The sequence below is a fragment of the Lycium barbarum genome, chromosome 9 (assembly GCF_019175385.1).
Source record: "Lycium barbarum isolate Lr01 chromosome 9, ASM1917538v2, whole genome shotgun sequence".
Taxonomy (NCBI): Eukaryota; Viridiplantae; Streptophyta; class Magnoliopsida; order Solanales; family Solanaceae; genus Lycium; species Lycium barbarum.
In genome coordinates, this window is record NC_083345.1 from 91,143,444 (window position 1) to 91,287,622 (window position 144,179).

The following is a 144,179-nucleotide window of genomic DNA, read 5'->3' on the forward strand; positions in this document are numbered from 1 at the left end:
AGATAATATTAGGCCACACCCTAAACAATACAGTTTTCCCTTAAATCACTCAACTCTAAACCAAAAACTCTCTAAATCTAGCATATCGCATAATCCCAAGTGCATCGTATCACATCTCCAGTATTACTAATATCCCCATGCATCCGGCTGAATCGTCCTTGCTCGAATTGCCTTACATAATTTTCGAAATGTATGTTGACCATAACTCAGTTAACCCACCATTTATCTACTATTTCAAGTACCCAAGTTTACAAATCCCTTACTTTAATAATTAACGTTACTAGTCCTCTAAGAATCACTTCTTACCTTAATTATCGAATCCGAGCACCTCTAACCACTCGCACGCTAATCCCTTTTTATTCAATCACATAAGCCGAGCAATAACACCACTAGTAGCAAGATCTAGTCAATCTAACACAATGAACACAAGATTCCTAACCTCAGTCCCCCGCAGACCTCTATTAGTGTATGACATAACCGAACATACCAACTCATCCAACTCTCAAGCATACCCTACACTTGTACAATTACAACCAAGCTCTCACATCACTAACTCTTGCTTCAACAATTTCCTTTTAGCCCTTAACCTCAAAGACACTAATCAACCTCATCGATCGCACCCCTTATTGTACGTCATGATATAATGTCCCTACTACTCAAGTAACCGTATTACCTCTCGTCAAGTATTACGAACCTTAACCCTCTGAACCCAATAGAAAGATGCCTCGTAATAATCCTTCTGTTCCCGTATTTCATTTATAAACACTTTATCACTATCAACTAACAACACTCAAACCCACTCGATCCTCTAAACCAATCATCCTTTTGAGCCGAATGAACCACAAACAGTATCAATACTTCTCCCCAAATCGGAATGTGGCAACTAGTAACTTCCCAAGTCATTAACTCATCGCATATGCTCATAATTGAAGTCATTTCTATTAGTTGATTACTTGCTCCTCAGAAACCTGCAACTCAATCAAATTTACAGATAAATCGATAAGCCCATAGCATTCTCTTCATAATAGAGTAGTCCTTTATCACCAACGATCCCATAACAAGAATGACCCAAAGCACCAGTCGTAACCTTATCCTGACAATCGTGTCAGATACCAATTTTTCCATTCCCAATCTCACAAAAAATGCTCAGGTCCAAGATCTTCTATGAGGTCTCACTTCGCTACACGCTCTCCATAAAAGTCTTCCTTCATGTCCTTATTGTCAACTTCCTTTCTTATTACGCGATATCGCAATACGTTTGCCAAAATTTGATGGTTATTAATGAACTTACACTTGTCCTCATACCAACTTCTAATACTCTACCGCTGCTAAATCGTTTACCCGCCACTGGTACACTAGTGTCACGCACACCATTATAAGGCCTTGACAAAACTAAAGTTTTTCCCGAACATATCATATAATCTAGCAACCCACTGCTGGAACATGGAGACCACGTAACCCTCTAAACTATCTCTATGCAACCCTCTAAACTATCTCTCCTATTTCTCACTTACTCCTAAAATTTAACGAGTCTAATCGCGACTCCACACAATCTAATCGTTAGGCCATTACTAGAGACAGAACCTGATCAGGCATTCGAATCAGAATAATACATCTTGTACCATACCACAACACGTAATAGATCAACCATTCGCATAAGAATTTAAGGACGAGTTTCCACCCTCCATGGGTGATAAAGATAAGAAAGTCCACCAATTAGAATCGATTACATACCAATTTGAATGAAGTCAGACAAGAGAATGAAAGAATTGGAAATTTCCGGAATGTCTTATAGCCTCTCACAGATAAGTACGGAGCTCATCTGTCATGAACCGACTAGGGGGCCATGACGGGTATGCGTAGCTAACTACCGAGCACTACTCATTATTCTAATCATCACACCCAACCTGGACATATACAATCTTGAAGGCAACATATACATACATATATACATAAGCTCTCATGGATAAAAAATGATATATCCATAAGACAATAACTACCCACGCATCCATATCTACGAGCCTCTTCTAGAGTACTGAGACATAAAGGCAGGACAGGACCCCGTCATACCCATATATGTACACAAAAGAATACATCAATAACTGGCACCTCCAGAATAGTAAGGTGCTCCTATGAATCCGCTGATAAGATAAGCTCCTACGGGTCTGCACCGTCTCCCTGTCTACCTGTGGGCATGAACACAGCGTCCAAAAGAAAAGGACGTCAGTAAGAAAAGTGTACTGAGTATGTAAGGAATGAATAATACTAACATAAAAAGGAAACAATGAAACATGAGGAGAAAACATAACCTGCTTAGATTTTAAAAGAAATCACATGTTATGCATATCAAATATACCATCATCGTTAACCCGCGTCCGGGTAACTATCACACGCTGCCCACTACAGTTGTCATGCCCATCCCTCTAGGCTCGGTGTAATCATACACTGCCCGCCCTCACGGTGTCATGCCCGGACATCTAGGCATGGTGTAATCATAAGCCGCCCGCCTTCGCGGTGTCATGCCCGGCCATCTAGGCACGGTGTAATCATAAGTCGCCCGCCTTAGCGGTGTCATGCCCGGCCATCTAGGCACGGTTTTATCATAAGCCGCCCGCCTTCGCGGTGTCATGCCCGGGTATCTAGGCGTGGTGTAACCTCATTATCATATACTTATCATAATGCATGTATAAGAATTCAAGGACAAGCTATAACTCAATCGGGTTGATGTAAGGTCGAGAACCCCCGATTTCATTATGGATTAATTGTGATCATCATGTCTCACCTTGAAGGAAATAGCATTATAAGATGAGTCTAGCAACCATTAATAACATCAAGGAATCATATAAGGATCATTACCTTCATAGAAATATCATATCATGAGCCTTTGAATCTTTATACTTAGACTCATCATCATAATCATCATATTTATAACATATCGCTTATCTTTATCTCATGAGTAGTCTTTAATAGTCACAGGCTTATAATTTCCGGAATATGAGAAAGTCATGGAAAGATAAAGGAGGTCATATTATAAGAATCATGCCTTAGAAAAAGAAGGGACTAGCCTTACATACCTTTTTGCCTTTCTAACTTGCCGACTAAACGCTTCCTTCCAAGTTCGTAATTCTACATTCAAGGGAATCCGTACTAAGATTAGATAATCGAAAACATATTTGAAGCTAAGCTAAAGCTAAGGAAAATTGGGTAGCATCTCCTTTGTTTCTACAACTACCAAACATCAATAACAATACTACAATACCATAATAAATAACTTCGACAAGTTTGACATTATTCGATTCTTGAAATTTCTCTCAAGGTCATTCATAACCATAGCCATAATACAAGACCACATTCATCCTCATATAATGCTTCTCAAATATTCTTAATTCCATTTATAACAAGATTATACTTATAATATGTTACACCTTAGAAATTTCATGTCGTCGTGTAGTGAATGAACCAATGCGAGCTTATGGGTAACAGGAAGTTCTTAAGACTAAAAGACGGATATTTAGTGGTCTTAGAATGCATACGCTAAGATTTTGAAGCCATATGAATTGATGAAATAAGGAATGATAGGACAAGTGGTGTAGAAGTAGGTTTTAGGAAAGGTTTCGTAAATTATGGCATTAAGAATTGTTCGGTAAGGCCTTGAGGTCGAATTATAGGGATGTTTAGATCATTGATGAAGTACTAAACAAGTGTTAAGAAGGTTGTGTAAGGATTGGAGATCAAACGAAACGACGAGGACAACTTCGGAAAAACTGTGAGTTACACGACCACCTTATACGAACCGTGAAACTTTATATGCACCGTATAAGGGTCCGTATAAGACCCAACAGAAGTGGTATTTTTCCTGATGGTGAACCACGATCACTGATACGGACCGTCAAATTTTATACGGACCGTATAAGGGTCCGTATGACCCAACAGCAAAAATGTTTTCCATGGTGGTGAACCACGGACACTTATACAGACTGTATAATGTTATACGGACCGTATAAGTCCTGACAGACTGATTAAGTTGCAACTATAAATACATGTTTCCACTTTATTTTCTCATTCTTCCCACTTCTCCACTTCTCTCCAAGCTTCTAGAGGGTTCCACACACTTCATATACAAGAATACAAAGGAAAGCAAATATAATTATAAGGAATTCAAGTGAATCAAGTGCAAGAAGCTCACTAGGATTCCTCCAAGTCAAGAATTCTCTTGGGAGTGAAGCTAGGGTTTTGGCTCAAGTGAAGTATTTCCACTCAAGGCTCATTCCCACACTATCTATGGTAAGTTTCATGATCATTCCATGTTTCTTAAGGTATTGAGAGGTTGGAAGACTTAAATTATGAAAGGAAATAGAAAATGGGTTACAAAGATGAAAATAATCAGATTTTGAGTAATAGCTTGAGATGAGTCATGATCTTTGATATGTTGAGCTTATAAAAATGTTATGAATGATGTTGAGAGCATGAGAGAAATGTTAGATGAGAATGAATGTAATGTTGTGCTATGATCATGATTATGTATGACTTTGAGAGGAAATTGTGGGGATTGCATAATGAGGAATTAGATAAAAGTTATTGATGATGATATTATGAATATTGTTATTAACATTTGGGAGTTGATGTATGATATGGAGGAAGTAGTATAAATAAAGGAGACGCTGCCCAAATATTTCTAGCTTAGTTCAAACACGCTTATGTTATCGATTATCTAACATGAGTATGAACTCCCTTGAAGGTAAAGACGTGAGCAACGAAGAAGAACGATCACAAAAGAGGTATGTAAGGTTAGTCCCTTCTTTCTAAGGCATGACTCCTATAGCATGAATCCTTCTATCTTTCCATGATTTTCTTACATATCGGAAATTATGAGTCCATGATTATAAAGAACTTCATACAAGATAATGAAAAGTGACACATTACGAGCATGGCAATATTGATGATGAATCTAAGTCTAGAAGTCCTAAAGCTAATGAATGACATTCCTACGAAGATGATAATCCTTATATGATTCCTATGATATTATTTCCCTACCTCTCCATGACTTTCTTACATTCCGTGAACTATAAGTCAACATTGATAAAGATCTTCTTATGAGATAAAGATGAGGAATATGTTATGAGAATGATAATAATGATGATAAGTATTACGCCTAGAGATTCTAAAACAAGAAATGATGTCTATGAAGTTAATGATCCTATTTACGATCCCTTGATGTTGTTCGTGGTGTACACTCACCTTAAAATGTTAGTTCCTTTAAGGTGAGATATGATGTATATGATCACTCCATAATGTTATCGGGGGTTCTCGACCTTATGTCACCCCGATATTGTCATAGATTGTCTATAACCTCTAATGCATGTCCTATGACCAATGTTCTGAAAAATTACGAGTCTATGTTCATAAAGGATTTCATATGAGATAAATGTAAGAGATATGCCATAGATGCGATGATGGTAATGATGAGCCTAAGTCTAGAGATTATAAAGTCTATCATACGATATTTATACGAAGTTCATGCTACGAATATGATATGATGTTAATAGATTGTCTTTAAATTCAAATGTATACTCTATGAAAAGTTATGATGAGCTTATGAGATGTATGCGATGGCAATGATGATGATGAGATATACCAAGCCTTGTTATGGCCTGGTACGGAAGACATGTATGTGATATTGTCGAGTCACTACGTGGCCAAATACGGATAATGCTTTATGTGTATGAGCAGATACGATACTACGATATATATATATATATATATATATATATATATATATATATATATATATATATATATATATATATATGATACGATGATGTATGCGATATGACGATACATGTACTATGATTATACATGATATAGGCATGAAAGGTATCCACCCTAAAAACTTACGCAGGTTATATCTTCATCTTGTGTCTTATGATTTCTGTATTATGTTCATCTCATTCATGCCTTACCTACTCAGTACAATGTTCGTACTGACGTCCATTTTCTTTGGACGTTGTGTTCATGCCCACAGGTAGACAGGGATGTGATCCAGACTCGTAGAAGTTATCAACAGATTTACAGGAGAACTCCATTACTCCGGAGGTGCTATTTAGTTGATTCTTTTGTGTATATATGTATATGTATTTTGGGCACAACGGGATCTTGTCCCGTCCATATGTCTAGTACTCTAGTAAAGGCTCGTAGATACGCCTGTGTGGGTAGTATGGTCTTACGATGTTACTATTGTATATGTATTATTATTATTATTATTATTATTATTATTTCGATAGCCGAAGGGCTTATGTATATAAAAGTAATTATGTTTCCAAATGAAAAAAATGGTTTTCCTATGATTGAGTATAAATTAATGAATGTACGCTTAATAAGTATGATAAGTAATAGAATGAGTGGTGCTCGGTGGTTAGCCCCGGGTACCCGTCATGGCCCCTAATCGGGTCGTGACAAAAGTGGTATCAGAGCAGTTCAGTCCTAGGATGTGTCTTCCAGTCGTGTCTAGTAGAGTCTTGTTTATGGTGTATTGCATGCCACACTAATAAACAAGAGGCTACAGGGCATTTAGAAAAAATGACCATCCTTCATCTTAAGAGATCGTGCGATAGAGTTGTGTTATATGATTATCTCCTCCCTAATAGTGTGCTATAATTTCAGAAATGCCACCAAAGGGAAAAGCTACAGCCGCCCAGAAGGGCAAGACTACGATGAAACAACGGGTAGAAAGAGAGCCACTAATGAATGTAGAAGAGGGTGAATCACATAATGAGGCTACATCTAATACTTCTCCTACCCCACCTGTTATAGAAGAACAAAAAGGGGATTCAGCTCTAGCTCCTATGCCTCCAGTTCCTCCACCGCTTGCTTGGGGTCAACAAGTGACCGAGGCTATCCACTTATTGACACAGTTAGTTGGCGCTCAGGCACAGCGGCAGGGTTCGGGTTCAAGTGACAGGGCCGTTAATACTAGAGCCCGTGATTTTATGAGTTTGAATCCTCCGGAGTTTTTCGGGTCAAAGCCGGATGAAGACCCTCAAGGTTTTATTGATGAACTGTTGAGAACATTAAAGATTATTCATGCCTCCAAAACCGAATCTGTCGAGTTCGCATCTTATAGACTCCGTCATGTGGCAGTTTTATTGTATAATAATTTGATATCATCAAGAAAAGAGAATGCGCCTCCCCCGGTTTGGCAAGAATTTGTAGATGCCTTCATCTGCCACTATTTCCCACCCGAGGTCCACCGAGCTAGAGCGGATAGGTTCTTAAATTTGAAACAAGGAGATATGAGTGCCCGGGAGTATAGTCTTCAGTTTAATTCATTAGCTAGCTATGCTCCAACCATGGTGGTCGACATGGGAGAAAGTGTGCACATGTTTGTCAGTGGCTTAGGGCCACATTTATTTATGGATTGTTTAACGGCTTCATTGCAAGACGGGATAGATATTTCCTGCATTCAAGCCTATGCCCAGAATTTACAAAGCAACAACATCCGAAAAAGTGCGAGCGTCATATTTATAAGGGGCAAAGTAAGAGGGCTAGATCCATAGGTGCCGATAGCGACCATAGAGGGGGATCGAGCCAGTTATACTCTAGACACTCAGGCCAGTCGGTGACTAGTGTACTGTTATATACCGTATTTTTTACATTCGGATATTTCAAGATAATCGCGATAAGTTAAGGGCAAGGCTATTTTCCGGTTTTGTCTTAATGCACAAGTTTTTTATTAGTGGTATGGAAATATTGAGAAAGGTTAGGGGTAAAAAGGGGAAATTCAGACAAGGGCCACAAGTGGCCGTGTGGCTTATGTGTGGGTCCCACCCATGGCTCGGCCAATTAACTCAAGCCATGAGTGGGGGCATGTGTCCACCTTGCATTAGTAGGAGCTATATATATATATATAGATAAGTGATGACAAACAAGACATATTCATCTTCTTTCACAAATTCAAGAAACTTCAAGAAAAAAAGAGAACCATATTCGGCCATGGCTTGCCGAATTTGATGCCTTGGAGTTGATAAAAAAAACTCTTCTAGTATTCCAACCAATTTGAAGGCCCTTATTAACGTGGAGTAGTTGTTGGAGCAAGCAAAGCATTCATTTGTGCAACTCATAAACCCTAGTCAAGTTGAGAAGTTAAAGGGTAAAGGTAAGGTTTAATCTCTTTTTCTATGTGTTAGGGATGATTTGTGAGTGTTGTAGTATGTAGAAATGGATGAAATTCAAGAAAACATGTGTGTATGGGTGTAGCCGTATGGGGGCTGTTTTGGTAGGATATGGCGAATTAATGTTATTTAATATTTTGGTTGTTGTTGTTGCGGATTCCATGATGAAAATGAAGGTTTGATGGCTTAAAATGAAGTTGTAATCGTTGTGGGCTATTTTAGGAGTTAATGTGACGTTAGTATGGTTTCTTATATTTGCTTGAATAATGTTGTTAACGTGTGGTTGTTGGTATAATTCATGAACTTGGAAGCGAGGAATGTGTTGTTGGTGTTCTTATTGAGTTTGGAAGATTGTGAGTTGGGTTGTTGTGATTAATTCGAATGTAAGTGAAGTGCTCTCGAATTATGTAGAAAGGGTTGCTAACGCTAGAATTCATTTTGAATTAATTGCTGAAGTTGTTAATGTGGTCGTTGGTATTGTTGTTGATGATTTGGCCGAGTTGAATTCTCGGGGTTTGATGAATTTAGAGGGGAAATGCTGCCCGAATTTCTGTAGGTGAATTGCTAGCTTAGATCGGATTCCTAAATACTTATAGCTAATGTTTACTATCTTCTGACGTTGTTGTAGATCTTGGGAAAGCCGAGACTTAAGTTCGGATTAGCTTAGGAAGCGGAGAGGTATGTAAGGCTTACCATTTCGTTCTTTTGGCATGTCCTAGAGGTAAGTAAAATATGAAACGCACCTTGGGGTAACTCTATTCTTTAGTTCCGAGCTTGTTTACGATTCTTATTCACTTCTTGACACTAGCATACTTAGTATAGTCGAGCCTATTGTATGATTGAATAGCGAACAAAGAATAAAGAGTCCCTATTCCTAAAAGGGTTCTATAAGGATTGATGTCCCTAACTTTCATAGACGGTCTCGGATTGCTTTGGTACGTTCGTAGAGGTTTCTGTAATGAATAACGTCCATAACTTTCTTATGCTAACTCAGTAAACTCAAAACGTGTCTATGATCTTTCAAGTGTCGATTAGTGTACTTATCTGTTGAGTCCAAAAAAAAATTGATTTATATGCATATGGTTTCTCACTACTCTGCTCGTGCATGTTGTCACTACTTCCTTCACTGAGTCCCGGGCCAGGACACGTTCTCGTGCGTAATTCCACTGCATTGTTCACCGAGTCCCTCACTAGAGGGCTGGGACACGTTATATGTATATGTATATGATGATATGATGACATGATGACATGATGATACGGGGATGGCGGCCAGGACGGCATATGATGACTCTATACACCGAGTCCCTCACTAGAGGGCCGGGACACGTTATCTATATATATGTATATGATATATGATGTTGATATGCATGATTTTAATTTTACAAGGCAAGTGTATTGATGTTTTTAAAAGTCATACTTGTTTCTGGTATATCTCTATTCTAGTTATGATCCTCTTTATTGTATTTTATGCCTTACATACTCAGTACATTGCTCGTACTGACGCCCTTTCTTGTGGACGCTGCGTTTCATGCCAAGCAGGTGTATACAGATGAGTGGAGGATATCTTAGTAGATGTTCCAGCTGGATTGGGGAGCTCCATTTCCATCCGGAGTGTTGCCGAGTCAGAGTATCTACGTTATGTTATATTGATTTATGTGAAAGACTTTGCAGACAGAGTCACGTATATAGCATGTCTGTCTTGTAAGCGGCTCTGCAAGCCAACGTACCATTATGCATTATGTTACAAATCCCATATGATTACAGATTCTACTTGATTTGAGAACGACGAAAAGAATGGTTTTGACAGGTTTTCATTATGCATTACATTTCGTGATTTAAGAGTCCAGTGAGGTTATGAACGTAACGAGAACCAGCGGGTTCTCTCGGCTCTGTGTAAGAGGTCGGGTGCCCATCATACCCTATCAGGATTGGGGTGTGACAAATTGGTATCAGAGCAGTTCGTCCTAGGGGTTGTTTGCAAAGTCGTGTCCAGTAGAGTCTTGTTTATGGGTGTGAAGCCGGCCACACTTATAAACAGGAGACTGTAGGGCATCTAGGAATTATTGACCTTCTTTATGTCTTAGATCGTGCGATAGATCCAAGTCATAGGAAATGAGATTACTTATACTAACCTTTGATCTCAGCGGAATCACAGTATCGACGGGAGGAGGTGAGTGATGATATGGGAAGTCACGGAGGTAGGTTCTGATATTTTTGTTCTTTTACCTGAAATTAGGGGCCCTGGGTGGTTGGGATATGTCGTATACATATGTATATCCTGTAAGGCATTGTTGGTAATTGTTGTGTGCAGATTTTTGAATAGTAAGAATTGTAAAGGAGACTGTCAGAATTTTTCAAAATCAGGTCGTTCAGTTAGGTACACTTAACAGGAAGAAGCATGGAAAGGAAATATCGTAAATAGACAATAAGTGGGATGCGTTGTTTTAGAGGAGTTATGGATTTGGCATGGCATGAAGAACGATTGCGAGAAAGACGATTAGCAGCTCGAAGGATTAAAATGGGTTACATTCGAGGTTTAGTAGGAGCAAGGTCTATTGGGCGATTCAAGGAAAGTCGACCAATGAGTTCTGCTGTAGATTATTATATAAGAGTGGCATGCGGAAGTGCAAAGAGGTGGATAATCGAGTATTTATAAGTAACAGCGACGAAGGTGTGTTTGCTACCATCGGGAATCTAGAAATCTAGGACGAAAGGTAGTCATACACATAGGTGAAAGGTGAATATTGAGGATTGAAAAGGTTAAAATAGTAATCGTTAAAGGAGGGAGATGTGTTACGAGAATGTTTTGGAATCTGTTAAGACTTCAGCTTGTTCCAGATTATGCGGTGAAGGTCATGCGGTGAGGTGGATGCGATTATATCAGCATCAATGCACTAGATTTCATCGGAATTTCAAGGTTAAGCGTGCTAAGGTGAGAGAAATCTTAGGATGGGTGACCCTTGGGAAGTGTGCAAAAAATCCTATAAATCCAGACATGAGACACAAATGAGAAGCTAGAATATCCTGAAGGTAGTTAGAGTATGCGGAGTGGTTAGAACCCTTAAAGAGGTCGCGTAGGACGAGGCGGACTAGATCGGTGAAGAGAAGGAAGGTGCATCACGGCTCTAGAACTAGGATAAGGTTGAATAGCATTTGAAAATATTTTGTAAGCGAGACGGTAGTAAATATTTATGACTGTATCGATGGGCATGTGTATCCCAGCAATCGATGTTACGGTATGGAAGGCATCAATCGAGCAGGGGTACCGAAGTTCAAGTGATAACAAAAAAAATAAACGGTACAAGTGTTACAAGGTAAGCTGATGTTATTTTCTCTACGGGTTAAGATTGAAAAGTTCTAATACAACGATATTTGGAAAAAAAAAAAAGAGTGAGTAAATGGAAGGCAAGGAGATCAAAATGTCGGAAAAAGTGAAAAATAAGAAACATGATTGAGAAAAGCCTCCAAAAGAAACGACGGGCAAAGCACGAGACTATTTGGGTAAAACTTGAAAGGTAGGCATGTGAAAGGGATAGAGTATGGTAATATGGAACAAAAAAGGAATGTGTGGGGTTCAAAAACCGATTTCAATAAGTGGGGCTAAAAGAACAGTGACCACGACAAGGAATGTGAAGTAAGAGAAAGAATGATTAAGCCTCGCAACGATACTAAAACAAAATCCAACTCTTGAAAAATATTTTTTTTTTAAAAAAGGGATAAATATGTAACCATATTGATGAGGTAGCTTCAGACATGGAGAAGCTTTCCTAAAAAGGTGACTTAGAAATGAAACAGATTTGCGCGTTTAAAGTAATATTTCACGAACTTCAGAACCGATACTACAAATAACAAGAGGAGAAAGGTGCTCGAGGAGGAAGAAACCCAAGGAAGGCTAAGGATGAAAGTAGGAAAGGTGTACCAATGGGCTGATTGAAGGAAAATGAGAGTATATAGGAGGAAAGTAATTAAAAATCTCTAATCATGAGAGTAAGAAGGATACTTTAATAAGTTGGCGGCAGAAAACTAATTACTCATCAAGGAAAGAACAAGGATGATGAGTCGGTACGATTGATTAGAAAATTAATTATACGAGGCAAGATCTTCCGTAAAGACTGAGAGGCTTGATTATGAAGGAAATAGAATGAAGTGTAAGGAACGTGCATAGAAGACCACTCGGCCGAAGCATCATAAAGATAGATAAAGGTTCGATGAACGAAGGTAGAGAGAGTGTAAACTGTAAGAATTCTATGCTAAGATCAAAAGTAGCAGGACGCTCGAAAAACATGGATGCACAGCTGCAACACCAACGCGTAGTTAAGAAGAATTACGAGTAAATGAGCTAAATGGGTGAAAGGATTAATAGTGGATGGAAAGATATGGGAATATTGACAAGAATGACGCTATAGGCGCAAATGAAAGAAAAACTTATGGTAAGAAGTTTTCAATCTGTTATGCGCAGAGTCGGAAAGAAAGACGAGGAGTAAGGTATATCGAAGCCTTCATAAAAGGACATAGTGAATCTCAACGTCCCCATGAACTTGTGAGTTCAGGACACCATTAGTCATAAAGATGAAAAAGAAGGCATCGGAATTGGATACCCTTATGAGTATTCTAGTTAAATACGAGAGTGTAAGTAGCAAGAAGATAGACAAGTCAGACCATACGATGACGGAACCCCGACCTTAAGAAGATAGTGAAGGGCGGTAGATAATTATCGAAGACGAGGGTACTCGAAGACTATTGGCATGTCAGGATCTCCTTAATGAGGGGGGAAGAACATATTATATTAGGCTTAAAAGGAATCACGACATTTTCAAGGTCCAGAGGAGGAAAATTTATTAGTTCGGGGCCAGAGTTCAAAACATATCGGCATATCAGGAGGATACCTGAAAGAAGTGGAAACGAATTGACAATAAGTGTACCATGAGGAAGATATTCCAAAGATCGCATTTCGGACCCGATAGGGGCACTACGAGTTTAGGGTGATGTCTTTTGGGTTGACCAATGCCCTAACAGTGTTTATGGACCTGATGAACTGAGTATTCAAGCCGTTCCTAGATATGTTCGTGATTGTATTTGTTGATGATATCCTGGTCTATACACGATTAGAAGACGAGCATGCAGATCATCTGAGGGCGGTACTTGGGGTACTCCGGCACCAGAAATTGTATGCTAAATTCTCTAAATGTTAATTCTGGTTGACTTCAGTGGCATTTTTGGGGCATATCATTGGAGCTGATGGCCTTCGGGTGGGTACACAGGAAATTGAGGCCGTAAAGGCTTGGCCGAGACCGACGACACCTACTGAGGTACGTAGTTTTCTAGGATTGGCAGGATATTATAGGGGATTTGTGGAGAAGTTTTCTTCGATTGCAGCGCCATTAACGAAGCTGACTCAGAAGGCAACTAAGTTCCAGTGGACTGATGCTTGTGAACGAAGCTTCCAGTTGCTGAAAGAAAGGTTGACTACAGCTCCAGTTCTGACTCTCCCTGAGGGACCAAACGGTTAGGCCGTTTATTGTGATGCTTCCGGTGTTGGGATAGGTTGTGTATTAATGCAGCATGGCAGGGTTATAGCCTACGCCTCCCGGAAGCTCAAAAAGCACGAAAGAAATTATCCTACTCATGATCTGGAGCTAGCAGCAGTAATTCATGCTTTAAAAATACGGAGACATTTTCTATATGGCGTCCATGTGGATATTTATACGGACCACAAGAGCCTTCAGTACATCTTTAAGCAGAAGGAGGTGAATTTGCAGCAAAGGAGGTGGTTAGAGTTGCTGAAAGACTACGATGTCGATATTCTATATCACCCTGAAAAAGCCAATGTAGTAGCAGATGCGCTCAGCCGTAAGTCCATGGGCACCCTGACGGACGTGCAGCCCGGAAGGAAAGAAAGGGTTCGTGAGATTTACCAGCTAGCTAGTCTTGGAGTCCATTTGGCTGATTCCGGAGATCATTTCAAGAAGGATTGGGGACCCAGGTAAGTCTTAGTACCGCGTTCCACCCGCAGTCTGATGGACAGGCCGAGCGTACTATTTAGACGCTAGAAGATATGCAGCGGGCCTGTGTTATTGACTTCAAGGGTAGCTGGGATGATCATTTGCCACTTATTGAGTTTGCTTACAATAATAGTTACCATTCTAGCATCCAGATAGCGTCGTATGAGGCCCTGTATGGCAGAAAGTGTAGGTCATCGATCGGTTGGTTCGATGTTGGCGAAACTAAGTTAATTGGCCCAGATATAATTCAGCAGGCAGTTGATAAAGTGAAACTCGTTCAGGAACGGTTACTAGCAGCTCAGAGTCAACAGAAATCATATGCCGATAATCGACGTCGACACTTAGAGTTCCAAGTTGGCGATTGGGTATTTCTGAAAGTGTCACCCATGAAGGGTATAATGAGATTCGGCAGGAAGGGTAAGCTTAGTCCGAGGTATATTGGACCTTATCAAATTGTCCGTAGGGTATGAGGTCGCCTATGAATTAGAGTTACCATCTGATTTAGAAGAAGTGCATCCAATCTTCCACATGTCCATGCTTCGTAAATACATTGGGGACCCTTGAAGAGTGTTTCCCCTAGATGATATCCAGGTGACAGAGGAGCTATCCTACGAGGAACAGCCTATAGCCATACTGGATCGTCAGGTGAGAAGATTACGCACCGAGATGTGGCTTCTATTAAGGTATTGTGGCGAAACAATAACGGAGAGGAGATGACCTGGGAAGCCGAGGAAGAGATGAAGAAGAAGTACCCCTATTTATTTCCTACGCCTACAGGTAATATAAATTTCTAAAGCGAATATGTTGATTGATGAATGAACCATATGTGACAGCTATAAAAGAGATCTCCCCGAAGTACTATAAGACCCCATAAGACCAGTTCAACATTCGAGGACGAATGTTCGAAAGGGGGGGGGGGAGAATGTTATATCTCGTATTTTGTACATTCGGATATTTCAAGATAATCGCGATAAGTTAAGGGCAAGGCTATTTTCCGGTTTTGTCTTAATGTACAAGTTGTTTATTAGTAGTATGGAAATATTGAGAAAGGTTAGGGGTAAAAAGGGGAAATTCAAAGATGGTTCATGACAAGGGCCACAAGTGGCCGTGTGGCTTATGTGTGGGTCCCACCCATGGCTTGGCCAATTAACTCAAGCCATGAGTGGGGGCATGTGTCCACCTTGCATTAGTAGGAGCTATATATATATATATATAGATAAGTGATGACAAACAAGACATATTCATCTTCTTTCACAAATTCAAGAAACTTCAAGAAAAAAAAGAACCATATTCGGCCATGGCTAGCCGAATTTGATGCCTTGGAGTAGATAAAAAAAAATTCTTCTAGTATTCCAACCAATTTGAAGGCCCTTATTAACGTGGAGTAGTTGTTGGAGCAAGCAAAGCATTCATTTGTGCAACTCATAAACCCTAGTCAAGTTGAAAAGTTAAAGGGTAAAGGTAAGGTTGAATCTCCTTTTCTATGTGTTAGGGATGATTTGTGAGTGTTGTAGTATGTAGAAACGGATGAAATTCATGAAAACATGTGTGTATGGGTGTAGCCGTATGGGGGTTGTTTTGGTAGGATATGGCGAATTAATGTTATTTAATATTTTGGTTGTTGTTGTTGCGGATTCCATGATGAAAATGAAGGTTTGATGGCTTAAAATGAAGTTGTAATCGTTGTGGGCTGTTTTAGGAGTTAATGTGACGTTAGTATGGTTTCTTATATTTGCTTGAATAATGTTGTTAACGTGTGGTTGTTGGTATAATTCATGAACTTGGAAGCGAGGAATGTGTTGTTGGTGTTCTTATTGAGTTTGGAAGATTGTGAGTTGGGTTGTTGTGACTAATTCGAATGTAAGTGAAATGCTCTCGAATTATGTAGAAAGGGTTTCTAACGCTAGAATTCATTTTGAATTAATTGTTGAAGTTGTTAATGTGGTCGTTGGTATTGTTGTTGATGATTTGGCCGAGTTGAATTCTCAGGGTTTGTTGAATTTACAGGGGAAATGCTGCCCGAATTTCTGTAGGTGAATTGCTAGCTTAGAATCGGATTCCTAAATACTTATAGCTAATGTTTACTATCTTCTGACGTTGTTGTAGATCTTGGGAAAGCCGAGACTTAAGTTCGGATTAGCTTAGGAAGCGGCGAGGTATGTAAGGCTTACCCTTTCTTTCTTTTAGCATATCCTAGAGGTAAGTAAGATATGAAACGCACCTTGGGGTAACTCTATTCTTTAGTTCCGAGCTTGTTTACGATTCTTATTCACTTCTTGACACTAGGCATACTTAGTATTGTCGAGCCTATTGTATGATTGAATAGCGAGCAAAGCATAAAGAGTCCCTATTCCTAAAAGGGTTCTATAAGGATTGATGTCCATAACTTTCATAGACGGTCTCGGATTGCTTTGGTACGTTCGTAGAGGTTTCTGTAATGAATAACATCCATAACTTTCTTATGCTAACTCATATTGACTCGAAACGTGTCTATGATCCTTCAAGTGTCGATTAGTGTACTTATCTGTTGAGTCCAAAAAAAAAATTGATTTATATGCATATGGTTTCTCACTACTCTGCTTGTGCATGTTGTCATTACTTCCTTCACTGAGTCCCGGGCCAGGACACGTTCTCGTGCGTAATTCCACTGCATTGTTCACCAAGTCCCTCACTAGAGGGCCGGGACACGTTATATGTATATGTATATGATGATATGATGACATGATGACATGATGATACGGGGATGGCGGCCAGGACGGCATATGATGACTCTATTCACCGAGTCCCTCACTATAGGGCCGGGACACGTTATATATATATGATATATGATGATGATATGCATGATTTTCATTTGACAAGGCAAGTGTATTGATGTTTTTAAAAGTCATACTTGTTTCTGGTAAATCTCTATTCTAGTTATGATCCTCTTTATTCTATTTTATGCCTTACATACTCAGTACATTGCTCGTACTGACGTCCGTTCTTGTGGACGCTGCGTTTCATGCCACGCAGGTGTATACAGATGAGTGGAGGATATCTTAGTAGATGTTCCAGCTGGATTGGCGAGCTCCATTTCCTTCCGGAGTGTTGCCGAGTCAGAGTATCTACGTTATGGTATATTGATTTATGTTAGAGACTTTGCTGACAGAGTCATGTATATAGCATGTCAGTCTTGTAAGCGGCTCTGCAAGCCGACGTACCATTATGCATTATGTTACAAATCCCATATGATTACAGATTCTACTTTATTTGAGAACGACGAAAAGAATGGTTTTGACAGGTTTTCATTATGCATTACATTTCGTGATTTAAGAGTCCAGTGAGGTTATGAACGTAACGAGAACCAGCGGGTTTGCTCGGCTCTGTGTAAGGGGTCGGGTGCCCATCATACCCTATCAGTATTGGGGTGTGACATGTACCTCCACGAGTTGCAGGCCAGGGGTCCGATTACTCTATTCATTCCGGATCGGATCAAAGTTTCAGAGAATCGGTCTCTCGGTATAAGAGTGATTCAGGCCAGATGAGGTCATCTATACCACAATGTACCCAGTGTGGGAAGTTACATTAGGGACCATGCCGATTGGTTTTGGATGTTTGTTATGTTTGCGGCCAGTCAGGTCATATTATGAGAGAGTGCCCATTTCGAGGCGGTAGGCGTGCGGCTCAGCCCACAGGATCATCGGCTGGTTCTTCTTCGGTGCTCCCGGGAGAGCAGACCCCCCAGATTCCAGCAGGTCTAGGTAGAGGCAGAGGGCGAGCATCTACTTCAGGTGCCACTCTGCCCGGTATGTATGCTTTAGCTGAGCGAAAGGATCTAAAGCCATTCCTTGATGCTGTCACAGGTATATCTGCACCTTTGATAATGTGTTAAAGGAGGAATAAATATTTGTAATATTAAGCAAGTACGAATTGTGAAGTTGTATGATATGTAGCGACGGTAATCGATAAAGTATGATATGTGGTATTAACAATGTTTATACATCCATAAGGACAGTATTGATCCACCACCTGTAATCTTCATGAAATACCTTTAAAAGTACTACCGATGAGAAAGGACGATGGTACTCAAGTTTTAAGGAAGAAAGGTATGAAGAGTAGGACTTCCAAGATAGTAGTTGCTGAATGATAGAGAAAAGATAGGGTCAGTTAGAAAAAGTAAGAGAGTGGCGTACGCTACCGAGTAAGTTAGGTATTAATGAAAGCTTCCTTATCATGCAAACTATATTGTCAATATGTTTTATGAAGATGTGAGTGTAAAGAAAATATACGAGACATGAGTTATAGCACTTTAGAAATTTACCGTTACAGGATTATTGAGCTAGTAGTACGAGGCTATATAATCGATGAAGGACATGAGAGGTGACCTTGAAGAATTAACTGTATGATAGAAAAGGAATGGGAGAGGTATAGGCAGATATAAAAATTCCCTCCTAAATAGCCCCAGGTTGCCAGTTAAGAACTAGAAATGTAAGCTTGATAAAGGTATGTACGTTTTCTTTTTATGAATATGGGTCGTGTGTGGCCGACTTATATTGCTATTGTGTTGTGGCCCTGTGAAGCAATGTTATTATGGGTTGTTGTGACAGGATGATAGTGCCATATTATAGGGAAAACTTTGGCGAAATTTTTGTAGAATTCCCGAATGCTTAACATTCGAGGACGAATGTTCCAAAGGGGGGAAGAGTGTTACACCTTGGAAATTTCATGTCATCGTGTAGTGAATGAACCAATGCGAGCTTAAGGGTAACAGGAAGTTCTTAATACTATAAGATGGATATTTAGTGGTCTTACAATGCATACGCTAACATTTTGAAGCCACATGAATTGATGAAATAAGGAATGATAGGACAAGTGGAGTATAAGTGGGGTGTAGGAAAGGTTTCGTAAATTATTGCGTTAAGAATTATTTGGTAAGGCCTTGAGGGTGAATTATAGGGTTGTTCAGATCATTGATGAAGTACTAAACAGGTGTTAAGAAGGTTGTGTAAGGATTGGAGATCAAATGAAACGACGAGGACAACTTCGGAAAAACTGTGGGTTACACGACCACCTTATACGGACCGTGGAACTTTATACGGACCGTATAAGGGTCCATATAACACCCAACAGAAGTGGTATTTTGGCTGATGGTGAACCACGATCACTTATACGGACCGTGGAATTTTATACGGACCGTATAAAGGTCTGTATAACCCAACATCAACAATGTTTTCCATGGTGGTGAACCACAGACAGTTCTATGGACCGTATAATGTTATACGGACCGTATAAGTGGTCCGTATAAGTCCCGACGGAGTGATTAAGTTACAACTATAAATACATGTTCCCACTTTATTTTCTCTTTTTTCCCACTTCTCCACTTCTCTCCAAGCTTCTAGAGGGTTCCACACACTTCATATACAAGAATACAAAGGAAAGCAAAGATCAATATCAAGAATTCAAGTGAATCAAGTGTAAGAAACTCACTAGGGTTCCTCCAAGTCAAGAATTCTCTTGAGAGTGAAGCTAGGGTTTTGGCTCAAGTGAAGTATTTCCACTCAAGGCTCATTCCCACACTATCTAAGGTAAGTTTCATGATCATTCCATGTTGTTTAAGGTATTGAGAGGTTAGAAGACTTATATTATGAAAGGAAATAGAAAATGGGTTACAAAGATGAAAATAATCAGATTTTGAGTAGTAGCTTGAGATGAGTCATGATCTTTGATATGTTGTGATTATAAAACTGTTATGAATGATGTTTAGAGCATGAGAGAAATGTTAGATTAGAATGAATGTACTGTTGTGCTATGATCCTGATTACGGATGACTTGAGAGGAAATTGTGGGGATTGGATAATGAGGAATTTGATAAAAGTTATTGATGATGATATTATCAATGTTGTTATTAACGTTTGGGAGTTGAGGTATGATATGGAGGAAGTAGTATAAATTAAGGAGACGCTGCCCAAATGTTTCTAACTTAGTTCAAACACGCTTATGTTATCGATTATCTAATATGAGTATGAACTCCCTTGAAGGTAAAGACGTGAGCAACTAAGAAGAACGATCAAACGATAGAGTAGCTACATGAAAGAGGTATGTAAGGCTAGTCCCTTGTTTCTAAGGCATGACTCCTATAGCATGAATCCTTCTATCTTTCCATAATTTTCCTACATATCGGAAATTATGAGTCCACATTATAAAGAGATTCATAAAAGATAAAGAAAAGAGACACATTACGAGCATGAGAATATTGATGATGAATCTAAGTTTAGAAGTCCTAAAGCTCATGAATGACATTCCTACAGAGATGATGATCCTTATATGATTCCTATCATACTATTTCCCCACCTCTCCATGACTTTCTTATATTCCGGGAACTATGAGTCAACATTGATAAATATTTTCTTATGAGATAAAGATGAGGAATATGTCATGAGTATGATAATAATTATGATAAGTATTACGCCTAGAGATTCTAAAACAAGAAATGATGTCTATGAAGTCAATGATCCTATTTACGATCCCTTGATGTTGTTCATGGTGTACACTCACCTTAAAATGTTAGTTCCTTCAAGGCCAGATATGATGTATATGATCACTCCATAATGTTATCGGGGGTTCTCGACCTTATGTGACCCCGATATTGTCATAGATTGTCTATAAGCTCTAATGCATGTCCTATGACAAATGTTCCGAAAAATTACGAGTCTATGTTCATAGAGGATTTCATATGAGATAAAGGTAAGAGATATGCTATAGATGTGATGATTGTAACGATGAGCCTAAGTCAATAGTTTATAAAGTCTATCATACGATATTTATACGAAGTTCATGCTACGAATATGATATGATTTTCAAAGATTGTCTTTAAATTCAAATGTATACTCTATGAATAGTTATGATGAGCTTATGAGATGTATGTGATGGAAATGATGATGATGAGATATACCAAGCCTTGTTATGGCCATGTACGGAAGACATGTATGTGATATTATCTAGCCACTACGTGGCCGAATACGGATAATGCTTTATGTGTATGAGCAGATACGGTACTACGGTATATATATATATATATGATACGATGATGTATGCGCTATGACGATACATGTACTATGATTATACATGATATAGACGTGAAAGGTATCCACCCTAAAAAGTTACGCAGGTTATATCTTTATCTTATGTCTTATGATTTCTCTATTATGTTCATCTCATTCATGCCTTACATACTCAGTACAATGTTCGTAATGACATTTTTTTCTTTGGACGTTGTGTTCATGCCCACAGGTAGACAGGGAGGTGATTCAGACTCGTAAAAGTTATCATCAGATTTACAGGAGCACTCCATTACTCCGGAGGTGCTATTTGGTTGATTCTTTTGTGTATATATGTATATGTATTTTGGGCACGACGGGTCTTGTCCCGTCCATATGTCTAGTACTCTAGTAGAGGCTCGTAAATCTGCATGTGTAGGTAGTATGGTCTCACGATCTTACTATTGTATATGTATTATTATTATTATTTCGATAGCCGAAGGGCTTATGTATATAAAAGTAATTATGTTTCCAAATGAAAAAAAAATTGTTTTCCTATGATTGAGTATAAATTAATGAATGTACGCTTAATGAGTATGATAAGTAATAGAATGAGTGGTGCTCGGTGGTTAGCCCCAGTTACCCGTCATGGCCCCTAGTCGGGTCATGACATAATATATCAAGAGTCATGATTCATGTCAAACTACTATTCAAGAATACCATTATTTTCACATTTGAGCTCCATATTCTACTTTCTTCCATAATCCAAGTTTTTCAACCTCTCAATATTCTTAATAACATGAAAGGATCGTAAAACTCACCTTTCATTATGAAGGAACGGGTTTTGGATAGAAATACTTCACTTGACGAAAACCCTAGCTCCACTTCCAAAGAAATTCTTGACTTCGAGCAACCCCAAAGAGCTTCCTTACACTTGATTTCCTTGGATTAATGATGTTGATCTTTTATTTCCCTTGAATTCTAGTAAATGAAGTGTGTGGAATGTTATATAGGTGTAGAGAGATGTGGAGGAGTTGAAAGAATGAAAATTTAGAAGTGGAAACACATTTTTATACTTGAAAACTACTTAACCCGTCGGGTGTTATACGGACCCTTATACGGTCCGTATAATATTATACGGTCTGTATATGTGATCGTATTTCACCATCAGGGAAATCCTTTCTTCTGTTGGGTAATACGGACCCTTATATGGACCGTATAAAGTTATACGAACCATATTAGTGATCGTATAACTCTACTTTTCTGAAATTATTTTCGTCGTTTTGTTTGATCTCAAATCCTTATGGAACCTTCTTAGCACTTGTTTAACACTTCATTAACAATATAAGGAGCATTATAACTTTTCCTCATGACATTATTAAATCCACATTAGCTCGGTACTTTGCAAACCCTTCTTCAAAACACGACTTATGCTTGACATTCTTCAACGAACTTTCTTTTCTTACCTCAAATGTCTTTGGAATCTTAATTAAAATTGTTAAGTACTACTCCTTACTTAAAGAAACGTCATATAATTCTCACCCTATGTTAGTCTATCTACCACGTGACGACATGAAATTTTTCGAGGTGTAACACTCTTCCTCCCTTTAAAAACATTTGTCCTCGCATGTTAAGTTCTCGGGAATTCTACAAAAATTTTGCCAGAGTTTCCCCTATAATATTGCACTACCATCCTTTCACAACAGCCCACAATAACATCGCTTCATAGGGCTACAACACTATAACAAGAAATTATGGCCACGCACGACTGAAAGCATTAAAAAAGAAGCATTACATACCTCTTAATACTTATGTCTCATCTTGAATCTCTTCCAGAGGTGGAAACAAGTGTGGGTACTTGGACTTCATATTTTCTTCCGCTTCCTAAGTCATTTCTTCTCGATTATTGTTTCGCCACAAGACCTTAACTGAGGCTACCTCTTTATTTCTATATTTCCGTACTTGCCTATCTAGTATAGCAATGGGTACCTCTTCATAAGCCAACCTTTCCATAACTTGAACATCATCTACCGCACGATCCTAGTAGGATCTCTGACACATTTGCGGAGCATTGACACATGAAAAACTGGATAGATTGATTCAAGTTCTGGGGATAAGTCCAATTCATAAGCTACTTGGCTTATCATATGGATGGTCTTATAAGGTCCAATGTATCGTGGACTTAATTTTACCTTCTTGCCAAATCTCATCAAGCCTTTCATCGATGATACCTTCAGGAATAAACAATCATCAAAAGGTTTAATTGGCTCAGGTTTCACTCCAATACGGTCAGAAATGTAAGGAGTGATATAAGATAGTGTAGAACCCGGATCAATCAATGCATAAACGCCATGAGAAAATATAGATAATAAACTTGTAACTACATCTGGGAAGGACTCAAGATCCTAACGTCCGGCTAAAGCATAAATACGGGGCTGGGTACCACCTGAACTGGATGCTCCGTCTCGGGCCCTTCCAGGGCCTGCTGAAATCTGGAGAGTCTGCCCTACCGGGCGCACAGATGAGGAAGAACCGACTGCGGATCCTATGGGCTGAACCCCACCTCTACCGTACCTCGAGGGACAATCACGCATCACGTGCTCCGTCTGCCCACAAACATAACAAACATCTGAACCTTGGCGACACAGGCCTGAATGTAACTTTCTTCACTGACTACATCGTGGAACCGATGGTCTCCTCTGGCTAAGGTCACCTCCAAACTGGGAACCTGAGACCCTCAAACTCTGACCCAAACTAGAATAAATAGGACGATCAAATCTCCGGCCTGCAAACTGAGGAGGTGCACTAGTCACGGACTAGCCCGAATACCTGGAATATTATTGCTGACCCCCTCTATACTCACCACTAGAAGATCTGGCCCTCTTACTCATCCTTTTATCAATATCGCGCTTACCCCTTTGCGAGTGTCGCTACTCTTCTAAATTCTGGGCATGGGCCTGAATGTGGGAAATATCCATCCCTTCTTGCAATGAAGTTGTCAAGCAATCCTTGAACAAATGTGGCCCTAAGCCACTCACAAATCTGTGTACTCTATCTCCCATATCGGCTACCATCGTGGGAGCATACCAGGCCAATTAAATGAAATGGAGACTATAATCCTGAGCACTCATATTCCCTTGCTTTAGATTCATAAACCTGTCAGCTCAGGCCCTCCGAACCTCGGGTGGCAAATAGTGACGAAGGAAAGCATTTACAAATTCCTGCCAAATTGGGGGAGGTGCATTTTCCTTTCTTGAAGATATCCAGTTATTAAACCAAAGAACCGCCACATCCCGGAGTCTATAAGATGCCAACTCCACAGATTTAGTATCCGAGGCATGGATGATTCTCAACGTTCTCAGCATCTCAACAATAATACCTTATGGGTCTTCGTCCGGCTTTGACCCGAAAAATTTCAGGGGATTTAAACTCATGAAATCACGGGCTCTAGCACTAGTCGCCCTATCAACTGGACCTATACCATGCCACTGAGCCTAAGAGGCAACTAACTGTGTCAATAGCTGAATAGCTTCGGTCATTTGTTGACTCGAAGCACCCGGTGGAGGAACTAGAGGCATAGGTGCCGGAGCTGAAGCCCTCTCTTGTTCTTGTAAAATAGATGGAGCTTGAGAGGTATTGGATGGAGCCTCATTTTGGGATTCACCTTCTTCTACATTCGTTGGCGGCTCCCTTTCTATCCGCCTTTTTGTCGTAGCCTTGCCCTTCCGGGAGGCTGTGGCTTTTCTCTTTACCGACAACGCTGAAATCATAACGCATAATTAGGGAAAGGAAACCTTATAACACATCTCTATCGCACGATCTAATAAGAAGAAGAATAGTCATTTTTCCTAAATGCCCTGCAGCCTCTTGTTTATAAGTGTGGCGCGCTTCACACCTATAAGCGAGACTCTGCTGGACACGACTCGTAGACACACCCTAGGACGAAACTGCTCTGATACCACTTTTGTCACGACCCGACTAGAGGGCCATGACGGGTACCCGGAGCTGACTATCGAGCACCACTTATTATGCTAATCATCATACCCAACCTGGACATACACAATCTCGAAGGCAACATATACAAACATATATACAGAAGCTCTCATGGTTACAAAATGATATACAAAACACACACACTGATATATCTATAGGACAACAAATACCCACGTATCTATATCTACGAGCCTTTACTGGAGTACTGTGACATAAAGATGGGACAAGACCCGTCATACCCATATATGTACACAAAAGAATATATCAATAACTAGCACCTCCGGAACAGTGGGGTACTCCTGTGAATCCGCTGATAAGATAAGCTCCTACGGGTCTGCACCGTCTCCCTGTCTACCTGTGGGCATGAACACAGCGTCCAAAAGAAAAGGATGTCAGTACCAAAAGTGTACTGAGTATGTAAGGCATGAGTAATACTAACATAAAAAGGAAACAATGAAACATGTGGCGAGGACATAACCTGCTTAGCTTTTAAAAGAAATCACATGTTATGCATATCAAATATACCATCATCGTTAATGTCACACCCTAATCTTACTAGGGTGTGATGGGCACCCGACCCCATATTCGGAGCCGAGCGAACCCGCTGACTCTTATTACACACATAGTCTCTTTGAACTCTTAAATCAAATAAAATGAAATACATAATGAGAGCCTTCAGAAATATTCTTTTTCGTGTTCTCAATTCAAACAAAATCGGTAATCATATGGAACTTATCACATAACGCAGAATGACACATCGGCTGATGGAGCCGCTTACAATACCGACATTCTATACCCACGAATCTGTCTGCAAAGTATCTAACATCAATCAGAAATCATAGCACATATACTCTGACTCGGCAACACTCCAGGAGCAGATGGAGCTTGCCATTTCCGCTGGAACACCTTCTAGCAAGTCTTCTATTCATCTAGGTGTACCTACGTGTCATGAAACGCAGCCCCCGAAGAAAGGGGGTCAGTACGGAATATGTACTGAGCATGTAAGGCATGGAATACAGAAAAGAGGATCATAACTGAAACAGAGATTTACCAGAATCAAGTATGATCTTTTAAAACATCAAAGAACTTGCCCTTTTTAAATGAAAATCATGCATATCCACATCATATATCATATATACAGATAACGTGTCCTGGCCCTCCAGTGAGGGACTCGGTGGATAAAATCATACATGTCCACATCATATATCATATATGCGTAGCGTGTCCCGGCCCTCAAGTGAGGGACTCCGTGGATAAGGTCATGCATGTCAACATCATATATCATGTGTAAATATAACGTGTCCCAGCCCTCTATTGAGGGACTCGGTGGATAGAATCATGCATGTTATCATTATATACCATATATACATAACGTGTCCCGACCTTCCATTGCTTGTCTCGGTGAATGAAGTCATCATATGCCATCCTGGCCGCCATCCCCATATCATCATATCATCATATACATATACATATAACGTGTCCCGGCCCGAAAGTGAGAGGGACTCGGTGAATAATGCAGTGGAGTACGCACGAGAACGTATCCTGGCCCGCGCTCAGTGAAGGACATATTGAGGCATCCACGAGCAGAGTAGTGAGAAACTATATGCAGATAAATCAATACTCGATAGGTAGGAACGCAAATCGACACTTGAGAGTCCTAAACATGTTTCAAGTCGATCCGAGTTAGCATGAAAAAGTTATGGACGTTTAAGTACAAAACCTTCTATGAACGTTTCAGAAGCCATTTTTGGAAAATCAAAGCAACAATCCTATCAAGTACCTTTCGGATATCGTTATGGATCAAATCAAACAAAGCTTTTGGAACCATATGTATGTATCAAAATATATCAAAGACTCAATGGAATAATCGAACGTGCTAGCATTTGAAAATCAAGACTTTAGTCATATCAATTATCTTTTGAATGCCATTCGGAAACATATCACATAGATCTTCGGACATCATAGATACGCATCAAAAGCATATGAAATAGCTTATGGAAGTCAAGAATATTAGCCATCCTAGTGGCTCTAAGAATAGGAATTTCTTTGAAATCATACATATACGTCATCTGCTCGTTTCATAAGGATCATGCCAAAAGAAAGAAAGGGTAAGCCTTACATACCTGCTCCACGTCCTATTAGCTACGCTTGTCTATCCAAGCTTGCTAGTGTACATTCAAAAGAATTCACACAGTCATTAGATTCGTCGTCATACACTTGCTTTAGTTCTTCAAATGAATTCACTCATAATCTGTCGAAATTTCGGTAGCATCTCCCCTGTAAATATACCATCCCCGAGAATCTAACTCAGCCAATTTATCAACAACAATCCGAGAATTCAACTCGGCCAAATTATCAACAACAGTACCAACAATCATACTAACAACTTAAACAATCAATCCAAAATATATTCTAACATTAACAACCTTCGTCACACAATTCAACGGCATTTCATTTATATCCAATTCAATCACATATAGTTAAGTTAACACCAATGATCCCACATTCAAGTATTAATCCGAAATCATTCTAACAGGGTTCAAGAATACTTTAAACAATTCACATAATATTCCAAACAACCCAATCAACATACCACTTCACCCGAAACCTTCCAAATTCAATAAGAACAATAACAACATATTTTCTTTCCTTCCAACTTCATAAACTACACCAACAATCTATACATTAACAACTTCATTCTCATAATTATAAGAAACCACACTAATGTCAAATTAACTTCTTCAACACTCCCACAACAATTACAACTTCATTTCAAATCATCAAACCTTCATTTTTTTTATTATGGAATCCACAACAACAACAATCAATACACTAAATAAAATTAATTCATCACTTCTACACAATACCACCTCCATTCGGCCACACCATACACATACATATTTCATGAATTTCATCCATTTCTACATACTACAACATACACAAATCATCTATAACACATGTAAAAGAAGATTGGATACATACCTTTCTCCACACATCTTCTTTCTCGGGTAGAGTCCATAACTCGTACAACGAATACTTTGCTTACTCCAACAATTACTCCATGTTAAAGAGGACCTTCCAATTAGTAGAAATGCAAGAAGAAAATAATTTTTTGATCAATTTTCCAAGGAGTCATTTTTTTTGGAGCTATGGCCGAATGGCCTCCTTCTTGCTCTCTCCAAGTTTCTTGAAATTTCCAAGTAATGAATATGAAACATATGACTAATTAGTCATCTTCTAGACACATATAATATGCCTCCATGTGGGCCAAGGCCCACACCTACCTTGGCCGGCCACTTGGGCCTATTTATTTCAAGAATTTTAATTTTTCCAAAATCAACTTTTAACCCCAAATTTTTCCTTAATATTTCCATGAGCCACCTTGTGAATTTCCCTTTTTACCCTTAGTTTTTCTTAATATTTCCACATCAAAATTTTTCATAAACAACTTGTGTGTTCAACAAGATCAAAACATAACCTTGCCCTTAGCTTCTTGCAATTATATTGAATTATTCGATCGTACAAAATACGGGCTATAACATCCTCCCCCCCTTTAGAACATTCTTCCTCGAATTTTCAACTGATCTTATGGGGTCTTGTAACACTTCTGGGGGTCCCTCTTATTATTTCCCCTTTTTCCATGCTCATTCCTTATCTTTCGCCCTATTTCCTTTATGATCGAACTCCTCGGTCTTTACACGAATCCTCATTCCGTGTCATGGGTTTTTCTGACCCACTGCACCAACTTATTATCCTTGTCCTTCCCAGGTCACCTCTTCTCTGTTATTGTTTCGTCACAACACCTTAACAGAAGCCACGTCTTTGGTACGTAATCTTCACTTGTCGATCCAATATGGCCACAGGCTGTTCCTTGCCCTCATATTACTCGACACAAGTATACTTGTTTTTGATTTCTTTGTATTGGCACTCATTTCGTCCATCGTTATTCCTTGTTGGCTCTCCAGTGTGTGTTCCTTAAAAATATGATCGAGCATCGCTTCACCTCGATGATTCATATAATTTCATAGCGTACATCCTCATGCTCCGTATAATCAAAGGTCCATGAAATATTTTCTAGTATCCGATGAGCTCTTTTATTTCATTCATAGAAACTGTGTTCTTTCTTTCTTCCAATAATTCCTGGACTACCAATTGTTGATTCTCTTATTATAATAGTCGTTCCTGTCCGAAATATCCTTTGAATCTTATCATTTTCTCCATTATCCCTTGTGAACTTAGTTTGTAACCATTCTCTTGCTCTTTTTATTGCTCTCTACAACATGTCGCTGCGTGCTTAGATACGGCTCAAATTTTCCCGATATAAGGGACTCAAATCATGTCCTAAACATATCATAACTCATGTTGGCGTGAAGCATTCTCTTAAGGTGCCTTCCATCCTTTCCCTTCAGGTCGGCCTCAGGATACACTCATTGTCAATTCGTTTCTACCTCTTTCAGGTATCCTTCTGATGTACCGATATGTTTCGAACTCTGGCCCCGAGCTAATAAGTTTTCCTCTTTTGGAGCCTGAAAGTGTTGCGATTCCTTTAGAGTCTGATATAATATAGTCTCCCCCCCTTTTTTAAGGGGATCCTTATACGCCAACAGTCCTTTTGTGAAGTCTTCATTTATACCTTACTTCTCATCTTTCTTTCCAACTCCGAGCACAACATATCGAAACTTCTTACCATAAGTTTTTTTTTTTCATTTTGCGCCTATATTATCATTCTTGTCAATATTCCCATATCTTCCTATCCACTATTAGTCCCTTTCACCCATTTAACTCACCTACTCGTGATTCTTTTTAACTATACATTCGCGTTGCAGCTGTGCGTCCATATTTTTCGAGCGTCCCGCTACTTTTGTTCTTAGCACAGAATCCTTACAGTTTACACTCTTTTTAGCCTCGCTCATCGAACCTCTAACTATATTTATGATGTTATGACCGAACAGTATTCCATGCACATTCCTTGCATTTCGTTCTATTTCCTCTAAGATCAAATCTTTCAGACTCACATGAATTCTTGCCCCATACCATTAATTTCCCAATCCACAGTGTCAACCCATCATCCTTATTCTTTTCTCAATGCGTAATCGGGTTCCTATCGCTTACTAGTTAAGGTATCCTCCTTACTCCTACGGTTAAAGATTTCCAATCTTAACCTATGGTAAAAATAGTACCAGCTTACCTTGTAACACTTGTACCATTTATTTTTGTTGTCACTCGAACTTCGGTACCCTTACTTGATTAATGCCTTCTTTACCGTAGCGCCGGTTGCTGGGACTCACATGTCCACCGATACAATCACATACGAGATATCGTACGCATTCATATATATATATATATATATATATTTACTATCAACTAGCCCACAAAATACTTCGAAACGCTATTCAAACATATCCAAATTCCAGAACTGTAACGCACTTTCTATCTCCCCACCAGTCTAGTCTGCCTCGCCCTACGCGTCCTCTTATGGTTTCCAGCCATTTTGTATACTCTAGTTTCCCTTAGGCCACTCTAGCTTTCCATTTGCCTCTTATGTATTGATTTATAGAATTTCTTGCACACTTCCCAGGGTGTCACCCATCCTAAGATTTCTCTCACCTTAGCACGCTTAACCTCGAAACTTTGATGGAATCCGGTGCCTTAATGCTGATATAATCGCGTCCACTTCACCGCATGACCGTCATCACATGATCCGGAGCAAGTCAAAGTCTTACAGATTCCGAGACATTCCCATAACACGTCTTTCTCCTTTATAATTACTATTTTGCCCTTTCCCGTCTTTAATATTCACCTTTCACTTATGTGTATAACTACCCTTCGTCCCAGATTCCTAGATTCCCGATGGTAACGAATATGCCTTTGTCGCCGTTACTTATGCATACTTCGGATATCAGTCTGTTCGGATTTCCACTCACTATCCTTACATAATAATCTATAGCAAACTAATTGCCGACTCTCTCTGAATCCTCTAACAGACCTTATTTCTACTAAGCCTCAAATGTTATCCATTGCAATCCTTCGGACTGCTAATCGTCCTTCTCACAATTATGCTTCATGTCATGCCAAATCCATAGCTCCTCTAAAATATCACATCACATTTATTGTCTTTTTACGATATTTCCTCTCCACGCTTTTTCCTGTTAGGTGTCCCTAGTTAAATGACCTGATTTTGAAAAATTCTGACCGAGTCTCTTTTACCATTCTTACTATTCAGAATCTGTATGCAGCAAATATCGACAATACCTCACAGAACACACGGCTATATGACAAATTCTAGTCATCCAGTGCCCCCAGTTTCAGGTAACAGAACAAATATATCAAGACTTACTCTTATGACTTTCCATATCATCATTCACCTCCTTCCGTCGTATGTAAGGCTTATATAAGGAATTTCATTTTCCTATGACTTGGCTCTATCGCATGATCTAAACAGAAAGAAGGTCAACGATCCCTAAATGCCCTGTAGCCTCCTGTTTATAAATGTGGCCGGCTTCACGCCATAAACAGGACTCTACTGGACATGACTTTGCAGACAACCCCTAGGACGACCTGCTCTGATACCACTTTGTCACACCCTAATCTTACCAGGGTGTGATGAGAACCCAACCCCATATTCGGAGCCGAGCGAACCCTCTGACTCTTATTACACACATAGTCTCTTTGAACTCTTAAATCAAATAAAATGAAATACATAATGAGAGCCTTCAGAAATATTCTTTTTCGTGTTCTCCATTCAAACAAAATCTGTAATCATATGGAACTTATCACATAACACAGAATGACACATTGGCTGATGGAGCCGCTTACAATACCGACATTCTATACCCACGACTCTGTCTGCAAAATCTCTAACATCAATCAGAAATCATAGCACATATACACTGACTCGGCAACACTCCAGGAGTAGATGGAGCTTGCCATTTCCGCTGGAACACCTTCTAGCAAGTCTTCTATTCATCTGGGTGTACCTGCATGGCATAAAACGCAACCCCCGAAGAAAGGGGGTCAGTACGGAATATGTACTGACCATGTAAGGCATGGAATACAGAAAAAAGGATCATAACTGAAACAGTGATTTACCAGAATCAAGTATGACCTTTTAAAACATCAAAGCACTTGCCCTTTTTAAATGAAAATCATGCATATCCACATCATATATCATATATACAAATAACGTGTCCCGGCCCTCCAGTGAGGGACTCGGTGGATAAAATCATACATGTCCACATCATATATCATATATGCGTAACGTGTCCCGGCCCTCAAGTGAGGGACTCGGTGGATAAGGTCATGCATGTCAACATCATATATCATGTGTACATATAACGTGTCCCGGCCCTCTATTGATGGACTCGGTGGGTATAATCATGCATGTTAACATCATATACCATATATACATAACGTGTCCCGGCCCTCTATTGCGGGTCTCGGTGAATGAAGTCATCATATGCCATCCTGGCCGCCATCCCCGTATCATCATATACATATACAAATCAACTTTTAACCCCAAAGTTTTCCTTAATATTTCCATGAGCCACCTTGTGAATTTCCCTTTTTACCCTTAGCTTTTCTTAATATTTCAACATCAAATAATTTCATAAATAACTTGTGTATTCAACAAGATCAAAGCATAACCTTGCCCTTAGCTTCTCGCAATTATCTTGAATTATCCGATCGTACAAAATACGGGCTATAACAGTTAACCTGCGTCCGGGTAACTATCACATGCCGCCCACTAGTGGTGTCATGCCCGACCCTCTAGGTTCGGTGTCATCATAAGCCGCCCGCCTTCGTGGTGTCATGCCCGGCCATCTAGGCACGGTGTAATCATAAGCCGCCCGCTTTCGCGGTGTCATGCCCGGCCATCTAGGCGTGGCGTAACCACATTATCATATAATTATCATAATGCATGCATAAGAATTCAAGGACAAGCTATAACTCTATCGGGGTGACGTAAGGTCGATAACCCCCGATTTTATTATGGAGTAGTTGTGATCATCATGTCTCACCTTGAGGGAACTAGCATCATAACCTCGAAGACACCAATCAACCTCATCGGTCGCACCCCTTATTATACTTCATAATATAATGTCCCCATTACTCAAGTATCGTATTACCTCTCTTCAAGTCTTACGAACCTTAATCCTCTGAACTAGATAGCAAGATGCCTCATTATAATCCTTCAGTTCCCGTATTTCATTTCAAAACACTTTATCAATATCAACTAACAACACTCAAATCCACTCGATCCTCTAAACCATTCATCGCCTTGAGCCGAACGAACCACAAACAATATCAATACTTCTCCTCAAATCGAAATGTGGCAACGAGTAACTTCCCAAGTCATTAACTCATTGCATATGCTTATAATTAAAGTCATTTCTATCAGTTGATTACTCGCTCCTCAGAAACCCGCAACACAGTCAAATTTACCGATCAATCGATGAGCCCATAGCATTCTCTCCATAACAGAGTAGTCCTTTATCACCAATGATCCCATAACAAGAATGACCCATAGCACCAGTCGCAACTATATCCTCCCAATCGTGTTCGATAACAATTTTTCCCTTCCAAATCTCACAAAAAATGCTCACGTCCAAGATCTTCTATGAGGTCTCACTTCGCTACACGGTCTCCATAAAAGTCGTCCTTCATGTCCTTATTGCCAACTTCCTTTCTTATTACGCGATATCACAATAAGTTTGCCCAAATTCGATGGTTATTACCGAACTTACACTTGTCCTCACATACAAACTTCTAATACTCTGCCGCTGTTAAATCGTCGACCTGCCATTGGTACACTAGCATCACGCACACCATTATAAGGCCTTGACAAAGCTAAAGTTTTTACCGAATATATCATATCATCGAGCAACCCAACGCTGGAACATGGAGATCATGTAACCCTCTAAACTATCTCCATGGAACCCTCTAAACTATCTCTCCTATTTCTCACGCACTCCTAAAATTGATGAGTCTAACCGCGACCCCACATAATCAAATCCTTGGGCCATTACTAGAGACAAAACCTGATCAGGCGTCCGAATCAGAATAATGCATCTTGTACCATACCACAACACGTCATAGACCAACCATTCGCATAAGAATTTAAGGACGAGTTTCCACCCTCTGTGGGTGATCAAGATAAGAAAGTCCACCAATTGGAATCGACTAGATACCAATTTAAATGAAGTCACATAAGAGAATGAAAGAATTGGAAGTTTCTTGAATGTCTTATAGCCTCTCGCAGATAAGTATGGAGCTCATCTGTCACGACCCGACTAGGGGGCCATGACGGGTACCCGGAGCTGACTACCAAGCACCACTCATTATGTTAATCATCATATCCAACCTGGACATACACAATCTCGAAGGCAACATATACATACATATATACATAAGCTCTCATGGCTACAAAATGATATACAAAACACACACATTGATATATCCATAAGACAACAACTACCCACGCTTCCGTATCTACGAACCTCTACTAGAGTACTGAGACATAAAAATGGGACAGGACCCCGTCATACCCATATATGTACAAAAAAGAATAAATCAATAACTGGCACCTCCGGAACAGTGTGGTGCTCCTGTGAATCCGATGATAAGATAAGCTCCTACGGGCTGCACCGTCTCCCTGTGGGCATGAACACAATGTCCAAAAAAAAAAGGATGTCAGTACGAAAAGCGTACTGAGTATGTAAGGCATGAATAATATTAACATAAAAAGGAAACAATAAAACATGAGGCGAAGACGTAACCTGCTAAGCTTTTAAAAGAAATCACATGTTATGCATATCAAATATACCAACATCGGTAACCCGCAGCCGGGTAACTATCACAAGTCGCCCAGTAGTGGTGTCATGCACGGCCCTTTAGGCTCGGTGTAATCATAAATCGCCCGCCTTCGAGGTGTCATGCCCGGCCATCTAGGCATGGTGTAATCATAAGCCGCTCGCTTTCTTGGTGTCATACCCGGCCAACTAGGCACGATGTAATCATAAGCCGCTCGCCTTCGCGGTGTCATGCCCGGCCATTTAGGCACGGGGTAATCATAAGCCGCCCGCCTTCGCGGTGTCATGCCCGGCCATCTAGGCGCAGTGTAACCTCATTATCATATACTTATCCTAATGGATGCATAACTCTATCGGGGTGACGTAAGGTCGAGAACCCCCGATTTGATTATGGAGTAGTCGTGATCATCATGTCTCACCTTCAAGGAACTAGCATTATAAGGCGAGTCTAGCAACTATGAATAACATCAAGGAATCATATAAGGATCATTAGCTTCGTAGAAATATCATATCATTAGCCTTTGAATCTCAAGACTTAGACTCATTATCATTATCATCATATTCATAACATATCGCTTATCTTTATCTCATGAGTAGTCCTTAATAGTCACAGGCTTATAATTTCCGGAATATGAGAAGATCATGGAAAGATAAAGGAGGTCATATTATAAGAATCATGCCTTTGAAAAAGAAGGGACTAGCCTTGCATACCTTTTTTCCTTTCTAACTTGCCGACTAAAGGCTTCCTTCCAAGTTCGTAATTCTACATTCAAGGGAATCCGTACTAAGATTAGGTAATCGGAAACATATTTGAAGCTAACGCTAAGGAATATTGGGAAGCATCTCCTTTGTTTCTGCAACTTTCTCCATTTAATATAACAACTCCCAAACATCAATAACAATAGTACAACACCATAATCAATTACTTCGACAAGTTCGACATTATTCGATTCTGGAAATTCTTCTCAAGGTCTTTCATAACCACAACAATAATACAAAACCACATTCATCCTTATATAATGCTTCTCCAATATTCTTAATACCATTTATAACAATATTATACTCATAATATATCAAGAGTCATGATTCATGTCAAACTACTACTCAAGGATACCATTATTTTCACATTTGAGCACCATATTCTACTTTCTTCCATAATTCAAGTCTGCCAACCCCTCAATATTCTTAATAACATGAAATGATCATAAAACTCACCTTTGATTATGAAGGAACTGGTTTTGGATAGAAATGCTTCACTTGAAGAAAACCCTAGCTTGACTTCCAAAGAAATTCTTGACTTCTCGGACCCCGAAGAGCTTACTTGCACTTGATTTCCTTGGATTAATAATTTTTATCTTTGATTTCCCTTTAATTCTTGTAAATAAAATGTGTGGAATGTTCTAGAGGTGTAGAGAGAAGTGGAGGAGTTGAACGAATGAAAATTTAGATGCGGGAACACATTTTTATACTTGAAAACTACTCAGCCCGTCGGGTGTTATACGGACCCTTATACGGTATGTATAATATCATACGATCCGTATAAGTGACCGTATTTCACTATCAGGAAAATCCTTTCTTCTGTTGGGTTATACGGTCCCTTATATGGATGGTATAAAGTTATATGGACCGCATAAGTGGTCGTATAACTCCACTTTTCTGAAATTATTTTCGTCATTTCGTTTGATCTCCAATCCTTATGGGACCTTCTTAGCACTTGTTTAACACTTCATTAACAATCTAAAGAGCATTAAAACATTTCCTCAAGACATTATTAAATCTACATTAGCTCTGTACTTTGCAAACCCTTCTTCAAAACACGACTTATGCTTGACATTCTTCAATGAACTTTCTGCTCTTACCTCAAATGTCTTTTGAATCTTAATTAAAACCGTTAAGTACTACTCCTTACTTATAGAAACGTCATATACTTTTCACCCTGTGTTATTCTATCTACCATGCGATGACATGAAATTTTTCGAGGTGTAACATCATCGTACAGATCCACAAGACTCTACAAGGCACGCACTTGTATTATAGACCGGGTAACCTAGGACTCTGATACAAATTCGACACGACCCAATTTCACTAAGTTGCTCGGGCACCTACCTTTCCAACCTCAGTAAGCTAACCCTTATCCCAACAATCATAAAAATATGAACAATTAAATAAATAAGAAGAAAAAGATAAAATAACGTAAGTCTTAAAATAATAATATAAGAAAATGTGGAAGTAATGATTTACACCCCAGTATCTGGTCTGGTCATAAAAGATCAGCTAACTAAATACTACAAGTCTGTATAATTGTAATACATCAATTGTCTTAAAATCATGTCTCAGGAAAGAAGTAAAGACATAATAAAAGGAGTCTTCAAGGCAGCGAACGTCATCATGCGCACTCTAAATAGACTCAACAACAACTCGTAAATCATCCTTATCGAGGAGGTGAGGCGAAATTTGGCAAGTACTCTACATCCATAAAAGAATGCAGCAACTGTAGGTTAGTACAACAACACGTACTAGTAGATATAATAGGCCATCTAAGATTAGCTAACATATACCAAGACAATAAGGTAAGATAAGCAGATAAATCAACAAGGTATAAGTCACCACGATCCAATAACTAAGTAAAAGTGAATCACCTATACTATGGCATCTAAACCCAACTGTGCCAAGTTTCAGTATATCTAATCTGAATCCACCAGTCGCAATACATATCACGCATATAACGCCCAATTAGGCCAAGTCTCAGTATATCTGTCAAGACCCGACTAGGGGCCGCGACGGGTACCCGGGGCTAACCACCGCATGTTCTATTACTCATCATACTCATTTAATGTTCTTTTATCAAATTTATACTCAATCATAAGAAAATCATCTTTCATTTTGAAAACATAATTACTTTCATATACATATGCCTCTCGGCCATCAAAATAATATACATATACATAATAGCATCCTCGTGACACTATATAACCCACACTGCGTGTCACGACCCCGCTAGGGGCCGCGACGGGTACCCGGAGCTAGTTACCGAGCACCGCTCCCTCTACTACTTATCTTGCTCATTTAATACTCTTTTATTAATTTTACATACCAATTGTAGGAAACTCATATTTAATCGAAATATAAATACTTTATTGACATTTGCCTCTTGGCCAACAAAATAATATACATACATATGAAAACATCTTGTGAGACCATCTAACTCACACTGCATATCTACGAGCCTCTACTAACATAATGAATACATAGACGAAACAAGACTCCGTCATGCCCAAAATATGCATATATGAATGTACATCAAAAGAATAGTCATAAGTACCTCCGAACGATGGAGTTCTATCTATCAGCTGACAGCTACAGAGGACCTGGGCCAAGGTCTCCTCCCTGTCTACCTGTGGGCATGAACACAACGTCCGAAGAAAGGAAACATCAACATGAGACATCTGGATCTGACTGATAATCATAAATGAAGTAATGCATGCTATCTTACTCATACTCATCATCATGACATGTATGCATCATATGCAAGCTGCCCGTCTATGTCGGAACGGTGTGATAATAAATAATATTAGCCCGCGTCCAGGCCTCCCGCGTCCGGGGTACCATCTCATGCCGCCCGCTAGTGGTGTCTGCCCACGCCCATAGGTCGTGGTGTATCCGTATCGCCGCCCGCCGAAGCGGTGTCTGCCCGGCCAACTAGGCCCGGTGTAAATGCAATCATGACATGCTTAACGTAAATACTCATAGTAATATGCTTATCATAAAATACTTACCTTATCATAATGCGTATATAAGACTCATGATCAACTTTACTCTATCGGGGTGACGTAAGGCCGTGATCCCCCGATTACATTATGGAACCATCGTGGACATTCTATCTCACCTTGAAAGGACTAGTACATAAGGTGAGTGTAGGCAAGGAAAAACATCATCATCATTCTAGTGTCATCATATCGTATAGCTTATCTCATATAGACATTCATAAGTATGAGCTTTTAACTTCTTAGAATGTAAGAACTCATAAAGGGAATAGGGATTCAAGTTAAATGATTCATGCCATTAGAAAGAAGGACTAGCCTCACATACCTTGGTCGTTTAACTATGATATCGCTCACTTGTTCTCCGTCGATATCACGTCGTTACCTTCATAAGAGAATTCGTATCAACATTAGTAACTGACTATAAGTACGCGTCGCTAATTCTAGTAGAAGTCGGACAACCCTTCCTTCGCTCATACCACTTTTCTCATGTTTTACATTAACTCCCAACATTCATAATATTACTCGCAATATCATAATCGACAATCGTCATTTACGTACATTTGGCAAAATCCACCATTTCCTCCAATTTTTCCCTTATTTCTACTTCTAGCTCATCCTTGCATTTTCTTGCATTTAATGCTTGTTTCATGAAATAAACATCATTTATAACGTATTAGTACTCACAACACTTCAATATTCATAGTTCAATTCCACTATCATTCATTTATGTCACTATTCACTCAATAATGACCCATTTTTATGTTCTTCTAAATTTCAAGTGTCTAAGCTTTCCAATACTTCAAACAACATGGAATAGTCATGAAACTTACCTTGGATGATGGTTGAACAATCCTTAAGTGGAAATACTTCAATTACCCAAAACCCTAGTTCCACCTTCTTGGGAATTTCTTGACTTAGAAGATCCTTTGATGTGTTGTTATACTTGATTCCATGAAATTAGTGTTGTTGGTCTTGATATTCCCTTTAATTCTCTTGAATTCTTATGGAGGAGTTATTTGGAATGTTCTAGAGGTCTCTTGAGTTGTTGGATGAATAATGAAATAATATGAAGTCTAAGTCCCTTTTTAAAATCACAAAACCTGGTCTTTAATGAAAATTTGTCGGGATGAATAGTGGTCGTAAACCACCATATACAGATCGTATTTTGATTTACGGTCCGTCCACTGTGGTCGTATTTAACCATTTCAAAGACAGAAAGTTTTGGCTGATGGACATGGTAGTTTACGACCTGGTTTACGGACCGTAAACCAGTTTACGGGCCGTAAACTGGGTCGTATTTAACCATATTCAACATTTACAGAAAGTTGGGATTTTTGACAAGCTGGAGGACGATTGCACTATACGGTCCGTAAACCATTTTACGGGCCGTATAGTGCCATATACGACCACTGGGCTGAAAAACATTTCGCGACTTTCTTATTTTCAAAAATTCTTAATTAACCATTCCCGACTTAATAAAACATCATTCACTCAACTTTTCATCATTCCACTCATCATACAAGTACGGAGAAATTTCCGAGGTGTAACATTCGTCCCCCCTTTTGGAACATTCGTCCTCGAATGTTCGACACTCGGGGATTTAGGAAAATTTTTGCCAGAGTTTTCTTTGTAATTTGGATACTACCTTTCCATTACAACAACCCACAATATCTTCGCCTCACAGGGATATATCACAATATCAACACATTTATGGCCACACACGACCAAAAAACATAAAACTAAAACATACATACCTTACACCATCGGCGTCTCATCTTGAATCTCTTCTAGGGATTGGAACAAATGGGGGTACATAGATTTCATCTTCTCCTCTGCTTCCCAAGTCATTTCTTCCCGATTATTGTTCCGCCATAAAACTTTGACTGAAGCAACCTCTTTATTCCGAAGCCTTCGTACTTGTCTATCCAAAATGGCAATGGGCAGTTCCTCGTATGTTAGCTCCTCTGTTACTTGCACATCATCAACCGGGACTATTCTTGTTGGGTCTCCAATACACTTGCAGAGCATCGAAACATGGAATACTGGATGCACGGATTCGAGCTCTGAAGGCAAGTCCAATTTGTAGGCTACTCGACCCACATTGCGAATGATTTGGTAGGGTCCGATATATCTTGGACTTAGCTTTCCCTTTTTGCAAAATCTCATCACTCCCTTCATCGGCGATACATTCAGGAATACCGAATCGCCCACCTGAAATTCCAAATCTCGTCGGCGATTATCTGCATAAGACTTTTGGCGACTTTGAGCTGTTAACAGTCGGTCTCGAATCACTTTAACCTGTTCAACTGCTTGTTGGATCAAGTCGGGGCCTATCAATTGTACTTCTCCGGTTTCAAACCAACCAATTGGAGATCTGCATTTTCTTCCATATAAGGCTTCATACGGGGCCATTTGAATACTGGAATGATAGCTGTTATTATAGGAAAATTCAATAAGAGGCAAATGCTCATCCCAACTACCGCCAAAGTCCAATACACATGCCCGTAGCATATCCTCTAAGGTCTGAATAGTGCGCTCGGCTTGTCCGTCAGTCTGCGGATGGAACGCCGTGCTGAGCTTAACTTGGGTACCTAGACCTTTTGAAAGGACTTCCAGAACTTGGCTGTGAACTGTGCCCCTCTGTCGGTGATAATGGCCAAAGGAATACCGTGAAGTCGTACAATCTCCTTGAGATACAATTTAGCATAATCTTCCGTTGAATATGTGGTTCTAACGGGGAGAAAATGAGCTGCGTTCGTGAGTCTATCCACGATCACCCATATAGAATCATAGATCCCTCGCGTACGGGGTAATCCTACCACAAAATCCATGTTAATTTCTTCCCATTTCCACGTAGGAATTTCCATTGCTTGCAATAAGCCCCCTGGCTTTTGATGCTCGGCCTTCACTTGCTGGCAATTTGGGCACTGTGCTACAAATTCTGTTACGTCTCGCTTCATGCCATCCCACCAATATATCAATTTGAGATCGTGGTACATCTTGGTCGTACCTGGATGAATAGAATACCGGGAATAATGTGCTTCCTCTAAAATCCGTTGGCGCAAGTTTGCTATATTCGGTACACATAACCTGTCTCGATATCTAAGAACCCCTTCTATGGAAACTTCGAGTGGAGACCTTTCCTTTCCATGGGCTAGATCTCGATAGTGGCTTAACTGAAGATCTTCATATTGTCGTTCCTTCACTTCTAGATTCAGTGATGAAACTGTGGGGTCATTGACGCTAATACTTGCATCTCCTGAATCAATGGGCCGTACGCCGAGACTTGCTAACCGATAGACTTCACGAACCATTTCTCGCTTTTCCGAAGGAACTCCACATAAACTACCCATCGATCGGCGGCTAAGTGTCAGGACCCAACTCCGTGGGCCGCGACCAGTGCCCTAGCTGGGCACCTATACGTACCCGATACCCAATTTAGCATATTATCAAAATAATGTAATACAATAGCAACATTAGTGGATGCTACAGAATTTAGCAGAAAAGCAAACTTGGCACACAGAAGCCGATAAAGCTGTCATAAAACCAAAACATCCCAAACATATGTACAGAACCCACACAGATGTATCCACAGACCTCTACAGAACATATCATAATCATAAGACGGGACAGGGCCCCGTCATACCCTAAACAAAGTACACATCCAGATAGAAGTGACAGACTGTACCAAAAGATGGTCTCTGTAGAAGAGAGCGCCCCAAAATAGCAGAAATGGGATCCTAAACGTGCGGATCAGCAAACCTGTCGTCTGTACCTGCGCGGCATGAAAACGCAGCCCCCGAAGAAAGGGGGTCAGTACGAAATATGTACTGAATATGTAAAGCGGAATCACAGAAGTCAAATCATAATGATTACAGAAAATGGGTACAAAATCCAGAGTGTCAAATGCATATTTCCAAATCAGACAGAATGTGTACAGAAACATATGTCATATCATATCCGATCCCTGCCACGGGACTCGGCAGACAGAACGTGGTCACCCTCCCGACACTGGTGCCACAATACAGAGGAATCAGAAAAGGGGGCGAGGCCCCGTATCATAAAATGTCATATCAGAATGGCCATAACAGATCAGATCAGAATAGGCGGACATGGCACATCATACTCCACAGACCCATGTACGCGTATACCTGCCCCCTCACATCGGGGCGCGGCGAACAATGCAGAGAATTACGCTTGACAACATATCCTGGCCCGGGCTCAGTGTGGGAAACATTGGGACATCCACGAATGGAGTAGTGAGAGACTAATGCAATTTAAAAATATAATAAATGTTTTCAAAGACTCGATGAAGCGTATCAAAGACAAACAAATCCAATGGGGTCGGACGGAATCATAATAAATGTATTTCGGATATCATAATAAATTACAGAAGTATAACTTTCCCGAAGTCATTCCGAGTGTCAAAATAATTTATAATATTTAACAGAATATTTAAAATAATATTCGTTAAGCGATTAGTAGGGTAATTAAAACATTTCTTTCAAAAATCGCTTAAAAAGGAAGCTTTAACACATTAGGGGCAAAAACGTAAATAGTGGGCCCGCCTCAGAACAAATAAGGTGGCGGGCTCAAATTGTGCCCTCTAAACATATAATATCATCTACGAAGGTTATACAGACATTCTATGACTTTCTGAGTAACTTAGAGCACAATTGCATAATTTCAGAAAAAGCGTATCAAAATGGTTCAATTCTACTGAAGGAAAAACTGAAATTTTGTCTTGCGGATTCCGAGGGCCAAGAGGTCCTTCGAGGCCCGGATCCGACCCTAATAGACTAAGGGCATGCCAAGGGAAGAATTGGGTTTGCGTTACATACCTTTCACGCTCCTTAAGCCTTTCCAAACTCACTTCCCGTTTCGTCGAAAAACTGCAATTGGTCAAGTTTACCAATTGTAAGCTATGAATACCAAAGTTTCAACTTAATGCATATTTGGCTACCGAAATTTCGGTAGCACTTCCCCTATACATATAGCACCCCGAGAATTCAACTCGGCTAGAAATCATCAACAACAACCCAAACGACAACATTAATATCAACAATGAACATTAAAAACATAAATATCCTTCAACTAGTCATTTTTTTCTCACAAGTTGACATAATCTTCAATTCAACCCAACTTTCAACTAAGATCAATAATTTCACATTCAACAACAATCATGATCATCACCATATAGTTCTAGAAACATTTCATATCGTTTTCCTCAAGATATACACTCTATATACATAATATACAACTTTCCGCCAAAGTCATAACTTATGCAAAACATCAAATCTTTGGCATACAACTTCATAACAAGTTTCCAACTTCCAAATTCATCAATGATCATCACTATTAGCAACCAAACAACTTCAATTCCTTAATGTCGGAAAATCATACTAAAACGACATAAGTTTCTACATTTCAATTCAATACAAACTTATATCATTCTAACTTCATTTACATTACAAACATCACAACAACACTTTAACACACTAAACAACTCAATTCCTTTCTATCCCAAACCATATACACCCTACGGCCATATGCCTATTTTTTCCAATATCAACTAAATTCATCCAACTTTCAATTCCCATATGCATTTCATCACAATCACAACTAGAATATAACATAAATTCAACACATTGTGGCTATACAATTGTGCATACCCACGGCTACACACCTACAACACACACCCACTTTGCAAACTTCCATTTTTCCATACAATCAACACATTTCTATATACTACAACACAATCAAAACTTCATAACACAATAAAAAGGTAGAAATTCTTACCTTTTCTTCAAGTCTTCTTCACTTGGAGATGTGATCACTTTGGTGATTCTAATGCTCCCCACTCCAATCCAACTATACCAAGTTACAAAGGAACCTTAACTTAGTAGGAAAACCACAAAAGAAAAATTTTAGGAGCAAGATTTTTGGTGGTGAATTTTTGCACCTCAAACCCGAAATGGTCTTCTTTTTTTGCTCTTGTTTTGCTCTTCTTTCTCTTCTATGTCTCTTGAACCTTCTAAGGGATATTGATCCCTTTATAATTAATTAGCACATGAAAATACTCATTACAGCCATGGGTTGGGCCTCACTTGGCCGGCCACCCCTTAAACATTGGGCCTAAATTTTTATTTTATTTTTTTGGGCCAACTCGGTTGGTCCCGAGTTGGGCCTAGCCCACTGACCTTTCGACCTTAAAACGTTCATAACTCCTTGTACCGACGTCACCTGGGAACCCACGACCTATGGATTGAAAGCTAATTCAATTATATACAACTTCTATTTCAAGGTATTTTCGAAATTCCAAACTTACAATACAGTTTTTTGCCCCCCAAAGTCAGGTCACCCGAACACGTTTTCTTAAAAATATTCGTTTGGAGGGTTTCCACTTTGATTTGGTCCAAAGGTACTTCATGAGTTGTGTTTAACTTTACATATGTGATTCATATGACTTTTCAGATGTTCCAAAAAAAATCTCGGTGTGTGGGCCCCACCCCAGCAGATGCTCCGAGGTTCAAAAATACGGGATATAACATCCTCCCCCCCTTTAGAACATTCGTCCTCGAATGTTAAATTAATCTCATAGGGTTTGAAAATACTTTGGGGGAGTTCATGTTTACAGACATCACATATGACACACGATTGATATTGAAATGAAATTAAGCAGGATTTAAGGTTACCTGTGGGCATAGGGAACAATTGAGGATATTTCTTCTTCATTTCCTCTTCGGCTTCCCATGTCATTTCCTCCCTATTATCGTTCCGCCACAGTACCTTAACAGAGGCTACGTCTTTATTTCGGAGCCTTCTTACCTGACGATCAAAAATAGATACGGGTTGTTCCTCGTACGATAGTTGCTCCGTCACCTGAATATCATCCGCAGGGAAAATTCTGGAAGGGTCACCAATGCATCTGCGAAGCATAGAGACATGGAATACCGGATGTACCGCTTCCAAATCAGATGGCAAATCTAACTCATAGGCGACATTTCCAACCTTCCGAACAATCTGATAAGGCCCAATATAACGCGGACTGAGCTTACCCTTTCTGCCGAACCGCATCACGCCTTTCATAGGCGATACCTTCAGAAATACCCAATCGCCTACCTGAAACTCCAACGGTCGACGCCGTTTATCATCGTATGATTTCTGTCGACTCTGGGCTGCCAACAGTCGCTCTCGAATAAGTTTCACCTTGTCCACGGCCTGCTGGACCATATCTGGGCCAATCAACTCTGTCTCGCCAATATCAAACCAGCCGATCGGCGATCTGCACTTCCTGCCACATAAAGCCTCGTACGGAGCCATCTGGATGCTGGAATGGTAACTGTTATTATATGCAAACTCAATCAACGGCAGGTGATCATCCCAGCTGCCTCTGAAATCAATAACGCAGGCCCGCAACATATCCCCCAGCGTCTGTATAGTGCGCTCGGCCTGCCCGTCGCTCTGAGGATGAAATGCGGTGCTCAGACTCACCTGAGTCCCTAGTCCCTCCTGAAAAGATCTCCAGAAATGCGCCGTAAACTGGGCGCATCTGTCAGAAATAATAGATATAGGAACTCCGTGAAGCTTCACAATCTCCTTAATATAGAGCCTGGCATAATCCTCGGCGGAATAGGTAGTCCTGACGGGAAGAAAATGGGCTGATTTCGTCAGCCTATCAACAACGACCCAGATGGAATCATACTTCCGTGGAGTGCGAGGCAAACCTGTAATGAAGTCCATATTAATAACCTCCCACTTCCAAGTCGGGATTTCTATCTCCTGCAGCAGTCCACCCGGTTTCTGGTGCTCAATCTTGACCTGCTGACAATTAGGGCACTGGGCGACGAACTCTGCAACATCCCGCTTCATACCGTCCCACCAGTATAAGCATCGAAGATCATGGTACATCTTCGTAGACCCAGGATGGACCGAATAGCGAGCATAATGTGCCTCGCTCATAACCTGCTGCCGAAGGCCTGCAATATCAGGTACACACAACCTGCCTCTGTGTAACAAAGTACCGTCCAGTGAAAACTCGAACGGAGTCCTCTCCTTATCATAGGTTGTGTCCCTGTACCGAGCTAAGATAGGATCCTCATACTGACGCCGCTTAATATCGTCCCTGATGGACGACTCAGAAACCCTTCGAACAGAAATCTGGGTATCTCCAGAATCGGCCAGACGAACCCCGAGACTAGCCAACTGCTGAATATCACGGGCTATCTCTCTCCTGTCTGGCTGTAAGTCGGCCAAACTGCCCATCGACTTCCGACTGAGCGCATCTGCAACAACATTAGCCTTACCCGGATGATACAGAATATCCACGTCATAATCTTTCAGAAGCTCCAGCCACCTCCGCTGCCGAAAATTAAGCTCTCTCTGTCTGAAAATATACTGGAGACTCTTATGATCAGTATAGATATCCACATGAACGCCATATAAATAGTGTCTCCATATCTTCAGAGCATGAATTACCGCTGCGAGCTCCAGATCGTGGGTAGGATAATTCTTCTCATGCTTTTTGAGCTGCCGGGAAGCATACGCTATAACTCTGCCGTGCTGCATCAATACACAGCCTAACCCCATACCAGAAGCGTCACAATAAATAACATACCCGTCCGGTCCCTCTGGAAGAGTCAGAACTGGGGCTGTAGTCAGCTTCTCCTTCAGCAACTGGAAGCTCCGTTCACAAGCGTCAGACCACTGGAACTTAGCTCCCATCTAAGTCAGCCTTGTCAAAGGCGTTGAAATCAAAGCAAACTTCTCCACAAACCTCCTGTAATAACCTGCTAACCCCAGGAAACTGCGTACCTCTGTGGGCGTCGTAGGTCTGGGCCAATTCTTCACGGCCTCAATCTTCTGTGTGTCCACCCGGACACCATCAGCTGCAATAACATGCCCCAAGAAAGCCACTGAAGACAGCCAGAACTCACACTTAGAAAATTTCGCATATAACTTCTGATGCCGGAGTACCCCTAATACCGATCTCAGGTGATCTGCGTGCTCTGCCTCCGACCGAGAATAAACCAGGATATCATCAATGAATACAATCACGAACATATCCAAGAATGGCCTGAATACCCGATTCATTAAATCCATGAATACTGCGGGGGCATTAGTAAGCCCAAAAGACATAACCCTAAACTCATAATGCCCATATCGGGTCCGGAAAGCTGTCTTAGGGATATCGGCCTCTCGTACTCGCACCTGGTGGTAACCGGATCGAAGATCTACCTTCGAAAAACACTTAGCGCCCTGCAGCTGATCAAACAAATCATCAATCCTGGGGAGGGGGTATTTATTCTTTATAGTTACCTTATTCAGCTGCCGATAATCAATACACATACGCAGCGACCCGTCTTTCTTACGCACAAATAATACCGGGGCTCCCCAAGGCGAAGTACTGGGTCTGATGAAACCCTTATCCAAAAAATCTTTCAGCTGCTCCTTCAACTCCTTTAATTCTGCAGGCGCCATTCTGTACGGAGGAATAGAGATAGGCTGAGTGTCTGGGAGTAAGTCAATAGAGAAGTCTATCTCTCGCTCTGGAGGAAGACCTGGAAGCTCGTCGGGGAAAACATCTGGAAACTCATGAACCACGGGGACTGACTGAAGTGTCGGCATCTCGGCGTCCAAGTCTTGCACCCGAACCAGATGATAGATATAACCCTTTCTGATCATTTTCTTTGCCTTAAGGTATGAAATAAACTTACCTTTCGGCGATGATGTATTACCAGCCCAATTTATAACTGGCTCCCCGGGAAACTGGAAGCGAACTACCTTATTCTGGCAGTCAACATCAGCGTAACAGGAAGCTAGCCAATCCATACCCATAATAACATCAAATTCAGTCATATCTAACTCTACCAGATCTGCCTTAGTGTCACGGTCACAAACGATCACAGAACAGTCTTTATAAACCTGTTTCGCTACAACAAAATCCCCTATCGGCGTGGCTACCTCAAATGGCTCTATAGGTTCAGACATAATACCAATTTTACCGGCAACAAGGGGTGAAATATATGATAAAGTCGAACCTGGATAAATTAGTGCATACACAGATCGAGAGAAGACCAATAAAGTACCGGTGACGACATTAGGAGATGCCTCCTGATCCTGGCGGCTGGCCAAAGCATAAATGCGGTTCGAAGGACCGCTAATACCAGAAGCTCCACCACGGCCTCTGCCGCGACCTGCTGGTGCTGGAAAACCCTGCACCGTAGGGCGCATAGCCACTGACGACGATGAAGACCCAGCGGCTGATCCGGTAGGCTGCGCTGCACCACCCGAACTACCCTTATACGGGCAATCTCTCACAGAATGGCCCTGACGGCCACAAGAAAAGCATGCACCGGTGGCTCTGTAGCACTCTCCCGTATGGTATCTGCCGCAAAAAGAACACTGAACCCTGGGTGGCCTCATCTGACCAGAACCCCTATCTGTCCGCGAACCTGAAGCCCTGGAGCTCTGGCCTGCTCCTGAATACCCTGGGCTATCGAACCTGCGACCTGTAGGCTGGGGAGGCGCGCTCTGCGCTGGCTGAGATGAAAATCTGCTAGGCTGCTGCGGCTGTTGGGGCTGTCTGCCCCGAAAATCTCCAGATGACCTGGCCCTCTTGGGCTGTCTCCGATCCTGGCCCCTGTCAGGCTGGTGTCCTCCTCTGCCCCGATCCTCCATACCCTGGGCATGGGCCTGGATACGGGCAATGTCCATACCGGGCTGAGCAGCCAACACTAAGCAGCTATCAACAAAATACTGATCCAGCCCCATAATATATCTGTGCATCCGGTCTGCCATAGTAGCCACCACAGTAGGTGCATATCGGGCCAAGGAATCAAACTCCAAACTGTAGTCCCGGATACTGCGACCCTTCTGCCTCAATAATAAGAATCTATCAGATCTGGCTCGTCGCAACTCTGGGGGCAGAAAATGTCCAAGAAATGCCTGAGAAAAATCGCCCCAAACTGCTGGAGGAGCGCTGTCCCCCCTGGATAGCCCCCATGACTCGTACCAGTTTGCCGCCACATCATATAACCGGTACGAAGCTAACGCGACTGACTCTGTCTCGGAAGCATTAATCAAATCTAGAGTGCGTCGCATCTTCCTGATAAACTTCTCAGGATCCTCCTCGGGCTTTGTCCCGAAGAACTCTGGAGGGTTACAAGTCAAAAACTCACGGGCTCTCGAACTATCACGCCTGACTGCCCGGTCACCTCCCAGTCCATGCCCCTGAACCTACCCTGCCACAAGTCTCGTCAGCAACTGGACTGCCTCCCTCATAGACTGATCCTCAGTGCCTGGCCGTGGAGCTGGAGGCTCAGGTACTGGAACTGCGGGAGCTGGCGGTGGAGCCGCCCCCCGATCTGCGGCTGCGGCCGCCCCAATCTCCTCCACGAGTGGCGGTGTAGACGAACCCTCTGTCTGGGGCAAAGTCCCCGGATTAATATGTGCCTGGGCCCTGGTAATCCTCTGGACTCGGCTAGTCTCTCCCAAGGCTGCTGACTTAGCCTTTTGGGCCGCTGTTGCCTTTTTTGGAGGCATATCTGCAAACATAGCCACTCGTTAGGAAGGGGTCATCCTGATAACACAGCTCTATCGCACGATCTAAGACAGAAAGAAGGGTAGTATCCTAAATGCCCTGTAGCCTCCTGTTTATAGGCGTGGTGCACAACACACCGATAAACAAGACTCTACTAGACATGGTCTGTGGACATTCCGAGGACGAACTGCTCTGATACCACTTTTGTCACGACCCAACTCCGTGGGCCGCGACCAGTGCCCTAGCTGGGCACCTATACGTACCCGATACCCAATTTAGCATATTATCAAAATAATGTAATATAATAGCAACATTAGTGGATGCTACAGAATTTAGCAGAAAAGCAGACTTGGCACACAGAAGCCGATAAAGCTGTCATAAAACCAAAACATCCCAAACATATGTACAGAACCCACACAGATGTATCCACAGACCTCTACAGAACATATCATAATCATAAGACGGGACAGGGCCCCGTCATACCCTGAACAAAGTACACATCCAGATAGCAGTGACAGACTGTACCAAAAGATGGGCTCTGTAGAAGAGAGCGCCCCAAAATAGCAGAAATGGGATCCTAAACGTGCGGATCAGCAAACCTGTCGTCTGTACCTGCGCGGCATGAAAACGCAGCCCCCGAAGAAAGGGGGTCAGTACGAAATATGTACTGAATATGTAAAGCGGAATCACAGAAGTCAAATCATAATGATTACAGAAAATGGGTACAAAATCCAGAGTGTCAAATGCATATTTCCAAATCAGACAGAATGTGTACAGAAACATATGTCATATCATATCCGATCCCTGCCACGGGACTCGGCAGACAGAACGTGGTCACCCTCCCGACACTGGTGCCATAATACAGAGAAATCAGAAAAGGGGGCGAGGCCCCGTATCATAAAATGTCATATCAGAATGGCCATAACAGATCAGATCAGAATAGGCGGACATGGCACATCATACTCCACAGACCCATGTACGCGTATACCTGCCCCCTCACATCGGGGCGCGGCGAACAATGCAGAGAATTACGCTTGACAACATATCCTGGCCCGGGCTCAGTGTGGGAAACATTGGGACATCCACGAATGGAGTAGTGAGAGACTAATGCAATTTAAAAATATAATAAATGTTTTCAAAGACTCGATGAAGCGTATCAAAGACAAACAAATCCAATGGGGTCGGACGGAATCATAATAAATGTATTTCGGATATCATAATAAATTACAGAAGTATAACTTTCCCGAAGTCATTCCGAGTGTCAAAATAATTTATAATATTTAACAGAATATTTAAAATAATATTCGTTAAGCGATTAGTAGGGTAATTAAAACATTTCTTTCAAAAATCGCTTAAAAAGGAAGCTTTAACACATTAGGGGCAAAAACGTAAATAGTGGGCCCACCTCAGAACAAATAAGGTGGCGGGCTCAAATTGTGCCCTCTAAACATATAATATCATCTACGAAGGTTATACAGACATTCTATGACTTTCTGAGTTACTTAGAGCACAATTGCATAATTTCAGAAAAAGCGTATCAAAATGGTTCAATTCTACTGAAGGAAAAACTGAAATTTTGTCTTGCGGATTCCGAGGGCCAAGAGGTCCTTCGAGGCCCGGATCCGACCCTAATACACTAAGGGCATGCCAAGGGAAGAATTGGGTTTGCGTTACATACCTTTCACGCTCCTTAAGCCTTTCCAAACTCACTTCCCGTTTCGTCGAAAAACTACAATTGGTCAAGTTTACCAATTGTAAGCTATGAATACCAAAGTTTCAACTTAATGCATATTTGGCTACCGAAATTTCGGCAGCACTTCCCCTATACATATAGCACCCCGAGAATTCAACTCGGCTAGAAATCTTCAACAACAACCCAAACGACAACATTAATATCAACAATGAACATTAAAAACATAAATATCCTTCAACTAGTCATTTTTCTCACAAGTTGACATAATCTTCAATTTAACCCAACTTTCAACTAAGATCAATAATTTCACGTTCAACAACAATCATGATCATCACCATATAGTTCTAGAAACATTTCATATCGTTTTCCTCAAGATATACACTCGATATACATAATATACAACTTTCCGCCAAAGTCATAACTTATGCAAAACATCAAATCTTTGGCATACAACTTCATAACAAGTTTCCAACTTCCAAATTCATCAATGATCATCACTATTAGCAACCAAACAACTTCAATTCCTTAATGTCGGAAAATCATACTAAAACGACATAAGTTTCTACATTTCAATTCAATACAAACTTATATCATTCTAACTTCATTTACATTACAAACATCACAACAACACTTTAACACACTAAACAACTCAATTCCTTTCTATCCCAAACCATATACACCCTACGGCCATATGCCTATTTTTTCCAATATCAACTAAATTCATCCAACTTTCAATTCCCATATGCATTTCATCACAATCACAACTAGAATATAACATAAATTCAACACATTGTGGCTATACAATTGTGCATACCCACGGCTACACACCTACAACACACACCCACTTTGCAAACTTCCATTTTTCCATACAATCAACACATTTCTATATACTACAACACAATCAAAACTTCATAACACAATAAAAAGGTAGAAATTCTTACCTTTTCTTCAAGTCTTCTTCACTTGGAGATGTGATCACTTTGGTGATTCTAATGCTCCCCACTCCAATCCAACTATACCAAGTTACAAAGGAACCTTAACTTAGTAGGAAAACCACAAAAGAAAAATTTTAGGAGCAAGATTTTTGGTGGTGAATTTTTGCACCTCAAACCCGAAATGGTCTTCTTTTTTTGCTCTTGTTTTGCTCTTCTTTCTCTTCTAAGTCTCTTGAACCTTCTAAGGGATATTGATCCCTTTATAATTAATTAGCACATGGAAATACTCATTAAATACATGGGTTGGGCCTCACTTGGCCGGCCACCCCTTAAACATTGGGCCTAAATTTTTATTTTATTGTTTTGGGCCAACTCGGTTGGTCCCGAGTTGGGCCTAGCCCACTGACCTTTCGACCTTAAAACGTTCATAACTCCTTGTACCGACGTCACCTGGGAACCCACGACCTATGGATTGAAAGCTAATTCAATTATCTACAACTTCTATTTCAAGGTATTTTCGAAATTCCAAACTTACAATACAGTTTTTTGCGCCCCAAAGTCAGGTCACCCGAACACGTTTTCTTAAAAATATTCGTTTGGAGGGTTTCCACTTTGATTTGGTCCAAAGGTACTTCATGAGTTGTGTTTAACTTTACATATGTGATTCATATGACTTTTCAGATGTTCCAAAAAAAATCTCGGTGTGTGGGCCCCACCCCAGCAGATGCTCCGAGGTTCAAAAATACGGGATATAACACTAAGTGCATCTGCTACTACATTCGCCTTCCCTGGATGATATAGAATGTTCACATCATAATCCTTCAGTAATTCTAACCATCTCCTTTGCCGCAGGTTCAACTCCTTCTGTTTGAAAATATATTGAAGGCTTTTGTGATCCGTATAGATGTCCACGTGCACACCATATAAGTAGTGTCTCCATATTTTCAATGCATGAATGACCGCAGCTAGCTCAAGATCATGAGTGGGACAATTCTGTTCATGTTTTCGCAACTGTCTCGAAGCATATGCAATAACTTTCCCATTCTGCATCAATACACATCCTAATCCCACACCGGAGGCGTCACAATATACTACATAGCCATCTGATCCTTCTGGAAGTGTTAGCACTGGCGCTGAGGCCAACCTATTTTTCAGCTCTTGGAAGCTACGCTCACAGGCATCACTCCATTGCAATTTAGCCAACTTCTGGGTTAACTTCGTCAATGGGGCTAAAATAGATGAGAAGCCCTCTACAAATCTTCTATAGTATCCTGCTAACCCAAGGAAACTACGAACTTCTGTAGGCGTCGTAGGTCTTGGCCAAGTCTTCACAGCTTCTATTTTCTGAGTGTCGACTCGGATACCATTATCTGAAATAACATGGCCTAGAAATGCCACTGAGTTTAGCCAAAACTCGCACTTCAAAAACTTTGCATACAATTCCCGATCTCGAAGAACGCCAAGAACATTTCTTAGATGATCTGCATGTTCTGATTCTGTGCGAGAATATACCAGGATATCGTCGATAAACACTATCACAAAAAGATCAAAAAATGGCCTAAACACATTATTCATTAAATTCATGAACACCGCCGGGGCATTCGTCAACCCGAACGACATTACTCGAAACTCGTAGTGACCATATCTTGTCTTGAAGGCAGGCTTGGGAATATCTGCTTCCCTAATTCTCACCTGATGATAACCCGATCTCAGATCTATCTTGGAGAACCATTTGGCACCTTGCAATTGATCGAACAAGTCGTCAATTCTAGGAAGGGGATATCTGTTCTTCACCGTCACTTTGTTCAGCTGTCTGTAATCAATACACATTCGTAACGAACTGTCTTTCTTCCTTACGAACAAGACTGGTGCTCCCCATGGCGAGGAACTAGGCCTTATAAACCCCTTCTCAAGTAAATCTTTTAGCTGTGCTTTTAGCTCTTTCAGTTCTGCTGGAGCCATTCGATATGGAGGAATAGAAATAGGCTCGGTGTTTGGTAGTACATCAATAGCAAAGTCGATCTCCCTTTCCAGAGGAAGGCCTGGTAACTCGTCGGGAAACACATCTGGGAATTCATTCACTACCGGGACAGACTGGAAAGTTGGCACTTCGGCTTCCGTGTCATGAACCCGAACTAGATGACAAATATAACATTTGACTATCATTTTTCTCACCTTAAGGTAGGAAATAAACCTACCCTTTGGGGAAGCTGTATTACCCTTCTACTCGAGTATGGGCTCTCCCGGAAATTGGAATCGAACTACCTTTGTCCGGCAACAAACATTAGAATAGCATGATGCCAACCAGTCCATACCCATAATTACGTCAAAATCTATCATCTCGAGTTCAATCAAATCAGCCCTTGTCTGGCAATCACATATAATGACTACACAGTTCTTATATACTTGTCTCGCTATTACGGGATCACCAACCAGAGTGAGTACCTCGAAAGGTTTAATTGGCTCAGGTCTCACCCTAACACAATCAGCGATATACGGAGTAATATATGAGAAGGTAGAACCCGGATCAATCAGAGCATATACGTCATGGGAAAATATAGTCAAGGTACCTGTGACAACATCTGGGAAGACTCAAGATCCTGTCGCCCAGCTAAAGCATACACACGGGGCTGAACAACACCTGAAGTGGATGCTCCCCCTCTACCTCTGCCTCTGCCTGCTGTAGTCGGAGGAGTCTGTGCTGTCGGGCGCGCTGAAGAAGACCCCGCTGCTGAACCTATGGGCTGAGTCCCCACTCTATCTCTCTCTGAAGGGCAATTTCTCATCATATGACCAACCTGCCCGCAAGCATAACAAGCATCCGAACCCTGACGACACTGTTCGGAATGTAATTTGCCACACTGGCTACACCGCGGTACTGGAGGTCTCCTCTGGCTAAAGTCTCCCCTAGACTGCGAATGTGAGGCCCTCGAACTCTGCCCCTGGCCTGACTGAAAAGAATGGTCGAATCTCCTATCCGAGAATCTAGGAGGAGCACTAGTCCCTGACTGGCCTGAGTGCCTCGAATCTGTCTGTCTCGGTCCCCCTCGGTACTCACTGTTCTCCCCCATAGATCTAGCCCTCTTACCTTTTCTTATGTCACCATCACGATCACTTCTCTGCTGTCGTTGTCGTTCCTCGAGGTTCTGAGCATGGGCCTGTATCCGGGAAATATCCATCCCGCTTTGCAAAGAGGCTATCAGGCAATCTCTGAACAAGTGTGGTCCTAAACCACTCACAAATCTATAGACTCGATCTCCCATGTCAGCCACCATAGCCGGAGTATACCGGGCCAATGAGTTGAATTGCATACTATACTCTCGGGCACTCATGCTTCCCTGTTTCAAATTCAAGAACCTGTCCGCTCGTGCTCGACGGACTTCAGGTGGCAAGTAGTGACGAATAAAGGCATCTACAAAATCTTGCCACACGGGAGGTGGTGCATTCTCCCCTCTTGTTATCACCCAATTATTATACCATAGTACCGCCACGTCGCGAAGTCTATATGAGGCCAACTCCACGGATTCGATCTCAAAAGCATGCATAAGTTTCAGCGTCCGCAACATCTCATCCATAAAACCTTGTGGGTCCTCATCCAGCTTCGACCCGAAAAATTTTGGAGGATTTAGAGTAAGAAAATCATGTGCTCTTGTACTAGCTGAACGATCACTTGGGCCCGCATTCTGTCGTTGTGCCTAAGCGGCAACCAACTGCGTCAATAAATGTATGGCCTCGGACACTTGTTGACCCGAAGCACCCGGTGGAGGAATCGGAGCTGAGGCTCCTCCCTGCTCTTCTACATTGGGCGCGGCCTCACTTTGCGATTCACTTTCCTCTACATTTGCCGGAGGCTCTCTTTCCGCCAGCCTCTTTGTCGTAGCTTTGCCTTTCTGGGCAGCTGTAGCTTTTCCTTTCTGCGGCATTTTCTGAAACCATAACGCACTTTTAGGAATGATATAATCCTAGACATGGCTCTATCGCATGATCTCATGAGAAGAAAGATGGTCATTTTCCTAAATGCCCTGTAGCCTCTTGTTTATTAGCGTGGCGCGCAACACACCACAAATAAGACTATACTAGACACGGCTCGTAGACACTTCCTAGGGCGAACGACTCTGATACCACTTCTGTCACGACCCAGCTAGGGGCCGCGACGGGTACCCGGAGCTAGTTACCGAGCACCGCTCCCTCTACTACTTATCTTGCTCATTTAATACTCTTTTATTAATTTTACATACCAATTGTAGGAAACTCATATTTAATCGAAACATAAATACTTTATTTACATTTGCCTCCTGGCCATCAAAATAATATACATACATATGAAAATATCTTGTGAGACCATCTAACCCACAATGTGTATCTACGAGCCTCTACTAACATAATGAATACATAGACGGAACAAGACTCCGTCATGCCCAAAATATGCATATATGAATGTACATCAAAAGAATAGCCATAAGCACCTCCGAACGATGGAGTGCTATCTATCAGCTGACAGCTACTGAGGACCTGGGCCAAGCTCTCCTCCCTGTCTACCTGTGGGCGTGAACACAGCGTCCGAAGAAAGGACGTCAGTACGAATATTGTACCGAGTATGAGAGGCATGCATAATGAAAGGAAACATCAATAATATGAGGATAACATCAACATGAGACATCTGGATCTGACTGATAATCATAAATGAAGTAATGCATGCTATCTTACTCATACTCATCATCATGACATGTATGCATCATATGCAAGCTGCCCGTCCATGTCGGAACGGTATGATAATCAATAATATTAGCCCGCGTTCAGGCCTCCCGCGTCCGGGGTACCATCTCATGCCGCCCACTAGTGGTGTCTGCCCACGCCCGTAGGTCGTGGTGTATCCGTATCGCCGCCCGCCGAAGCGGTGTCTGCCTGGCCAACTAGGCCCGGTGTGAATGCAATCATGACATGCTTAACGTAAATACTCATAGTAATATGCTTATCATAAATACTTACCTTATCATAATGCGTATATAAGACTCATGATCAACTTTACTCTATCGGGGTGACGTAAGGTCGTGATCCCCCGATTACATTATGGAACCATCATGGACATTCTGCCTCACCTTGATAGGACTAGTACATAAGGTGAGTGTAGGCAAGGAATAACATCATCATCATTTTAGTGTCATCATATCGTATAACTTATCTCATATAGACATTCATAAGTATGAGCTTTTAACTTCTTAGAACGTAAGAACTCATAAAGGGAATAGGGATTCAAGTTAAAAGATTCGTGCCATTAGAAAGAAGGACTAGCCTCACATACCTTGGTCGTTTAGCTAAGATATCGCTCACTTGTTCTCCGTCGATATCACGTCGTTACCTTCATAAGAGAATTCGTATCAACATTAGTAACTGACTATAAGTACGCGTCGCTAATTCTAGGAGAAGTCGGACAACGCTTCCTTCGCTCATACCACTTTTCTCATGTTTTACATTAACTCCCAACATTCATAATATTACTCGCAATATCATAATCGACAATCGTCATTTACGTACATTTGGCAAAATCCACCATTTCCTCCAATTTTTCCCTTATTTCTACTTCTAGCTCATCCTTCCGTTTTCATGCATTTAATGCTTGTTTCATGATATAAACATTATTTATAACGTATTAGTACTCACAATACTTCAATATTCATAGTTCAATTCCACTATCATTCATTTATATTACTATTCACTCAATAATGACCCATTTCTATGTTCTTCTACATTTCAAGTGTCTAAGCTTTCCAATACTTCAAACAACATGGAATAGTCATGAAACTTACCTTGGATGATGGTTGAACAATCCTTAAGTGGAAATACTTCAATTAGCCAAAACCCTAGTTCCACCTTCTTGGGAATTTCTTGACTTAGAAGATCCTTTGATGCCTTCTTATACTTAATTCCATGAAATTAGTGTTGTTGGTCTTGATATTCCCTTTAATTCTCTTGAATTCTTGTGGAGGAGTTATTTGGAATGTTCTAGAGGTCTCTTGAGTTGTGGGATGAATAATGAAATAATATGAAGTCTAAGTCCCTTTTTAAAATCACAAAACCTGGTCTTTAATGAAAATTTGTCGGGATGAATAGTGGTCGTAAACCACCATATACGGACCGTATTTTGATTTACGGTCCGTCCACTGTGGTCGTATTTAACCATTTCAAAGACATAAAGTTTTGGCTGATGGACATGGTAGTTTACGACCTGGTTTACGGACCGTAAACCAGTTTACGGGTCGTAAACTTGGTCGTATTTAACCATATTCAACATTTACAGAAAGTTGGGATTTTTGACAAGCTGGAGGACGATTGCACTATACGGTCTGTAAACCACTTTACGGGCCGTATAGTGCCATATTCGATCACTGGGCTGAAAAATTTTCTGCGACTTTCTTATTTCCAGAAATTCTTAATTATCCATTCCCGACTTAATAAAACATCATTCACTCAACTTTTCATCATTCCACTCATCATTCAAGTACAGAGAAATTTACGAGGTGTAACACTGCGTATCTGTGAGCCTCTACTGGAGTGATAAACATAGGGATGGGACAAGACCCCGTCGTGCCCAAACTACATATACATACATATATACACAAAAGTATAAACCCGATTAGCACCTCCGAAATAATGGAGTGCTCCTGCAAATCTGCTGATAGCTCCTAAAGGTCTGCACCGTTTCCCTGCCTACCTGTGGGCATGAACACAGCGTCCCAAGAAAATGGACGTCAGTACGAATATTATACTGAGTATGTAAGGCATGAATGAAATAAACATGATAGAGAAATCATAAGTCATAAGATAAAGGCAAAACCTGCGCGACCTTTGGGGACGAATACATTTCATACATATATCATATATACATAATCGTCATACATGAATCATCACTGCGTATACATCATTATGTCATATAATTCATCGTCGTAGTATCGTATGTGCTCATACACATAAAACATTATCCATTTTCGGCCACGTAGTGACTCGACAGTATCCCTATTCGGCCACGTAGTGGCTCGACAGTATCCATATTCGGCCACGTACTGGCTCGACCATATCACATCCATCATAACAATGATCAGTATATCTTCTCATCATTGTCATCACATAGATCTTATAAGTGTATCGTAACCTTTCATGAATGCATACATTTAAATTTAAAGACAATCTATGAAAATCACATCATATTCGTAGCATGGACTTCGTATGAATATCGTAGGATAGACTTTATAATCTCTAGGCTTAAGCTCAACATTACCACTATCGTTTACATAGCATATCTCTTACCGTTATCTCATATGAAATCCTCTATGAACATAGACTCGTAACTTTGCGGGGCATTGGTCATAAGACGTGCAATAAGGCTTATGGACAATCTAGAAAAATGTCGGGGTGACATAAGGTCGAGAACCCCCGATTACATTATGGAACATACATAGGTATTCCGCCTCACCTCGAAGGAATTAGTATATAAGGAAGCCAAATGATACAATGCAATGCAATAATGTGTGAAGTATAAATGCAATGTATATGCACCTTACACATGTACTCCAATGATGGAACATCACATCGTAGTAGCACAACCCATGGGAGACCTGTGAAGTTCATGTACCTTCACGATTCCGAGAAAGACCTCGGCAATCACTACCAGCACTCATACCACAATTCCGGGATAAACATTCGACATCGGTCCTCACGTCACTCCCATCCAACTGAGCCCAGCTCATAAAAGTGTTTCCTTGTATATCATCAGTGTATCAAAAGTATATCATGAAGGATGAGAATGCGTGCAAGGAATGAGTGCAATATCAATAATCAAATCAATCTCAAACAGTACCACACAGGGACACACCAATAATATCAATAAAAGGCTACACAATAAGCTACTTTACAATCAATCCGCATTTGAACATCAACAGGCAAGGTGCTACAATATCTTCATCAAGATATATCACTAGTCACCTATATCTACTATCTCCGTTGGCAACAAGCCAACAATAAATAGAACGAGATAAGTCATAACACAAAAGGTTGGATAGCCCCAAAAAATACAATAAGGCCCCACCTAAGGCAATATCAAACCCAACTTCTTTCCTGAAGGTTTACATGCATTCTCCAACAATATCGTCTAAATATATGCTTCGCTAATCGAAGTCTCATCATAGGGTAAACCATAACCTACCTAGAAGGTCGAATAGTAAAGTCTCCCATAATCACACCTTAGTCTTTCCTTTCCTTTGAGTCTAGTGATAATAGAAGTCTAATCATATCCGAAATAAGAAATTAGAATCAAGAAGAACATCAATCAAGTCCTACATCTATTCAAGACCCAAATTCCCAACTTATGGAGGGTTTATGAACTAGAAAGGTGAAATTAGGAATCTATAGGTCTCGACATGAAATTAAGCTCTAGGTGATCAATTCCCGTCAATGACACACTAGAAGAACCAACAATTTACTTAAATTCGGATTCTAGGGAAAAAAACTCCAAATTTTGTTATAAACCCTAACTTTAATTCTCACAAATTAGCCACTAATTAGGAAGGAATCAGAAAATAATATATTCTATTAATCAATTCCATGCTTAATCAATCCTAATCCACTAACAAATCAAGGTTTTATAATTAACAACTTATTCAAGAAGAAAATCGTCTTTAATTTATCAACAAGTTCTATGGATTTTCTACCATGGATTATTACTTAGGGAAGATAAATGAAAGAGATTAAGATTAGGGAACTTACCTCATGAGAAATCTGACCAAACCTCCCTCAAATCGCCTCCAAGATGCTAAGGAAATGTAATTTTTGGAATAAAAGGATGATAACGAATCTATTTGGGGGAAACACCAAATCAAAACCTAAACGCGAAATTAAAGATAAACAAGAAATTGGGGATGAGAAATAGAGGGATAGAAACTAGGCCCTAATGATAATGAATCTATGGACATACCTAAGTATATGAAACCTAGACCCTTCCAATCGGATTCAATCAATAGAACCTAAGTTCTTTGAAATCAAAGCAAGGGAAATTCAATTGAAATCCATAAATGAACAGCCTTTCATCAAATCAATGGAAAAAATGGTACACAAACCAACAATGGAATCCACCATTAACTAAGCTAACCCTAAACAAACTATCACGCCTTTAAGTATTCAATACATAATTCATCCAATCTAAGTATAAGAAATGTCTAAGTCTAGTATTTATACTACTAGACTAGAAAAGACTAAGTTATTACAACAATGTCATTAATGAGGCAAGGGCCTTGTTTGGCTAGTCTTCTTAGTGTAGTTTTCAATTTAAGGATTGGCCTTCGATGGCCAAACACGCCCTTCCTTGCATAGATGCCCCCCCCCCCCCTAAAAAAATAACCTTGCATGCATGACCTTCTTGCAAGCATAGCCCTTTTTGCGCAAATTATCCACTTGCACAAATAGCCCTCTAAGCTATCTTCCAAGTCTTCTGGGAAAGGAACTCGAGGTCTAAATCTCCCACCCTATCAATCTCCCAAACCTTGTAGGTTCCATCTCTATGAAGCTCGTAGAGACTTGGCTCTCATCATTGATCCTCATCAAGTGTGTAGTGTCGAAATACACACTTGAGGCCCTTTGAAATGCTCCGAATGTGGTGAATAGGCTCCAGCATAGATCATAGACTCTAAGTTGAGCTCCACCATGAATCATAGGCTCCAAAAATGCACTCGAGCCCATGACAATCATATCAGAGGAAGAAGAGTTTTCATAAGACATTTAAATAAAAAATCTGGCCCGTCGACCACCACTTTCCGCTACCGCTTTAGTAGTTCGGCCATGCTTTCGGGTGCGCTTGCGCACTACCGCTTCCACACCAAAGCGGTTACTAGACACTAGAAAATTCTGATGTCTTCCCGAACTTGAAATCAACCCTCGGAACCATCCTGAAACCTCCTGGACACAATCAAAATATGCAATTATACATAAAAATGCGCTATGAATGCACTCATGGCCTCGGAATCCCAATCGGAGGTCTCCTTGACTCGGTCAACCCCGGATACCTCAAAACTAACATTTCAACCCACGTCCTAAAATGCATCCGCGTTCATTGGGAACCAAACCGAATATACACACAAGTTCTAAATGACCATCCGAATCTCTCAGAATCGACAGAATTCCGATAAAAGTTCGTTTATCCAAAAGTCAACTTTAAGTCAACCCTATTTTGCATTAAGCCCAAATTTCCTAAAAAGTCGCCCAAATCATATACAAACACCTCGAGAAGCATGTCAATAGTCCTCTCAAGTCAAATCTGAGCTAAACAGGCTCGGAGAAGGGTCAAAAGCATAGAAGAAGAAGTAACAACCAAACAAGTCGTTACATAATATCAAATCACAGTTCATATCCATGAATCATGTAGATTGTGCATGAATGATACACTTGATATCAATCTCAAGTGTAAATTATAATCAAATCTCCTTCATGTCTCACATGAGCATATCTCTCAATTTCAATACCCAATCCAATTCTTCCTTTATCAATAATAACTGACCAAGAAGGTGAGAGATGAATGTATCGAAACCAAAACATAGCAATTAAGCAACAAGCCTAACACACACACAATGCATGGAAGTTCCGAGGATTAAAGGGATCTACTACAACACAGAAAATACAAACATTATGTATATGAATGTATTTGGTACTTCATCCGTCACAATTTATGTGGCACTTTTTGGATTTTGATATACAAACGAATTTTTGATCATGTACGTCCTTTATATATTTTGAATTGGCCATTATTGTGACTTGTAGTACTTTTTATGTAGTTTTCAAATATGTAAATTTTATTTCAAAACACTTAAGGATTTCATGTCCAAATTCATTGTCCAAATAAAAGGTTTAACTCTCAACATCCGAACTGCGCCACATAAATTGGGACAGAGGGAGTAGGATTTATCACTATAAACAAAAGGGAAAAATCTCAAATATGCCATCAAACTATCTGAAATGGCTCATCAACGCCACTCGTTAATAGTTGGGTTAATTTATGCCATCGCCATGAAACAATTGATTCATTTGTGCCACTAACCACTAATACAGCCTTACTATTACCAGTTTTGTCACGTTGCAATATCTAAACCCTTCATTACTTAGCAGTCCCTACCAATCTCCCCCCTTTGTTACGAATGGCATATACGAGTCATTTCGTTAAGAGCCAAACATTCTAGGCAACCACATGGAACTCTTTAACGACATATGAACACTTGATACAAACACCACTTCACATTGAAAGAGCAAATGACCCTCAAGTATAAAAATAGTAGAGTTGCGACATTTTATTCTTTGGATAGCATTTAGGAAGGGAGACATATGATGGGATTATATGTCAAAGGAAATAAATGTGATATAAACATTACGTACTTGCAGATCTTATGATTCTCAACTCAGGACTTTCAAAATCTTTCCACAAGTTCTCTTCTTACACCCTTAGGGCTTCCTTCTGTATCCAGTAAACATAGGAAAGCATGTTGTGGTTGTTACAATTTGTTTGTAGGATTCACTTGCAGGGAACATCCAAACTCAGTGGCTACAGATGCTGAATCACTTATACAAGCTCAATAACCAATGAAGTATACTAGCTTTGAAAGGCTATTTAACATAAGAAGATGATATTTGTAAAGAGACACAGCCCTCAGGACCTAATATGTAAGGAACCTCTATGGCGATAAGAGTAGAATAATCCTTTATATGAATACACGTTTCACACTATCACCTGAATGACCTCATTCTCATGGATGACTTGGAATGGTTACTTCAATAAGATTCATTTTAAGTGAAGTACTATACGCAACAATGGTCATCTAAAGCTCTTGATATGATTCATCTAACAAAGAGGGAATTGTAACATCACAACCGTACTCTAGAAACTTGATCTTAAGAGTGGAATGACTAAATAGAGTATAGATACATAAAAACACCACATAACTCGGATTTAATACGTGAAACCAATAATATGGAACTAACATACTTCTATAACTCTTAGAATCTAAAGCTCATATATGAGAAGCAATAACTTAAAGTCGTGTTGTAGCAGCAAAAGAAGGAATAGCCTTACATACCTTAACTCAATCTCCGATGACTTATGACGAGTCACTCTATGCAGGAGATGCCTAACTGCTTAAGACAACCTAATATCAACAAGACTATAGCCCAACCATGAACCACAACTATACAAACACTTCCCTCAAGCAATCAAAGAGCGACGAGCTCACGAGTCTATATACAATGGTGTACTCCACACCTGATCCCCTTGTAACAACAAACAAGATCTAAATGAGTTTCCAAACCCCCACTAATCTCTATAACACATAAGAAACCTTTAATTATCTTATACAACTACCACCGCTCGAATTCACGGCTTCCGATCACCATCCGGTTAGTTCTTAATAAATCATATCTTAGACATTCATACAGGCTCGTAGGAGGATTTAGACAATTAATTGAACTTAGTCCACCTTCTTTAAAGCTTCCCGACACCTTATTTCACTGCAAAGTAATCTCTAACTTAGTATGGCTCGGAGGAAACCGATATTAGCATCGTGAAATCATTGGAGAAATATCTGTGTAAAACATGGAATTGAACTTACCTTGAGAGAATATGAGAGAATTTTGTTAAATGAAAACTTCAGTAGGTTGTTGTACGTTGTTCGTTCTTTAAAAAAGAAAAGTGAAGGGAAAGTTTGTCACCTTTTTTTGTTGCATACATATAAGGTAAATGTATCCCATTAAAAAAATGTTCGCGAAGAGGTTGAGGAAAATGGACTTTATGTATGTGGAAGTGGTTGAAATCCACCAGTATCTTAGCTGGCAATTGGATATGTTTGATAATTTGGTGTAAGGCTAACATATATCCACATAGTCACTAGGTAAAATATGTGGTATCATACAATCATGTAATTAATACTAAAACTTTTCTATTAAGCAGTATGACAAAAATAATTCATATACAAATTTATCCATTGCTAAGTAATTATTATACATTATTACAATATGAACCCACTAATTAATTTAATTAAAACAAATAGGTGATGAGCTAAAGTGCAAACCTCTAATTTTTGCTACTATAATAATTAAGCAACCCTTTTAAAAAAAAATGAAAACCACCAAAATGGTCGATTTTTATTGAAAATAAAATAGTTTGTACAGGGCTAGCCAAACAACTAGTTTGAAATAAAAGAAAAAAAAAAGAAAAAATACCAGTTACAATATCCAAATTAACATGTATTAAAGCTAGAACTCTTGCAGTCTTGACTTGCATCCATCTTTGTCACCTCCAAGCTCTCACTAGGTGGTATGGATCAAATCACTTGAATTTTCTTCAGACTTCAGGTTTGGAGCCTCAACTCCTATAATTTTATGCTGCAGTTGTTGAAACATATCCATGATGTGATATCTTTGATATGTAAACTACATTTATTCTAATCTCTTTGTGTCATCTAGTATTGGAATGAGCATGCATGCACACTAATTGTCACGACCCAACCGGAGGGCCGCGACGGGCACCCGGTGCTAATCCACCCAGGCACCTCTTAACATACTTTCACATTTACCTCTAGGTTAGCCACATAGCTAAATCATACTTCCTATCCATTATTCATGCTAATTCCATTGGACAACAATACATTTATGTCATCATTTGCAACTATGCCCATATCAATGTACATAAGCTGACGAGGCTAACAAAATTATATCCAAAATATAGGCCAACAAGGCCAAATACATCTAACTGTATATACATGTCTACGAGCCTCTATGGAGAGTATGTCATATCATATAGGCGGGACAGGACCCCGCTATACCCATAAATATATACACAAAATAATAAGTACCAAAAGCTTTAGCTCAGAAGGAAATGGAGTTCCGCTATGTACTCCCTGAGTAATAAGGCTATGGATCAAGTTTGTCTCCCTGGCCACTTGCGGGCATGACACAGCATCCACAAACAAAAGGACGTCAATACGAAGAATGTACTGAGTATGTAAAGCATGATCAATATCATTATGAAAGCATAATAGACAACATAGAAATAGCATAGGATGAGAGATAGTAGTATCATCGTCATAAGCACTTACTTGCTTCTCAAAGGGACTTTCCATTTCTAACGCGTAATTGTGTACATGCATCCATATCCGTATCCGTACTCATGTCCGTGCTCATTTACACTTCGTATCCATAGTCGTATTCATATTATATTCGTATTTATACTCATATCTATATCATATACATATCCATATCATTTACATAGCATACCCGACCACGAAGGATCGGTGTTTCGCGTACTCGACCATGGCTAGGCTCGGTGATTATATATATATATATATATATATATATATATATATATATATATATACCTGGCCCTACCAAGGCTCAGGGTTACACATACCTGGCCCTACCAAGGCTTCAAGGTTATCCATACCCAACTGCAGTGGTGCGCGCGCATCATATATACATATATACTTATATTCTACCCGACCATATAAGCTCGGGGTTTCATAATAGCCATACATAGGCATATATACGTAAAAGCTCATAGGCATCATTAGCATCATTACTATTATCATCGTCATCATTATCGTTATCACTATTATTGTCGTCATCATTACATCTATCTTTATAGGATTACTCATCATATGAGGAATCTAGTAGAATCGTAACATATCGAGAATCATGAGCTTAGTAGCCTTTGAAGATAGAATCATTTGGAGGACAACATAGGCTTGTAGAGGATTAGATATTTAGGAAACAAAAACCATGCCTTATGAAAGAAGGGTTAGCCTTACATACCTTTCCGTTCAACTATTTTATCACTTGCACGTGCTCCTTCAATGCTCACGTTTCAACCTTCATTAGAGTTATACTATCATTAGAAAGTCGATAACTTAACGTACATGACTAAAGCTAGAGAGAATTGGACAACATCTCCTTTATTTATACGACTTCCTCCATATCATATATCCATTCCCAAACATCAATAACAACATTCACAATATCATAACAATACTCTTTATTCACATACATTATCCTTACATCTCTATTCACTTCTAATTCATCCATAGTCATGGTCATAGCACACTATTATATCAACTCATATGCAATGTCTACCCCATGTTCTTAATGTCATTTATAACATGATTATAATCATAACATATCAAGAATTATTAGTAAACCCAAGCCATTACTCAAAAATGACACTATTCCCACATTCATGACCCATTTTCTATCTCCTTCCACAATCCAAGTGTTTTAACTTTCAAATACCTTAAAAACATGGAAATACCATGAATCTTACCTTAGATGTTGTAGGAATAAGATTTGGATGGAAATACTTCACTTGAGCCAAAACCCTAGTTCATCTCCAATGAAATTTCTTGGCTTGGATGATCTTTAATGAGTTTCTTACACTTGGTTTGCTTACTTTGATGAAGTTGATCATAAATTTCTCTTTTGTTATTGTAGATGAAGAGTGGAGAGGGTTTCTAGAGAGTTCTTGAAGTGTTGGATGAAAAATGAAATGAAACAATGACTTGGTCACTTTTTAATAGCGTGAAATCTGATCTGTCAGGAAAATTATACGGTCCGTATAAGTGACCGTGAAATCTCCCCTTTAACCACACAATTGTGTGCTCATTATACAGGCCATATAATTTTATACGGTCCGTATAAGTGAACGTAAAATGACCTCTTCAACATCTCGCCTCAGTGACCATTATACGGGCCGTATAACTTTATACGGTCCGTATAAGTGATCGTATAATCTCACCAATGAGGGACTTCACTGTGAAAATTCTGCGGACCGTATAACATTATATGGACCATATAATCGACCGTATAACTCATCTTTTCAGTGATCTTGTTCTCGTCACTTGGTGTGATCTCCAATCCTTATGGAACCTTCTTGACACTTGTTTAACACCTCATTTACGATATAAGGGAAATTATAATTCTTCTCCAAGATGCTATTAAATCATCATTAACTTGTTACTCGAAAATCCATTCCGATTCACATCGTATGCCTTGCCCTCTCTTGGCAAACTTCCCCCTCTTACTCCGAATGTCTTTGAAATATTAACTAGGGTCATCAAATCTTATCCCTTACTTATTGAGATACCGTATACGCGTGCTCTTCATTAGTCTATTCACTGTGCATCAACGGAATATTCTTTTGAGGTGTAATATTCTTCCCCTCTTAAGAACATTCATCCTCGAATGTTAGGTTCTCGGGGATTTTATAAAACTTTCGCTAGAGTTTCCCCTATAATATGGAACTACCATCCTGTCACAACAGCCCATAATAACAATGCCTTACAGGGCCACAACATAATAGCAATAGAGTTTGGCCAAACACGACCCAAATGCATAAAAAGAAAACATACATACCTTATGCTATTGATGCCTCATCTTGGATTTCTTCTGGGGGCTGATATAAGTGCGGGTACTTGGATTTCACATTTTCTTCCGCTTCCAATGTCATCTCTTCTCGGTTATTATTTCTCCATAAAACCTTAACTGAGGCCACTTCTTTGTTTCTAAGATTCCGTACTTGCCTATCTAATATGGCAGTGGGTACCTCTTCATAAGTCAACTTTTCTGTCACTTGAACATCATTTACTGGCACGATCCTAGTAGGATCTCTAACACATTTACGAAGCATCGAGACATAAAAAACTGGGTGAACTGACTCCAAATCAGGAGGTAGATCTAATTCATAGGCCACTTTGCCTACCTTGTGCACAATCTCATAACGCCCAATGTATCGGGGACTAAGTTTCCCCTTTTTGCCAAATCTCATTACACCCTTCATTGGTGACACTTTTAAGAATACCTAATCTTTCACTTAGAACTCTAAATCCCTTCGATGATTATCCGCATAGGACTTTTGACGACTTTGGGCTGCTAATAACCGATCTTGTATGAGCTTAAATTTCTCTATGGCTTGCTGGACCAAGTCTGGCCCTATCAATTTAGTATCTCTTACCTCGAACTACCCAATTGGGGATCTACACTTTCTCCCATATAAAGCCTCATGCGGTGCCATTTGGATGCTAGAATGATAACTATTGTTATAAGCAAATTCAATGTGTGGTAAGTGATCATCCCAATTACCTCAAAAATCTATCGTACATGCCCGTAACATATCCTCAAGAGTATGAATGGTACGCTCAGCTTGTCCATCAATTTGCGGGTGAAATGCCGTGCTAAGGCTCACTTGAGTTCCCAAACCTTCTTGGAAAGACTTCCAAAAATTAGCTGTAAGCTGAGTTCCTCCATCTGAGATAATAGATGCTAGGACACCATGGAATCGCACTATTTCTTTAACATAAAGCTTTGCATAATCTTCTGCCACATATGTCGTTCTGACTAGTAAGAAATGAGCTGACTTCGTGAGTCTATCCACAATCACCCATATAGAATCATATCTACATCGAGAACGGGGTAAGCCTGTAATGAAATCCATGTTAATCACTTCCCACTTCTAAGTTGGAATTTCTATAGCTTGCAACAATCCGCCCGGCTTTTGGTGCTCGATTTTCACTTGTTGACAGTTGGGACATTGAGCTACGAATTCCGCTATATCTTTCTTCATCCCATTCCACCAATATGTAGATTTAAGATCATGGTACATTTTCGTTGCTCCGGGGTGGACCGAATAACAGGAGCAATGGGTTTCTCTCAATATTTGGTGGCATAAACCTGCCACATCAGAAACACATAATCTGCCACGGCATCGGAGAACTCCGTCTCCTGCAATCTCAAATAATGACTTCTCCTTCTGGCGGAGTGTATCTTTGCGATGCATTAGCATGGGATCTTCGTATTGTCGCTCCTTCACTTCTACTACTAGTGACGGGACTGCTGAATTCTGAATTGTAGTTCCCCTGCTACCTGGGTCCACTACTCAAACTCCTAGACTAGCAAACTACTGGAGCTCATGAGCTATTTCTCTTTTCTCTGATCGTACATCGCACAAACTTCCCATGGATCTTGTCACAACCCGACTAGGGGCCATGACGGGTACCCGGGGCTAACCATCGAGCACCGCTCATTCTATTACTCATCATACTCGTTAAGCGTACGTTCATTAATCTCACACTTCTATTCATAGGAAAAATCATTTTTCATTTGAAACATAATTACCTTTATACACATAAGCCCTTCGACTATCATAATAATAATATATATACCATAGTAGCATCGTGAGACCATGCTACCCACACATACGTATCTACGAGCCTCTACTAGAATACTAGACATATGGACGGGACAGGACCCCGTCTTACCCAAAATATATATGTACACCAAATAGTAAATGAATGGCACCTCCAGAATAATGGAGTGCTCTCAAAAGTCTCCTTATCGGCTTCTATAAATCTGGGTTGCCTCCATGTCTACCTCTGGGCATGAGCACATCGTCCAAAGAAAACAGACGTCAGTACGAATGTTGTACTGAGTATGTAAGGCATGAATGAAATGAACATAATAGAGAAATCATAAGACATAAGATGAAGATATAACCTGTGTAAATTTTAAGGGTGGATACTTTTCATGCCTATCATATATAATCATAGTACATGTATCATCATAGCGCATACCTCATCGTATCATATATATATATATATATCATAGTACCGTATCTGCTTATACACATTACACATTATCCGTATTCGGCCACGTAGTGACTCGACCATATCCGTATTCGGCCACGTAATGGCCCGACAATATCCGTATTCGGCCACGTAGTGGCTCGACAATATCACATGCATGTCTCCCGGGCTTTTCATACATTTAAATACATAATAGTATCGTACCCGACTATATAGGTTCGGTATCTTACCTGCCCAGCTATAATAAAGCTTGGTGTTATACGTGTCTGGCCCTACCAAGGCTCAGTGTCGTCCGTGCCTGGCCCTACCAAGGCTCAGTCATATCCGTACCCGGCCCTACCAAGGCTCAGTGGTATCCGTACCCAACTGTAGTAGTGCGCGTGTATCATCTTATATATATATATAATCTACCCGCCATATAAGCTCGAGGTTTCATTGTCACGACCCAACCCCATGGGCCATGACTAGTGCCCAAACTGGACACTCGTATGCACACCTGTTAAATTTGATCACATTGAGACTACGACAATATGGGAATTTGCAAGAGTAAGTTATAGACTCAAAACGCCGCATATCATAAACCTGTCCCCTGAGGAGTCACAGCTAACCAATACATAATATGATACGCAAGCCGACAAGGCTGCCACTATATGTTATTATCATACGCAAGCCGACAAGGCTGTCACAACATATCCATACCATACGCAAGCCGACAAGGCTGTCACAACATATCAATACCATAGCAAACCGTATAGATACGGCTGAACAAAACTTATACACAACCCACACATATGTCTACTGTTATGTCCCGTGTTTTCGTATAATTGGAAATCGAGAAATAATTACGATTTGTGTGTTAAAAAGGAAAGGATTTAATTTTTGTGAATATGACTATGTTGGTTGTGAAATCTTTAAATGCTAAGACCTCGGGAAAGGCCGAGGGTAAATTTGGAATTTCGGAAATTAGTTTCGGGAATTACAAAACGGGACTTTAGCTAATTGGGCCAAGGAAAAAAATGCAACAAATTGAGGCCCAAACCATGGAAGGGTGGCCGGCCTTGTGTAGGCCCAAACCCATAGTATTAATGTCATGTGCATAGCACATGACTCATAGTAGGATATATATCCACAACACTTTGTATTTTTCATCAAATCAACAAAAAAATCAAGAACACCCCATAAGAGAGGTTCGGCCGAACCTAGAAAAAAAAAAAGAAAGAAAATTCCCAAGCTTGGTTAGTGATCCAAAATTCAAAGTTTTCACATATTTGTGGAGTACTCAAGACGCTCTCCGAGGTGGTATAAATAGTTTGGCACGAGGACGACGTTTTCGACAAGTCGGGTTTTCAAGGAAAGGTAAGAATTTTGCCCTTTTATGTTATAGAATTAATGTGAATGTGTTAAGCATTGGAAGTAGATGGAGATCCCGTAATTTTAACGTAAATAGAAAGTCGTGGGTGTGTGTGTGTAGTGTGTTTGGCCGTGAGTTATGGAAGGAAAGAAATGGTTTGAATTGATCTTGTTCAAGTTGGTATAATGTGTTGTTGTGACCCTTATGTCGTAAATGATTAATTGGTGAATGAAATTGGCGTTGAAAAATGAGTTTTGGATATTATCGGAAAGCGTATACCCTTGGTATCATTATGTATATCATTGTATATTTAGGGTGCTAGATACTTTAGATATGAACTTATAATGATGTTAATGAATTCGGAATGAAACGACATGAGTTAGAATGTTCGTCGTGCACTTTTGATTGTTTTGAAGGATTATGGAACATAATGGATTTTGGTGTAATTTCGGGTATGGCTTGAATTGTAGTTAGGTTGTGATTGTATAAGTTTGAATGTGGAAATGAATACAATTATGTAGATGTAGAATTGGAGTTTTGAAAGTTTGAATGGAAGTTGCCAATTTAGATAACAAAGTGGAATTTTGAAGCTAGAATGGCTTGATTGTTGTTTGTGTTGTTTGTTGATGTGTGGGCTGTTGTTGTTGTTGTATTTTGAGCCGAGCTAAGTCTCGGGGATGTTAGATTTATAGGGTAAGTGCTGCCGAAATTTCGGTAGGCAAATATGGAGTTAAAGGCATTTTTGAGCCTAAGAATCTCAATTGGTAACTTTGACCATTTGCAGATTTTTGACGAAACGGGGCGGGACTTTTGGAAGGGCTTACGACGTCTGTGAGGTATGTAAAGCTTCCCAATTCTTTATTTGGCATATCTTAGTGTGTTAGTTGAATATGAGACCTTCCGGAGCATTTCTGCTCCTCGAAACCCGATCCACAGGAAAGTTACTATTCATTCAATCCTATTGAAGCCTAAAGGCTCCCTTTTGGCTAGAATGCCATTATTCGTCCGAAACCTGTCGAAATGTGGTCGGGTAACCTAGAAATGATTGTGTATGACCCTTGGCATATTACTGCTCGAAAGAGAATATGTTCGCCACCTCACTTCAACTCGAGATGGGTCCGTTACCCCAAAATGCCCGATTTGCCCTTCGGGCCATCTTTGAGAATAGAGTTGAACGTACCACTTCTGATCTTTGGAACATCCTTCCACGGGGTATGTTTGGACTATTCGATGCACTAATCCAGGTTTTGAACTATATGGACCATTTTGGAATCGTTTTGCAAAACGAAACCTTATGTCGACTAAGTATTCGACTATTTTGTAATAGGATATGATTTATGAGTTTACTTTGTTTTGAAACACTATTTTGAAATACGATTTGCATTTGTTTGCTCACGACTCCGCTCGTGCCTTATTATGACTTCGTTCACCGGTTCCCGGGCCGGTTTTGATTCGTGCGCCTTATGACAATTCGGCCGTATGCTGTGTTACGGTTCCCGAGGCTTCGCCATAGGGCCGGGTTCCGTTTGGAGTTATGCTGTGATATGGCTCGTGACGCGATACGCTCACCGATGATTATGATTATGTTCGGGGATGTACGGAGATTTGAAACCTTCTGGTGTTATGCTGTGTGTGGCGCCAGCGTCGGAGGGGCGACCACGTTCTTAAGCGTCTGCATGATTTTGTTTGCATAAAATACATGTATATTATTTCGATACAGATTTTGACATACCAGTTTGTACCCCACTTTGACATTTGATTTGCTTTCGGTTTTGATCTATAATTCTGTACTCCGTGCTTTACATACTCAGTACATATTTCGTACTGACCCCCTTTCTTCGGGGGCTGCGTTTTATGCCCGCAGGTGCAGATATCGGTGATCCTCCGCAGTAGGCTTCACTTCTTGCTATTCCGGAGTCCACTTTTGGTACAGACTCTTTTGCTTTGTATATATTTGGGTATATCTGACTATTTGGGTACGGCGGGGCCCTGTCTCGCCATATGTTTTTGTTTGAGTTTGTAGAGGCCTGTAGTCATATATGTGGGGCGAGGGTCCTATGTGTCCATTGTCTGATTTTGCTTTCGGGTCTTAAAGCGGTCTGTTTGATATGATGGCCCCAAATGGCCCTTTGTATATATTTGTATTTTGACCGGCGATGTCTATTCCGCCGCTTTGTTTGAGTTTGATTTGATATGACCGCTTAAGACATATTTTCGATATAAATTATGTTTGATATAACTTCTTGAAAATTCTGAAATAAGTTTGGATTCGGAAATGAATATGCGATTTGGTCTGGGCACCCAGGTAGGGTGCCAGTCGCGGCCCACGGGGCTGGGTCGTGACAAAAGTGGTATCAGAGCGGTTTGTCCTCGGAATGTCTACAGGCCGTGTCTCGTAGAGTCTTGTTTATCGATGTGCTGTGCACCACATCTATAAACGGGAAGCTACAGGGCATTTAGGATGTCACTTTCTTTGAAATCTTAGATCGTGCGATAGAGCTGTGCTATTAGGATGATTATGATCTGACTCGCCTTTGTGTTTGCAGTGATGCCTCCGAAGAAGGCAACGGCGGCCCAGAAGGGCAAGGCGAGGATTGGAGAGACTAGCCAGGCACAGCGAGCTACCCGGGCTCGTGTCTATGATTTACCTGAGGATATACCTCATTCTGAGGGGTCTGCTACACCCCCACTAGTACAGCCTGGAGCAGGACCTTCAGCAGCTCCAGAGGACCGCGTACCCGCACCTGAGACTCCAGCTCCTCAGCCAGGGGCGGAGGATAGGACCCTGAGGGAGGCTGTACAGCTGTTGACTACACTGGTAGCAGGACAGGCTCGCAGGCGCGGGCGGAGGGACGACGATGATGATGACAGGCGGGACAGCCTGAGAGTTCGGGAGTTTCTGCTATGTGGCCCTCCAGAGTTCTTCGGGTCTAAGCCCGACGAGGACCCCCACGACTTTATTCGGGGGATGCGACGCTCACTGGACTTGGTCAGGGCTTCAGAGACCGAGTCAGTTGAGCTGGCTTCGCACCGGCTTCGAGATGTGGCTACCCACTGGTACGAGACTTGGGAGCTGTCTAGGGGAGAGGGTGCCCCTCCAGCCACTTGGGATCAGTTTGTGACAGCATTCACCCGCCACTTTTTGCCACCAGAGTTACGGCGGGCTCGGGCTGATCGATTCTTACGTCTGCAGCAGAGGGGTCGGAGTGTTCGCGAGTATAACCTTGAGTTTGATTCTCTGGCCTGATATGCACCGGCCGTGGTAGCAGATATGTCCGATCGGATGCACAGATATGTTATGGGATTGGACCGGTATTTGGTTGATAGTTGTATGGCAGTGTCATTGCAGGCAGACATGGACATTTCCCGGCTTCAGGCCTATGCGATGGGTATGGAGGACCGTCGCAGATCTGATCCTGCTGGCAGAGATCGAGACAGGAGGCCGCCCAAGAGGGCTAGATCCATGGGTTATTCAGGGGATTCTCGAGGCGGACAGCCTCAGCAGCAGCAGCAGTCTAACAGATAATTTCCTCCTTCCGGCCGGGGTACTCAGTCAGGTAGCCGGAGATTCGACAGTACGGGACCGTCTGGGGCCGGTCAGAGCTCCAGAGCGGCAGGATCGCAGGTATCCAGGGGTCCCAGTCAGGCCAGACCACCTAGACCCCGTTGTCCACATTGCAGGAAGTCACATCCCGGGGAGTGTTACCGAGCGACGGGAGCTTGTTTTTCTTGTGGCGGTCAGGGCCACTTTATGAGAGATTGTCCATTGGCTAGCGGTTCTGGTAGTGCTGCTCAGTAGACAGGGTCAGCCGCCGGTTCCTCTTCTGCTCCATCAGTTGCACGCCCTGGAGGGCGAGGTATTTCAGCACCGGCAGGACGCGGTCGAGGCCGCGGTGGCACTTCAGGTTCTAGCGGTCCCTCGAACCGCATATATGCTTTGGCCAGCCGCCAGGATCAGGAGGCTTCGCCAAACGTCGTCACAGGTACATTGCTGGTTTTCTCCAGATCTGTATATGCATTGATTGACCCTGGTTCTACTTTATCGTATATTTCCCCGCTCGTTGCTAGTAAGATTGGGATAGTGTCTGAGCCTATAGAACCGTTTGAGGTAGCTACGCCAATTGGGGATTTTATTGTAGCAAGACAGATTTATAAGGATTGTTCTGTGACCATTTATGATCGTAGCACTAAGGCTGACTTGATAGAGTTAGACATGCTTGAGTTTGATGTCATTATGGGTATGGACTGGTTGTCTTCCTGTTATGCTAATGTCGACTGCCAGAAAAAGGTAGTCCGTTTTCAGTTTCCCGGGGAACCAGTCATAGAGTGGTTCAGATCTACTGCATCGCCGAGGGGTAAGTTTATTTCATACCTCAAGGCTAAGAAGATGATCCATAAGGGGTATATCTATCATTTGGTTCGTGTGCACGATACTGCCGCGGAGGTACCTACCCTTCAGTCTGTTCCGGTCGTCAGCGAGTTTCCAGATGTCTTTCCTGAAGAGCTTCCTGGCCTTCCGCCTGAGCGGGAGATTGATTTTACTATTGAGTTGATGCCGGATACACAGCCTATATCCATTCCTCCGTACAGGATGGCACCAGCTGAGTTGAAGGAGTTGAAGGAGCAGCTGAAAGATTTGCTGGATAAGGGTTTTATCAGGCCCAGTACATCACCCTGGGGGGCGCCGGTATTGTTTGTCAGGAAGAAAGATGGGTCATTGCGGATGTGTATCGACTACCGGCAGCTGAATAAGGTGACTATTAAGAACAAATATCCCCTCCCCCGGATTGATGATTTGTTTGACCAGCTGCAGGGTGCTAGACATTTTTCAAAGATAGATCTGCGTTCTGGTTACCATCAGGTGCGAGTACGGGAGTCAGATATCCCGAAGACTGCTTTCAGGACTCGGTATGGGCATTATGAGTTCAGAGTTATGTCTTTCGGGCTGACTAATGCTCCAGCAGTATTTATGGATCTGATGAACCGGGTATTTCGGCCTTTCCTGGATATGTTTGTTATTGTGTTTATTGACGATATTCTGATTTACTCGCGATCAGTCGAGGAGCATTCAGATTATTTGAGGACGGTACTTGGCATCCTCCGTCAGCAGAAGTTATATGCTAAATTCTCTAAGTGTGAGTTCTGGTTGACTTCTGTGGCATTCTTGGGCCATATTGTCGGCGCAGATGGTATTCAGGTTGACACGCAGAAGATTGAGGCTGTGCCGAATTGGCCCAGGCCTACTACACCGACAGAGGTGCGTAGTTTTCTTGGATTGGCTGGGTATTACCGCAGGTTCGTGGAGGATTTCTCTTCTATTTCAGCACCACTGACGAAGCTTACCCAGAAAGCAGCAAAATTCCAGTGGACAGATGCTTGCGAGCGCAGCTTTCAGATGCTGAAGGAGAGATTGATTACAGCACCAGTTTTGGCTCTTCCAGAGGGATCTGACGGGTATGTTGTCTATTGTGACGCCTCTGGTATTGGGATAGGATGTGTATTGATGCAGCACGGTCGAGTCATAGCCTATGCTTCCCGGCAGCTTAGACCGCACGAGAAGAACTATCCCACTCATGATCTTGAGTTGGCCGCGGTGATTCATGCTTTGAAGATTTGGCGGCATTATTTATATGGGGTCCATGTTGATATCTATACGGACCATAAGAGTCTCCAGTATATTTTCAGACAGAAGGAACTAAATTTGCGGCAGCGGAGATGGCTTGAGTTACTAAAGGATTACGACGTTGATATTTTGTACCATCCGGGGAAAGCCAACGTGGTAGCTGATGCGCTTAGCCGCAAGTCCGTGGGCAGTCTGGCGGATGTTCCATCTGATAAGAGAGATTTGGTTCGTGATATTCATCAGCTGGCCAGCCTCGGAGTTCGTTTGGTGGATTCTGGAGATTCTGGGAATTCTGTCCGTCCAGTTGCTGAGTCATCTATTATTCAGGAGGTAAAGCAGCGCCAGTTTGAGGATCCTCTTTTGATTCAGTACAGAGATGTGGCCCTTAGTAAATCAAAGACTCAGTTTGAGATCTCGCCTGACGGAGTATTATTATATGACGGCAGATTCTGTGTACCGGACGTTGCGGGCTTACGGCGGCAGATTATGGGCGAGGCCCATAATGCACGATATTCTGTCCATCCTGGTTCCACTAAAATGTACAGGGACCTCAGGTGTTTGTATTGGTGGGACGGCATGAAGAAAGATATTGCTGAGTTTGTTAGTCAGTGCCCGAACTGCCAGCAAGTTAAGATCGAGCATCAGAAGCCCGGTGGATTATTACAGGAGATGGAAATTCCAGCCTGGAAGTGGGAGATGATTAATATGGATTTTGTTGTTGGATTACCGCGCACTCCACGCAGGTACGACTCTATCTGGGTTGTTGTTGACAGGCTAACGAAATCAGCCCATTTCCTTCCGGTTCGGACTACTTATTCGGCTGAGGACTATGCCAGATTGTACATCAGAGAGATAGTCAGACTTCACGGAGTCCCGATATCTATTATTACTGACCGAGGTACCCAGTTTACAGCAAATTTCTGGAGGTCATTTCAGGAGGGATTAGGGACTCAGGTGAGTCTCAGTACAGCTTTTCACCCTCAGTCCGACGGGCAGGCCGAGCGCACTATTCAGACGCTCGAAGATATGTTGCGGGCCTGCGTTATTGATTTCAGGGGCAGCTGGGATGATCATTTGCCGCTTATTGAGTTTGCCTATAATAACAGTTATCACTCCAGCATCCAGATGGCTCCGTACGAAGCCCTGTATGGCAGGAAATGCAGATCTCCTATTGGTTGGTTTGACGTGGGCGAAACTAAGCTGATTGGGCCAGATGTGATCCAGGAAGCTGTAGATAAGGTAAAGCTTATTCGAGAGCGATTATTGGCTGCTCAGAGTCGACAGAAAGCTTATGCAGATAGACGACGTCGACCGTTAGAGTTCCGGATTGGCGACTGGGTATTCCTGAAGGTGTCGCCCATGAAGGGTGTCATGAGATTCGGTAAAAAGGGTAAGCTGAGCCCCCGGTACATTGGACCGTATCAGATCGTGCGAAAGATAGGCGAGGTCGCCTATGAGCTAGACTTACCATCCGACTTGGAGGCCGTACACCCGGTGTTTCATGTGTCTATGTTGCGGAAATGTATTGGTGATCCTGCCAGGATATTCCCAGTAGATGACATTCAGGTGACGGAGCAGTTATCTTATGACGAGCAGCCTATATCTATTCTGGATCGACAGGTGCGGAGACTACGCACTAAAGAAGTGCCCTCCGTCAAAGTCCTATGGCGCAACAATAAGCGGGAGGAGATGACTTGGGAGGCGGAGGACGAGATGAAGAAGAAATATCCCCACCTGTTTCCGACATCCACAGGTAATCTAATTTCTTTTTCAGTTTGTTGTGTTGATTGATAAAATGAACTATGTATGTCATTATTAAAAAGGGACACTCCTGCCTTGATCATAAGACCTTATAAGATTAATCTAACATTCGGGGACGAATGTTCTTAAGGGGGGGGAGAATGTTATGTCCCGTGTTTTCGTATAATTGGAAATCGAGAAATAATTACGATTTGTGTGTTAAAAAGGAAAGGATTTAATTTTTGTGAATATGACTATGTTGGTTGTGAAATCTTTAAATGCTAAGACCTCGGGAAAGGCCGAGGGTAAATTTGGAATTGCGGAAATTAGTTTCGGGAATTACAAAACGGGACTTTAGCTAATTGGGCCAAGGAAAAAAATGCAACAAATTGAGGCCCAAACCATGGAAGGGTGGCCGGCCTTGTGTAGGCCCAAACCCATAGTATTAATGTCATGTGCATAGCACATGACTCATAGTAGGATATATATCCACAACACTTTGTATTTTTCATCAAATCAACAAAAAAATCAAGAACACCCCATAAGAGAGGTTCGGCCGAACCTAGAAAAAAAAAAAGAAAGAAAATTCCCAAGCTTGGTTAGTGATCCAAAATTCAAAGTTTTCACATATTTGTGGAGTACTCAAGACGCTCTCCGACGTGGTATAAATAGTTTGGCACGAGGACGACGTTTTCGACAAGTCGGGTTTTCAAGGAAAGGTAAGAATTTTGCCCTTTTATGTTATAGAATTAATGTGAATGTGTTAAGCATTGGAAGTAGATGGAGATCCCGTAATTTTAACGTAAATAGAAAGTCGTGGGTGTGTGTGTGTAGTGTGTTTGGCCGTGAGTTATGGAAGGAAAGAAATGGTTTGAATTGATCTTGGTCAAGTTGGTATAATGTGTTGTTGTGACCCTTATGTCTTAAATGATTAATTGGTGAATGAAATTGGCGTTGAAAAATGAGTTTTGGATATTATCGGAAAGCGTATACCCTTGGTATCATTATGTATATCATTGTAAATTTAGGGTGCTAGATACTTTAGATATGAACTTATAATGATGTTAATGAATTCGGAATGAAACGACGTGAGTTAGAATGTTCGTCGTGCACTTTTGATTGTTTTGAAGGATTATGGAACATAATGGATTTTGGTGTAATTTCGGGTATGGCTTGAATTGTAGTTAGGTTGTGATTGTATAAGTTTGAATGTGGAAATGAATACAATTATGTAGATGTAGAATTGGAGTTTTGAAAGTTTGAATGGAAGTTGCCAATTTAGATAACAAAGTGGAATTTTGAAGCTAGAATGGCTTGATTGTTGTTTGTGTTGTTTGTTGATGTGTGGGCTGTTGTTGTTGTTGTATTTTGAGCCGAGCTAAGTCTCGGGGATGTTAGATTTATTGGGGAAGTGCTGCCGAAATTTCGGTAGGCAAATATGGAGTTAAAGGCATTTTTGAGCCTAAGAATCTCAATTGGTAACTTTGACCATTTGCAGATTTTTGACGAAACGGGGCGGGACTTTTGGAAGGGCTTACGACGTCTGTGAGGTATGTAAAGCTTCCCAATTCTTTATTTGGCATATCTTAGTGTGTTAGTTGAATATGAGACCTTCCGGAGCATTTCTGCTCCTCGAAACCCGATCCACAGGAAAGTTACTATTCATTCAATCCTATTGAAGCCTAAAGGCTCCCTTTTGGCTAGAATGCCATTATTCGTCCGAAACCTGTCGAAATGTGGTCGGGTAACCTAGAAATGATTGTGTATGACCCTTGGCATATTACTGCTCGAAAGAGAATATGTTCGCCACCTCACTTCGACTCGAGATGGGTCCGTTACCCCAAAATGCCCGATTTGCCCTTCGGGCCATCTTTGAGAATAGAGTTGAACGTACCACTTCTGATCTTTGGAACATCCTTCCACGGGGTATGTTTGGACTATTCGATGCACTAATCCAGGTTTTGAACTATATGGACCATTTTGGAATCGTTTTGCAAAACGAAACCTTATGTCGACTAAGTATTCGACTATTTTGTAATAGGATATGATTTATGAGTTTACTTTGTTTTGAAACACTATTTTGAAATACGATTTGCATTTATTTGCTCACGACTCCGCTCGTGCCTTATTATGACTTCGTTCACCGGTTCCCGGGCCGGTTTTGATTCGTGCGCCTTATGACAATTCGGCCGTATGCTGTGTTACGGTTCCCGAGGCTTCGCCATAGGGCCGGGTTCCGTTTGGAGTTATGCTGTGATATGGCTCGTGACGCGATACGCTCACCCATGATTATGATTATGTTCGGGGATGTACGGAGATTTGAAACCTTCTGGTGTTATGCTGTGTGTGGCGCCAGCGTCGGAGGGGCGACCACGTTCTTAAGCGTCTTCATGATTTTGTTTGCATAAAATACATGTATATTATTTCGATACAGATTTTGACATACCAGTTTGTACCCCACTTTGACATTTGATTTGCTTTCGGTTTTGATCTATAATTCTGTACTCCGTGCTTTACATACTCAGTACATATTTCGTACTGACCCCCTTTCTTCGGGGGCTGCGTTTTATGCCCGCAGGTGCAGATATCGGTGATCCTCCGCAGTAGGCTTCACTTCTTGCTATTCCGGAGTACTCTTATCCGACCCGGAGTCCACTTTTGGTACAGACTCTTTTGCTTTGTATATATTTGGGTATATCTGACTATTTGGGTACGGCGGGGCCCTGTCTCGCCATATGTTTTTGTTTGAGTTTGTAGAGGCCTGTAGTCATATATGTGGGGCGAGGGTCCTATGTGTCCATTGTCTGATTTTGCTTTCGGGTCTTAAAGCGGTCTGTTTGATATGATGGCCCCAAATGACCCTTTGTATATATTTGTATTTTGACCGGCGATGTCTATTCCGCCGCTTTGTTTGAGTTTGATTTGATATGACCGCTTAAGACATATTTTCGATATAAATTATGTTTGATATAACTTCTTGAAAATTCTGAAATAAGTTTGGATTCGGAAATGAATATGCGATTTGGTCTGGGCACCCAGGTAGGGTGCCAGTCGCGGCCCACGGGGCTGGGTCGTGACATCTACAGACCTCTCAGAGTATCGATGGTGAACTATGACGAGACATGGCCCTGTCGTACCCCTGGATAAACATATATATATATATATATATACATCACTAGATCTGTACCAAAAGTCTAGGCTCCGAAACAATGGAGCTCTCCAAGACAGCTGAGTGGAAATCCTAAGCTGGAGGATCGCCAAATCGAGTATCTGTACCTCCGGGCATGAAACGCAACCCCCCGGAGAAAAGGGGTCAGTACGAGATATGTAATGAGTATATAAAGCATGAAATACAATAAAGAGAATCACGACTAAAATAGGGATCACAGAAGACAAGTATGACATTTAGAATACCAATACACTTGCCTTATTAAATGTAAATCATGCATATCAATATCATATATCATACCTGGCCCATTATGGGACTCGGGGAATAAAGTCATCACATGCCATCCTTGGCGCCATAATCATATCATCATATAATCATATCATCAGATCATCATATCATCATATATATATATATATATACCGTACCCGGCCCTCTAGTGAGGGACTCGGTCAACAATGCAGTGAAACTGTGCACGAAAACTGTCACGACCCAGCCCCGTGGGCCGCGACTGGTGACCTATTTGAGCACCCCAAACAGACTTACATACCAAATCGTCATATTATAGCTTAACTCAGATTTAATATTCATCATTTTAAACAGAACTGAAAATAATTATTATCTTAAGTGGTCGCGCGTACAGAAATATCATATCAGAGCCAAAAGGGGCGGCGGAATATACATCGCCGAATATATGCACATATACAAACATACGGGCCATCTTGGCTGCTATAACAGACGGGACCGCATTAAGACGCAAATCATAAACAAAACGAACACACACACGACCCATGACCCACATATATGACTACAGGCCTCTACAAGTCATAACGGAAGCATATGATGGGACAGGCCCCGCCGTACCCCATATAGTCAAATATACAGAAGCATATACATGACAAAAGATATATATACCAAAATATGGGCTCCGGATCAAAGGAGCACTCTGTAGCAGCAGAATGTATGGCCTACACTGGCGGATCACGAACGTCTATACCTGCGGGCATGAAACGCAGCCCCCGAAGAAAGGGGGGTCAGTACGAAAGATGTACTGAGTATGTAAAGCATAGAGTACAGAAATCCAAACCACAACTGAAGTGAAAGGTACAAAGAGAGAATACCGAATCAGTATATCAAAACCTGTGCTGAAAACATATGTACATAATGCAAATAAAAAGAAATCATGCATAAGGCTCAGGAACGTGGTCGCCACTCCGACGCTGGCGCCACAACACATCATACTCCAGAAAGTTTCAAATCTCCGTACAATCCCCGAACATGTCGTATCATCCATATCATCAAACATAACATATGCCATATCACATCATAACGCCGTATGCAAACGGTACCCGACCCTATGGCAAGGTCTCGGGAACCGTAACACATCATACTGCCGAATATGTCATAGTACGCACGATCACAAAACCGGCCCGGGATCCGGCGAACGATATCATAGTAACATGCACGAGCGGAGTAGTGAGAAACTAAATGCAATTTACATATAAAACATTTGTAAAGACTTGATACAATAACATGACGGCAAGTTAGGTAGACTAGTTTGAACAACTGAACGTTATGAGGTCTGTCTCACAAAAGTACTTCTGAAATCGTATTTGTAGTTCAAAGTGTAAATCAGAATGTAATGGAGCAATTAGAACATTATTCTTTGGTAGCTAAAATCATAAACAAAAATCCCTTTTGATATCATACAAAAATAAGTCAAATAGGACAAACGAAGGAAGTCTCGGGGCTAGTGGGCCCACCTCGGGTCAAGTCGAGGTGGCGTACGTGATTTACAAACATTAGACTCTATGGAGTCATCCATGAAAGTTTCAGGACGATTCGGTTACATTTGTGAAAGTTACGGATGTTTGAACATTTCTTTCTATCAAAACACAAGGGTTCTAATTCAATTTCATTGAATGAAATAGCATCAAAATTGAACTCGGATGTCCATGAACAGAATCTTCCCCGAGGCTCAAATCACAACCTAGGTCACCTAGGACATGCCAAAAGAAGGAAAGGTAGGGCTTTACATACCTTATTTGCTTCTTACGCTCGCCCAAATTCAATTCCCGTTTACTCCAAAATCTACAATTGGTCACAATTACCAAACGTAAATTATAAGCTTTTTAGAAATTAAATCTTAATTCCATATTTGCCTACAGAAATTTCGGCAGCATTTCCCCTATAAATTCAACATCCCCGAGAATTAACTCGGCCAAAATATCAACAACAACACCCACAACAATACCAACAACATCAACAACGACTACAAAACACATTCTAACATAACTAGTCCTCCTTTCTACATAGTGCAACAACTTCTATTCCAACTCCACAATTTCAAACTAATATCAACATTCTCATATTCATTTACTAATTTAAAACCATTTAAATACGATTCGGAAGCATTTCACATTATTGTACGAAATGTACAAAAGTTCCACCAAAACCATAATTCGCCCAAAACCTTCAATCTTCGACATAAACATTCACAATACATTTTCATCTTCTAATTTCATGATTTACATTAACTTTCACATACAAATCACACTACCTCCCATCAATGCAAAAGACTACATACAAGTCACATTAGCTTTTACAACACTTTCCAAAACATGATTACAACTTCTTTAGAATCATCATATTCTCATTTGCATCTTAGAATGCATATCAACAACGACTAAATTATTACCTAGAACTTAGTTCATATGTCACACCATACTTATGTATACATTCGGCCACCTTCCAACATTTCCAACTTCAACCAAAACCACTAAACTTTCATTTCCAATTTAGAGTTCACAACAACCACAACTAGAATACTACATAAAATTAACTCATCTTTGCCTACACAACCACATGCACACGACCACATATATATATATATATATATATATATTCACGCAACTTCCATATTTCCATGAATTTTAACCCTTTCTACATTCTACAACATAAACAAAACCTTCATAGCATATAAAAAGGGATTAAATCTTACCTTTTCTTCCTAGCTTCTTCACTTGATAAATATGCTAAATCGACGAAACAAGCGTCCTATCATCCGAAATAACTACACCACGTTGTAGAGGACCCTTGAATTAGTAGAAATACCACAAGAAAATAATTTTTGGAACAAGATACCAAGTAGTCAATTTTTCATGGACATGGCCGAATGGCCTTTAGTTGTTGCTCTTCTTCTTTTGTTTTCTCCTCTTCTAATTTCTCTTGAAGTTTCTAAGTGATAAGGCTCTCTTATATAATTTATCACATGATTTTTAATGACATGGGCTTGGGTCCCTCACTTTGGGCCATGGCCGGCCACCCTTCTTTTGGGCCTTTGTTTCTTTTTTTTTTTTGTGATTTTTCCTAGCCCAATTGATTATGGGCCCCATTTTGTAATTCCCGAAACTAATTTCCGAAATTTCCAATTTTTCCCTCGGCCTTCTTCCATATTTCCACATCAATATTTCATGAACATCACACTTGTATTAAATAAAATAAAAACATAGCCTTATTTCTTACAAGTCAAAATTATTTCAAATTTTCCGAATGCGCAAAAATACGGGATATAACATCCTCCCCCCCTTTAGAACATTCGTCCTCGAATGTTAAATTAGCCTTATAGATCTTACAAACGTTTTCGGGGAGGTCCTCTATACGGGTGGCACACATAAAGTATTTACTAATGAATGTAATCAATTACATAATTAAATTACCTGAAGGCACAGGAAATAGGTGAGGATATTTCTTCTTCATTTCGTCCTCTGCTTCCCAGGTCATTTCTTCTCTATTATTGTTTCGCCATAAGACCTTAACAGAGGGTATGTCCTTGGTACGCATCCTCCTTACCTGACAATCTAGAATAGCTACAGGTTGCTCTTCGTAAGACAATTCCTCCGTCACCTGAATATCATCTACTGGAAATATTCTGGAAGGATCACCAACACATTTACGGAGCATGGATACATGAAATACCAGGTGTACTGCCTCCAAATCGGATGGTAAGTCTAACTCATAGGTGACCTCGCCTATCTTCCGGATAATCTGATACGACCCGATATACCACGGACTAAGCTTACCCTTTTTACCGAATCTCACTACACCCTTCATAGGCGACACCTTTAGAAATACCCAGTCGCCAATCTGGAACTCTAACAGTCGATGTCGTTTATCTACATATAATTTTTGTCGACTCTGGGCAGCTAATAACCGTTCCCGAATAAGTTTCACCTTATCAACTGCTTGCTGAATCACATCCGGCCCAATTAATTTAGTTTCGCCCACGTCTAACCAACCAATCAGAGATCTGCATTTTCTACCATATAGGGCTTCGTACGGTGCCATCTTGATGTTGGAATGATAACTATTATTATAAGAAAATTCAATAAGTAGCAAATGATCATCCCAGCTACCTCTGAAATCAATAACACAGGCCCGCAACATATCTTCTAGTGTCTAAATAGTGCGCTCGGCTTGTCCGTCGGACGGAGGATGAAATGCTGTGCTAAGACTCACCTGAGTCCCCAATCCTTCCTGGAACGACCTCCAGAAGTTAGCCGTAAACTGGGCACCTCTGTCGGTTATAATAGATACAGGAACTCCGTGAAGTCTTACTATCTCTTTAATATACAATCTGGCATAATCCTCAGCCGAATAAGTAGTCCTGACTGGAAGAAAATGGGTTGATTTTGTCAATCTATCAACAATAACCCAAATAGAATCGTACCTGCGTGGAGTACGCGGTAAACCTATAATGAAATCCATATTAATAATTTCCCATTTCCAAGCTAGAATTTCCATTTCCTGTAGTAATCCGCCGGGCTTTTGATGCTCGATCTTGACTTGCTGATAATTTGGGCACTAGCCAACGAACTCTGCAATGTCCTTCTTCATACCGTCCCACCAGTATAAACATTTGAGATCATGGTACATTTTAGTGGATCCAGGATGAACAGAATACCGAGCATTATGTGCTTCGCCCATGATTTGCCGCCGCAGCCCTGCAACGTCCGGTACACATAATATGCCTCCATATAATAATACCCCTTCAGGCGAAATTTCGAACTGAGTCTTTTCTTTATTAAGGGCCACATTTCTGTACTGTACTAGAATAGGATCCTCGAACCGACGCTATTTTGCCTCTTCCATAATTGACGATTCAGCAATTTCTCGAACAGAAACCCCAGCACCTCCAGAATCTGCCAAACGGACTCCAAGGCTGGCTAACTGATGAATCTCACGAACCAATTCTTTCTTATCAGGCTGCACATCAGTCAAACTGCCCATGGACTTGCGGCTAAGTGCATCAGCTACCACATTAGCTTTCCCAGGATGATACAACATATCGACGTCATAATCTTTCAATAATTCAAGCCATCTTCTCTGCCGCAAATTCAGCTCCTTTTGCTTAAAAATATACTGGAGGCTCTTATGGTACATATAAATATCAACGTGGACCCCATATAAGTAATGCCGCCATATCTTCAAAGCATGAATCACCGCGGCTAATTTCAGATCATGAGTGGGATAATTTCTCTCGTGCGGTCTGAGCTACCGGGAAGCATAGGCTATGACTCGACCGTGCTGCATTAACACACAACCTATCCCAACACCAGAGGCATCACAATAAACGACGTACCCGTCTGACCCCTCTGGAAGAGCTAAGACTGGAGCTGTAATTAATTTTTCCTTCAGCATCTGGAAGCTGCGTTCACAGGCGTCGGTCCACTGAAATTTTACTGCCTTCTGAGTTAGCTTTGTTAATAGCGCCGCAATAGAGGCAAAATTCTCCACAAATCATCTATAATATCCGGCCAACCCTAGAAAACTGCGTACCTCTGTCGGTGTAGTAGACCTAGGCCAATTCTGTACAGCTTCAATCTTCTGTGTATCGACCCGAATACTATCTGCTCTGACGATATGCACCAAGAATGCCACCGAGGTTAACCAGAATTCACATTTGGAGAATTTGGCATACAATTTCTGTTGCCGAAGTGTGCCAAGTACTGTTCTCAGATGATCTGAATACTCCTCTGCTGATCGTGAATAAACAAAAATATCATCAATAAATACAATCACGAACATATCAAGGAACGGCCGGAATACCCGATTCATCAAATCCATAAATACCGCTGGAGCATTAGTCATCCCAAAAGACATCACTCTGAATTCATAATGCCCGTACCGGGTCCTGAAAGCAGTTTTTGGGATGTCTGCCTCTCGTACCCGCACCTGATGATAGCCTGAACGCAAATCTATCTTCGAAAAATATTTAGCACCCTGCAACTGATCAAATAAATCATCAATCCGGGGGAGGGGATATTTATTCTTTTTAGTCACCTTATTTAGTTGTCTGTAGTCAATACACATCCGCAGCGACCCGTCTTTCTTTCTTACAAATAATACCGGCGCTCCCCAGGGAGATGCACTGGGTCTGATGAAGCCTTTGTCTAATAGATCTTTCAGCTGCTCCTTCAATTCTTTCAGTTCTGCCGGTGCCATTCTGTATGGAGGAATGGATATGGGCTGCGTATCTGGCAACAAGTCTATCGTAAATTCTATCTCCCGTTCAGGGAGAAGGCCTGGAAGCTCATCTGGAAATACATCTGGGAATTCATTGACAACTGGAACTGACTGGAGAGTAGGTGTCTCGGCCTCAGTATCGTGCACCCGGACCAAATGATAGATATAGCCTTTCTGAATCATCTTCTTAGCCTTGAGGTATGAAATAAACTTACCTCTCGGCGATGTTGTACTCCCTGACCACTCTATAACTGGTTCCCCTGGAAACTGGAAACGAACGACCTTTTTCTGGCAGTCAACATTAGCATAACAAGAAGCTAACCAGTCCATGCCCATAATAACATCAAATTCCATCATATCTAATTCTACCAAATCAGCTCTAGTGCAACAGTCACATATAATCACAGAGCAATCTTTATATACTTGCCTCGCTATAATAAAATCCCCAACCAGTGTAGCCACTTCGAATGGCTCTATAGGTTTAGGTGTTATTCTAATTTTACTAGCAACGAGCGGAGAGATATATGATAAAGTTGAACCGGGATCAATCAATGCATATACAGATCGGGAGAAAACCAGTAATGTACCTGTGACAACATTTGGCGACGCCTCCTGGTCCTGGCGGATAGCCAATGCATATATGCGGTTCGAAGGACCGCTAAAATCTGAAACCCCGCCATGGCCTGGACCGCGGCCCGCCGGTGCCGGAATACCTCGCCCCGCAGGGCTCATAGCTGAAGGAGTGGAAGATGAACCAGCGGCTGATCCCGTCGGCAAGCCAACAAGGTTGTCACAACATATCAATACCATAGCAAACCGTATAGATAAGGCTGAACAAAACTTATACACAACCCACACATATGTCTACAAACCTCTAAGAGTATCGATGGTGAAATATGACGGGACAGGGCCCCGCCGTACCCCTTGATAAACATATATATATATATATATATATATACATCAAAAGATCTGTACCAAAAGTCTAGGCTCCGAAACAATGGAGCTCTCCAAGACAGCTAAGTGGAAATTCTAAGCTGGAGGATCGCCAAATCGAGTATATGTACCTGCGGGCATGAAACGCAGCCCCCCGGAGAAAGGGGATCAGTACGAAATATGTACTGAGTATATAAAGCATGAAATACAATAAAGAGGATCACGATTGAAATAGGGATCACAGGAGACAAGTATGACATTCAGAATACCAATACACTTTCCTTCTGAAATGTAAATCATGCATATCAATATCATATATCATACCCGGCCCATTATGGGACTCGGTGAATAAAGTCATCACATGCCATCCTTGGCGCCATAATCACATCATCATATCATCACATCATCATATCATCATATATATATATATATATATACCGTACCCGGCCCTCTAGTGAGGGACTCGGTGAACAATGTAGTGAAACTGTGCACGAAAACATACCCGACCCGGGATTCGGTGAAAGATATATTACGGCATGCACGAGCAGAGTAGTGAGCAACCATAGGCAAACTAAATTATCATCTGAGACTCAATATAATAATTAGAATGAACTAATAACACTTGAGAATCAAAGACAACAGTCATGTGAAGTACCCCTAGAATGTCATTATGGATTATATCAAAATAGGACTTCTGGAATCATAGACACGTATCAAAAAATAATGAAATAGGTTCTGGAAATCAAAGACATTAGCCATCCTAGTGTCTCTAAGAATAGGAATTTTTTTGGAGTTGTACACTCGTCGTCTGTTTGTTTAAAAAGATCATGCCAAAAAGAAAAAAAGGGTTAGCTTTACATACCTTTAACGCTTATTCGTGATACGATACGTATACACTACCCAAAGTGTCTCAACCTACATTAAGACGTCAAGACTATGGTTAAGCTACGGAAAGGCATAAAACGTACTTCAACGTTCGTAGCTCATTTCTAGACGATTGGGCAGCATTTCCCCTATATTGTTCAATTTCCTCACATTTAAGCCAACTATACAACAACCAACATAGCATCAACCAAGGCACGTCTAAGTTATCGTATCAAGAACTAGTTAAAACAAGATCCGAGGATACCCCAAAATAGCCCACATAATATAACAATGCCCAATACACTTCAAATATCTAAAATATACACCCAACAAGCCACATACTCTTCGCATACGATATCTTATACATTCCTTTCTTATCAAATTAGTGATTCACATTAGCAACAACACAGCAACGACCTCAACTCCCATATGCAAGAAAATTATCTTAACATTATAACAAGTCCTAAGGCTGCCCATCAATCACAATCAACCCAATACAAGTCTTAACTACACTTAGTCCTCCAATTTCACAAGATCAACAACACAATACATAATCATAACCCTTAATCCCTCATTTCAACAAGAACAGCCCACTAAATACATATAACTCCAGCTTTAACCATCAATTTCCTTTACTTTCATCATTTAATCCATGACAACAACAACAACAATACCAATTGAAATTAACTCATCCTCACTAGCTTAAAACAGCCCCATATACGGCCCAAACAAAGTCTCATCATCAATATACACAATTCTTGCATTCAATTCCATATCCACCAATTCATACAAAGACCAAATCGTTTGTAAAACATGTAGGAGAGTATTAAACCTTACCTCAAATTTAATTAGGACACCTTAGAAGCTTAAGTTGATCAAAATCTGCCATGGCCGTGAGCTTCATGAAACTGGCATAGCCATGGCCGTCTCTCTCTCTCTCTCTCTCTCTCTCTCTCTCTCTCTAGCTTAGAGCTTCTCTCTCCTACTTAACTTTGTGAAGATGAAATAAAGTATTGTTGATGAATTAGTCATCAAATTGGATTATATATAGGCTGCCTAACGTTGACACATACCCCCCCTCCACTTGGCATGTCATCATTCATGCTATTTTCTAATTATTAAATTTGGTGGGGCCCATTTATGGTGTAATTAACTAAATTAATCATTAATCCCCACTTAATAATCTAATCATGTTTAATTAATTCCTAATCTCTACTAATATTTCTACACTAATTGGAATTTACAAGCAAGTCGTGCCATATTAAAAATCGGGATTAAAAGTCCTTGTCTCATATCCAAAAAATAATCTCGTCTTTAAACTTATTTACGAATAATCCAATCGTACAAAAATACGAGATATAACATCTAGCACTAGTCCATAGTCCCTTTTGGTACACACAAAATATTATTCTCAATCACCGTGGTCACACTTGTTAAGACCTAATTTATTTCGGGACCTCAAACTCTTTGTACACCGAGCTCTCAATTTTTATACTTGAATATGATCGAATTCTCCGGGCTCGGGTAATTTTGCTCAAATTGGACGATTCAATTTCCTAGTCTAAAAATACGGGGTGTAACATTCATAATAGCCATACATAGGCACATATACATAAAATCCCATAATATCTTTAGCGTTATCACTATTATCCTCGTCATCATATTCATCATCACTATCAACATCGTCATCATTATCATCACATATATCTCATAAGCTTATCATAACTTTTCATAGAGCATGCATTTGAATTTAGAGACAATCTATGAAAATCATATCATATTCATAGTATGAACCTCGTAAAAATATCGCATGATACACTTTATATTCTCTAAACTTAGGCTCATGACTACCATCATCGTATCTATGGCATATCTCTTACCTTTATCTCATATTGAACCCCCTATTAACATAGACTCGTAACTTTTCTGAACATTGGTCATAGGACATGCACTAGAGCGTATAGACAATCTATAACAAGGTCGGGGTGACATAAGGTCGAGAACCCCCGATTACGTTATGGAGTAATCACATTCATCATATCTCACCTTGAAGGAACTAACATTTTAAGGTGAGTGTACACCATGAACAACATCAAGGGATCATAAGTAGGATCTTTAACTTCATAGACATCATATCTAGCTTTAGAATCTCCAGGCTTAAACTTACCATCATTATTTTCGTATTCATGACATATTTCTCATCTTTATCTCATAAGAAGATCTTTATCAATATTGTCTCATAGTTCCCGGACTATAAGAATGTCATGGAGAGGTAGGGAAATAATATCATAGGAATCATATAAGTATCATTAGCTTCGTAGGAATATCGTATCATGAGCTTGAGGACTTCTAGACTTAGATTCATTATCAGTACTGTCATGCTCGTAACACATCTGTTTTCTTTATCTCGTATGAAGCTCTTTATACTCGTAGATTCATAATTCCCGATATGTAGGAAAATCTTGGAAAGATAGGAGGATTCATACCATAAGATTCATGCCTTAGAAAGAAAGGACTAGCCTTACATACCTCTTTCGTTTAACAATTCCATCGCTTGATTGTTCTCCTTCAATGCTCACGTTTCTACCTTCAAGAGAATTCGCATTAACGTTAGCTAACCAATTATATGAACGTGCTTACTAAAGCTAGAGAAAATTGGGTAGCATTTCCTTTGTTTATACAACCTTCCACATATTTTATATCAACTCCCAAACATTTATAATAACATTCACAATAACATAACTAACAATCTTCATTCATCTACATTACCCTATTTTCACAATTCCACTTCAATTCATCCATATTCATCGTCATAGTATACTAGTATGTTTTCTCAGACATAATGCTTATCCCATGTCCTTAATATCATTTATAGCTTACTTATAATCACCACATCTCAATAATCATGATTCACTCCAAACTACTACTCAAAATGTCAATATTCACACATTCATGACCCATTTTCTATCTCCTTCTACAATCCAAGTGTTTCCACTTTTCAATACCTTAAATAACATAGAAATACATAAAACTTACCTTAGATGGTGTGGGAATGAACTTTAAGTGGAAATACTTCACTTGAGCAAAACCCTAGTTCCACTTCCTATGAAATTTCTTGCCTTAGATAAACCCTAGTGAGTTTCTTGCACTTGTTTCTCTTGATTGATGAAGTTGATCATTGATTTCACTTGGATTCTTGTATATGAGGGTTTTGGAAAGTTCTAGAGAGCTCTTGATTCGTGGAGAGAGAAATGGGAATGAAATAAATGAACTTGGGGTGCTCTTTTTATAAACTAAAAATTTGTCCTGACATTATCATACGGACACTTATACGGTCCGTATAAATTTATACGGTCCGTACAAGTGACCGTCAAATCACCCCATCAAATTCTCGCTTCTATGTTCATTATACGGGCCGTAAAATGATCTCTTCAACATCTTGCCTCTGTGACCATTATACGGCACATTATACGAGCCGTATAACTTTATATGGTCCGTATAAGTGACCGTATAATATCACCAATGAGGGACTTCACTGAGAAAATTCTGCGGACCATTATACGTGTCACGACCCGACTAGGGGCCGCGACGGGTACCCGGAGCTAGTTACCGAGCACCGCTCACTCTACTACTTATCTTACTCACTCAATAGTCTATTACCAACTTAGTATACAAATAGCATGAGAAATCATATTCCAAATAAAATATAAATACTTATATACATTGCCTCTTAGCAATCAAAATAAAATATACGATAATAGCATTTTTGTGAGACCATCTAACCCACACTGCGTATCTACGAGCCTCTACTGACATACTGTATAAGCAGACGGAACAAGACTCCGTCGTGCCCAAAATATGCATATGTATATGTACATCAAAAGAATAGCCATAAGCACCTCCGAACAATGGAGTACTCTCTATCCGCTGACAGCTACTGAGGATCTGGGCCAAGCTCTCCTCCCTGTCTACCTGTGGGCATGAACACAACGTTCGAAGAAACGACGTCAGTACGAATATTGTACTGAGTATGAGAGGCATAAACACTGAAAGAAGGCATCAATAATGTAGTGATAACATCAACAGGAAGCATCTGGATCTGACTGATAATCATAAAGAAGTAACGCATGCTATGTTACTCATACTCATCATCATGACATATATGCATCATATGCAAGCTGCCTGTCCATGTCGGAACGGTGTGATAATCAATAATATTAGCCCGCGTCCAGGCCTCCCGCGTCCGGGGTACCATCTCATGCCGCCCACTAGTGGTGTCTGCCCACGCCCGTAGGTCGTGGTGTGTTCGTATCGTCGCCCGCCGAAGCGGTGTCTGCCCGACCAACTAGGCCCGGTGTGAAAGCAATCATGACATGCTCTTTATAAAAATACATATACAATATGCTTACTAAAACATACTTGTTATTATACATGCATAAAGGCTTTAGATCGGCTGTATTCCGTCGAGGTGACGTAAGGCCGTGTACCCTCGATTCTATTATGGCCATACATGAATACTCTGCCTCACCTTGAAAGGATCAATGTATAAGGTGAGTGTGTATAAGGAACAATATCATTTACGTCGTGGGAAGGTCATATCATGTTTCTGGACTCATATAGCTATTTATGATCTTAAACTCTTGGCTTTCCGGGTAAAGGAGAATCAGGGAAAGAGAGGACATCATGTCATGGGATTCATGCCATAGAAATAAAATGGTCTAGCCTCACAGACCTTTGTCTCCTAGCTAGGCTATCGCTCACTTGCTCTCCTTCAAAATCACGTCGTTACCTTCATAAGAGAATTCGGATCAACATTAGTAAACTAACTACAAGAACGCATCGCTAATTCTAGGAAATGTTGGGCAGCGTCTCCCTTGCTCATACTACTTTTCTCACGTTCCATATCAACTCCCAATATTTATAATATTATTCGCAATATCATAATCGACAATCGTCATTTACGTGCGTTTAGCAAAATCCACCATTTTCCTCCAATTTCCCCCATATTTAACCTTATGACTCGTCTTTGCGTTTTCATGCATTTAATGACTGTTTCATGATATAAACATCATTTATAACGTATTTTTACTCACAACACTTCAATATTCATAGTTCAATTCCACTATCATTCATTTATGTCACTATTCACTCAATAATGACCCATTTCTATGTTCTTCTACATTTCAAGTGTCTAAGCTGTCCAATACTTCAAACAACATGGAATAATCATGAAACTTACCTTGGATGATGGTTGAACAATCCTTAAGTTGAAATACTTCAATTAGCCAAAACCCTAGTTCCACCTTCTTTGAAATTTCTTCACTTAGATGATCCTTTGTTGTGTTCTTACACTTGATTCCATGAATTTGGTGGTGTTGACCTTGATGTTCCCTTTGATTCTCTTTGATTCTTATGGAAGAGATATTTGGAATGTTCTAGAGGTCTCCTGAGTTGTCTTGATGAAAAATGGAGTGAAATGAGTTTAAGTCCCTTTTTAATAATCACAAAACTGACCTTTAATGAAAAATTATCGGGATGAACAGTGGTCGTAAACCACCATATACGGAACGTATTTTGATTTACGGTCCGTCCTCTATGGCCGTATTTAATCATTTCAAACACAGAAAGTTTTGGCTGAGGAACATGGCATTTTACGACCTGGTTTACGGTCTGTAAACCAGTTTACGGGCCGTAAACTGGGTCGTATTTAACCATATCAACACTGGGCAGAACTTGAGATTTTTGGCAAGCTGAAAGACGATTGCACTATACGGTCCGTAAATCCCTTTACGGGCCGTATAGTGCCATATACGACCACTGGACTGAAAATTTTTCGCGACTTTCTTATTTCCAAAAATTCTTAATTAGCCATTCCCGACTTAATAAAACATCATTCACTCAAGCCCTTCATAGTTCTACTCATCACACAAGTACGGAAAAATTTCCGAGGTGTAACATTCTTCCCCCCTTTTGGAACATTCGTCCTCGAATGTTCGACACTTGGGAATTCTAGAAATTCTTTTCCAGAGTTTCCTTTGTAATTTGGACACTACCTTTCCATTACAACAACCCACAATATCTTCGCCTCACAGGGATATATCACAATATCAACACATTTATGGCCACACACGACCAAAAACATAAAATTCACTACAAGAAAAATGGCCTTTAAGGAAGGGAAATCTGGTCCCTAAAAGTCCAAATCTGGTCCCAAAAGGGGCAATTACGACGGGAAAAAGCTGCTCGCCACTCGTCGTAATAGCCTCTGCCGCTAAAGGTCAACCGCGACGGGTTCAATAATCTGGTCGTTAAAAGTCTTTTGAGACGGTAATATATTTGGTCATTAACAACTTTTAGAGACTACATATCTCATCCCTAATGGATGATTAATATCATCATAAATAAATGATTTCCGATCGGTAAACCTTTTTAGCGACCAAATGTTACTGGTCCTAGATTATCTTTAGAGATGAGCATTACTGGTGCTTATTTGCAGTAATTGTACTTATTTGCAATACTTGTACTAATTTTCACGACCATATTTCTGGTCTCTTATTGACGACAAGTCGTCCCGAAAGCTCGATGTCACAAAAAAATTATTTTGTCAATAAATATCGGATTCCTACTAAAACATCTAGATACAAAAGCGTTATATATATAAATATGAAGATAGAGTTATTAATTACAGTAAAATTGTTAACATCCCATGATGTTAGTTTCAATATTTTCTCGACAGCTTAACAAAAAAACATCGCTAACACTTGAGCTAGACTACGATAGCGAGTGCATAACATTCCTAGCAAAATAATGAGCTTCTGCATCTTCTAAACTTCCATCTTGACTTGTCAAATTCAATCTTCAAAACCTGTAAGTACAAAATTTTGGAAAGACTTGAATAACTATTAGTAAGATAAGATATATAAATTCTACACTAGTAGTAGTTATACCGCTTATTCAGGTAATGATCCAAATTTGGCAATTGCGACTTAACAGGTCTTGAAACAGTAATCACAACTAATATTCTTCAGAATGTTCATTCCTAGCAACCATTGACCCAACTCCATCTCTTTGGAACAATTCCTTTAGTAAAACTCCACCAATAGTGCCATCCAGCAGGTGCACTCTTTGAACACCTCCGTGATGGAAATGGGAATATATACTTTGAATGAGTTTTGACAAGAAAAAGATATCACGCTAATAGGTGAGGTGACAATATTCTAGAGAATGAAAATTTACACGTTTAAAACAACTAAGATGGAAGACCACTGGGAGAGTGGATATTTAAGATGAACGGCACAATGTTAAACACTAATGTAAAATATAAAGAATTGTCTATTCATGAAATGCACATATCTCTACTGCAAAGGCTTATCATAAGAAATTTTAAAAAAAAGTACAAGAGAATCTGTAATCTTCCTTAGTATCTTCTAGATTCATCAGTAACATGTTATAATGAATAGGACAAAGCATGGTAAAAGAATAATTCAAACGACTACTACCTACTGAAAACATAAGTGTTTTTGGGACTTACTCGGCAAACAAAAGCAGCAGCAGCTAATTCTGAGAGATAACCATTTAACCGACTTAGTTTCTCTTGTCCTCCAATTGCAAAACCTTGTTCACTAGACCAAAGCCCATTACCATTGTCAAAACCAATGCCATTCTGAAATGTAGGATTGTATCTTCGGCTATAACCATTGCCATATTTGGAAGGGAGCAATCCGTTGGAACCATTGTAACCTAAACGATTGAAGTCCTCCTGACTAACAGCTTTTACATAATTAGCAGCAGTCTAACTTTGCTCAGCTCGTTTGCAGACCAGCATATCAGCATCTTGAAGAGTTAAGAAACGAATCAGACGGCTAGACTCATCAAGAATTGGGCCGTCTATAATACAAATTAGTGCACAAGCTGTCGCAACTTCGTATGTGCTTCAATTCCGAATAGAGCATTTCATCAGTCTTAACAACTCACACCAAAATAAAAAAGGGAAGAGAAACTGCGGTTGCATGAACAATAGAACAAGCGACTGCGTTTAAATTCTAAACTGAAAACTACTTAGTCTAATCAATCAGAAATTGCTTTCTACATATTCAGTATAAACCTAAGCCATCTCCCAATGGCATAACGAATCATCAGATCTCTCTGCAAGACATAACTGAATGATGCATGACTTTGAAGCAACATCAAACTGACCACTGACCAGATGAGTTAATCTGGCTTCAGACAAGCGTTGTGTAGTAAGTTTTTTTCCTCTTATCAAGTGTATTTTTGTAGTATGTTGAAGTCATCAACTAAGTTAACCTTCAACGAAATGAACACTATCAGTGCCACCCTTCGAATAGCTAAAAGTTTATCTGTCCTATTCATATTCATAGATAGGAAAAGACTACTAAATTGTATAGAAGGAATAAAGCATAGAGGATAGGGTTAAAAGTGTACTTTCCTTGTGAACTTTGTCGATTTCTTTAATACTATATAAATGCACATTGATCATCATAGATCTTAATATCGAACTTTAAGATTTGCAACTTGCAAGTGAATGAGTTTCACAAAATCCCTTGAGTACTTGTCAAACAGTTAAGTAGTAAGAAAGTGATTTTACATAAGTTCGATTGAAAGAGATGGTGGAAGCATATGATTAAGCTTTAGTAGCTAGCTGCCTGAACTGCATTTATCATTCGCTGGTAACAAATTAGGTAAAACATGATGCAGCACCAGTTTATGCAAAACAACAACAAAAAGACCTGTCAAAAGTCATATAGCATACTGATGACAATACACAAAAGCAGCAGCACAAGGAGCAGGAGGTTGACATATCAAGATCCCAATAGAACTGTAGGGCTGGAGTTGTACAAGGATAATGCAACTCCAAAGGAAAGTTCTCACTGTTAAAAGCAATCCAATACAAAGAAACATGATGGCACTCCTACAGGTGGTAAAATACACGGTACTAGTCAGTTGGATCTGTCACACCCCATTTTAACCGGGTTGGATTTAAGGAGTATGACGTATTGGTGATTCCTGTTTATTTGTGTTAAGGAGTCGCCACCTAATTAATTTAACGGTGAATTAGGACACCTAGATATTAGCTAAGGCAAAGTTAGAACTAAACCTCAATTAATAGTCTGCTAAACCAGTGTGATTCTAGGTAAGGGCTCTATATTATCCTAAAGGGAAGGGGTTAGGCATTCTTTAGAATCCGTTAACTTACGGTTATCCGACCAAACTTAGATTAATTAATTAGGGCTAAAGATGCAAATATAATATTTAAGAAAATAATTTGGTAAGTTATTGCTAATGTTTAGGAAGATAAAATGTAATAATGTTATTTAAAATAATGCTTATAGATATTACTAAGGTTTAAAATGAGAAATATTAGCTAGAATAAGACGAATAGAAAATATGTTAATTTATAGAGGAAGGAAATTTCAAATGACGTTTGGCAAAAGAAGGTTTGAAATGTTAAGTAACACTTAAAAAATATGTTGATATAATTTTAGATACTAATACCGTTTAAAATAAAACTTGTAAAAGATAATTTGCATATGAGTAATAGTTTTAATAGAAGATTTCGCAAATTTAAACTTTGAATAAGATAGTGTGATATGAATATGTAGAAAAATCTAGACTATTCTTTAAATGAAAAAGCAAAAGGAAGTGAGTTTTCTTTCTCTTTCAAACATTATTTAATTATGCCTGGTTAAAATATATAATTGGGCGAACCTTGAAACCAATATTCATAAAATATGCTTGAGTTTATTATGTGTATTAGTGACGTTTTGAAATGTATGTGATAGTAAGCATAAATTGTGGTTCCTTTGGCCAAATGATGTAGTCATGCTATTTCGAAAATCAATTACTCAAATAAATATTATAGATACAATGAATAGTTTTAAACATAGAAGTGAATGTGATTTGTGAAATTAACTACCCATTACTAGACTAAAACCCCTAATGTCTAAAGTTTCTCTTAATTAACAAGCACAAATGTTAGTCATACAATATAAGTTAAGTGCACGTAGAAATAAATAAGAAAATAGAATAGGTATAAGATAAATGGGCTTGGCCCATTTGGATTGCAGTGATCCGTTTGCACTGGGCTCCAGCCCAATAATAATGTTTGTTGTCGCGGTACTGTTGTTGTTCACATTTATTGGGCTTAAGCCCAAATTTTATTTCCTGGTTTGGCTGCGGATTGGCTGACTCAAGAAGAGAAATTGCGTTGAGCTTTTAACCCAACATCAAACGTGAAGGAGGACGAGTCCCGAATTGGGACTCCATTTCTCGATGTGTACATGTAAAGAAAAAAATGAAGATCAGTGACCAGGAAATGCATGCAAGTAACGAACTCTAAAAAAAGAGACAAAGAAAGATATGCACTGTTGCGTGGCAGATCTGTTATAAGCTAATGGATCCTTAATATGACTTCAAAAGTAAAAGAGAAAACACAGGGGGCACACGACTAATGTCCAGACTAAGAAGTATAAAAATTAGGCAACTATCACTAATAGTACACTGAAATTGAACCCATAACATCATAAACCGGATTAGCATTCAAATTGGTGGAAATTTAAAGAAAAGCAACCTTAAAAGAAAGAAAAGACCTGGATAGCTAATTACTTCGACTACAAGTTCAGTTCCAAACAAGCATACGTGACACGAGACAAATACTAACGACCGAAGCAGGATATTACATTCAATTAGGGTGGGGGCTGGAAACAGAGGAATCACGCAGGGGTTCTCAGCCTCAAATACAGTAATTAGGCTCAGAATGAAGTAGAAATTTAGTTCCAAATCCCGACAGAAATTAAATTTTTTAAAAAAAGTGCAGCAGTTCACGGCCCAAAGTGTACAATAAAATGACTAAGATTACAGCAGTTCGAGGCCGTGAATAAAGAAAAAACAAACAGTTAAAAGGCAATACTTCCTGGCTCAAAACGAAGCAGCAAAGTGATTAACATGCAGCAGCAGTTTCGACACCAAAAGGGCAGCGGCAAAGTAACTAGTGTGCACCAACAATTCTAGGATATTATTGAACGTCTAAAGGAGCATTATGTTTTACAATGAGCCGAACAGTTTTAACATAAGAGGCGAAATGGACCAGCAAACACATGATGCATTGTGTGCGCATAACAACGTCGCAAACATGATTTTCAGAATAATCTAGACGAATATGGAAAACTTGGTTCCTAGTATTTTAAGAAATACATAGCCTCATCTCTACTTAGAATTGTAGAGGTTAATACTATGGATTCATTACACTAATCTGAACATCAGCATCTAGCCCAAACCAAAACTTTAAAACAAGACTTCTAAAATTAGTATTTCACAAAGAAAGAGATAGAGTGGGATAAGAGATCGACAATCACATCATAAACTTAGCCATATCGATTCATTCAACACTATGGCTTAAACCGAAAGGACAAAGAGTAGGCTGATTACAGAAATGAATTTCGATCGCTTAAGTTAGTTAGTTTTGAAGTCGTCATAACAAAAGGAATTCTGCAAGTGGAATCCCAACTACACATGTATTAAGATTTGAGAATCATATTAGCAGCAACTATGTTATCGATCATTGAACCACTATTAGCTAAATACAAAATATATGCGAATCCTATCAAGCCGCTAATTAAAACTAGATTAATTAACAACAGAATAAACACAATCGACTTGACTGGAATGACAGATACGCATGAACATATGAGCATTTATAAACTGAAATCAAAGCAGACCACATTAACACATAACATGTAAGACTGTTAACTACTAGACTGGAAAAACTAAACTGAAACGTGAGCGTATGAACATTATTAAAACCGAAGTTAAACTGATTAAAACATGAATTAAAAATAGCTTTAAATAATCCTCTGAACATTATCAGATTTACAAAGTGAGCATATAATCTCCAAAACAGGACCAAAATACTTAACGTACATTAAACAATGTTTAATTTACATAATCAAGCTAAAAAGAAGAAGATAAGCTGCTTAGCAAAATCATAATCCAAGCATAATCGCATTATGTAGTTTCCCTCAAACTGATAAATGCATACTAGTCACATAATTAACATCATGCTAATCACATAATTAACAGAAAAAGCAACTCAAACAGCAGATGCTATAAAGTATAAGAGAAAAAGGATTATGGGATAGAGGACAGGCTACTATTTTTTGTACATATTTATTAAACGGCCAGGTAACAGCTAATTCACATTTTTTTTTATCTTAAACAAACACTCTAATCACATTTGATATAATTTGGTAACAGCTAACTCACAAACATGTTTTGAACTAGACTAGGGCATAATGAAGGCAAACCAGCCCCAAACAATCAAAAAATGAAAACAACAAACCACATCATATTGGCATTTTAAGCATACCCTAACGACAATTAAACTAAAACAGCATAAAGCGCACAAACATATTATGTGCAAGAACTGAAAATAAATGAAAGGAATTGAGTTTTCTGACCTTCTTCGGGTGCAGCGAAATGAGGCGCGGAGTCTCGATTTATCCTTGAACACCACTAAATCCGAACTTGCACGCGCTCGAATTCAAACAAATATTAAAGCAAAACAGAAGAGAATTTAATGTTCGAGACAATGTCTAGAAAATGAAAAAAAAAACTGATATTTTACAGGGGACCTCGTACGATTAGGGACTGGTATTTTAGAGGTATTCGAAGCTGAAGAATTCAATATTTTGGGAATTTTTGTAACTGAAAAAGAAGACCTAGTTCTTGAGGGATCGAAAAATATTCCAGTTTCTTTGGGGCTTTCATCGATCCAAAATCGATTCTTGGGGATTTACCAAAAAAAGAACCTCAGATCCTAGGGGGTTTCGCCTCTCCCCCGCCTCCCCAAATGGAACCTAAAATTGAGTATTTATAAGAACAATTAGGGTTTGCTACGAAAAAAAAATGAGTGAGGAAAGAGAGAAGAGCGGGGGGACAAGGTTGAGTGGGATGTCGGAGAGGCATGGGTGTAGCAGTGGCGTGATGGTGTCAGACGCATGGTGTAGTGGAGGCGTCGTGGGGGAGACGATGACGATGAAAGAGAGAAGTGGGGAACGACAAGGTGAAGTGGAGGACAGAGGTAATCGTGGGAGTGACAGTAGCGAGTGGAGATGATGATGGTGGAGACAGGTGTGGTGCGGCGTGGGGTGTGTCAGAGGTGTCGGTGATGAAGTGGGAGTCACGAAGGGGGTATGGGTGTGGTGGAGATGGCGGTGATGGAAAAGGGAAAAGGAGGGGCGGCGCTAGGGTTTTTTGGGGGGAAGAGGAAGAGAGGCGGAAGGAAGAAGAGGAAACGAAGAGGCGGAAGAAGATGAGAGGTTAGGGGAAACCCTTATTTTGTGCGAAATGGGTCAGACCCAGTCCATAAATGGACTGGGTTAATTCTTTTTAGACCGGGTATTAAGAGAATAGGCTAATAAATTAAAACACGAATTATTCTAAAAATTGAGATAAGAGGTGTGGACTAGTCCAAAAATATTAGAGATTAATCGGACTTTGATTTGGGGTCCGGTAAGTCAAATCACGAACTGAGTGCAAGAAATAGTTCGGCTTCTAAATTTGAATAAGAGACCTATTTAAATAACTTGTGTTAAAATATTGATCGACATGAAATGCGCAAACATTAATGCTCAGATAAAAAATGGCGTTGTAATAGCCGTGTAATAATATTCCGAAAATCCACAGTAAGATAAATACTATTATTTAATTATACAAAGATAAATGCGATGCGTGCGCGTAAGCTGGTAAAATGCCGAAATGATAAAAAATTATGAATTTATAATAATAGTAATAAATAATAATGATAATAATAATAATACTAATAATAATAATAAAAATGCGGTAATAGTAATAAGAATAATTAATAGAATAATGCAATAGCGGTATTGATAAGAGGCTAATAATTATAGTAAACATAATATATATATTTTTATTTTTTCCAAAAATATTAGAAGCGCGCAATAGGTATTTCGGAGGAGAGGCGGGACAAAATTGGGTGTCAACAACTTGTCCCTCTTTGCCCGGTAATGATGAAAAGAGTTGTCGGGCAAAGACGTTGACTCGATAGCCTATTTTGTCCCGGCTAAAGGAAGCTTGAGAAAGTTATGACCGAACTCCGGTCTCTGAGTTGCCTACATATCTCGGGCTGTACGAGAATCAGGTCGAGTGTAGTTCTGGGACAATTACGACACTTGAACCCCAATTGGCGCGAAACTTGCAAAATATTGTCTCAGTGCTGAATTATGATAACACTGGGTATTGTGATAGAAACTTGAGAATTCTGAAAATTGAATTGTTGGAACGCAAGAGAATACTTGTAATTAGAGACGAATGTTCGAGGTAGATCTTTGACCCGTGTCGGGAAGTCTGATTATCCTTCCCGACAAATTGCCCCAGTTCGCTGCTGAAGAAAAAGTTCCACGAGTTGATGTGTGATGCCAACTTTGATATTGTCAAAAGCCACAAGCTACAAAACAATTGTTAGCAATAAAGAAATAATATGTGTAAATAAGACAGGGTTGGAAAAGTTTACACTTGTAACCCCTGTTTCGAAAGTTGAATCCACAATATACTTTGGAGATGAATTAAATTTACGGCTTCCAATTGAGTCGATATTGAGATCCACTTTAACGAGAGCTAAATCCAAAATTGAATTTGAAATACCCCTAAATTGAATTTGAAAATACCCGCATTCTGAGGTGGGTGCCTGAACTGAAATATAAGATACCCGCATTCGGAGGTGGGTGCCTGAACTTGAATTATAAGATACCCGCATTCGGAGGTGGGTGCCTGAACTGAAATATAAGATACCCGCATTCGGAGGTGGGTGCCTGAACTTGAATATAAGATACCCGCATTCGGAGGTGGGTGCCTGAACTTGAAATATAAGATACCCGCATTCGGAGGTGGGTGCCTGAACTTGAAATATAAGATACCCGCATTCGGAGGTGGGTGCCTGAACTGAACATTGAAATACCCGCATTCTAAGGTGGGCGCCTAAATTGAAAATTGGCATACCCGCATTCTAAGGTGGGTGCCTAATTTGAACATTGAAATACCCGCATTCTAAGGTGGGTGCCTGAATTGAACATTGAAATACCCGCATTCTAAGGTGGGTGCCTGGATTGAACATTGAAATACCCGCATTCTAAGGTGGGTGCCCAAATTAAATTTTGAAATACCCGCATTCTAAGGTGGGTGCCTAAATTGAAAATTGACATACCCGCATTCTAAGGTGGGTGCCTGGATTGAAATTGACATACCCGCATTCTAAGGTGGGTGCCTGGATTGAAATTGACATACCCGTATTCTAAGGTGGGTGCCTAAAATTGAAAATTGACATACCCGCATTCTAAGGTGGGTGCCCAAATTAAATTTTGAAATACCCGCATTCTAAGGTGGGTGCCTAATTTGAACATTGAAATACCCGCATTCTAAGGTGGGTGCCTGAATTGAACATTGAAATACCCGCATTCTAAGGTGGGTGCCTGGATTGAAATTGACATACCCGCATTCTAAGGTGGGTGCCCAAATTAAATTTTGAAATACCCGCATTCTAAGGTGGGTGCCTAAATTGAAAATTGACATACCCGCATTCTAAGGTGGGTGCCTAAATTAAATTTTGAAATACCCGCATTCTAAGGTGGGTGCCTAAATTGAAAATTGACATACCCGCATTCTAAGGTGGGTGCCTAATTTGAATTTGACATACCCGCATTCTAAGGTGGGTGCCTAAAATTGAAATTGACATACCCGCATTCTAAGGTGGGTGCCTAAAATTGAAAATTGACATACCCGCATTCTAAGGTGGGTGCCCAAATTAAATTTTGAAATACCCGCATTCTAAGGTGGGTGCCTAATTTGAACATTGAAATACCCGCATTCTAAGGTGGGTGCCTGAATTGAACATTGAAATACCTGCATTCTAAGGTGGGTGCCTGGATTGAAATTGACATACCCGCATTCTAAGGTGGGTGCCCAAATTAAATTTTGAAATACCCGCATTCTAAGGTGGGTGCCTAAATTGAAAATTGACATACCCGCATTCTAAGGTGGGTGCCTAATTTGAATTTTGAAATACCCGCATTCTAAGGTGGGTGCCTAAAATTGAAAATTGACATACCCGCATTCTAAGGTGGGTGCCTAATTTGAATTTGGAAATACCCGCATTTTAAGGTGGGTGCCTATATCATGTCCACTTCCCATGGTGCAAAAAATGTAAATCCACATCCACTTTCAGGATGCAGAAAAATAAATCCAAGTCCACTTTCACAGTTCAAAATATAAATCTACGTCCGCATTTCACGGTACAAAATATAAATCCACGTCGACTTTGACGTCCGTATTATACGGTACAACAGTAAATTTACATCTACTTTCACGTCTGCATTATACGGCGCAAAAATAAATTCACTTTTACTTTCGAAACATAAATCTGTATCCACTTTCTATAATTATATGTATATTTTTGTAATATAATTCTACTCCCACTCCCATACTCGTATCCACAATATAAATGTAAATCCACGTCCACTTTAGAGATAATATTGTAAAAAGATATCCACATCTTACTCGATGTCCCATTGTGACGGGGGTTAAATCTATAATTAACCCCACAATTTGATATACGATGCAATATTTCGATCTTGTTATCTTATTAACATACTTCATTCTAAAAGAATTTGATAATGATTTGAACATGTATGAAGTGATGACGAAATTGAGGGATTCTAACCAATAACAGGTGATCAAGGTCAGTGTCCATGATTATATGTATTCGATCCATCGATGAATGTCACGAGCTAAAACAATTGTTAGTGATAAGAATAAATAGTTGGGTCTGAAAGAATTATACTTACAGCCCTTGGTTGAGAAGATGAACTTGTGTCCACTGTTGCAATTGAAATTTCGCGATGAGTGGAACGTCGCCCACCGTTCGGCATAAGCTACCTTTGCATCCACGCTGAAGAGTATTTGCATTTTGAAGAAAGTTAACTTTTTGATCACGCCCATAATTTAATACATGCACCGTGTTCATGTTAATTGGACCTGTCTCAACAAAGAAAAATTGTGAGTTTAAAAGAAAATTGGTTGACTTGTGCATGTCGGGGAACTTGGCCCTTGAATTGACTTTTGTCTCGGTCGCGTCCACGTTCTTCGATGTCTCACCATATATCTTGCTTTGCCGGGGAGTTTCAGTTATAAAAAAAATGTATTTTGAAAATAAAAGTAATGAGATTTAGATGACTTTGAAAGGAAATACTTAGTGGCTCTAATATGTAACATGATTAAGAAGACTCGATTTTTGAATTTACTCACATTTTAGAAATATGGATGGACTTTTGTTTAAGACCACTTTTATGCTACTTCTAAAAATTTGTCCCAGTTTCAGTCTTAGAGATGCTTGATTCTGGACAATTGAAAAATAAGAACTTATAATGAAAGTTTTCGAAAGTGATTTGACCGACTTCGAAATTTGTCCCAGTTTCAAGTCCTGGAAACGCTTGGTTCTAAACGATCGAAAAGTGAGAAAATTGTAATGAAAATTTTTTGAAAGTGATTTGACCGATTTCAAAAATTTGTCCCAGTTTCAAGATACTAAGACACATGAATTTAAGCGGTGGGAAGACCAAGTCTTGTATAAAAATCCTTATGTATTTTATAGGAACCAAAATGTTTGGACAAACTGAAAAAATTTTAAGATAGAATGGCCGAACCCGCCTCGGGTTGCCTACGTATCCCAAAGGAATCAGGCCAGACGTAGTTCGTGATACAAATAAAGACTTTTGAGTTTTTTTTTTTTTTTTTTTTTTTTTTTTTTTTTTTTTTTTTTTTAAAGGGGCCGAACCCTATGTGGGTTGCCTACGTATCCAAAAGGAAATCAGGCCATGCGTAGTTCCACTCATACAACAAAACACTGAAATATTTTGAAAAAGTGGCCGAACCCGATGTGGGCTGCCTACGTATCCAACAGGAAGTCAGGCCAAACGTAGTTCCAACCACAAAACAAAGACGTTGAAATAATTTGAAAAGAGTGGCCGAACCCGATGTGGGCTGCCTACGTATCCAACAGGAAGTCTGGCCAAACGTAGTTCGTTCATACAAAATGACAGAATCTTAATTTAAAAAGGTCGTAACAAAACATAGAGGCAACATGACAAAAGGAACTAAATGTTCTAGTTGATACCTCCGGCCTACTACAAAAGGAAATTTAAACTGAAAATACTGAAACTCCCGACGAACCGGGGCTAAGATAGAAGTTCAATTTTGCAACTCGGGTTCTGGCTCAGCAGCCTATAAAGTCAATATTTCAGCAAAGTCTTTGATTATCGCAGCATGATCATTTTCATCTTCCACGAACAGGTTCTTGACTCCCTCCACGATATCATCATAGGCAACTTCAACAATCAGATCTGAAGGTTTTGAGAAAGTTTGATCAATGGTAGGAATAGGTTTTGGCAATGCAATCTCCTTCTTTTTATTCTTTCGTGCTTTCTTCACTTCTTCCTCAGTTGGCTCATATCCCAAACCGAATGTAAATTGTTGAGTAGGGAGAACGACTGGCTCAACCCGCCCATTTAGTGTTTTCCCTAGCCCAAATCCAGGTTGGTACCCATTTCTCACCATTTCTTTTGCAACCATAATTGCGGCACATGATCTTTTGAACTCTTGAGTTTGACATACTTCACTCTCCTTAGTGACATTCACAACCTCCCAAGCGTGGTAAGCTGCTCCGTCGAACCCTCCTTCTGCCTCGACGAATGGGGTGGATTGCTCTATATAGAAAGACGTGTCTCCTTCTCCATGTATACATATTTGTTGTTGATCCCACTCGAATTTGACAGTTTGGTGCAAAGTAGATGGTACAGCCCCAGCCAGATGAATCCACGGCCTACCTAACAGCATATTATATGACGTGGAAATATCAAGTACTTGAAAGTCCATAATGAATTCAACAGGGCCAATCAACACTTTCAACTCTATTTCCCCAATAGGACGCCTTGGAGCCCCATCAAATGCTCGAATATTCATATCACTGGTCTTGAGCTCGCTAACATTATATCCGATCTTCTTCAGACTTGTTAATGGACAGATGTTGAGTCCAGAACCCCCATCAACTAATACCTTAGCCACAAACATGTTACGACACTTGACAGTTATATGGAGTGCTTTGTTATGCATGCATCCTTCCGGCGGCAATTCTTCATTATCGAAGCTGATTCGATGACTGTCAAGCACGCGCTCAATCATCCCAGCTAACGCCTCACTAGTTGTTTCGCTTGGAACATATGCTTCATTCAAAATCCTCAACAGTGCATTCCTGTGCATATCTGAACTCAAAAGCAAAGAGAGAATAGGAATTTGAGCATTGGTCTTTTTCAACTGATCCACAACTGAGTACTCACTAGCCTTGATCTTCCTAAAAAATTCTTCTGCTTCGGTTTCAGTCACGACCCTTTTGGGAGGTACATTGGCTTCCTTAACTTGCCCCAATCTAACTAGCTCTTCTGGAGAATAGCATCTTCCAAACCTTGTCATTCCTGATGTCTTAACCTTGTCAGTGATCGTGTCCTTTCCTCGACATTCCATCACAGTTTGTTGATAATTCCATGGTACGGCTTTTGTATCGAGCACTGGTAACTGATTTGGTGCTTGAACTACTTCCACAGGCGTTGATGAAGCTCCTAATATCTCGACAGGCACACAACCCCTTATCACTACAGCCGGAGAAGCAACGGCTACAAAATCATGATCCTCCACACGATCCACAGGCACTATAAATTCGGCTGGGTCGTCAACATTTTCATCTATTCCAATCATATTTATCGTGGCCCCATCATGGGTCGGGAGTGGATTGTTAACCACATTTGGTGTTGGTGGTTTGACCGTGATCTGTTTTGCTTCAATAAGATCCTCAACCTTATGCTTCAATGCGTAACAACGATCAGTGGAATGGCCTTTTACCCCCGAATGATATGCACATGTTTTAGTGGGATCAAAGCTTCTGGGTAATGGATCTGGAATTCTACCTTCCATGGGATATACTAAGCCTGAAGCTTGCAGTCTTTCGAAAACAACGCTCAGTGGTTCTCCCAATGGTGTGAAATTGCGGAACGGTTTATTTGGGCGAGGTGCGGATGCATTGTTTGGATGATGAGTTTGTGATGGTGGAGCTGGATATGTTGGTGGTCGTGGAGCTCGATATGCTGGTTGTGTGTTGTAAACAGGGTAGGATATTTGTGGTGATTGAGGTTGGTAAGATGACAAAGCTTGGTCGTAGGGATGTGGAGAATATTGGAAATATTGTAAGTGGTGAGCGTTAGGCTGGTATCGCGGTGGTCGTTGATGGCGGTATGATGTGTTTCCCAAGGCCATCACCGATGCTGCTTCTTTCTCTTTTTTCTTTCCATTTCCGAGAGTACCAGTTTGTATAGCCCTACTGGTAGACTGCAAAGCTGCTAGACTTGTTATTCTCCCTGTCTTAATGCCATCTTCGATCATGTCCCCAGCTTTGATCACTTCTGCAAAAGTTTTTCCACTCATTGTCACCAAACGTTCATAGTATGCCGGTTCTAGTGCTTGAATGAAGAAAGTAACCATTTCTGTCTCCTCCATGGGTGGGTGTACCCTAGATGCTTCTTCCCTCCACCGTATAGCATATTCTCGAAATGATTCGGTGAACTTCTTCTTCAACTTTGTAATTGAGATTCTGTCAGGAGCGATCTCAACATGAAACTTGTAGTGATCCACAAAAGCATTTGCCAAATCATCCCAAATACGCCATTTGGTTGTATCTTGCTTAGAATACCACTCCAAGGCTTTTCCACTCAAACTCTGATTGAATAGTTTGACTCTTATCCCTTCATTCTTCCCCACACCAATCAACTTTTCACAATAGACCTTCAAATGGAAGAAAGGGTTCCCCGACCCATCAAACTTCTCAAATTTTGGAATCTTGTAACCTGGTGGCAATTCTACCTCAGGAAATGCACATAATTCTTCATATCTCACGCTTTGGTTACTACCAAGTCCACGCAAACTTCTCATGGCATCTTCCAAACTTTTGAGCTTTCTATTTATCATTTCATCATTAACTGACCGTGCCTCATTTTCAACTTCGACATAATGATCAACATCTGTGCGACATTGTCCTTGAATCTGTGTCATGGGTGGAGCTGTGGTATAAGTATACACCGGCGGAACTTGATGTGTGTCATGTGCTGGCGGTATGAATTGAGCTTTTGAAGAGGTGGTTGTAAATAAAAAGGGAGCATTTTGAGTGAGGTGTTCGGAACGAACTGGCTGAGAAGTGGTGAAATAATTTGCTTGGTTAAATTCGTCCAAATTTGGGAATGGAGGTGGCACAGGCAAAGTCTGACGAACTCCCTGGGACGGAGTCATATGTGGCGGTGTTTGAGAAAATGACCGGTTGTGAAGTACCATATGACTTAGTTCGGCAACTCGTCGCTCCAGACGAGCAATGGTCTCCAAATGTGTTTCTGATTCTTTGGAGGATGTGGGATCACTCGTGATCGGTAAACTAAGGGATGGCTCAGATGAAGTGGTTGCATTGATCGAACTTTGCTCCATTTTAGAACGAGTCTTTTTAGTTAACCAGGCGATTAGTGATGAGTCAGAGTCTGATTTCTTGGCTCTAGATCGTGTGAAATATGGATGCTCCGCCAGTTCCCCTTTAGCGCAAGTCAACCTTCTTTTGAAAATAAATTTTAAAAAGAAAAAGATAAAACAAGAAAAAGAAAAAAAGAAAATGAGTCAGTATACGGTAAGGACATATTATTGCATATAAACACATTATTGCACATAATACATCGCGTTTTATAATGCAAGGAACCTCTTTATGCCAGAGGTAGGCCTAACGAATATTTGAAGGACAAACATGTCTTTTATGTATTATTCCACAACTCCTCCTAAAAGTACTTTGCATGAATAAAAATTATTACATGCCAATAATACATCTCAAAATCAACCTAAGATATCTAATACTTCAACTTCACTAATTTCCTTTGGTTGTCTTCAACCTCCGGCATTAATTAATGCTCCACGGCAACCTGCAACAAAATGTCAGTTTCCTTGAAATATTTATCTATAGAGTATTAGGTCCACATATTCCACATATTTGTCCTTCAAATAATGCACATAGATAGTGAGTAGTGTCACTTAGAGTCATAGACTCATTTGGACATTTGGTAAGGTTGACTAATGAACCTAATACACCAAGGGTATTAAGCTTCCTAGGTTTAAAATGATGCATGTCCTTACAAGGTTTTGGTTTTCGCTCTACCTAGGTAGACTAAGAATGGTTTTCCTATGACACAAGGCTCCCCCAAGCGGACAACTTGGAAGTGGAAAGTCCGTGGCCGTCGACTGCACCGCCGATCGACTAAATCCACAAGACAAATCCAACTAAAGGGGTAATTTAGTAGTGCACGGGCGCAAACTGCGAAGCCGCTTTAAGTGTGTGAATATGTGTGAATTTTCCAGAAGTGGAGGAAATGTGAACGGAATGCCAATTTAAGGAAAGCAGTAATATACATATTACATAGAACAAAAAAATGCATATAAGGAATGGAACAATAATACTTGAAATCATATAAAACTACAATACAGGCAAAATAAAATAAAACAAACAAAATATCTCACAAATTATTTATTAACCTAAGTTGTTATGGTTAGAGCCTAAAGATCCCCAGCAGAGTCGCCAAGCTGTCACACCCCATTTTAACCGGGTTGGATTTAAGGAGTATGACGTATTGGTGATTCCTGTTTATTTGTGTTAAGGAGTCGCCACCTAATTAATTTAACGGTGAATTAGGACACCTAGATATTAGCTAAGGCAAAGTTAGAACTAAACCTCAATTAATAGTCTGCTAAACCAGTGTGATTCTAGGTAAGGGCTCTATATTATCCTAAAGGGAAGGGGTTAGGCATTCTTTAGAATCCGTTAACTTACGGTTATCCGACCAAACTTAGATTAATTAATTAGGGCTAAAGATGCAAATATAATATTTAAGAAAATAATTTGGTAAGTTATTGCTAATGTTTAGGAAGATAAAATGTAATAATGTTATTTAAAATAATGCTTATAGATATTACTAAGGTTTAAAATGAGAAATATTAGCTAGAATAAGACGAATAGAAAATATGTTAATTTATAGAGGAAGGAAATTTCAAATGACGTTTGGCAAAAGAAGGTTTGAAATGTTAAGTAACACTTAAAAAATATGTTGATATAATTTTAGATACTAATACCGTTTAAAATAAAACTTGTAAAAGATAATTTGCATATGAGTAATAGTTTTAATAGAAGATTTCGCAAATTTAAACTTTGAATAAGATAGTGTGATATGAATATGTAGAAAAATCTAGACTATTCTTTAAATGAAAAAGCAAAAGGAAGTGAGTTTTCTTTCTCTTTCAAACATTATTTAATTATGCCTGGTTAAAATATATAATTGGGCGAACCTTGAAACCAATATTCATAAAATATGCTTGAGTTTATTATGTGTATTAGTGACGTTTTGAAATGTATGTGATAGTAAGCATAAATTGTGGTTCCTTTGGCCAAATGATGTAGTCATGCTATTTCGAAAATCAATTACTCAAATAAATATTATAGATACAATGAATAGTTTTAAACATAGAAGTGAATGTGATTTGTGAAATTAACTACCCATTACTAGACTAAAACCCCTAATGTCTAAAGTTTCTCTTAATTAACAAGCACAAATGTTAGTCATACAATATAAGTTAAGTGCACGTAGAAATAAATAAGAAAATAGAATAGGTATAAGATAAATGGGCTTGGCCCATTTGGATTGCAGTGATCCGTTTGCACTGGGCTCCAGCCCAATAATAATGTTTGTTGTCGCGGTACTGTTGTTGTTCACATTTATTGGGCTTAAGCCCAAATTTTATTTCCTGGTTTGGCTGCGGATTGGCTGACTCAAGAAGAGAAATTGCGTTGAGCTTTTAACCCAACATCAAACGTGAAGGAGGACGAGTCCCGAATTGGGACTCCATTTCTCGATGTGTACATGTAAAGAAAAAAATGAAGATCAGTGACCAGGAAATGCATGCAAATAACGAACTCTAAAAAAAGAGACAAAGAAAGATATGCACTGTTGCGTGGCAGATCTGTTATAAGCTAATGGATCCTTAATATGACTTCAAAAGTAAAAGAGAAAACACAGGGGGCACACGACTAATGTCCAGACTAAGAAGTATAAAAATTAGGCAACTATCACTAATAGTACACTGAAATTGAACCCATAACATCATAAACCGGATTAGCATTCAAATTGGTGGAAATTTAAAGAAAAGCAACCTTAAAAGAAAGAAAAGACCTGGATAGCTAATTACTTCGACTACAAGTTCAGTTCCAAACAAGCATACGTGACACGAGACAAATACTAACGACCGAAGCAGGATATTACATTCAATTAGGGTGGGGGCTGGAAACAGAGGATTCACGCAGGGGTTCTCAGCCTCAAATACAGTAATTAGGCTCAGAATGAAGTAGAAATTTAGTTCCAAATCCCGACAGAAATTAAATTTTTTAAAAAAAGTGCAGCAGTTCACGGCCCAAAGTGTACAATAAAATGACTAAGATTACAGCAGTTCGAGGCCGTGAATAAAGAAAAAACAAACAGTTAAAAGGCAATACTTCCTGGCTCAAAACGAAGCAGCAAAGTGATTAACATGCAGCAGCAGTTTCGACACCAAAAGGGCAGCGGCAAAGTAACTAGTGTGCACCAACAATTCTAGGATATTATTGAACGTCTAAAGGAGCATTATGTTTTACAATGAGCCGAACAGTTTTAACATAAGAGGCGAAATGGACCAGCAAACACATGATGCATTGTGTGCGCATAACAACGTCGCAAACATGATTTTCAGAATAATCTAGACGAATATGGAAAACTTGGTTCCTAGTATTTTAAGAAATACATAGCCTCATCTCTACTTAGAATTGTAGAGGTTAATACTATGGATTCATTACACTAATCTGAACATCAGCGTCTAGCCCAAACCAAAACTTTAAAACAAGACTTCTAAAATTAGTATTTCACAAAGAAAGAGATAGAGTGGGATAAGAGATCGACAATCACATCATAAACTTAGCCATATCGATTCATTCAACACTATGGCTTAAACCGAAAGGACAAAGAGTAGGCTGATTACAGAAATGAATTTCGATCGCTTAAGTTAGTTAGTTTTGAAGTCGTCATAACAAAAGGAATTCTGCAAGTGGAATCCCAACTACACATGTATTAAGATTTGAGAATCATATTAGCAGCAACTATGTTATCGATCATTGAACCACTATTAGCTAAATACAAAATATATGCGAATCCTATCAAGCCGCTAATTAAAACTAGATTAATTAACAACAGAATACACACAATCGACTTGACTGGAATGACAGATACGCATGAACATATGAGCATTTATAAACTGAAATCAAAGCAGACCACATTAACACATAACATGTAAGACTGTTAACTACTAGACTGGAAAAACTAAACTGAAACGTGAGCGTATGAACATTATTAAAACCGAAGTTAAACTGATTAAAACATGAATTAAAAATAGCTTTAAATAATCCTCTGAACATTATCAGATTTACAAAGTGAGCATATAATCTCCAAAACAGGACCAAAATACTTAACGTACATTAAACAATGTTTAATTTACATAATCAAGCTAAAAAGAAGAAGATAAGCTGCTTAGCAAAATCATAATCCAAGCATAATCGCATTATGTAGTTTCCCTCAAACTGATAAATGCATACTAGTCACATAATTAACATCATGCTAATCACATAATTAACAGAAAAAGCAACTCAAACAGCAGATGCTATAAAGTATAAGAGAAAAAGGATTATGGGATAGAGGACAGGATACTATTTTTTGTACATATTTATTAAACGGCCAGGTAACAGCTAATTCACATTTTTTTTATCTTAAACAAACACTCTAATCACATTTGATATAATTTGGTAACAGCTAACTCACAAACATGTTTTGAACTAGACTAGGGCAAAATGAAGGCAAACCAGCCCCAAACAATCAAAAAATGAAAACAACAAACCACATCATAGTGGCATTTTAAGCATACCCTAACGACAATTAAACTAAAACAGCATAAAGCGCACAAACATATTATGTGCAAGAACTGAAAATAAATGAAAGGAATTGAGTTTTCTGACCTTCTTCAGGTGCAGCGAAATGAGGCGCGGAGTCTCGATTTATCCTCGAACACCACTAAATCCGAACTTGCACGCGCTCGAATTCAAACAAATATTAAAGCAAAACAGAAGAGAATTTAATGTTCGAGACAATGTCTAGAAAATGAAAAAAAAAACTGATATTTTACAGGGGACCTCGTACGATTAGGGACTGGTATTTTAGAGGTATTCGAAGCTGAAGAATTCAATATTTTGGGAATTTTTGTAACTGAAAAAGAAGACCTAGTTCTTGAGGGATCGAAAAATATTCCAGTTTCTTTGGGGCTTTCATCGATCCAAAATCGATTCTTGGGGATTTACCAAAAAAAGAACCTCAGATCCTAGGGGGTTTCGCCTCTCCCCCGCCTCCCCAAATGGAACCTAAAATTGAGTATTTATAAGAACAATTAGGGTTTGCTACGAAAAAAAAATGAGTGAGGAAAGAGAGAAGAGCGGGGGGACAAGGTTGAGTGGGATGTCGGAGAGGCATGGGTGTAGCAGTGGCGTGATGGTGTCAGACGCATGGTGTAGTGGAGGCGTCGTGGGGGAGACGATGACGATGAAAGAGAGAAGTGGGGAATGACAAGGTGAAGTGGAGGACAGAGGTAATCGTGGGAGTGACAGTAGCGAGTGGAGATGATGATGGTGGAGACAGGTGTGGTGCGGCGTGGGGTGTGTCAGAGGTGTCGGTGATGAAGTGGGAGTCACGAAGGGGGTATGGGTGTGGTGGAGATGGCGGTGATGGAAAAGGGAAAAGGAGGGGCGGCGCTAGGGTTTTTTGGGGGGGAAGAGGAAGAGAGGCGGAAGGAAGAAGAGGAAACGAAGAGGCGGAAGAAGATGAGAGGTTAGGGGAAACCCTTATTTTGTGCGAAATGGGTCAGACCCAGTCCATAAATGGACTGGGTTAATTCTTTTTAGACCGGGTATTAAGAGAATAGGCTAATAAATTAAAACACGAATTATTCTAAAAATTGAGATAAGAGGTGTGGACTAGTCCAAAAATATTAGAGATTAATCGGACTTTGATTTGGGGTCCGGTAAGTCAAATCACGAACTGAGTGCAAGAAATAGTTCGGCTTCTAAATTTGAATAAGAGACCTATTTAAATAACTTGTGTTAAAATATTGATCGACATGAAATGCGCAAACATTAATGCTCAGATAAAAAATGGCGTTGTAATAGCCGTGTAATAATATTCCGAAAATCCACAGTAAGATAAATACTATTATTTAATTATACAAAGATAAATGCGATGCGTGCGCGTAAGCTGGTAAAATGCCGAAATGATAAAAAATTATGAATTTATAATAATAGTAATAAATAATAATGATAATAATAATAATACTAATAATAATAATAAAAATGCGGTAATAGTAATAAGAATAATTAATAGAATAATGCAATAGCGGTATTGATAAGAGGCTAATAATTATAGTAAACATAATATATATATTTTTATTTTTTCCAAAAATATTAGAAGCGCGAAATAGGTATTTCGGAGGAGAGGCGGGACAAAATTGGGTGTCAACAGGATCAGCTTAGTGCTATTCACAAATTCAGGCTTCAGGTGGAAATTTGCAAGCAGTAGCAACAACAGGAGGTATTCTTAAGGCAATTACTCAGCAACAACAACAACAAGGTATTCTTGCAAAGCCTCAAATACAGCCCAACCATGGCCAGGTATCACAAATAAGCTGAAAGAGATCTGATATGCTAGAGAAACAAGGTAAAAAACAGAAATGACAAACACACATGTCAAACAGATCACGGAGCAATAGCAATCTTTTAGAGCATGTACGGAGCTAGAAACAAGCATCATTAGTGGTGAAGTCAAGCAACTGCTAGAATCAGTGTAAGATATAAATTGACTATACGCAAATCAACAAACTAAATTAAAAAGTCGGGTATATTGTTACTAACTTGGTTAGCAGACAAAAACAGTGGTCATTCAGTTGAAACGGGCGATGTCGTAGGCGGGGCATATGATTGTTGAGCGGCAAAGAATTCTTTTATTTTCTTAATTTCTTTCATCTCATCTTCTAAGGCTACAGATGACTGGGTGAAATAGACTAGTAAATCACTAGACATACCTGAAAACTTTCTGAAGTAAAATGTTCTTTTACTAACCACTCCCATTCTTTTTTGTCTGCTCCCTTTGGCATATTCTTAAGAGCCTGTTGGATTGGATTATTTTTCACACATTGTGCATGCAAGTATCCTCTCCATTTGTTCCATTTCCTCTCTGCAACTAAGTTAACTATAGATAAAGACAAGTTCCATCATTTGGTTAGGATAAGGGATCACAAAAGTTAAACTGGAAACACATAAAAGGCAACAAGAGTTAACAACAATATGGTTTTTTTCCATCTGTTTTAAATTGCTCTTTTATGTAGTGATAGGAATTTCTGAAAACATCTAATAAGGAAACCATACATAATACCATTAAGACATAAAATACAACACAAAATACCATTTGTGAAGTAGTAGTAGAGGTAGTACATCAAATTTTACTCAGTATATACATTGAAGAAGAGGTACCTAACGAAAGAGGGGAGGGTAAAATTTTTCAAAGAAGCCTCCCACTGAACAATGTTCAATAAAAGAATCACCCAACGTACTTTAAATTATCAACTTCAATAGGTAAAAAAAAATAATTAAAAAGTCGGGCATATTGTTACTAACCTGGTCAGCAGACAAAAACAATGGTCATTCAGTTGAAACGGGTGTGTCGTAGGGTGGACTTGTGATTGTTGAGCAGCGAATCAAAACATGGGTTGAGATGGTGCTCTTGATCCAACTTATATGGTGCTCTGTAATGTAACAGTTTTACCATGGAAGGAGCGCATATAACAAGTGTCAAGAAAATTTGCAGCATATTAACTGATCAACCTAGTAAAAATAATATTGAAGCAGTTCAAAAAGAACTTTGATATTTATCTCAAAGAGATAAAATACGTAGCAAAAGAGCCAAAAGTAACTCCTCGTCCTCGTTCCTTTCCTATAGCACCTCTAGCACCTGGCGCGACGAATGCATATTTGGTAGTAGTCTTCACAGTCGACCCCACCTCATCTTCAGTCTTTAATGGTTTCATATTGAACCTGCAAAGAGCCAAAAGTAAAAAACCATAAGAGAAAATGCATGTGTGACAGTGTAGTAATAAAAGAAATCATGCCATTAGAATGTAAATGGCCTTGGTCGAAACCTTTTTAGATGTAAAATAAAATTTTCAAAAGGAGTAACAGCACTAGTCCCTGTTTGGCTTGCAAAATCTCAACACTGAAGACGTAAAACTAATATACCATTCATAAAATAATTAGCTTTTTCAAACTGTGCACTCTGTATGAAGTATGATTTTTCAGAAACACAATACAGTACAAACTTGAATACACTTCTGAAAATCAAATTATCAATTAGGAATCCCAAATAGGGAAGAACATCAAGAGGGTAGATATTGCAGAGGTCAAATTACAGTAGAAACACACCAAACAAAATCTCTCCTTTTTTCTTTCACAAAAAAACTATGATATACCTTATCCTTTCCTCTTTATTTTGTTTTGATAAGTAAACATGTTTATACAGAAAGCAATATTTGGGATGCAAATCATATAGGAAATATGTATGCAGAAAACCCATGTATTATCAAAGAAGATGACAACTCTATACCCAACAGAAGAAAGCCCCTTTCATTTGCTAATCCTTTCCACTGATTATACAAGTAAAGAAAAAAAGATCAGATTGTGAAACCTTTTACCAAATAAATATTAGAGAAGAAGAATAACAAGAGTAAATCAAATCAAGTGAAGCAATAAAGCGAATTAAGTACAACACAAAAAAGAAAAAGAACAACTCGAAATAGGAGGCATACCTGAGATTCGAAAATAAGGGAGATGGAAAACTAGGGCAGACCTACAATCTGTGTTTTCCCAAAACACAGATTTACTCGATGGGTAGAGCTCTGGAGGAGTACGCCGATAGTGGGATGTGTAGAACTAGAAACTAGGGCAGAGCTTTAAGGCCTGTGTTTTGAGAGTTTATCTTAATTTTTAGAACATTTATTTCAATATACTACTTTAGTTTTGGCACCTAGTTTTTTTGAGTGAAAACTAAAGTTTTCATTTTAGTACAATTATTTTGGCGCTTGATCTTTGAGAAAACAATAGTTTTTTAATATTTTGGTATTATATTTGGGGCACTCAATCCCGTTCAAGACCCCTCAATTACAATTTGGGAACAATTACTAATTTTTTTTGGGACCAGATTTAGTACCTTCGCAATAAAATACAACATTAAGTACTAGAATATAATCTCGTCCCAATAAGTAGACTTTCAGAGACGGGATTATTAACTCGTCCCTAAATGTTGGTCTTTGATAAGCCTTTTTCTTGTAGTGATTAAAACATACATACCTTACATCATCGACGTCTCATCTTGAATCTCTTCTGGGGATTGGAACAAATGGGGGTACATAGATTTCATCTTCTCCTTCGCTTCCCAAGTCATTTCTTCCCGATTATTGTTCCGCCATAGAACTTTGACTGAAGCAACCTCTTTATTCCGAAGCCTTCGTACTTGTCTATCCAAAATGGAAATGGGCATTTCCTCGTATGTTAGCTTCTCTATTACTTGCACATCATCAACTGGAACTATTCTTGTTGGGTCTCCAATACACTTGCGGAGCATCGAAACATGGAATACTGGATGCATGAATTCGAGCTCTGAAGGCAAGTCCAATTCAAAGGCTACTCGACTCACCTTGCGAATGATTTGGTAGGGTCCGATATATCTGGGACTTAGCTTTCCCTTCTTGCCAAATCTCATCACTCCCTTCATCGGCGATACCTTCAGGAACACCCAATCGCCCACTTAAAATTCCAAGTCTCGTCGGCGTCTATTTGCATAAGACTTTTGGCGACTTTGAGCTGTTAACAGTCGGTCTCGAATCACTTTAACCTTTTCAACTGCTTGTTGGATCAAGTCGGGGCCTATCAATTGTACCTCTCCGGTTTCAAACCCTCCAATTGGAGATCTGCATTTTCTTCCATATAAGGCCTAGTATGGAGCCATTTGAATACTGGAATGATAGCTGTTATTATAGGCAAATTCAATAAGAGGCAAATGCTCATCCCAACTACCACCAAAGTCCAGCACACACGCTCGTAGCATATCTTCCAAGGTCTGAATAGTACGCTCGGCTTGTCCGTCGGTCTACGGATGGAATGTCGTGCTGAGCTTAACTTGAGTACCTAGACCTTCTTGAAAGGACTTCCAGAACTTGGCTGTGAACTGTGCCCCTCTGTCTGTGATAATGGCTAAAGGAATACCGTGAAGTCGTACAATCTCCTTGAGATACAATTTAGCATAATCTTCCACTGAATATGTGGTTCTAACGGGGAGAAAATGGGTTGCTTTCGTGTGTCTATCCACGATCACCCATATAGAATCATACTTCTCTCGCGTACGGGGTAATGCTACCACAAAATCCATATTAGTTTCTTCCCATTTCCACGTAGGAATCTCAATTTCTTGCAATAAGCCTCCTGGTTTTTTATGCTCGGCCTTCACTTGCTGGCAATTTGGGCACTGTGCTACAAATTCTGCTATGTCTCGCTTGATGCCATCCCACCAATACATCAATTTAAGGTCATGATACATCTTAGTTTCTCCTGGATGAATGGAATACCGAGAATGGTACGCTTCCTCTAAAATTCGCTGGCGTAGTCTCTCCATATCCGGTACACATAATCTGTCTCGGTATCTAAGAACTCCATCTACGGAAACTTCAAAAGGAGACTTCTCTTTTCCACGGGATACATCCCTGTGACGACACATTTGTGGATCCTCATACTGGCGTTCTTTTATCTCCACATTCAAGGGCGAGACCGCAGGATCATTAACACTAATTCCTGCCTTACCCGAATCAATTACACATACCCCAAGATTTGCTAGTTGATAGAGCTCACAGACCATTTCTCTCTTTTCTGAAGGGACTTCACTTAAACTGCCCATTGATCGGCGGCTAAGCGCGTCTGCTACCACATTCGCTTTCCCGGGGTGGTATAAAATATTCACGTCATAATCCTTCAACAATTCCAACCACCGCCTCTGCCGTAGGTTCAACTCGTTCTGCTTAAAAATATGTTGAAGACTCTTGTGATCTGTATAGATATCGACGTGCACACCGTACAGATAATGCTTCCATATCTTTAAGGCATGAATAACCGCAGCCAATTCGAGATCATGAGTCGGATAATTCTGTTCATGTTTCCGCAACTATCTCAAAGCATATGCAATAACCTTGCCATGCTGCATCAGCACACATCCTAGTCCCACACCGGAAGCGCCACAATACACGACATAACCATCTGGCCCTTCTGGAAGTGTTAGCACTGGCGCTGAGGTCAACCTGTTTTTCAACTCTTGGAAGCTACGCTCACAGGCATCACTCCACTGGAATTTAGCCGACTTCTGGGTTAACTTTGTCAACAGGGCTGAAATAGATGAAAAGCCCTCTACGAATCTTCGATAATAACCTGCCAAACCCAGAAAACTACGAACTTCTGTAGGCGTCGTAGGTCTTGGCCAAGTCATCACAGCTTCTATTTTCTGAGTGTCGACTCGGATACCATCGTCCGAAATAACATGACCTAGAAATGCTACCGAATTAAGCCAAAACTCGCACTTCGAGAACTTTGCATATAATTCCCGGGCTCGAAGAACACCCAGAACAATTCTTAGGTGATCTGCATGTTCTGATTCTGTGCGAGAATACACCAAACTATCGTCGATAAATACTATCACGAAGAGGTCCAAGAATGGCCTTAACACATTGTTCATTAAATTCATAAACACCGCCGGGGCATTTGTCAACCCAAACGACATTACTCGAAACTCGTAGTGACCATATCTTGTCCTGAAGGCAGTCTTGGGAATATCTGCTTCCCTAATTCTCACCTAATGATAACCCGATCTCAGATCTATCGTGGAGAACCATTTAGCGCCCTGTAATTGATCAAATAAATCGTCGATTCTGGGAAGAGGGTATTTATTCTTTATTGTCACCTTGTTCAACTGCCTGTAATCGATGCACATTCGTAGAGATCCGTCTTTCTTCTTTACGAACAGGACTGGTGCTCCCCACGGCGAAGAACTAGGCCTTATAAACCCCTTCTCAAATAAATCTTTTAGCTGTGCTTTTAGCTCTTTCAGTTCTGCTGGAGCCATTCGATACAGAGGAATAGAAATAGGCTCGGTGTTTGGTAATACATCAATAGCAAAGTCGATTTTCCTTTCTGGAGGAAGACCTGGAAGTTCATCCGGGAATATGTCTGGAAATTCGTTCACCACCGGAACAGATTGGAAAGTTGGCAGCTTTGCCTCTGTATTATGAACCCGAACTAGATGATAGATGTAAGCTTTTGCTATCATCTTCCTCGCCTTGAGGTAGGAAATAAACCTACCCTTTGGGGATGCCGTATTACCTTTCCACTCAAATACGGGCTCTCCCGGAAATTGGAATCGAACTACCTTGGTCCGGCAGCAAACATTAGCATAACACCATGCCAACCAATCCATACCCATAATTACATCGAAATCTATCATCTCAAGTTCAATCAAATCCGATGTCGTCTGGCGATCACATATAATGACTACACAGTCCTTATATACTTGTCTCGCTATTACGGGATCACCAGCCGGAGTGAATACCTCGAAAGGTTTAATCGGCTCGGGTCTCACCCCAACACAATCAACGATATACGGAGTAATATATGAGAAGGTAGAACCCGGATCAATCAGAGCATATACGTCACGGGAAAATATAGTCAAGGTACCTGTGACAACATCTAGGGAAGACTCAAGATCCTGTCGCCCAGCTAAAGCATACACACGGGGTTGAACAACACCTGGAGTAGATGCTCCCCCTCTGCCTCTGCCTCAACCTGCTGTGGTCTGAGAAGTCTGCGCTGCCGGGCGCACTGAAGAGGACCCAACTGCTGACCCCGTAGGCTGAGTCCCAACTCTACCTCTCGCTGAAGGGCAATCTCTCATCATATGACCGACCTGCCCGCAGGCGTAGCAAGCATCCGAACCCAGACGACATTGTTCGGAATGCAATTTACCGCACTGGCTACACCGCGGTACTGGAGGTCTCCTCTGGCTAAAGTCTCCCCTAGACTGCGAATCTGAGGCCCTCGAACTCTGCCCCTAGCCTGACTGAAAAGAACGATCAAATCTCCTATCCGAGAATCTGTGAGGTGCACTGGTCACTGTCTGACCTGAGTGCCTAGAATGCGTCTGTTTCGGTCCCCCTCGGTACTCACTGCTCTCCCCCATAGATCTAGCCCTCTTACCTTGTCTTCTGTCACCATCACGATCACTTCTCTGCTGTCGTTGTTGTTTCTCGAGGTTCTGAGCATTGGCCTGTATCCGGGAAATATCCATCCCGTCTTGCAAAGAGGCTGTCAGACAATCTCTGAACAAGTGTGGTCCTAAACCACTCACAAATCTATAGACTCGGTCACCCATGTCAGCCACCATAGGCGGAGCATACCGGGCCAATGAGTTGAATTGCATACTATACTCTCGGGCACTCATGCTTCCCTGTTTCAAATTCAAGAACCTGTCCGCTCTAGCTCGGCGGACTTCAGGTGGCAAGTAATGACGAATAAAGGCATCCACAAATTCTTGCCAAATGGGAGGTGGTGCGTTCTCTCCCCTTGATATCACCCAATTTTTATACCATAGTACCGCCACATCGCGAAGTCTATATGACGCCAACTCCACGGATTCGGTCTCAGAAGCATGCATAAGTCTCAGCGTCCGCAACATCTCATCGATAAAACCTTGTGGGTCCTCATACGGCTTCGACCCAAAAAATTCTGGAGGGTTTAGAGTAAGGAAATCACGGGCTCTTGTACTAGCCGAACGATCACTTGGGCCCGCATTCTGTCGTTGTGCCTGAGCGGCAACCAACTGTGTCAATAAATGTATGTCCTCGGACACTTGTTGACCCGAAGCACCCGATGGAGGAATCGGAGCTGAGGCTCCTCCCTGCTCTTCTACATTGGGCGCGGCTTCACTTTGCGATTCACTTTCCTCTACCTCCGCCGGAGGCTCCCTTTCTGCCCGCTTCTTCGTCGTAGCTTTGCCTTTCTGGGCAGCTGTAGCTTTTCCTTTCGGTGGCATTTTTCTGAAACCATAACGCACTTTTAGGAATAATATAATCCTAGACATGGCTCTATCGCACGATCTCATGAGAAGAGAGATGGCCATTTTCCTAAATGCCCTGTAGCCTCTTGTTTATTAGCGTGGCGCGCAACACACCATAAACAAGACTCTACTAGACACGGCTCGTAGACACTTCCTAGGACGACTGCTCTGATACCACTTCTGTCATGACCCGACTAGGGGCCGCGACGGGTACCCGGAGCTAGTTACCGAGCACCGCTCACTCTACTACTTATCTTACTCACTCAATAGTCTATTACCAACTTAGTATACAAATATCATGAGAAATCATATTCTAAATAAAATATAAATATTTATATACATTGCCTCTTGGACATCAAAATAAAATATACGATAATAGCATTTTTGTGAGACCATCTAACCCACACTGCGTATCTACGAGCCTCTACTGACATACTGTATAAACAGACGGAACAAGACTCTGTCGTGCCCAAAATATGCATATGTATATGTACATCAAAAGATTAGCCATAAGCACCTCCGAACAATGGAGTGCTCTCTATCCGCTGACAGCTACTGAGGATCTGGGCCAAGCTCTCCTCCCTGTCTACCTGTGGGCATGAACACATCGTCTGAAGAAAGGACGTCAGTACGAATATTGTACTGAGTATGAGAGGCATAAACAATGAAAGAAGGAATCAATAATGTAGTGATAACATCAACAGGAAGCATCTGGATCTGACTAAATAATCATTATCTTACTCTTACTCATTATCATGACATATATGCATCATATGCAAGCTGCCCGTCCATGTCGAAACGGTGTGATAATCAATAATATTAGCCCGCGTCCAGGCCTCTCGCGTCCGGGGTACCATCTCATGCCGCCCACTAGTGGTGTCTGCCCACGCCCGTAGGTCGTGGTGTATCCGTATCGCCGCCCGCCGAAGCGGTGTTTGCCCGGCCAACTAGGCCCGGTGTGAATGCAATCATGACATGCTCTTTATAAAAATACTTATACAATATGCTTACTAAAACATACTTGTTATTATACATGCATAAAGGCTTTAGATCGGCTGTATTCCGTCGAGGTGACGTAAGGTCGTGTACCCTCGATTCTATTATTGCCATACATGAATACTCTGCCTCACCTTGAAAGGATCAATGTATAAGGTGAGTGTGTACAAGGAACAATATCATTTACGTCGTGGGAACGTCATGTCATATTTCTTGACTCATATAGCTATTTATGATCTTAAACTCGTGGCTTTCCGGGTAGAGGAGAATCAGGGAAAGAGAGGAAATCATGTCATGGGATTCATTCCATAGAAAGAAAAGGGTCTAGCCTAACATACCTTGGTCGCCTAGCTAGGCTATCGCTCACTTGCTCTCCTTCAAAATCACGTCGTTACCTTCATAAGAGAATTCAGATCAACATTAGTAAACTAACTACAAGAACGCATCGCTAATTCTAGGAAAAGTTGGGCAGCGTCTCCTTTGCTCATACTACTTTTCTCACGTTCTATATCAACTCCCAATATTCATAATATTATTCGCAATATCATAATCGACAATCGTCATTTATGTGCGTTTAGCAAAATCCACCATTTTCCTCCAATTTCCCCCATATTTAACCTTATGACTCGTCTTTGCGTTTTCATGCATTTAATGCCTGTTTCATGATATAAACATCATTTATAACATATTTGTACTCACAACACTTCAATATTCATAGTTCAATTCCACTATCATTCATTTATGTCACTATTCACTCAATAATGACCCATTTCTATGTTCTTCTACATTTCAAGTGTCTAAGCTTTCCAATACTTCAAACAACATGGAATAATCATGAAACTTACCTTGGATGATGGTTGAACAATCCTTAAGTTGAAATACTTCAATTATCCAAAACCCTAGTTCCACCTTCTTTGAAATTTCTTCACTTATATGATCCTTTGTTGTGTTCTTGCACTTGATTCCATGAATTTGGTGGTGTTGACCTTGATGTTCCCTTTGATTCTCTTTGATTCTTATGGAAGAGATATTTGGAATGTTCTAGAGGTCTCCTGAGTTGTCTTGATGAAAAATGGAGTGAAATGAGTTTAAGTCCCTTTTTAATAATCACAAAACTGACGATTAATGAAAAATTGTCGGGATGAACAGTGATCGTAAACCACCATATACGGAACGTATTTTGATTTACGGTCCGTCCTCTATGGCCGTATTTAATCATTTCAAACAGAGAAAGTTTTGGCTGAGGAACATGGCATTTTACGACCTGGTTTACGGTCCGTAAACCAGTTTACGGGCCGTAAAATTGGTCGTATTTAACCATATCAACACTGGGCAGAACTTGAGATTTTTGGCAAGCTAAAAGACAATTGTACTATACGGTCCGTAAATCACTATACGGGCCGTATAGTGCCATATACGACCACTGGACTGAAAATTTTCCGCGACTTTCTTATTTCCAAAAGTTCTTAATTAGCCATTCCCGACTTAATAAAACATCATTCACTCAAGTCCTTCATAGTTCTACTCATCACACAAGTACGGAAAAATTTCCGAGGTGTAACAATACGGACCGTATAACATTATACGGACTGTATAATTGACCGTATAACTCATCTCTTCACTAATCTTTTTCTTTTAACTTCATTTGATCTCCAATCCTTAGGGAACCTTCTTAGCACTTGTTTATCACCTCATTAACAATCTAAGGGACGTTATAACTCTTCTTCATAACATCATTAACTCCTCATTAATTCGATGCTCGTAATTTCTTGCCCGACACACAACATATACCTTGCTTTCCTTAGCAACTTTCGTCTCCTACCTCAAATGTCTTTGAAATCTCATTTAGAAGCATCAAATATTATTTATTACTCATCAAAACATCATATACGTCGTACCCTTCATCATTATATTCACTGTGCATGAATGGAAAATTTTTCGAGGTGTAACAGTTCTGCGGCTAAGAGCATCAGCCACAACATTTGCCTTTCTAGGGTGATATAGGATATCAACATCATAATCTTTTAGTAATTCCAACCATCGTCGTTGCCGCAAATTCAACTCTTTCTGCTTGAAGATATACTGAAGGCTCTTATGATCTGTATAAATATCCATATGGACACCATATAAATAATGTCTCCACATCTTTAATGCATGAATCACTGCAGCCAATTCTAGATCATGGGTTGGATAATTTTTCTCATGTTTCCGTAATTGCTTTGAAGCATACGCAATCACTTTACAATGTTGCATCAACACACAGCCTAGCCCAATGCCGGAAGCATCGCAATAAACAACATAACCTTTCAATCTCTCTGGAAGTGTCAGAACTAGGGCAGAAGTCAACCAATCTTTCAGCTTTTGAAAACTACGTTCACAAGCATCTGTCCATTGAAACTTTGCTGATTTCTGGGTCAGCTTTGTGAGTGGTGCAGAACTAGAAGAAAAACCTTCAACAAATCTCCTGTAGTAACCTGCTAAGTCCAGAAAGCTATGAACCTCCGTAGGAGTTGTGGGCCTTGTCCAAGTCTTCACGGCCTCAATCTTTTAGCTATCTACCCGAATACCATCAGCTGAAACGATATGCCCCAGAAATGTCACTGAGTTACTAGAACTCACACTTAGAAAATTTGGCATACAACTCTCGAGTCTGAAGAACTCTAAGGACGGTACGCAAATGATCCGCGTGTTCTGCCTCGGATCTAGAATATACCAGGATATCATCGATGAATACAATCACAAATAGATCTAGGAAGGGCCTGAACACATTGTTCATTAAATCCATAAATACTGTCGGTGCTTTAGTTAACCCAAATGACATTACCCAAAACTCAAAATGGCCATATCATGTCCTGAAGGCTATCTTAGGGATGTCTTTATCCCTAACTCTCACTTGATGATACCCGGACCTCAAATCTATCTTTGAAAACAATTTGGCGCCTTGTAATTGGTCAAATAAGTCATCAATCCTCGGAAGAGGATATTTGTTCTTAATCATCACCTTATCAATTATCGATAGTCAATGCACATTCTCAAGGAGCCGTCTTTCTTTCGGACAAACAATACGGGTGCTCCCCATGGGGATGAACTAGGCCTAATGAAGCCTTTATCAAGCAAGTCTTTAAATTTCTCCTTCAACTCTTTCAATTATGCGGAAGCCATTCTATAAGGAGGAATAGATATAGGCTTGGTGTCTGGCAACATATCAATAGCAAAATCAATCTCCCGCTCAGGAGGAAGGCCTGGAAGCTCTTCTGGGAACACATCTGGAAACTCATTCACTACGGGAACTGACTAAAGAGTCGGCGATTCAGCTTCTACATCTTGAACCCGAACTAGATGATAAATGCACCCTTTTGTGATCATTTTCCTTGCCTTTAGGTAGGAAATAAACCTACCTTTTGGTGACGCAGTATTCCCTTTCCATTCTAGAACTGGTTCTCCCAGAAATTGGAAACGAACCATTTTCATTCTACAATCAACATTGGCATAGCAAGAAACCAACTAATCCATGCCCATAATAATATCAAAATCGACCATTTTTAGCTCATGCAAGTCAATCATAGTATGACGGTCACAAATCACAACTATGCAGTTTCTATATACTCGGCTAGCTATTACCGATTCACCAACGGTGGTAGACACCTCAAAAGTTTTGATCGACTCCGGTTCGACTCTAAATTGACCCGCAATATACGGAGTAACATATGACAATGTGGAGCCTGGATATATCAAAGCATATACATCATGAGAAAATACCAATAATATACCTGTGACCACATCAACAGAAGACTCAAGATCTTGGCGTCTAGCCAAAGCATAAATACGGTGCTGAGGACCGCTAGAACTGGGGACTCTTCCTCTGCCTCTACCATGGCCGACTGGCACATGTGAACCTAGCCCCATAGGGCGTACAGATGATGAAGATCCGGCTACCGACCCTGTAGGCTGGGTCCTACCTCTACCACCAACTGAGGGGAAATCACACATAATATGGCCTGGTCGATCACATGAATAGCAAGCCTCTGCACCTAATCGGCATGGACCCCAATGTAACTTCCCACACTGGGAACATCGTGGTACGGGTGGCCTCGCCTGACCCGAATCACCTCTGAACTGAGATCCCAAAAAACTCTGACTCGGCCCGGAACGAGTAGATCTATCAAATCTCTTGCTTGAAAACCGTGGAGGCGGACTAGTCATAGAATGGACTGAACGCCATGAAAACTGCTATATATACCCCCCTCTAAACTCACTCATCGGACCCTAAGATCTAGCCCTCTTGTTATGTCCCCTATCATGCTTACGCTCACTTCTTTGTTGTTGTAGGCTTTCTTCTAAGTTTTGAGCATGGGCCTGAATGCGTGAAATATCCATATTGTCCTGAAGGGACGCAGTCAAGCACCTATCAAACAAATGTGGCCCTAGGCCTTTCACAAATTGGTGCACTCGGTCACCCATATCCGCTACCATGGCCAAAGCATACCTAGCCAAAGAATTGAAGCGAAGACTATACTCTAAAGCACTCATGCTTCCTTGCCTCAAATTTAAGAACTTATCGGCTCTAGCTCGCCGAACCTATAGAGGCAAATAATGTTGGAGGAAAGCGAAAACAAATTCTTTCCATACTGGGGGAGACGCATTGGCTCCCCGTGAAACCATCCAAACTGTGTACCAATGAACCACAACATCCCTCAATCTATAGGACGCTACCTCCACCGATTCGGTGTCCGAAGCATGTATCAAGAGAAGCGTCCTCAACATTCCATCAATAAAATTTTGAGGGTCCTCATCAGGCTTTGATCCAAAGAATTTTGGAGGGTTCAAGCTAATAAAATCACGGGCCCTTGCACTAACAGCCCTATCACCTTGCCCTGTACTTTGCCGCTGAGTCTGGGCAGCAACCAATTGAGTAAGCAAATGAATGGCTGTTATATCCCGCGTTTTGTGAAATTGGATAATTCAAGATAATCGTGGGAATACGACAAGCAAAGCAATATTTTATGTTGTTGGATACATGAGTTGTTTATGAAAGATTTAGAAGTAAAGACAATGTGATTGGTTAAGAGCATAAAGGGGAATTCATGACATGACTCGTGGAAATATGGAGAAAGACGAAGGGCAAATTTGGAAGTCGGAAAAATTGTTTTTAAAAATTGCAAGAATTAGCCAAAAATATAAGTGGGCTTGAAAGTCTTTGTGGACAAAAACATTAAAGGCCCAAACGGCCATTGATAGGGGTCCAAGCCCATGTGGGAATTATTTTGTTGAATTAAATAGAGGAGAAGGTCCATAATTATCTCATAACCTCTAGAAAGTTCAAGAAAAAGAAGAGCAAAGAGAGAAGGAGAAAAACCATGGGGGTTTCGGCCATAGAAATATTCCCCAAGGAAAATTGATAAAATTCTTCCAAAAATCATTTCCTACCAAGCTAAAGGTGCTTAACAAGCTGGAGTTGTTGTTGGAGCAAGAACAACTCATAATCCTACAAGTTGCCAAAAGATAGGCAAGTGAGAAGTTGAAGAAGAAAGGTGAGTATTGATCTTGTTTTATGAGTTATGCATGGTTTATATGTGTAGTAGTATGTTAGAATTGATGAAAATCATGAAGGAGAGGAATATGAAGCATGGCCGTGTATGTATATGTATATATATGTGTGTAGAAAGTGTGTTTTAATTATCTTGCCTAGTGTTGGTTGTTATGGTTGTGAATGAAATGTGGAAAATGGAAGTTGAATGAATTTTAGGACAGATTGTAGTATGCATGCATGTGGCCGTGTGTTGTGTGTAGTGGTGTGGCCGTGTGGTTGTGGTATAATATGGAGGAGAACGAGTCAATTTTATGTAGTGCTTTGATTGTCGTTATGTTGCGGATTCTTTGTGTTAATGATTATCTATGAACCTTAGCAAAGTTGAAATGGTGGAGACTTGCTTTAGAAGTTAAACGAATGGAATGTAATGTTTCTTTGTATGCATGAAAGACTATATGATTAGTGTGATGTCGTTGGAACGTATACATGAGCTCGTTATTGATTTTATTGAAGTTGGACGGTTTTTGAAAAAACAAGTAGTGAATTGTTTGAATATGGAAGTTGCTAGTGTAGTCGTTGAATTCATATCGATAGTTTGGCCGGGTTTGAATTCCCGGATTGTGATTGATGCGAATTTGAATATGTTGAATGTCGAGGATGGTATAATTACAGAGGAAATGCTGCCAAAATTTCGGTAGCCAAGTGTTTCCTTAAGATTCTAACTCAAAGTGTACTAATGAAAGTTTTGGTAAAAATGACCAATTCGCAGATTTCGACGAGATTGTGACGTGAATTTGGAGTAGCTAGAGGAGCGGAAAGAGGTATGTAAGGCTTCACCCTTCTTTCTATGGCATGTCTTAACTAAAAGAAGTCGGGTACGAGCCTCGGGGACAACCCTAATCCCCGGAATCTGCACCTAAAGTTTTCAACTTTTCGTTCAATTGAATTGAAGTAGAAAGTGTGCAAAATGATGAAAAGACCTTCTAGACCCCTATAACTTGCCTAAGTGGGACCCGATTACCCTAAGACTCATACAAGTAACGTTATGACACGTAATATGGGTAAATTGTATACGCTACCTCATCCGGCCCGAGGTGGGCCCGTTACTCTTGAATCTTTCTATAGCCTTGGTTGACGTACTTGAAGTGAATCCAAAGGGGGCCTCTGATCCCGATTCTGTCACCAAGTGATAAGTACTGTGGCTACTCCAACGAGAGTGTTTCTATGACGATAATGATAACGGCAATGTCAGATAAGAGAAGGTAGCTATGATAAGTACGACCGGAATGATCCTACGACCGAAATCTCTAAGCTAAGGATCTAATGTTATATGAAATTGATAAACTAATTTCTAAATCGTATTTATATTTCCTAGTTATAACTTTATTTTCTAAGACTCCCAAAACCTATGACTGTCATCTAAAATGCCTACGATTTCATTTTTGGTTACTGTAACATTATTCTCCGTTGATAGTCTCACCTTAAAATACTTGTTCCTTCAAGGTGAGACAAAGCTATCACTAGCATTCCGTAAAGTAATCGGAGATCACCGACTTTATGTCACTCCGATGGATATATGATTTTCCTTGGCTCTCTTGTGTTCCTATATGATATATGTATATAAAACGGGTATACGTGTATGGATATGTATATATATAAGATAAAGTAATTGTATATGAGACAGGTATATGCATAAAAGATGAGTAAATGTATATGTATGTGTATATGGGGAAAAGGGAAGGGCCACTGTGATATCACCACCTGATCAGCTGGATTCCATCCTGGACGCGGGATGCGGGATATGGGATGAGCCGTACGCGGCGTCTGTATATATATATATATATATAATGTGTGATACATATGTGATGTACTATGTTGGGTCATCATTGGGGAGGGGGTTGGGAGAGCCGATTGTATTCGGCGTCCGTAAACGTGAGCAAAAGATACCGTTACTGAAACGTACTGTTTTATTTCTGTACACGAGAATAAGTAATATGAAAATGTTGATTCCTATGCCTATGAGAAGAAACGTTTCAAAGACGGAAAGGCAAGTCTACATGACAGCCGGCCCGAAAAGGGGCCTCCCTATGTACAGGTTACGTTCTTGCCTCGTTATACGCGCTATGATTCCGTGATATTATTATTGATCGCACTCTATGTTACTGCTTGCATTGTTTTGCATGCCTTACATACTCGGTACATTATTCGTACTGACGTCCCTTCTTGTGGACGCTGCGTTCATGCCGCGCAGGTCAGCAGGTATACGGACCGGGTTTCTAGGGCTCTATCTGCAGCATTGTACAACGCTCCAGTCGTTCCGGAGCCTCATATCATTGGTACTATTTTGTGTATGTATTTTCGGGCGCGACAGTACTCGGCCCTTTCTATGTATAAATGTACTATGTCTAGAGACTCGTAGACAGATATACACAGTTAGTTATGTACAGTTTAATGTATTATATTCTGAATGGTTCGCGCTCCGGTGTGACGCGATATTAGAAAGATTACTGCTAATGTTAATGTGGAAAAAAATATGGCACTGTTTATGCAGGATAACCAAGGGGTGCTAGGTACAAGTATCGGGTACTCGTCACGGCCCCTAGTCGGGTCGTGACAGAAGTGGTATCAGAGCAGTTCGGTCCAAGGGTTTGTCTACGAGCCGTGTCCAGTAGAGTCTTGTCTATGGGTGTGTAGCGCGCCATACCTATAGACAGGAGGTTACAGGGCATTTAGGAAATGTGACTTGCTTTGTATTCTGAAATCGTGCGATAGAGCTATGTTACCAGGCTTCCATGTTCCTTTTCTAAAACCAATGTTATGGTTTCAGTAATGCCGCCGAAGGGAAAGGCTACGACGGCCGAGAAAGCCAAGGGGGTGGCGGCCCGCAGAGTTGAACGGGAGCTAGACGAAGAAGAATCTCACAATGAAGCTCCCCCTCAGATTAATCCTGTTCCCCCTGCACCGGCAGAGTAGGGAAGAGTTCCAGCTCCAGTCCCCGCACCTCCAGTTCCACCGCCAGCAGCTCCGGGCCAGCAGATGGCAGAGGCCATCCAGTTATTGACCCAGTTAGTCGCCGCACAGGCTCAGCGACAAGATGTAGACCTGGGAGATAGGGCGGTAAGCGCAAGGGCCCGTTACTTTATTACCCTGAAGCCGCCAGAGTTTTATGGATCAAAGCCAGAGGAGGACCCGCAGAACTTTATAGATGAGATGCTGAGGACTCTGAGGATTGTACATGCTTCAGATACGGAGTCCGTAGAGTTGGCTTCATACAGGCTGCGGGATGTGGCAGTTCTGTGGTACAGTAGCTGGATATCATCGAGGGGAGCAAATGCACCCCCTCCGGTTTGGCAGGAGTTCACTGAGGCGTTCCTGCGACATTGTCTACCGCCAGAGGTTCGACGGGCTCGCGCCGATATGTTCTTGAACTTGAGACAGGGAAATATGAGCGTTCGGGAATACAACCTTCGTTTCAACTCGCTCGCCAGGTATGCCCCCGCCCTGATAGCTGATAGGGGAGACCATGTTCACCGGTTTGTAAGTGGGCTAGGGCCACATTTGGTTAAGGAGTGCTTGACGGCCTCACTCCAGGACGGGATGACTATTACCCGCATCCAGGCCCACGCCCAAAATCTGGAAGAACAATATCAACCACGGAGAGAGGAGAGTTTTCCAGATAGGGGCTCTAGAAAAAAAGGCAGATTTTCCAGGGCTAGAAGCGAGTATAGAGGGGGGGCAGGCACAAGAACAATCCAGGTATTCAAGCCAATCAGTGGCCAGTGCCCCACCTCAATTTGTGGATAGGGGATTTGATCGCCCTACTTATTCAGGACCAGGTCAGGGTGCCAGAGCTTCGGATTCCCAGTACAGAATTGATTCCGGCAGGGCGGGGATTCCCCCACGACGATATGCTCGGTGTGGCAAGCCACACTCTGGGCAGTGCTACTTAGATAGTGGTTGTTTTGCCTGTGGTCGGACTGACCATTTTGTACGTGATTGCCCGCTAAAGGATGGAGGAGGCCAAACTCATCCAGCCGGATCAGCGATTGGTTCGACGTCGACCGTGCGCCCTCGTGGACAGACTTCTCAGGCGCCAGCGGGCCGCGGCCGAGGTAGAGGAGGAGCACCTAGTTCAGCCGGTCCTCCACACCGCCTATATGCACTGACAGGACGACAGGACCCTGAACCTTCCGCAGACGCGGCCACAGGTACTTTTCAGTATTTTCTGCGATAAACATGTGTTAATTAATTCGGATTTTATTTTTCCCCTATACTGTCCTCTGTATTACTGAACACACTAAGAATTTGGACGCAAAATGGTCATACGCATAGGTAAAAAGGCGAATACGGGAAATTGCGAAGGTCAGAACCGTGAATAAAGGAAAAGACGTGTTACGCGGACGTTTCGAAAACTGCCGAGGCCCCAACTCGTTCCATATTATGTGACATAAGTAGTACGGGGAAGCGGAAGTAAAAATATTGACGCCGAGACATCGGAATGCATTAAAGTTCCAAGGTTAAGCGTGCTCAGGTGGGAGTAATTCCATGATGGGTGACCCCCTGGGAAATATGCTAAAAATTTCATAAATGCGGAAACAAGAGACGAGTGTAAAATTAGGCAGCCCAGATTAAGTTGGGGTGTGAAAAGTGGTTAGAAACCCCATACGAGCCATATAGGCTGAGACGGATTAAACTAACAGAAAAAGAAAAGCCATGACAACAGAAAACCTTAGGAATGAAGGAGAAAAGTACAGGTGTCGCAGGGTGGGACCAATATTGAGTCCACACAGTCTAAGGCAAGGAATTCCTAATATGGCGATATACAGGAACATGTCTAGTGAAGGGATAGACGCAGCAGACTCCACGGAGAAAGGAGCACAACTGTAAAGATCGCTGAGGGCAACCTAAGCCTCTAAGATGGACATGCTAAGTGACATGAGGTATCTACGACGGAGACCTCCCCGAAATGATGCGCTACGCTATGAGGCTAGTTCAACATTCGAGAACGAATGTTCTAAAGGGGGGGGGGATGTTATATCCCGCGTTTTGTGAAATTGGATAATTCAAGATAATCGCGGGAATACGACAAGCAAAGCAATATTTTATGTTGTTGGATACATGAGTTGTTTATGAAAGATTTAGAAATAAAGACAATGAGATTGGTTAAGAGCATAAATGGGAATTCATGACATGACTCGTGGAAATATGGAGAAAGACGAAGGGCAAATTTGGAAGTCGGAAAAATTGTTTTTAAAAATTGCAAGAATTAGCCAAAAATATAAGTGGGCTTGAAAGTCTTTGTGGACAAAACAATTAAAGGCCCAAACGGCCATTGATAGGGGTCCAAGCCCATGTGGGAATTATTTTGTTGAATTAAATAGAGGAGAAGGTCCATAATTATCTCATAACCTCGAGAAATTTCAAGAAAAAGAAGAGCAAAGAGAGAAGGAGAAAAACCATGGGGGTTTCGGCCATAGAAAAATTCCCCAAGGAAAATTGATAAAATTCTTCCAAAAATCATTTCCTACCAAGCTAAAGGTGCTTAACAAGGTGGAGTTGTTGTTGGAGCAAGAACAACTCATAATCCTACAAGTTTCCAAAAGATAGGCAAGTGAGAAGTTGAAGAAGAAAGGTGAGTATTGATCTTGTTTTATGAGTTATGCATTGTCACGACCCAACCCCGTGGGCCGCGACCAGTGCCCGAGCTGGGCACCTATACGTACCCGATACCCAAATTAGCATATTAACAGAATAATATAGTAATAATATTAGCGGTTGCTATAGAATTTAGCAGACAAAGCAGACTTGGCACACATAGGCCGATAAGGCCATCATAGAACAAAGTATCCCAAACATATGTACAGAACCCACACAGATGTATCCACAGACCTCTACAGAACATATCATAATCATAAGACGGGACAGGGCCCCGTCATACCCTGAACAAAGTACATATCCAGATAGCAGTGACAGACTGTACCAAAAGATGGGCTCTGTAGAAGAGAGCGCCCCAAAATAGCAGAAGTGGGATCCTAAACAGATGGATCAGCAAACCTGTCGTCTGTACCTGCGCGGCATGAAAACGCAGCCCCCGATGAAAGGGGGTCAGTACGAAATATGTACTGAATATGTAAAGCGGAATCACAGAAGTCAAATCATAATGATTACAGAAAATGAGTACAAAATCCAGAGTGTCAAATGCATACTTCCAAATCAGACAGAATGGGTACAGAAACATATGTCATATCATATCCGGTCCCTGCCACGGGACTCGGCAGACAGAACGTGGTCACCCTCCCGACACTGGTGCCACAATACAGGGGAATCAGAAAAAGGGGCGTGGCCCCGTATCATAAATTGTCATATCAGAATGGCCATAACAGATCAGATCAGAATAGGCGGACATGGCACATCATACTCCACAGACCCATGTACGCGTATACCTGCCCCCTCACATCGGGGCGCGGCGAACAATGCAGAGAATCACGCTTGACAACATATCCTGGCCCGGGCTCAGTGTGGGAAACATTGGGACATCCACGAATGGAGTAGTGAGAGACTAATGCAATTTAAAAATATCATAAATGGTTTCAAAGACTCGATGAAGCGTATCAAAGCCAAACAAATCCAATGGAGTCGGACGGAATCAGAACTAATACAATTCGGATATCATAATAATTTACAGGAATATAACTTTCCTGAAGTCATTCCGAGTGTCAAAATAATTTATAAGATTTAATAGAATATTTAAAATAATTTTCTTTAAGCGATTAGTAGGGTAATCAAAACATTTCTTTCAAAAATCGCTTAAAAAGTAAGCTTTAGCATATTAGGGGCAAAACCGGAAATAGTGGGCCCGCCTCGGGACAAATAAGGCGGCGGGCTCAAATTATGCCCTCTAAGCTTATGGTATCACCTAAAAAGGTTCTACAAACATCCTATGACTTTCCAAGTAGTTTAGAACAAAATTGCATAATTCCAAGAAATAGCGTATTAAAATGGTTCAATTCTACTGAAGGAAAAACGGAAATTTTGTCTTGCGGATTCCGAGGGCCAAGAGGTCCTTCGAGGCCCGAATCCGACCCTAACACACTAAGGGCATGCCAAGGGAAGAATAGGGGTTGCTTTACATACCTTTCACGCTCCTTAAGCCTTTCCAAACTCACTTCCCGTTTCGTCGAAAAACTGCAATTGGTCAAGTTTACCAATTGTAAGCTATGAATACCAAAGTTCCAACTTAATGCATATTTGTCTACCGAAATTTCGGCAGCACTTCCCCTATACATATAGCACCCCGAGAATTCGACTCGGCTATAATTCATCAACAACAACCCAAACGACAACATCAATATCAACAATGAACATTAAAAACACAAATATCCTTCAACTAGTCATTTTTCTCACAAGTTGACATAATCTTCAATTCAACCCAAACTTTCGACTAACATCATGATTTCACATCCATTATCACTCAAGATCATCACAATATAGATTTAGAGACATTTCATTTCATTTTCCTTAAGGTATACACTCGATATACATAATATACAACTTTCCGCCAAAGTCATAACTTATGCAAAACATCAAATCTTTGGCATACAACTTCATAACAAGTTTCCAACTTCCAAATTCATCAATGATCATCATAATTCACAACCAAACAACTTCATTTCCTTAATGTCGGAAAATCATACTAAAACGACATAAGTTTCTACATTCCAATTCAATACAAACTTATATCATTCTAACTTCATTTACATATCAAGCATTACAACAACACTCCAATACACTAAACAACTTAATTCATTTCTATTCCAAATGCAATATACCACACGGTCATATGCTTATTTTTCCATATCAACTAAATTCATCCAACTTTCAATTCCCATATGCATTTCATCACAATCACAACTAGAATATAACATGAATTCTATACATTTTGGCTATACAACATATATATACACACGGCTACACCTCCAATTCAAAACCCACATTACAAACTTCCATTTTTCCATATAATCAACACATTTCTACATACTACAACACAAACAAAACTTCATAACACAATAAAAAGGTAGAAATTCTTACCTTTTCTTCAAGTCTTCTTCACTTGGAGATATGCTCACTTTGGTGATTCTAATGCTCCCCACTCCAATCCAACTATACCAAGTTAAAAGGAACCTTGACTTAGTAAGAAAACCACACAAGAAAAATTTTTGGAACAATATTTTTGGTACCTATTGTTTTTCCTCCCAAACCCGAAACCCTCCTTGCTCTTCTCCTATTTTTGTTCTTGCTTATCTTGATCAATAATGTCTTGAATCTTCTAATTATATTATAAGAAGACTTGGTCACATGACCAAGCACATGACCAACTAAAAATGGGCTTGGGTCAAGGCCTAAAGTGGCCGGCCATGGTCCCTATTTTGGGCCTCAAATTCAATTCAACTTTTGAGCCCAATAGCTTATAAATCATATTTTGTAATTCCCGAAACTAATTTCCAAAATTCCAAAATTACCCTTAACCTTGTCCCACACATTCATGACTCTATTATTTCATGCATAACTCCTATGTCCAACAAAATATCAAATTTGACCTTATATCTCAAGAATCCAATATAGTTCAAGTTTTTTTCCAAACGTGTGAAAACACGGGATATAACATCCTGCCCCCCTTTAGAACATTCGTCCTCGAATGTAAAATTAATCTTATAGGGTTGGAAAATACTTTGGGGGAGTTTCTGATTGTAGAAAACACATAGGACATACGATTGATATTGAAATAAAATTAAGCAAGAATTTAAGGTTACCTGTGGGCATAGGGAACAGATGAGGATATTTCTTCTTCATTTCCTCTTCGGCCTCCCATGTCATTTCCTCCCTATTATCGTTCCGCCACAGTACCTTAACAGAGGCTACATCTTTATTCCGAAGCCTCCTTACCTGACGATACAAAATAGATACGGGCTGCTCCTCGTACGATAACTGCTCCGTCACCTGAATATCATCCGCAGGGAATATTCTGGAAGGGTCACCAATGCATTTGCGGAGCATAGAGACATGAAATACCGGATGTACCGCTTCCAAATCAGACGGCAAATCTAACTCATAGGCGACATTTCCAACCTTCCGAATAATCTGATAAGGCCCAATATAGCGCGGACTGAGCTTACCCTTTCTGCCGAACCGCATCACGCCTTTCATAGGCGATACCTTCAGGAATACCCAATCGCCTACCTGAAACTCCAACGGTCGACGTCGTTTATCCGCGTATGACTTCTGTCGACTCTGGGCTGCCAACAGTCGCTCTCGAATAAGCTTCACCTTGTCCACGGCCTGCTGGACCATATCTGAGCCAATCAACTCTGTCTCGCCAATATCAAACCAGCCAATCGGCGATCTACATTTCCTGCCATATAGAGCCTCGTACGGAGCCATCTGGATGCTGGAATGGTAACTGTTATTATATGCAAACTCAATCAATGGCAAGTGATCATCCCAGCTGCCTCTAAAATCAATAACGTAGGCCCGCAACATATCCTCCAGCGTCAGTATAGTGCGTTCGGCCTGTCCGTCGCTCTGAGGATGAAATGCTGTGCTCAGACTCACCTGAGTCCCTAGGCCCTCCTGAAACGACCTCCAGAAACGCGCCGTAAACTGGGCGCCTCTGTCAGAAATAATAGATAGAGGAACTCCGTGAAGCTTCACAATCTCCTTAATATAGAGCCCGGCATAATCCTCGGCGGGATAAGTAGTCCTGACGGGAAGAAAATGGGCTGATTTCGTCAGCCTATCAACAACGACCCAGATGGAATCATACTTCCGTGGGGTGCGAGGCAAACCTATAATGAAGTCCATATTAATAACCTCCCACTTCCAAGTCGGGATTTCTATCTCCTGCAGCAGTCCACCCGGCTTCTGATGCTCAATCTTGACCTGCTGACAATTAGGGCACTGGGCGACGAACTCTGCAATATTCCGCTTCATACCGTCCCACCAGTATAAGCATCGAAGATCATGATACATCTTTGAAGACCCAGGATGGACTGAATAGCGAGCATAATGTGCCTCTCTCATGACCTGCTGCCGAAGGCCTGCAGTATCAGGTACACACAACCTGCCTCTGTATAACAAAGTACCATCCGGTGAAAACTCGAACGGAGTCCTCTCCTTATCATAGGATGTGTCCTTGTACCGAGCTAAGACAGGATCTTCGTATTGACGCCTTTTAATATCGTCCCTGATGGATGACTCAGAAACCCCTCGAACAGAAATCTGGGTATCTCCAGAATCGGCCAAACGAACCCCGAGACTAGCCAATTGTTGAATATCACAGGCTATCTCTCTCCTGTCTGGCTGTAAATCGGCCAAACTGCCCATAGACTTCCGACTGAGCGCATCTGCA